Source organism: Corythoichthys intestinalis, chromosome 1, assembly GCF_030265065.1.
Source record: "Corythoichthys intestinalis isolate RoL2023-P3 chromosome 1, ASM3026506v1, whole genome shotgun sequence".
In the NCBI taxonomy this organism is placed as follows: Eukaryota; Metazoa; Chordata; class Actinopteri; order Syngnathiformes; family Syngnathidae; genus Corythoichthys; species Corythoichthys intestinalis.
In genome coordinates, this window is record NC_080395.1 from 19,177,958 (window position 1) to 19,285,471 (window position 107,514).

The 107,514-nt window shown below is 37.6% G+C and overlaps 3 protein-coding genes across 10 annotated transcripts; 2 read left to right on the forward strand and 1 right to left on the reverse strand.

Moving 5' to 3' along the window:
- Positions 1-9,664: 9,664 nt before the first annotated feature.
- On the reverse strand, positions 9,665-77,529 carry LOC130914911 (semaphorin-7A-like). 3 transcript variants are annotated; one of them, XM_057834509.1, is made up of 14 exons: positions 77,458-77,529; positions 56,136-56,266; positions 55,848-55,907; positions 55,687-55,785; positions 55,514-55,622; positions 55,323-55,430; positions 51,244-51,386; positions 41,331-41,509; positions 38,132-38,234; positions 37,878-38,064; positions 28,155-28,270; positions 27,930-28,081; positions 20,126-20,202; positions 9,665-14,132 (listed from the first exon to the last, which is right to left on the reverse strand). In XM_057834509.1, exons 2-14 carry the CDS (start codon positions 56,187-56,189, stop codon positions 13,795-13,797), a joined length of 1,725 nt encoding a protein of 574 aa, XP_057690492.1. In that variant the 5' UTR covers positions 56,190-56,266; positions 77,458-77,529; the 3' UTR covers positions 9,665-13,794. The 3 variants fall into 3 exon arrangements, with proteins under 3 accessions (XP_057690492.1, XP_057690486.1, XP_057690498.1); XM_057834503.1 differs by lacking the exon at positions 77,458-77,529 and adding an exon at positions 64,135-64,292; XM_057834515.1 differs by lacking the exon at positions 77,458-77,529 and adding an exon at positions 58,186-58,228.
- Positions 77,530-77,870: 341 nt separating this feature from the next.
- Positions 77,871-88,359, forward strand: LOC130914928 (zinc finger protein 354A-like). The gene is made up of 2 exons (XM_057834526.1): positions 77,871-78,090; positions 86,389-88,359. Exons 1-2 carry the CDS (start codon positions 77,913-77,915, stop codon positions 87,471-87,473), a joined length of 1,263 nt encoding a protein of 420 aa, XP_057690509.1. The 5' UTR covers positions 77,871-77,912; the 3' UTR covers positions 87,474-88,359.
- Positions 88,360-89,103: 744 nt separating this feature from the next.
- Positions 89,104-107,122, forward strand: tdp1 (tyrosyl-DNA phosphodiesterase 1). Of its 6 annotated transcripts, none has more exons than XM_057832719.1 (17): positions 90,959-91,262; positions 94,513-94,657; positions 94,953-95,585; positions 95,665-95,708; positions 98,323-98,378; positions 98,461-98,557; positions 98,620-98,654; positions 98,728-98,820; positions 98,895-99,065; positions 102,729-102,807; positions 102,883-103,059; positions 103,119-103,167; positions 103,248-103,314; positions 103,398-103,505; positions 106,052-106,154; positions 106,243-106,348; positions 106,447-107,121. In XM_057832719.1, exons 3-17 carry the CDS (start codon positions 94,955-94,957, stop codon positions 106,518-106,520), a joined length of 1,890 nt encoding a protein of 629 aa, XP_057688702.1. In that variant the 5' UTR covers positions 90,959-91,262; positions 94,513-94,657; positions 94,953-94,954; the 3' UTR covers positions 106,521-107,121. The 6 variants fall into 6 exon arrangements, with proteins under 6 accessions (XP_057688866.1, XP_057688461.1, XP_057688702.1 ...); XM_057832638.1 differs by having other exon boundaries at positions 90,960-91,262; positions 94,939-95,585; XM_057832883.1 differs by lacking the exons at positions 90,959-91,262; positions 94,513-94,657 and adding an exon at positions 89,104-89,727 and having other exon boundaries at positions 106,447-107,122.
- Positions 107,123-107,514: the final 392 nt, after the last annotated feature.

Consider the following 107,514-nt stretch of genomic DNA (forward strand, 5'->3'; position numbering starts at 1 on the left):
CTCTACGGTGATCTCATGGCTAGAAAGCCTTTTAGAGTCGTTAAGCTAATCATGTCCTAGTGTAATGGACATAGTCAGAGGCCACCTAGGCCATCAAAGGACCACTACCACTTTAGCCTTCTACTCACCATGGCCTCCTCCTTCAACGCAGTAATGTTATTCTTCCACCTCCACTTTGTTTAAAATGTCCAAAGAAAACGCATGCAAAGACACACTGGATTTGCTCATTAGTGGTGCGGAACAATTACTGTTATCGTGTCATCTTAACTAAATGCAGATAAGGTGGCAGACCTCAGACCTCCCCTTCCTCTTCTCCGGTACACCCCCACCCTCCCTTCTTATCATTCCCATCATCACACATACCCACCAATAATTGTCTCTGGTTAAATAAGTAAATAACTGGAAGGTAAAACACAAATTGGGGGAAAAGCATATTTATTCTTGTATATGTTTAAAATTAAAACTTGCAACAAATACCTCAGAAATTTGGGACTGAATTGTCCCCCCTCCCCTTCAGAAACAAATGTGTTTTTCCTTGTTTGACTAAAATGACTCTTTTTCTTGTTCAAATATCAACATTGTGCATGGGAAGTCAGTGAAAACACGTTTGTTAAAATGGAGAATGAATTCTTGCATCATGTTTGTGTTGTTTTTGAAGAAACACAACACACGAACACTTCAAGGAAGAGGTGAGTTTGCAAGGCAACTCATAATTAAGAAATATACAGTGGTATGAAAAAGTATCTGAACCTTTTGGAATTTCTCAAATTTCTGCATAAAATCACCACCAAATGTGATCTGATCTTTGTCAAAATCACACAGATGAAAAAACAGTGTCTTCTTTAACTAAAACCACCCAAACATTTATAGGTTTTCAAATTTTAATGAGGACAGTGTGCAAACAATGACAGAAGAGGGAAAATAAGTGAGTAAACCCTCTGCCTAAGGAGACTAAAAGAGCAATTTAAACCAATTTTTACCAAACAATTTAAGTCAGGAGTGTGCCCAATCTCTGATGAGCGGTTTAAAGCTGCCCTGCTCACTATAAAACACACACCTGTTAAGAATTGTCTTAATGAGAAGCATAGTCGGATGTGCATAATGGCTCGGTCAAAAGAGCTGTTTAAAGACCTGGGATCAAGGATTGTTGATTTGTATACAGCTGGGAAAGAAAAGAAAACCGTCTCTAAAAGTCTGGATGCTCATCAATCGGCAGTCAGAGAAGTTGTCTACAAATGGAGAAAGTTTGGCACTATGGCTTCTCTCCCACGTAGTGGTCGTCCACGAAAGACAACACCAAGAAATCGGTGCAGAATACTCAGAGAGGTAAAAAAGGAACCTTAGAGTGTCTGCTAAAGACTTACAGAAATCACTGGAACAGTCCAATATCTCTGTGCACATATAAACTATATGTAAAACTATGGCCAAGAATGGTGTTCATGGGAGGACTCCACTGAGAAAACCAAAGCCTTCAAAAAAAACATTGTTCCACGTTTAATGTTTGCAAAAAGGTACTTGGACACTCCACAGACGTTTTGGCAAAATATTTTGTGGACTGATGAAACCAAAGTTGAATTGTTTGAGAGTAACACACTACGTCATGTGTGGAGGGAAAATGGAACAGCTCACTAACATCCACACCTCATCCCCACCGTGAAGCATGGTGGAGGGAGCATCATGATTTGGGGCTGTTTTGCTGCCTCAGGGCCTGGACAACTTTCAATCATTAATCAAATAATGAATTCAAAACTTTATCAGGATGTTTTGCAGGAAAACCTGAGGACGTCTGCCAGACAGTTGAAGCTAAAAAGAGGATGGATGCGGTAACGGGACAATGATCCAAAACACAGAAGTAAATCAACTTCAGAATTGTTTCAGAAGCGGCCAAGTCAAAGTCCAGACTTGAACCCCATGGAGATGCAGTGGCATGACCTAAAGACATCAATTCATGCCAGAAATCCCAGGAATCTGACTGAACTACAGCAGTTTTGTAGAAAATAATGGGCCAAGTTTAGTCCTGATCAATGTGCCAGACATATCTGCAGCTACAGGTCTGGTTGGAGTTATTTCTGCCAAAGGGGGGCACAAAATATTAAATGTGATGGTTCACTTACTTATTTTCCCCTTTCTGTCATTGTTTGCATGCTATCCTCATTAAAATATGAAACCTTTAAATATTTGGGTGGTTTTAGTTAAAGCAGACAGTTTTTTTCATCTGTGTGATTTTGACAAAGGTCAAATCACATTTAATGGTGATTTTATGCAGAAATGTGAGAAATTCCAAAAGGTTCAGATACTTTTTCATGCCACTGTATTAAATCCATTTTTAATGTTACCATTACACTGTTGTTTCTTTTTCTCTGTCCCCTTATACCGGGGGACAGCAACCTGCGGCTCTAGAGCTGCATGCGGCTCTTTAGCGCTGCCCTAGTGTCTCCCTGGAGCGTTTTCAAAAACATTTGAAAATGGAAAAAGATGCGGAAGGGAAATATATTTTTAGTTTTAATATTGTTTTTGTAGGACAAATATGACACAAACATACAAACACAAACAAATTCATTAATATTGTAATGAAGTTGAATTTGAGGCGGCATGGTACAACAGAGTAGTCACATGGTGCGTCATTCTCTATATGATGCACTGCAGAGAAAATACACATTTACAGTATTTTCCTCACTAGAGGGTGCATCGGCGTATAAGGCGTACCTTCAATGAATGGCCTGTTCTAAAACCGTCTTCATGTATATGGCGCACTGCATTATAAAGCGCAGTAGTAGTAGTAGTAATTGTAGTAGTAGTAAGTATTGGTTGGCATTGCATTATGCATCCACAAGATGGAGCTGAGCTAAAAGGAATTCCATGATTAACCAATTTTGATCCATATACAGTATAAGCAGGGGTGAAAGTGGTTAGAATTTCTTGCCGGAACTCCCCGACGTGAAGGTCGCCACGGAGCCAGAAATGTTATTTATTAATTTATTGGAAGGTGGGGTGGGGGGTCAAAACTACTGAAATGCAAAGAAAACTGTTTTGGTCAGTTATTTTTCTAACACATACAAAAACTGATTTTAATTCAAAATTGTATTTTTTCAATGATTTGCAAAATAAAAGTTAACAAAACAGCTATAACCCTAACTTCCATCTCCTAATTTGTATTCTCCCTCATTTCCTCTCATACTAAATGCCAAATCTCACTTTTAACTACTTATGAACATAGGATGTGTATTAAAATTGAAGATAATGTAAACATCTACTTGTTGTATTTTTTTAAAAATAAAGATATCAGTAACATACATTCAGAAAAATAAGTACAAATGACATATATTATGCAGAGTGAAATGGAATATATTTTTAATATATTTATAATATAAGTCTAAAGTGCATTGACAGCTAAGATGTTCTGAACCTCCCCATCAGAGCAAATAAAACTAAATATGACAAATAAGCCACCTTAACTCTTTCCCTGCTCTTAAAGATTTGATCCATTTTCTGTTGCATTGCCCTTTTTTTTTTTTTTTTTTTTTTTTTGCGGTTTCAGAAAACATGCACATTTGACACATCAGAGCTAACTATCTCTGGTGATCACATGTCAGTATGTCAGCCAATTGAACGTTTAAATGAGTCCAGGCGTTTTCCTTTGCTGTGTGCATTCGCACATTGACGTGACTCGTCAATGTCAGACTCAGATAACTGCAGCAGCTGGGGAAACCTCCATGCCGTCCGTGGAATAAAATAAATAATAAATATCGGTGGAAACGGATTAGCGACACAAGCACTTTATTATGCTTGTTGTTAACACTTGTGTATGTAAATCTGATGTTGGTAGATTTTTTTTCTTCTTGGAGATGAAATGCATTTCTGGCAGCTTTGTATTTTCTTTTATGTTTTATTTTATTATTATTTTTTTTTTACATAGCGTTTTGACAGTTGCAACATATTTTCGGAATCAAAGCACTGTATACTGGAACTGCGTTGCGGCCCTGAATCTTATACCGGAACTGCGTTCCTGACCGTTTCCACCCACTTTCACCTCTGAGTATAAGGCACTTTGGATTATAAGGCGCACTGTCGACTTTTGAGAAAATTGAAGGCTTTGGGTGCGCCTTACAATGCAGAAAATACGGTAAATATGAAGGCTCATTATGTATTGGTAGTCAATTTAGTCATTTTGATTGTCTAATCTAATATAGCTAAGATAGATACATACAGCATGTGTTGCCTTCATTATAAGGCTTATATAAGGCTTTTAATTTTTTGCGGCTCAAAACTTTTTTTTTTTTTTTTGCTCCAATATGGCTCTTTCAACATTTCGGGTTGCCTGCCTCATATCCTCTTCTGTCTAGTTGCAAAGCCCCTGATAAATAATACAATATGGAAATAAAAACAAATAGGAGTGGTTCAAAATCCCATGTGGCACATTGAAACTTTTTCAAATTCATCATTGTGCAAGTCCAAACAGCTCAACAGGACAAGTTTAAACACAAATAAATAAATAACAAGAAAATATAACTAAAATAATAATAATAATATAACTGTATAATATAAAAAAATTAACATTTTCTACTTCATTGCCACATCATCTTACGAAAGCATGTACAGTAAATTGAATAAAGTAACATACCATTTTCTCATGTAAAAAAAACAAAACAAAACAATATATGACCTATAATTCAAATGCACACAAAATATATAAAAGGAATATACATCTATACATATGGCGGAAAACACTGGCAAGACTGAAAAAGCAGTTTCTGCTCCTGCACTCGTCTTTAAAAGAAATTGCTGTATTTTAAGCCAAAACAGCTGTTGTGTTTGATAGAACAATGCAGTATGTCTATATGCCTCCATAGAAGATTCATGGCGCATTAAGCCCTCGAACTATTTTAAATTTGTCCGTTTTACCCTGGAAACCCCCGTTTACAGACGTCGTGCAACCGCTTTTGTTTCAACCCAGCCATAAAATAAAGGTAATTAATTATATTTACAATTCAAAATGTCTGTCATTTTTAGCTTAGAATCATTAATTGATGTCTAATATTTCATTTAAAAAAAAAAACTACTTTGAAAAATTATTCTCTCGTATATTTTAAACTTTTAAACAAATTACCTCACAATGAAAAAAAATGGTGTCTGTAAAGATATCAACCTCATAACTATCGCTTAATTGTATTTTTTTTGTTACTGTCGCATTTTCTCCGATATGTTAGATGATAAATAATCGATCCAAACAAAGAAAATTTGGGAAAAAAACAACAACTTTTAAAGGGTAAATATATGAAAAAGAAAATCTCGACCACTCCTTGATGTCTGCGATTTCTGCATCGCGACCCTTGTTAAATTACCATGTTTCACCCATAAAATCCCCCCAAAAATCCAGCTGTGGCCATTCACTGCTGTGTCTTGACACTCAGTGATACATGCTACATGGAGTTTTTGGATCGAAACAAAGGAAGTACGCGATAATATCTCATTAAAATCATGGTGTCTTTAATTCTGCTCTTTCATGCTTTCGCCTCCAGAAAGGGTTTCGCTGTTTTTTTTTTTTTTTTTTTTTTTTTTTTTTTTTTTTTTAATGCCCTACTGTTCAAAAATTTTCTTCCCCCCAGAAAATTTAGATTTTAAGCTTTCCAATGATGTATCACACATGCATATCGGACAATTCTGAAAGTTGGCCAAATTGGGGGTCTCAGAGCAGAACTTCAAGTCACGTGAGTGTTTTCTGCCATATTCATGTATTAATGAAATATACTACTACAGTGATCACTTGCTACGTCCCGTGTCAACTTTTGCGCCCACAGTGCACTTTGGATTTTTAAAAATTTTGTCATAAGTATCATGTTACAAGAACAAAAGACTTCTAAAAACATATTCATGTACGCTTTCTTTACAGCTGCGTATGTATGTTCTGTACACTTACACACAAACAAATGCACACCCACGTATAATAGAGTGAGAGAATGAATGAACAGTAGTATTATTTATATATTACCACACTCTAAAAAAAAATCCACTGGCTCTACTTAAAAAAAATTGTTGTAACAATTTGCATTTAATTTTTTAAGTAAATTCAACTAAGCAATGATTGAGTACTTCCCTTATAAATTTTCTAACTGGACTAACTCAATTAGTATAGTTGAACCATCATTATTTATTCTCCTCCACAAGCTTTATTGTGTAGAACCAACTCAATTTTTATAGCATTAATAAGAAATAAAACTACTTCATTTAGGTTGCTATAACTCCTTCATTTTAATTTCTCAACTCAAAAGTTGATGCAAAATGGTACTTAAATTTATTGAGTAAGAGCAACTCATTCATTTTCCATGCCGCTTTTTCCTCACGAGGGTCGCGGAGGTGCTGGAGACTATCTCAGCTAACTATGGGCAGTAGGCAGGGGACACCCTGAACTGGTTGCCAATCACAGGGCACAAGGAGACATACAACCATTCAGGCACACTCATACCTACGGACAATTTAGAGTGCTCAATCAGCCTACCATGCATGTTTTTGGGATGTGGGAGGAAACCGGAGTTCCCGGAGGAAATCCACGCAGGCACAGGGAGAACATGCAAACTCCACACAGGAAGGCCGAAGCCTGGGATTGAACCCTTGATCTCAGAACTGTGAGGCAGACGTGCTAACCACTCAGCCACCGTGCCGCCTAAGAGTAACTTGTTTTTCTAAAATAAATTGGACATGGCAACTCCAGTTTTATTTGGAAAAAAATATATATTTCAAAACTCAAAACAATGGACAAAATGAAAGTGCAGAGCAAAACCAATATAAACATCTGAAACATTGTCAACAGTTCACTTCAGGTGCAGGTATAAACGAAAAGTGTACTTCCAGTACTTTGATACACAAATATGGCACAACAACACACAGTGCAAAACAAGTGTACAACAAAATGTTTGCAAATGTACAAACAATATAGGGTGATTGAAAAGTAACTCCTGTTTTAAGATAATTTATTTAAATGTTGTAAACATTTTTGTAATTTTCTGAGTATGCTGCTTGATGCATGGTAATGAAATCTGTTTTCATTTTCTTTCTGACTGCAAATATTGTAAGGCAGAAAATGGCCAATTCTTTTCCCGTGGTAATATGCACATGTGATGGGAATTTAGGAAGTTGCACCAACTTAATAATAGAATAGAAATTAAATTTCACTCACTTAATCTTTCCCTTTGTTACGTGAAAGCAGAAAAGCTTATTCAGAAACAATATACTTTTAAGTTAATACGTCTTTCTTAATATTCAATTTTGATTAACTCCATAAAAGAAGTTACCAACTTAATAAAACAATGAATAGTAAAAAAAAGTCATTTTTATGTTGAAAAAACTCATGTTTTCAAGTCATACCAACTAGCCTCATGAATCATTTTTTAGAGTGCATATTGGCCCGAATATAAGACGGCCCTGATTATAAGACGACCCCCTCTTTTTCAAGACTCAAGTTTGAAAAAAGACTTTTTGAACACCAAATTAATTTATATACAGAAACTAATTACAGAACATCCAAAACAAATAATTATAACAATATATTTGAGAGAAAAAGCATGTTATTTTGCCTCATTCAAATCTTGAGGCAAAATAACATTTTGAACATTTAAATATGTAAACTAAAGTGCAATCACATTCGTAAATGAATGGCTTCTGGTTTTTGAAATGTATATAAACCAATCTATTGTGATAAAACAACAAAATTGCAATAACTGCATTAACCGTCAAAGTGAAGTCTAACTGTAACTGTAGTCTTGAAGCAAATCTGAATAACGAAAAACATTGCAATAAAATAATGCAAACTGGTTAAACTAAAAAGAGTAGTTGAGATCTGTCATTACAGAACATCGCTTCAACGATATCTGGCGCCATCTAGCGTCGTGAATGGGTATAATGTCTAAACCGCGAACATACGACGACCCCCTCTTTTTCAGTGTTATTTCAACGCAAAAAAACACTGTCTTATTTTCGGGCCAATACGGTACTTTATACATGTTATTTATATTATTAATGTTTTGTTTACATGGTTGAAATTATTCTTTACTGTTCTAATGAGAATATATGCATTTATAGGGTTTTATATGCACTTATTGATATTATATATATGTATGTTAAAAATGGGGTGGGTGACACACACTTGCCGGTTTTTTACTTAATGCGGTTGGTTCTGGTCCCCATTAACGGCAATACGTGAGGGATTACTGTACTACTACTAGTTGTAGTAATACTACTATGACTAGTAGTAGTACTACTACTTGTTGTATTAGTAGTGTAAAATACTACTGCTATGAATAACAATATAATATAAATATTTTCTTTCAAGTCGTTTGCTGTGATCGGCTCCGGCTACGCTAACAAGGACAAGCAGTGTTGAAAATGGATTGATGGATTTTTTTTAAAATACTGTATTAAAATTCAGCTTTGTGCACCTTCAGAATTTCCCCAAATGTCCAGCAGAGGACAGCATTGTTCCACTGACATTGTAAGTACGTTGCATGTTTATTTTTGACTATTTTTTATTAAGAAACTCGCGTCTGGATTTTTCTAAGCATGTTGTAAATTTAATGTATTTTATTTCATTTTATTTTACCTACATTAGTGTCACTAGTTGAGCAAATGCATGTAAAGTTTTTTTTTTATTTATTAGAGGCCTGGGGCAGGCTTTGTGGTTTTACTGTCATAGGATAATAACTTGAAAGTCAGCCACATTGTCTTTCATATAACAGTGTTATGTGCCTCTACAAGAGCATAAAAGCAATTATGCCTGCGAATCAGTCGTTATTTGTCAAGACACTTCCGTTGTCTTTATTTTGAGGTGCAACAAGAAGTCAACGAACTGCCAAATCATCGTCTGGCAATAAATTGTGAGGATGCTAAAAGTAATCTTGGCCAATGTTGTGAAAGCTGTGCAATTGCAACACAATGTTGAGCAAGCCTGTGTTCAACTTTTGACACACTAGATTTTCACTTGTACTCAGGAGTCTTCAGCTAAATTTGATGAGAACCTGAAACAGAAACAGCTAAAATGTCAATATAAATAGCATGATAGATAAGATGAGACATCAACAAGTAGTTTTGGTCTCTAGTGCACACCGGATTTTTTTTTTTTTTTTTTTTTTTAATGTAAAAGTTCTTTATTGTTTTTACAAATTGGATTGATGGAATAAATATTTTTATTCATATTTTTGTTTTATTTTATTAATTATAACAGCCTGGAATCAAATATTGTATTCGTAAAATACAATTATTCTTTATTCTTAACAGTATTATATATTTGTTTTTTAAATTGTTTTAATTAAATATTTTTTCTTAATTGCATCGAATATTGGCTAAATGATTTGGGCTCCAGAACCCTATGACCTTGAATAGGATGTTAAAAAGAATAGACTCCCTATTTGTATAAAATTACTACATATTTCAATAGCTTTAGAGAAAAAAAAAATCATACATTTAATAGTTTGTCTCTTATATTACGTTAATTTTTTTTGTTTCTCTTCCATTGTATTGAGAGAGAGAGAGAGAGAGAGAGAGAGAGAGAGAGAGAGAGAGAGAGAGAGAGAGAGAGAGAGAGAGAGAGAGAGAGAATTTTATGTTTTTCTCAGATTTTAATCATTAATAAAAATATCTTTTTTTATTTGCCCCCAAAAAAACTATGTAGCAATAGTTGAAATAAATATTTATTTTGGACACACACATAAGATAGACAAATTAAAAATAAATTAAAAAAAAAACAGACATAGGATTGACACATTAAAATATGTACCGCAATTTATGCACGATAAGGCGCACCAGACTATAAGCCGCCACCCACCAAATTTGGCACAAAAATTTGTTCACAGATAAACCTCACTGGACTATAAGCTGCAGCTATCCTCGCTGTATTATGGGATATTCATACCAAACGATATTAACCGATAACACTTTATTTGACAGTGGGATCATAAGACTTTCATGAGACCAAATGAACTACCATTTGCGGCCAATTGGTTCAAAGCTTCATTGCTTCAAGAAGCTTCATTTGGCCATCACTGCTCCCTCGGGGGAGACAGTTAACCTCTGCCGCCACCTGCTGTCAACACCGTTGTTGTCCAAAATGCCTCCTAGCATGCATTGCAACGCTACAGATGTAAGTAACAATCAAAATTTATGGTATGTGCCAATTATTTCTTCAGTTACTCTTGTAGTTGTTTCATTAATTGAGAATTATGGTATTTAGTAACACTTTTGTTGACAGTGGTGCCATAAGACTGTCATTAGACAATAATAACTATGACATAACACTGTCATGAGCATTAATGAATGCTTACAACAGATGTGATTTAGTGTTATCCAACAAATTAAATCACTTTATGTAAAAGATCCAAGTTGAAAATTGAGTTAGTGACATAATTAGCCGGATGACAATGACCATGATGGTGTCGAGTCATAATTATGACCGTTTAATGACAGTCTTATGACGCCGCCTTCAAATGAAGTGTTACCTATTCACCCAAACAAATCAACAAATAAACCGCACTGGACTATAAGCCACATTCAAAATGAAGGAAAAAAGTAGCGGCTTATAATCCGAAAATTACAGCATATTGTTTTTTAAATTGGATATTTAAGACAAATTTAAGAAAAATAATACAGTGACGTGCAGAAGTCATAATTAAGAATATACCTAGGATGCCTAAACATAACCTCATAATTCATCAGTAACTTTACACTTTTGCGAAGACAGAAAATACCACAGTCTCATTTCTCTGATGTATCAAACAACAGATATAACAAATTCAAACATGAACGTACACAAACATAAAATACTTTGGACAACAGAAATTTGCCAAAAAGATGCTTTAAATAGTTAAATTAGAACAACAATATCAACAAATACATGACAAAATGTACATATATTGTGTGACTGTGATAAAACAATATCATCTTTATAAAAATATAAGACAAAATCTCGAATTACATTGCATTGGGAGGGTCATTTTTTATAGGTGCCATTTGTGTCCTCAGTTAGTAAATTAAGCTGAATTTTCATTACAGTTGGACAAATACTCATTCAACTTATCTCTTTATTTTCAATTGCCGTCAATTATAAATTCAAGGGTGCAGGCTCCTAAATTCAATTTAAAAAAAAATAATAATAATTTACTTCTGGTAAAAGGTTGTTATAGAATTTGGCTAAGCCCCCAGTGTGTTTCATTCACATTCAGTTTATAAATTAACTTATATAAGTTAAAAAATATTGTTTAATTAATTTTTTTTTAAATCTGTTCTTCCCCAGTGTCACTTTCCACTCTGTTGTGTTCGCATCCCTTTAAGAAAATTCCCCATTTATCAATGACATCACTCTTTTGCGATGACATCACATCACACAGTGACGGGAAATTCAACTGTGGTAAGCAATTTGATTTTTTTTCTCCTTTAAAAATCAGATTTTGCAGTTTTATGAAATACGTTCAGTGTTGTTGATCATAACGTGTCCACTCTGTTAAAGCCAGACCCGGCGGCATGGGCGGGCATTAGGGGGCCGTGCCCGCCCTGAGGGACGGCTGTGCCTGCCCTAGCTCGATTAAACTGTACTGTGTATTTTTTTTTTTTTTTTTAAATCTTCCACAAAAACACACACACACGGGGGGAATGAACCCTATATTCCAGTGTTTTTCAATCGATTGTGCCGCCGCCGCGAGAAATTATCCAATGTCGCTTTTTTTTAACATCGTCGGGCAAAGTTGCAGTAGGAAGGAAGGAAGGAATGTGGAAAAAGTTCTCGGTTGTGTGCAGATGAGTCATGTTGCGTTCAAGAACTGCTCGGATTTCTAGCCGTCAGCCACCTTGCTCTCCGAAACAATGTGGACCCCAGCACTTCTACTGTTCATTATTTGACTCGTCAAGTGTCGATATATACAAAAGTGTCCTTTCCATTTTATCCATATGTGACGACCGTTTATCCTCCCTCTTTGTTTTATTCCAACACATTATCGAGGACAGCTAGGTCGGAGATACCTAGAAATCCGAGCAGTTCTTGAACGCGACACGAGCGGCTATCTAGCGCCATGGCGCCATACAAGCTTAAACTCATCTCCAAATGAACCCCCGTCGCTTCAGAACAAGTCGATGGATTATTTTGTACGCCTTCGTGAAAACACAGAGAAATGGGCAACTTTTCTGAGTAAAACTACAAAGGTAAATAAGAACGCCCTGAAAGCCAGTTACTTTGTTGCTAAATCCCAAAAGTCCCAAACTGTGGCAGAGACGTTAATACTACCTGTCTGCAAAGCCATTGTCAGCGAGACGACCAGCCCTTATGTGCTTAAATGCATTGCTCAAGTCCCCTGTCTGATAGTTTTTCAAGCCTAATTACTAAACGTTTCACACTGAGTAAGTATAAATACTTAGAAATTATTTTATAATTAAATATACTATACAGAAAGTAATTTTGGAACATTTTGGTGTGGTGTGCCGCGAGATTTTTTCCAACGTAAAAACGTCCCGTGACTCAGAAAAGGTTGAAAAACACTGCTCTAGTCATCCTATCTTGATCTGTCGTCACAATCACAGCAGCGAATGTAGGCAATTTCTAGCCAATCACAGATAAGGGGGGCGGGCCGAGTAGCCGGTGCTGTGCCGAAAAATAGCCGCCCCGCGTGAAATGTCCCCCTCCGACGAGAACGCTTATTTATAACGCTTTATTGAGCGTTTATTTGATTTATTTGTTTATTTATTTTATTGTTGAGCGCCCACACGTCACTCGTACAGCTTTTTCTTACCAATCGATGGACATGGAAACGATTTTCTTATACCGTGAATATATGTATTATTTTACTCTGCTTGAACTAAATGTCATAACTGTGTGATTGTCATTGAGATATGGTCGTGAAAACCTGTAGACTAATACATTTCTGTTCAAAGATGGTTATGTGGCCCAGTCCACGATTTGTTAGTAAAATAAAGTACTAGTATTTTGTCTAATTTATTTATTTAAAAGTGATTTTACAGTCGTAAATCCATTACTGTAACGAGTCTATGAAAACATTTGATGTTTTCACCTCAATAAAGCGTTATAAATAAGCGTTCCCGTCAGGGGGGACATTTCACGCGGGGCGGCTATTTTTCGGCACAACACCTGCTATTGTGTACTGCGATTGGATAGGGATTGCTCCGGTTACAGAAATGGCGATTGAGCGGCTCCTCCGTTGCTAATTCAAATTGGAATGGACATCCGTGTTTTTTTTTCAAGAAACTAAAGACGAACTCAAGCCATGACAAAGACGCGGCCGAAAGTCAACATGAAGGGATAGCGCTGCCACCTCCTGCAGTTTCACTGACTGACACTATCATCAGAAAATATAACGGGTAAAAACGCCACTGTTACGGCTAAATTTACATTGAAGAAGTGTGCCCCCCCCAAAAAATGTAATGCCCCCCCTGTAATTTCTTTCTGCAGCCGGGTCTGGTTAAAGCTATATATCAAAGAAATTACTGAATCATTTCAAAGGGTTTATTTGTAAAATGATAGATTTCTCATGAAGCATCCAAAGTCATGGTAGCTATTATGCTAGCAAAGCTATGCTGAGGGCTAACTTAAGCACAATCGTGTCCAAATGGCACCCTATTAAAAAAAAAAAAAAAAAAAAAGAACATGACCCAGGAACATTTTACAAGGCAAATGGAAATTTAGGAACAAATTGCACACATATTTGTGGTTCAATATTCACTAACCCTTGCTAATCACTTTGTAAATTGACGTTCAATATAATAAATAGCACAAAGACAAAAATGCAATCGGATGCTTTTCTCTTACATTACTGCGCACATGAGCGCAGCCAGCACACATAGCCAAAATAGTATTCCAGTGTGGCATGTTGCTAACGTTCCCCTACCCGTGACTTTTACAGTATAGCGAGCTAGCTCGCGGCGATAGCCCTTTTCCTCTGACATGCACATGTACTCCTCATCCTGTTGACTGTCAATTAAAAGCAAGCACCCGTGAGGGCTCCAGGTGCAAGGCGTTGGTCCGCCGCCATTGTGATGCCAGCTGTAGTTGGCATGGTGAGACCCAACAGGGCAATGCAGGTAGAATTGGAACCCGTGAGGAAGTGCTAACGCCACCTCAGGCATGCTTGGGTGACTGACCACTGCGAACATCAGCAAGCACGTATTACAAAATGTGATGACATGATACAAAATGGTGCAAAAAGTAGTAATAAAATTTTCAACCATTTAATGGTTTATACTGTTAATAATTTAAGTAAATATGGAACACAGTTGGGGTTAACATGTAAGCGCGGACCCCGACAACCATTCAACTTCCTGATGTGGGCCCTTTGGAAGATTAATTGCCCACTCCTGATTTAAACAATGTTTTCTATAACTGTTTCTACCACCTGTTACCTTATTATGTGGTAATGTTATCAATGTTCTAGCAGAACACCTCTCGTTAGCATTAGCGCTAACTGTTCAAAATGACATCATACCAATACAGCATACAGTGGTATGACAAAGTATCTGAACCTTTGGGAATTTGTCACATTTCTGCATAAAATCACCGTCAAATGTGATCGGAGCTTTGTCAAAATCACACAGATGAAAAAACTGTCTGCTTTAACTAAAACCACCCAAACATTTATAGGTTTTCATATTTGAATGAGAATAGTATGCAAACAATGACAGAAGGAGGAAAAATAAGTAAGTGAACCATCACATTTAATATTTTGTGCCCCCCTCTCTGGCAGAAATAAGTTCAACTACACGCTTCCTGTAGCTGCAGATTAGTCTGGCACATCGAGTTCAGTCAGATTACTGGGATGTCTGGCATGAATCGCTGTCTTTAGGTCATGCCACAGCATCTTAATGGGGTTGAAGTCTGGACTTTGACTTGGCCATTCCAGAACATGTATTTTGTTCTTCTGAAACCATTCTGAAGTTTATTTACTTCTATGTTTTGAATCATTGTCTTGTTGCAGCATCCATCCTCTTTTTAGCTTCAACTGTCTGACAGACGGCCTCCGGTTTTCCTGCAAAACATCCTGATAAACCTTTGAATTCATCCTTCCATTAATGAATGCAAGTTGTCCAGGCCCCGAGGCAGCAAAACATCCCCAAATCATGATGCTCCCTCCACCATGCTTCACGGTAGGGGATGAGGTGTTGATGTTGGTGAGCTGTTCCATTTTTCCTCCACACTTGAAGTTGTGTGTTACTCCCAAACAATTCAACTTCGGTTTCATCAGTCCTTATAATATTTTGCCAAAACCTCTGTGGAGTGTCCAAGTGCCTTTTTGCTAACATTAAACGAGCATTTTTTTTTTTTTTTGGACAGCAGTGGCTTCCTCTGTGGAGTCCTCCCATGAACACCATTATTGGCCATAGTTTTACATATAGTTGATATGTGCGAGAGATATTAGACTGTGCCAGTGATTTCTGTAAGTCTTTAGTAGACACTCTAGGGTTCTTTTTTACCTCTCTGAGCATTCTGCACTGAACTCTTGGCGTCATCTTTGGTGGACAGCCAGTCCTTGGGCGAGAAGCAACAGTGCTAAACTCTTTCCATTTGTAGACAACTTCTCTGACTGTCGATTGATGAACATCCAGACTTTTAGAGATGGTTTTGTATCCTTTCTCAGCTTTATACAAATCAACAATCCTTGATCGCAGGTCTTTAGACAGCTCTTTTGACTGAGACAATGCTTCTCGTCAAGACAATTCTTACCAGGTGTGTGTTTTATAGCGGGCAGGTCAGCTTTAAACCACTCATTAGTGATAGGGCACACTTCTGACTTAAATTGTTTGGTAAAAATTGGTTTCAATTGCTCTTTAAGTCTCGTTAAGCAGAGGATTCACCCATTTATTTTCACCCCTTCTGTCATTGTTTGCATGCTATCCTCATTAGAATATGAAACCTTTAAATGTTTGGGTGGTTTTAGTTAAAGCAGACACTGTATTTTCATCTGTGTGATTTTGACAAAGATCAGATCACATTTGATGGTGATTTTATGCAGAAACGTGAAAAATTCCAAAAGGTTCAGATACTTCTTCATACCACTGTAATGATCCAAAATGTTTACGAACACACAAATAATACATTCATTTATATTCACTTCTCTATAACGTTTCTCATTCAGTGTTGGCAGTGAATGTCTTCGTTTTCCTCAACTTGCTTCTAATGATTCAGATTAATTAAAAAGAAAAATGAATTTTTTTTTTTTTTTTTTTTGGGAAAATTTTAAATACACTTTTTTTTGTACGCGTATACTGCTTACCTAATGTGCACTACTGCTTTGGTATACCATAATAAAGGTATGTGGGGGGAAAAGGAAAATTGTCTAGTGTTTATGCTGACAGATACAATGAAAAAAACACACACCTTAAAGTAAAGCACACAGGTACAAATGCGCACAAACATGCAGCAGGAGCTTATAAGGGTATATGTCAGCAAAATATGATAAGGAAGCAGGTGCATCATGTTGATGTGTCAGTTTGATGGGTGTATTCATATTTGTGATGCCATGATTAGATATTGTGTAGTCATGGCAAGAAGCTACGTAAGATAAGGATATAGGCTACTTACTACCAGAGGTGGGTAGCAACACATTACATTTACTCTATTACATTTACGTGAGTAACATTGTAAGAAAAATGTACTTTTAAGAATAGTTTTACCACAACATATTTTTCACTTGAGTAGATTTGTGAATAAAATACGCTACTCTTACTGCACCACTTTGGGCTTCACTTGAGTCATTACATTTTATTCTCCACATTAGATTTTACTTTATATTTGCCAAAAATGCTCACAGTACATTTTCATCAAGACGTCATCTGAGACGTCATAAAAATTAATCTCACGACTCCATTATACCAATAAAACGTAACAATACAATTAGATGGCAAACACTAGATTGCAGTCGGAAGTCCTATGATCACGCCGGCATGTTCAATCATGTGATGTCTTTAAAGCGCTGTAAAAAATATATAATTATTTGTCTTACAGCACTGCTATTACTCAAAAGCACAGATTTCAACCTCTCTCCCAATTTTTATAGACCACGGAAACCCGAAGATATCATGGTAGGAAATATGTTTTCTCCACTAAAGGGCTTTTATGCTCTTTGAATGGGTGATGTTTCATTTCTGTAGATTTTTCTCATAGGAATTAAATGATTTTTGTGTATTTTTGGGGCCTAATTAAAGACTTCACTATCAGTTGACAGGACACGGGGCTCGGGGCCGATCCGTAGGGGGCCTATTTTCAAAAACCTAAAATTAAAATATTTTCAAAAAACCAAAGCCATAAGTAACCAAAAACAGACACCTCAGTTAGGCATATGTGAGTGTCCATGAGCAGTGGCATCAAAAAATTCAAAGTCGTTCCATAATGAAATCCTGATTAATTATTTTTCTATAAACAAAATTTTAAATAGTTATAAAATTCTCAGATTATACGCTAAATGCACAAAAATCACCAAATGCAGAGATAATCACCTATATTTTCAGGATCAATAGCAATATTTAACATATCATAAAAGTTTTTTGCAAGAAATATCAACTTAAATGTCATGTGTAGAGATACAAAATCCAACTTGGCGGGCGTCACTAAACAAAGAGCTTTTTAAGTGGAAACTTCTTGTAAATAAATAATTAAATCACAAAATTTTCAAAAGATATGAACGAAAACAGTCTAGATTCTTGGTTAAAAGCAGAAAACGGGCTGTTATCGTTCATTTTATGTAAATATTTCAAGCAAAAGTTACGATATTGTGTAATCCAACATGGTGGCCGTCATGAAACAAATATCTTTTTAAATTGAAAACTCTCGTAAATAAATGCTTAAACCGCGGAATTGCTATACGTGTGAATGTAAAACCGTTAGGCTTCTTGGTTAAAAGCAAAAAACGGGCCGTTATCGTTCATTTTACGTAAATATTTCGAGCAAAAGTTACGGTATTGTGTAATCCAACATGGTGGCCGTCACGAAACAAATAGCTTTTTAAATTGAAAATTCTCGTAAATAAATGCTTTAACCGTGGAATTGCTATACGTGTGAATGTAAAACCGTTAAGCTTCTTGGTTAAAAGCAAAAAACGGGCCCTTATCGTTCATTTGACGTAAATATTTCACGCATAAATTACGGCATTGTGTATGTAATCCAACATGGCGGCCGTAACGAAACAAAGAGCGTTTTAAATTGAAAATTCTTGTAAATAAATGCTTAAATCGCGGAATTTTTATAGATATGAACGTAAAACAGTCTAGATTCTTGGTGTAAGCAAAAAGCAGGCAGTTATCATTCATTTCACGTAAATATTTCAAGCCAAAATTACACTAATTTTATCCATTGTCTTGACTGTCTTGTCAACTGATGGTGGAGTCTACGGCCAAATGTGGTCATGTAATAGGTTATAGTACAGTACATTGATCGCTCGCTACTTCGCGCTTCAAACTTCGCGCCCTCAGTCCATCGCGGATTTTTTTACTTTTAATTAAAAATTAAATAAATAAATACAGATGAGCTGTCCCGAGCTGATCGCGTAGTCTCCCTGCTCTGTGTTGGTCAGGCAGTGCACTGGAGTTGCTTATTAAGGTTAACGATGATTGACAGCTGTTTGTTTTTTTTGCCAATGACACGAAATTCAAAGCGCCGCTTGCGTCAATCATCGTTTAACTTGTTAAACAGTTGCTGTGGCAACTCACTGTGTGTAAGTGAGCAGCTAGAGCGGATTTGAGTGGACTCACTCAATGAAGAATTTAATAAAGCCAAGTATTCTTCTACTTTATTCTTGTTGAAAAATAATACAGTGGGACAGTAACATGTTTAAAACTTTTAAAAACTCACAATTAATGCATTCGTGCATTTAAAGTGCTTAAGAACCATTTATTAAATATACACATATACATAAAGGTTTTTTTAACTATACTTTGGGAGAAAAAGTGAAAAAAAATGTCTTGTATGTATCTCTTTTCAATGCTAAATCTGAATAAATGCATTGAACACACAAAAAAAAGGGGGGCGGGAGGACTTTGCGTTTTTTCACTAATCGCAGCGGGTTCTAGTCCCCATTAACCAAGAAAAATGAGGGATCACTGTATAATAGTCACAGTTTTTATAGATGACGTTGTGCTGAGAAAAAAATGTACCATTAGGGCTGCAGTTATCGATTATTTTAGTAGCCGATTAATCGATGAACTAGTTAGTTCGAATAATCGAGTAATCCGATAAGGAACATGAAAAACTAAAATACCTGAGCTGAGCCTCAAACGTTAGAAAAAAATAAATAAATGCGGATCGATGTACAACAAAAGAACAATTGGCTAACTTACATAGCAAAAGTCCGCTAGCTTAAATGCTATGAAACGCTAACATTTTTTTTTCTTAAAATTATCTTAACAAATGGTTCAGATACATTCCCACAATAAAATGGCTAAATATACCTATTAACTTAATCACGAATGCATTAAAAAAAACATTAGCTCAATCAAAAACTTAGCTTATGTTGGACTTCACATGGAGCAGCTGGATTAAGCCATGGGAATTAAATGAGGCAGACTAGAGGGCAGTGTATCCACACAAAGCAATAAAACTAAATTCAAACACTTTCAAAATAAACTGTTGCAATGCCACTTAAATTAAATGAATACTCGAAGCAGCAAAATTTAGTTTGAATCTTTCTTTTAATCAAATACTCGAGTTAATCGATTAATTGTTGCAGCACTACATACCATCGTTTAAAAATAAACCAGACATTGTAAGCAGTTACTCACAATGTTACTCGATACTAGATTATTCTTTTCAATGAATACTTTAAAAAAAAAAAAGTTGTACTTGAGTACAACTTTTAATTCTACTTGAGTAATATTATTTTTAAGTAACGCTACTCTTACTTCGGTAAATATTTTGGCTACTCTACCCACGTCTGCTTATTTTATGGTTGTCTTGTGATATTTTATCTTTTCAGGTAATGTGAAACTACCAGTCATAAAGAAACTTGATGCAAATTATTTTTACAGTTATGACTCGTCATTTGCATTTGGGTCACGAAGGGTGGTGTGTAGAGATGTGGTGTACTTTTAATCCCAACAGAGCAGTTTATGCTGATAATGACCTTTAAAAAGAAGGTGATATTGTACCAACCTTTACTTGAGTGAACATGAGATGAGGATGAGCACAATCGGTAATTTCCTGATTTCACATCCTGAACCACCTCACCACTGTAGAACAAAGCATATGTACGTATGTTACAGGAATTTAGTGTTGCAACTTGAGATATTTGAACTTTACACTTTACAACAGTATTCTTTTAGCTATTATGATTTAATACTTAGAATTTGCGACATGTAATTAAAACATTGGATGTAAAAACAAGTTCAAGTTATAACTTGGCACTGACTTATAAACCTGCTTGCGAGTATCATTGTGTCACACATTGAGACTGCTGATTTGCCAACTATGGGCCAATATTCAAAATTTGTACTCATTCAAATGAGTTACAGTGAGTCATTTTATTCAAACAATGAATTGAAATCCGAATCTGGTAGTCATGTCATTATGAATGAGTCTTGTTAGTTTTTGCTGTACCTTTCGCAGTGTTATTACAACATTTGATGGATTTCGAAATTGCTCATCATCCAACTGTAGCTTTGTTTTATATTATTTTCGACAGTCGATGGGTTGATTTTACACTTTTATGTCTCTTCAAAATGTAGAAATGCTATGAAATAACTGTACAGTTTGTAGCCCTACCAAGGTACTAGCCACAAACTGCTGCAACTCCAGATATGAAACCACTCAGCCGCAGATGTACTAACACAATCAACTTTTCTAGTTATGACTGAGTATTTCCTGACAGTTTTCTGGGTCATGACCACAGTGTGGTGAAGGTGTTAGCCAGTGTTGTTAATAACCGCGTCAGAGTATCACGGTGTTACTAACGTGAGTAATCTAATTCATTACTTTTCCCATCTTTGCCCCAGTTTCTAAAAATGTGAAGGCTCGCGTTATAATGTGGGAGACATGGAGACCAGAGCAGGAGGGGGGAGGAGGGAAGGGGGTTGTGACGCCGTTGCAAACGTAATGCTAGGTGCCTCGGAGCGTTAGCATAGCATTCACGTTCTCGCTAGCGTTAGCATTTAGCGTGGCGAGTGTCATGTTAAACGCTCGGGAGACTTTTTACATATAATTTTACATACAATTAATTGAAAATAATGGACTGTCTTTTCCTGTTCAGTATGCATTGTCATCACCAAGTGGGCGTCGTCCTTGTAGATTCTACGATATAATATTTGCTTTGGTTTTTTATTACCAAAAATAGTCACTTGCACTAAACTTTTATTGAATGACATCCATAAACCCCTGCTAAAAGCTTTGAATAGCTTCTTTGGAGTGTCCTATTTGCCCATCTTAACATGTGAACTGCTAGCGTATGATTATGTACTGTATTTGATGATGTGCGAATAAACTGAAACTGAAACCGTGTTTTATTTATTTTTAATCAAAACAACTAGAGCAAAGATAGAAGAGGGAAGAGATTCAAACCTCACCTGCATATTGAAAAATATAACTATATACCGTATTGGCCCGAATATAAGACGGCCCTGATTATAAGACGACCCCCTCTTTTTCAAGACTCAAGTTTGAAAAAAGACTTTTTGAACACCAAATTAATTTTTATACAGAAAATAATTACAGTACATCTGAAACAAATGATTATAACAATATATTTGAGAGAAAAAGCATGTTATTTTGCCTCATTCAAATCTTAATATCTAGAGAGATGCCGATCGATTGGGTCCAATCACGTCATTTTCAAAGTATCGGAATCGGCAAAAAAATATCGGCCATGCCTTTTTTTAATATATATATATATATTTCAATGAAATCATTTTCTAATTGCATTTCACGTTACAGACATAATATGTTACACTCATCCAGTCTTTAGTTTAGGCTTAAAATAGGATTAACAAAAATATCCCGATAACGGCGGCAATTAATTTATTAGAAAATGTGTCACGTTATAATAATTAACGCAATTAATGTATGCGCTCCACGACCCCCTCACTCATAGTCGCGCTCAATCTGTAATGACGCCGTTTTACCTATATAGAGAGAAATGGCAGCGCTAAATGAGTAGAGTGAATTTTGGCAGCCATTGGAGCCTTTTCTTCAATTGGCTACAGCCTTGCAATCCCTCTCCCTATGATTAGAAATATCATGGGAAGCGATGTGGGGAAGCACGGTGGCAATTGATCTTTGTCTCAACACCTTAAGTTATTTCCCAAAGCAGAGAAGATATATCAATTGGTAGCACGACGCACAGTCATGGTTCCACTTCCCATCATGCATTGGAGCATGGCTGCAGTATCATTTACTGAAAGCTCAATAAATACAGTAGATGGCAATATTTAGTCACAATATACAAAGTCACGAGTCTTTCTATCCGTGGATCCCTCTCACAGAAAGAATGTTAATAATGTAAATGCCATCTTGAGGATTTATTGTCATAATAAACAAATACAGTATTTATGTACTGTATGTTGAATGTATATACTCGTCCGAGTTTTATTCATTTTTTCTTAATGCCTTGCCAAAATGTATATGATCGGGAACAATTATCGGGAATGATTGGAATTGAATCCGGAGCAAAAAAATAAGCAATCGGATCGGAAAATATCGGGATCGGCTGATACCCAAACTAAAACGATCGGGATCGGATCGGGAGCAAAAAAAACATGATCGGAACAACCCTATTAATATCCGAACATTTAAATATTAGGCGTGTAACGGTACACAAAAATCTCGGTTCGGTACGTACAGTGGGGAGAACAAGTATTTGATACACTGCCAATGGGAAAACCCATTGGCAGTGTATCAGTTTTGAGGTCACGGTTCGGTTCGTTTTCGGTAGAGTAAGAAAACAAACTGTGAAATATAAATGTGCTAGTTGTTTATTACACACTTTTGTGCTTTCAACAATAGGAAAATTAGTCTATACAAAGCTAGAATTCTGCTCAGAAATACAAAATATAATATTTTGAAATGTAGATATTTTGTGAAACAAAATAAAAATAAATAACATTGGTTAAGACTTTTTCTTCAGAAAAATATCTGATGTGCAAAATTTAACAGTTGCAACACTGAACAGTTTCAAGTTTCTCATATTAACTTCAATTTATTTTATTTATATGGGTTATTATTTATCTTATTATGTATTTATGTTTTGAGATGTGATGCAGTATTCATTCATATTTAATATTTAATGTTGTGTAATTTTATTTCCTATTTGAATATTAGTTCCTAGCTGTTTGTGTTGTAGTAGGATGCTTTTGAGGTGAACACGAGAGTTCCTGCGCAAGGCGCGGGGAAAAAAAGCAGAGTTATACTGTCCTGCCGTGTTGGTCCACATTATAGTAGAGAAGACGGAGTAAATATAATCTAAACAAAGAAACTGTAACCCGATCGACCCACAGCCTCAAAAAGTAAGGGTTAGATTACGTCAGTAACTCGTTTGGTACGCCTCCGTTCCAAACCGAGCACCCCGTACCGAAACGGTTCAAAACCGTACCGTTACACCCCTATTAAATATGTAAACTAAACTGCAATCACATTCGTAAATTAATGTCTTCTGGTTTTTGAAATGTAAATAAACCAATCTATTGTGATAAAACAACAAAATTGCAATAACTGAATTAACCATCAAAGTGAGGTCTAACTGTAACTTTAGTCTTGAAACAAATCTGAATAAGGAAAAAACATTGCAATAAAATAATGCAAACTGGTTAAACTTGAGAGTAGCTGAGATCTGTCATGATAGAACATTACCCCTCAAGTTCAGCATTCGCTTCAATGATATCTAGCGCCATCTAGCGTCGAGAATGGATATAATGTCTAAACCGCGAATATAAGACTACCCCCACTTTTTGAGTCTTATTTCAATGCAAAAACACCGTCTTATATTCGGGCCAATACGATATATTAGGGGTGTGATGGTACACACACGCTTTTTTCTCACATCATTTGAAAGTTAAAGTTACATTAAACAATTATTAAGATGAAATTAAAAAAAAAAAAAAAAAAAAGTAAAAAGACTGACCTACTGTATGTTTTTTTTTTAATGAAAACAAGGGCGTACGTTCGGTCTCAACATTGGTGGGGTCGATAACCTGCATGTACACTTTTTGCTGGGGACGGGACATTAATAAGACCAAACAGATTGGGTACATTTCTCAAAAATAGATGGTTACTACATAAAAATGAAAAAAGTTAAAATTATTTTCATAGGGAGAAAGTCATTTTTCAAAATGCTTGCTTCATATAAAGGAAATTTACAGTGGTTGTTTTTGTGTTGGGGGGGGGCTTAAAAAATGTGTATAGGCTGCTAAAATAAATATTTTTTTTAATTGATGTAGAAAATACATTTGAATTAATGAATAAATGCACAAATGCACAGTCGAATTAAAATTGACAGTAGGAAATAAACAGGAAGACACCTCTCTAAGCAGCTTTCTACTCTAGTTTTACAAGTTGGCAAGTTCACACAGTTTAATGTTATGCTCACTGATGCAGGTTGGACTTTCCATAGCAAAATTAGTGGTGTGTTCCCCACCTCCACAACATTGACAGCTTTTTACATTACAGTGGCTGCTGCTGCCGGCCAGAAAAAAAAAAAAAATCTAATATCCCTCCTCTTCAAAGGGGGCAGAGGAGGCATCATATTGACATGTATTTCTGTCGGGATTGTGTAAATGTGGGGGTTCTAGTCATCAGCCAATAAAACGGGCTTTGGAGGGGAAAAAATGGACTGGCACATTCCGCAAGTGAAAAGGGGTAAGTCTGAGCATAATGAAAGTAATTCACTTAATAATGGTAGGGTCAATTCTATCCTAAAACCCCAAGGGAAGACAATCTAAATGACCTTTATAGCTGAAATCATTGTATAATGGAAACACGGTTGCTTAAAACTTGGTGGGGACAATTTCAGCATCCTGAAAAGTTGCTAGTGTGTTGTCCCTACCGTCCCTAGGCAAACCTATGCCCTTAAATGAAAAAGTTCAATTCAATCAGTTAATATAAACATATTAATTGTGAAAGACGTTATAGAATAGATCATGTAATAATGTGTAAGAACATAAAAACTAACGTTAGTTACTTTGCTGAGTAACTAATTACTATTACGTTGAGGTAACTGAGTTACTAACGCAATTACTTTTTGGGAGAACTAATTTGTAACTCTAATTAATTACTTTTTTAAAGTAAGATTAACAACACTACTGTTAGCACGTATTCAGTGCACGTATTCAGTGTTGTCTGACTTTATCTGATTACTTTCGTTCAGTAGCGAGCAATCTAACGCGTTCATTTTTCCAAGCCAGTAATCTGATTAAAGTTTCCTCGGTGCCTGTGCGTTACTATTTAGTTGTTGCCTCATACTGTATGTGGAATGAAGAATATTGTAGTCATGTACGAAGAGCATTTGAAAAGAAAATACTGCGCTTGAGTTTGGGAGTGATATCACATGTCACGTTTTCTCATTGGAGGAAAAAAACGGGTCACGTGTATTACCATGCTGCCTGTGCGCGCGCCGTTTGCCACGGCGGTCAACAACATAGCCTGGCTAGTGGCTACCTATCAGGATGCTACCAGTAAAGGAGCCGGAGAGATACAACAAACGGCTGCATTTGCTCACTGGAGATACAGCCATTACTTCACATATCTGTCCAGTAAAGATGACAAAAATATCTCCGTGCGTTGCAAACTCTGCGCAGGCTCATGAAAGACTGTCGACCGCTAAAAACTCGACTCCAATTCAACAAGGAAGCACTTGGAATTACAGCACAACGCGAAAAAACTGGAATCAAAGCCGACAGGTTACGAGACAGCCAGCACTTCTACAGTTTGTAACCAGCCCTTATAATATGTATAATTATGTACATTTTATAGTTAGAGTTTGTAATCATAGGCGAAGTTTTACATTTGTGGAGTTGGGGGAAAAGCATGTTGACGACTGAAACAAAAGTCAAAAGTTTGGACACACTTCATGATGTTTGCGTTTTAAATATTTTCACTACTATTGTATATTCTCACTGAAGACATCAAAACTATGAACGAACATGTGGAATGGCAAAAAAAGTGAAATAACTGAAAACAGGTTTTGTGTTCTACATTCTTCAAAGTATCCACCTTTGAGGTGTCTCCAAACTTTTGGCCAATACTGTATATATACTGTATTTATATACACATCTTGACATTGTCCGAGTTCAATCAACTGTTCAAGTTGTTGTTGGCAGCGTTTGAAAGCTTAGGTTTAAAGAAATTCTAAATATCCATCTTGCCTCCTCTGGTGTAGTTTTGGCTTAGCAAAGCAAAGGATAGTCTCCGAGGTGCTAGTCTCATGATCTGTTCGAAAAATGATTTTGACCCATTATGAAAACTTTACGTTGTAGGATTTTTGTTCATTTCAATAATTTTATTATTTGTTTTATTGCTTTACAACTTGTAGAGACAACATTTTAACAGCTAGGTCTTTATTTCAAAGGGGAAGTTCAGAGTTTTTTACTACAGGCTTTTCTTGGAGTTAGCGGGGGTTTAATTAGTTGTTGGAGTTGATTTAAACAAATTTTGTGCAGTTTGTGAGTTATTTGTTAGTTTTAGGGCTCTGGAATGGCTAAGCTAGGGCGAGTCAATGTTGGTCGACTAATTAAACCCCCGCTAACTCAAAGATTAAGACTTATGTGAAAAACTCAATTACACACGATTACATTTTTCAGTTATTTTTATGTTGAGGCAGCAAAAGCTAAAAAAAAATGGTAAAAAGTAACTGATAAGTTACTTTTAAAGTAATTTAGTTACTTTGATAATAAAGTAATCAGTAAAGTAACTAGATTACTTTTTTTTAGGTGTAATCACTAGAGCTGGGAATCTTTGGGCACCTAACGATTCAATTACAATTACGATTCAGAGGCTCCGATTCGATTATAAAACGATTATTGATGCACCCCCCTCCTTTTTTTTTTTTTTTTTTTTAAATGTTTTGTAATGTTTTTGTACATTAGTTCCAATATTGTTCAAAAATACTCTCAGGCTAAACCAAACTACTATTTCAGTATCAAGTTAACATATAACAATAAACAAATACACAAAAATAACAGTAAATAAAAAACTCCTGTCCCCATTCTGTATCAGCAGCTTTAAACTACATTCAATTAATTTAATGTTGTGAATCAACCGCTACATTTGTTAAAATTGCTCCCGTTATGCCATAATTTCCCTTTTGTCTACTTTCGACATGTGAAAGTTTTAAAACTATTTTAAAGATATATTCAAGTCAATATTTTACCGATATAGGAGTATTTTAGATAAAAAAGTTAATTAGGTTCGCTACAACAGCCTTGCAGGGAAGTGTACTGCTTTAAGATGGCGGCCGTTTACTAACGCCCGCATCTACCTTTTTGTAGATGTGCTGCTAACGCTACTGAATCCATATTGCATCTAGTCCTATATAAATGATATCTACCGTAACATTATGTGGATGTACTTTGTAGCAGCTTTTCGGCAGCAGTCAGGTATGTTGTTGTGTTTTTTTATCTCGGGGCATGAGTTGAGCTAGAGCCGTGAGTTGAGCATTGGCATTACCCGAGGGACTGGGTAATGAGAAGTATGATGTTTAGCTTCTCTCGCGCCGTTCCTCCATGCGTCCCGAAGACCGCGCGACGCGCTGAGTGTGTTGTACTTCCACTTTACATGGCATATTTCAATAATTGGAAATTGGATGTTTGTGAATCGTTCTCGAATCTTCCACGGCCGAATCGCGAATAATCTAAGAATCGGAAATTTTGCACACCTCTAGTAATCACTAATCAGTAATTAAATTACTTTTTAAAGTAATCCGTGACAAGACTGCTCGTATTATATGTACACAGGATATGCTACAGGTATGTCAGACCTGCTAGTGGTTATTGAGGTGCAGCTCTCGCCATCCCACCCACAGTAAGGATCTTGTGCCAACACACACTGCTCGCATGTGTCTCCATAAAGTGCACAGTTGGCCACGTTCATTTGAAGCAGTTGATTGCCAGATTTGACGTAGAGATTCTTCTGTGGAATAAATTGTTACTCTAGGTTTAACGTATTTAGCATTTAGGGAGGGCACTACCTTTTGTTTACTCACAGAGAAAGGGTGGAGAATGAGGTCGTCGATATGAGCTCTTTCGGTGAAAGGTCTGTATTCAGCGACAATTAAGGCTGTGCTCTCTTTCAGCACCACTTTGTCCACCCCTCCGCAATCTGGGGAACAAACAGCAAGTCGCAGGCAGACATTTAAGGTTTCATAATGCTTAAAACGGATGTATAGTAGTACAAAGTACTCATCCGCTATTGGATCAGTCTGGAAATGACTTTCTTTAAACTTCTGATAGGCTACAAAAAAAAACACCAAGTGACTATTAGTCCACAATTGCTATTTTTCTCCATTACATCAGTGTTTTAGAGTTTTTCTGGAAATGAATGACTTCAGGCTTGTCGTGCAATAGACATGACCATCAGGCATGAAAATCTCTCACCTTTCGGCGAAATTCGCCGTTTTGAAGTCAAAAAGGGTTACCTACTTGAATTGTGTAGATCCAAGTATAAAATTTTTAAGGGCCGTGGGGGTCAGGTGATTTTTTTTTAATGTCGAACGCTTGGTATGCAAGCGGGGAAAGTGGCACAAAGCCAAAAAAATGCACCAAAGTGGCCAAAACATTGACTTATTTCAACGAAACAAAGGAGGATACACTGTTGTGTCCTGTTTCTTCAATGCCAAGCTTGGCTGTATGTCGGCCGTGAATAAACACCTAAAGCGCTGTCACCCAGTTGTAATTTTGGAAGACGACAGGAGACAATTACAAGCTGGAAGATCGTAAGTCCATCTAACTAAATAACGACATGTTTTATTGAAGTTGCTAAGCCTGTCGCGATATGCAACGAGTCCATTTATTGCACAGAAAAATAAAAATGAGGGCGGTAATTTTCACGGCTGCGTTTTATCACTGCGTACGTGCATACATTTGTGCGTGCATGTATACGTGCATGTTGATGGCATATCAGACTCCAGTTCCTTTCACGTATGTTTATTGGTCATCAACACGCTATAGAATTAAAGTTCAGACATACAAAATAAGGAAACTGTCACATTCTCCTGCTGGTTAGATTTTCCGTTACAGAGCCGGCGGTGTGGGCGTTCCCATCATCGCACCTGTTGCTAATTCCAGCAACTCAACATTAGTATATAACGCCGGCCATCCAAGCCAATGTTGCCAAGATATTTGCTTGCTGTTCGCCATTTGACACCTGTACTTTCGAGGCTCGTTGGATTTCCTAGTTTATGCGTCAGCTGTTTTTTCTTTTGGCGATTCCTCTACCTTGTGCAGGTATTGAGTGTGATTATTTTTGTTATCTTATTGGCTTGCTGCCCACCGCTTAGTTTAGTGTTATTTGATCCCCGTCGACCTCTTGTCACGGACTCCTTTTGTTATTATCCCTTTTTCCGCGATCGCGTGTTTTTTAGTTGTATTAAAAAACCCTTGTCACTATTCCCTCTGTTTCTTGTCTGCTCTTGGGTCCAATCTTGTTTTCCGCGTTCGCAGATCGTAACAGAAACACATCTAGATTAAACACTGTAAAAGTTAGCATTGCTACATTGAGGCTAATGGGGAAAAAAGACAACCTATTTTAGCCTGCTATAAAACATTGGCAGTCTTCTCCAAAACGCAAACTTGCGGTTAAAAGGTGACACTTCAAACATGAAAAATCGCTGGTTAACAGCATTTGCAAATGAAAAAAAAAAGGGAAAAAAATGATTACGGACACAACATGCAATGACAAAAAGAGCTTTTTTTGCGGCGTGTAAAGCTTACGGTTAGCGGTTTAGCAAAAGTACTACCGGCACGTCATGTTCGTCATATAAATAACGATTTCTGGAGTTAATCCCACATACTTCAGAATTCAGATTCTACGCTAAGAATAGCTTTAAAATGACACCCTTTTTGAAAAATCTGATTGGCGATGAGTATAATATATTAATGCTCGATAATTTTTTTAAGAATTGTTTTAAATAATCTTGGAAAGGCAAAGTCAGTGTTCTGAATCTGTTTACATTCCGTTCTTTTGTACTAGTTAATGCTGTCAGCATTTGACTTCATTTGTGATTTATTGTTTTTATTTACGTGTTTATTTGTACTTTAATAAAGAATTTAAGGTTTCCAAAATGTTTTTGTAAATTAATAAGCGTCATCAATGCAAAATTAGTTTAAAAAAAAATAAATAAAAAAAAACAGCAGGGGGGCGGGATTATTAGATCAGTCGACTAATCGTAAAAATAGTCGGCTGACTAATCGGGACAAAATTAGTCGTTTGGGACAGCCCTTGTTGTACGGTGTACCGGAACATATTTCCTCCACACCCTCCTCACCTTTTTAACCCCTGACCCATTTTCATGCCTGGACCATGCATACAGAGTAAATTCGTATAAAACGAGTGACATACTTATTGATAGCATGTGACATTTTATGCTTTAGTCTGCCTAGTCTATAAAAAAACCTGTGACCTCTCTTGGAAAGTGTGTTAAAGGTCCACCTATCAGTTGTAAATACAGAGGTAATGTTATTATTGCTTCGCTACATTCTGTGTGACAGATCTTGCAACCATCTTGTGACTGAAACTACCGACACAGTAACAATTTTGATCGTGTGATTACAGAATTACAATGGAAACACCAACGGTTATGACTATTTCCTTAGAAACGTTTCTTAACCAACCCAACCAGATAATCTGGGACATTTCTACAGTATTAGTTAGTTCTTGTCTATGTGGTAAGTAATGAAGAAGGAGGGATAGTGTTGCAGTTAATTTACGTCATTCCACATCCTCCCACACCTCCATGCCAGGGCTGGTTTGCCCTGTTTTGAGAACAGAAGGTGTACTGTTGCATAAAACGAATCCTGGAAGGCATTCTCACTAAAGCTGTTCAACGTGATGTTGGGTATTTCAATGAAAGACTGGTGAGAGGAGGTATTTAACAGATTACATGATACGATACTTTGTAGGTATTAGCTCATCCAACCTTTGATTTTAGTGCGCTTTTATTGGGCGCCGTTTTTCCATTAGCTGTATGTAATAATACAACACTATTCTCGTACTAATCTAGTATTACTTTAATCTCTTAGTCCTATTTTTTACCCTTTCTTTAGCACTATACGCCATCGTAAACTGCTGTCGCTGGGTAGGTTTCTTTATATTTATATTGATATTTATATTTATATTTAGCGAAGGTAACACAGTCAGAGCTCCTTGAGCTTTTATTACCCTGGGCTAAAGTAAATTAATCTAAGTTAAAATGAAATAAAATAATTCTTTATTGATCCTCCATTGGAGAAATTCGGGTATTGAAGCAGCACAAACATACATATAATTTTGTTACTTCCGGTTAGAGGTGCAACAATTAATCGATTAATCAACAACTAATCGATTAGCAAATTAATCTACAACTATTTTGATGAACAATTAATCATTTAGGACCTTCTTTACCATAAATTTGTCTAAAATCTTGAAATTACAACATACATTGCTGGCCAAAAGTATTGGCACCCCTGCAATTCTGTCAGATAATGCTTAATTTCACCCAGAAAATGATTGCAATTACAAATGCTTTGGTAGCAATAGCTTCATTGATTTTGCTTGCGATGAAAAAACACAAAAGAGAATGGGAAAAAAATCAAATCATTATCATTTTACTCAAAACTCCAAAAATGGGTCGGACAAAAGCATTGGCACCCTTTGAAAAATCATTTGATGCTTCTCTAATTTGTGTAATTAACAGCACCTGTTACTTACCTGTGGCACATAACAGGTGGTGGCAATTACTAAATCACACGTGCAGCCAGTTGAAATGGATTAAAGATGACTCAACCTCTGTCCTGTGTCCTTGTGTGTACCGCATGAAGAAAAGAAAGAAGACCAAAGAACTGTCTGAGGACTTGAGAAGAAAAATTGTGAGGAAGCATGGGCAATCTCAAGGCTACAAGTCCATCTTCAAAGACCTAAATGTTCCTGTGTCTACCGTGCGCAGTGTCGTCAAAAAGTGTAAAGCCCATGGCACTGTGGCTAACCTCCCTAGATGTGGACGGAAAAGAAAAATTGATGAGAGATTTCAATGAAAGATTGTGCAGATTGTGGATAAAGAACCTCGACTAACATCCAAACAAGTTCAAGCTGTCCTGCAGTCCGAGGGTACAACAGTGTCCTCCCATACTATCCGTTGGCGTCTGAATGAAAAGGGACTCTATGGTAGGATACCCAGAAAGACCCCACTTCTGACCCAGAGACATAAAAAAGCCAGGCTGGAGTTTGCCAAAACTTACCTGAGAAAGCAGAAAACGTTTTGGAAGAATTTTCTCCGGTCAAATGAGACAAAAGTAGAGCTTTTTGGGAAAAGGCATCAACATAGAGTTTATAGGGGGGGAAAAAAAGAGGTCTTCAAAGGAATGAACACAGTCCCCACAGTCAAACATGGCTGAGGTTCCCTATGTTTTAGGGTTGCTTTGCTTCCTCTGGCACTGGACTGCTCGACCGTGTGCATGGCATTATGAAGTCTGAAGACTACCAACAAAATTTGCAGCATAATGTAGGGTCCAGTGTGAGAAAGTTGTGTCTCCTTCAGAGGCCGTGGGTCTTCCAGCAGGTCAATGACCCAAAACAGACTTCAAAAAGGCACTAGAAAATGGTTAGTGAAAAAGCACTGGAGACTTCTAAAGTGGCCAGCAATGAGTCCAGACCTGAATCCCATAGAACACCCGTGGAGAGAAAATGGCAGTTTGGAGAAAGCATCCTTCAAATCTCAGAGACTTGGAGCAGTTGGCCAAAGAAGAATGGTCTAAAATTCCAGCAGAGCATTGTAAGAATCTCATTGACTGACACCAGAAGCGGTTGTTCGCAGTTATTTTTGTCTAGAGGTTGGGCTACCAAGTAAAGACCCCACTCACATGACGTCACAACCACGCCTCCGCGCCATATTGTCCGTCAGCTCGTCGTGTTTACGCATTACCGCTACGTAAATTCCTCCTATTATGGCGTGTTTTTCTGCTCGTTAACATTAATAATCAAAATGGTGAAGGCGTGTGTGGCGGTTGGTCGCAGTAACAGGGAAGATAGATGGAGAGACTTGAAGTTCTACCGTATTCCGAGTGACCCGGAGAGGAGAGCGAGATGGACTGCTGCAATTCGACGAGAAAACTGGGCACCAAACGATCACCACAGATTATGTAGTAGTCATTTTATATCTGGTAAGATGCATTTAATATATATTTAGAAGGTTTTGGGCTGACAACCACAATTAAGATCATTGCGAGGCTAATCGCCGACAACATACAGTTTCAAATTCAAGATGCTTATTTCTTCCACCATCCTAATTTTTTTAATAATATTTAGCTGATAACAAGTGAAAGAAGCTGGCCTTGTCTACAGATCATCAGTTAAACAGGAGTGTCCAAACTTTTTGCAAAGGGGGCCTGATTTGGTGTGGTAAAAATGTGGGGGGCTACCTGGGCTGATTTACATAGAACAATACATTTAAAGAAATTTTAGCAAGCCCTTCTGTGTGTCACATTTGCTTTATTATTATTTTTTTTAAATACATAATTTCAACAGTCTCGTCTTTGTGGCGTTCTCTTTCGACACTCGGGCTCTTGCGAAATACTGCTGCTGTGCTAGCTTCAAGTTGCTATAATTTCTCGCTGCGTATCTTTCCTGTAATGTTGTCGTACATGTCAGCGTGTCTTGTTATTATCGCGTCACATCAAACTCTGAAAACAGCAACTGTCTCTTTGCAAATGAGGCAGACACAGTTGTTGCGTGTTTTATTGAAGAAATAGTCCAATATCCACCTATCCTTGAAGCGTCAGCCATCACAGTCAACTTTTTTTTTATTATTGATTGTTGCCATTTTAGAAAATTGGAAGTAAAGGGTCACACGGGGTAATGTTGCTTAGAGTGCTGCTCTTAAAGTTTTTCAAAGTTTCGTGAGAATAGGCTGATTTTGTGTGGACAAGATAGTTGTAGATATCAGGGTAGCAGATGTCAGGCAGAGACGGCGAAGACAGTGGGTCGAAAAATATCGATTTAGGCATCATATATGGATCTGGCGAATGGATGGACTGAAGCTTTTCCACATAACGCCTTTTATGCAACGCATCCAATGAGTTTACAGCGTCTGAAAGCACCGGGGCTTCCATGAATTGCACTATAAATTGCACGATAAATTGAGACCAGTGAGAATACGGACACACAATGACGGACAATATGGCGGCACAATACAGCAACACGTCATTGTGTGACATTGGTGAGTGGGGTCTATTAGGCTGAGGGGGCCAATACTTTTCATTAGGCTGAGGGTGCCGATACTTTTATCATGCCCATTTATGGAGTTTTGTGTAAAATGATAATGATTTTTTTTCCCATTCTCTTTTGTGTGTTTTTTTTCATTACAAGCAAAATAAAGAAGATATTACTACCAAAGCATTTGTAATTGCAATCATTTTCTGGGGAAAAATTGAGCATTTTCTGATAGAATTGCAGGGGTGCCAATAGTTTTGCCCAAAACTGTATATATAACTTCTCAGTTGAAAATATCAGTTTTCCTAATTACATTTTTGTTAAGTCAAAGTAGGACATGGACAATAATTCACATTTTTGCCATTTTTCAGACATGTTGCTGTCTAAGCTAGTTTCTTAATAAGGCTGCAACAATTAATCGATTAAAATGAATAATAAATTCTTTCCCAACGAATTTGATAACTGATACAGTTGTAGACTACAGTTAGGTCAGGAAGCTGTAATGAAATATTATTTTTGAAGAAAATAGTCATCGATTTTGTCTTCCTTGTGACTTAAAGCATACTGAAAACAACTTCAAGGTAAATTGTGAGGGTAATTGAAAAAAAGTGACATTCAACCGATTAATCGTAGAATTAATCGTCAGGTTAATCGATTATGAAAATAACGTTAGTTACAGGCCTACTTCCGGGCAATAGTTGTTTGAATTTGCATATTAGCTAAATATATACTTTCACCTGTTTCAAGATTTAGGATTTAGATACAGATTAGATTTAGATTCACATATAAAATTGAGGTATAATTATATTCAGGGGCGGATGTAGAAAATACGATATTCTGCGACGATTTGATTCAAAGGCCTTTGATTGATTTAATACAAAATGATGAAGGCATTTAACACAATCAGTTCCGATTTACCTACAGCAATTTTGTTGATGAAACTTTTTTTTTTTTCTTTTTTTTTTCAAATAGTATACCAAAAATATAATCATTTTGCATTTTGATTGAATTAAATTCAATTGTACTTTGATTGAATTACATTCAATTGTGGCTTCACAAATCAGCATTGGTGTCATAGCTTGCAACATTCACGTAAAATAGATGCATAACCGCCAGGTTTTTAGCTCTTTTAACAAAGAATCAAGACATTTTTACGTCCATATCTTTAAATAATTCAGGGATTTAAGCATTTATTCACAAGAATTTTTAACGGAAAAAGCTCTGTTTTCATAAGGCGGCTACTACATTTGCTTACTGACTAGCATCATAGTTACGTAAAATAAATGCTAACTGCAGTTTTTTTGTTTTTAACCAAGAATCGAGACTGTTTTACGCCCATATTTATAAAGAATTCAGGGATTTAAGCATTTATTCACAAGAATTTTCAACGGAAAAAGCTCTTTGTTTGTGATTCTCGGTCAGCTTTGACGGCCACGCCAACAATACAAGCCCCCTATTAACTCATTTGCTCCCAAAAACGTACACATACGTTCTATTTTTAATTGTTTCAGTGTCCCAAAGACGTATTTATTGTCTTTTACGTTACGCCACTGGAGGGCAGTAGCGCATTTGGTAAGACCTGCAACCCGATTCAACAGCAACGAACGGCCGTGCCTCACGGCTGGGGCGCCGGCGGAAGACGACCGAATGGAGAACAACCTAGAGGACGTCCGGAATGCCAGGCGATGGACGACCGAGCGGAACGACCGGGACCACCAGTGCAGCGGATGATGCCATTGAGTTCCCCGCAGAGACTCGAAAAAATCCATCTTTATGAGACAGGCGGCGATGAGGGAAAAGTTTACCCGGCTGTCGCGTCGGCTGACAGCGTCATCTCTCAGTTAGTTATGTGTAAATAAGTTGTTACTTTGCCAACAAAAGCTCTATTTGTCTTGTTGTTTATGTTATTTTGTAAAAGGAAAACATTATTCAGATGTTTGAGATGTAACTAACGCAAAAAATAGCTGTGTTAAAGTCAAAGTTATGTTTGAAATGTATGCTTTCACAAAAAGCTCAATTTCTCAGTTTTTTCATCAGAAATTAGAAAATTGCTCAAACTAAGCTGTTTTCTGACACTGATTTCTAAAGAATGGGAAAAAATATGAACTTAAGTTTTTTTTCATGCTGAAAGAAAAGAGTCTAATCTTTCTTTTGGTGGGTTCCATGTTTATATAGCAATAGAACAGAATTTTCTGTGGGCCTTGCAAAACCAGTCAAAATCCAGTAAAACGCCCGGGAGCGAAGGGGGTTGCATCAGTGAAAATGGCTGGGAGTGAATGTTACTTTACTTTACATTTAACGTTTGAATTTAGATTGAAGATTTAGATTTAAATATTTAGTTCTGGATTAAACAATTAATCGTCACACCTAAAATTTAGTAAATAAACATTTGAATTGCTGAATATTATTGTAAGTATGTTTTAAAAAAAAAAATTGTGACCAAAATTTTCACTAGAGATATCCCGATCCGATATTTGGATCGGATCGGACGCCGATATGGGCAAAAAAATGTGCATCGGTATCGGATCGGCCAACACGGGAAAATTCTGATCCAGACTTCTGATCCAGTATTTTTTTTAAAGTCCGGTCCGGGTTTTCCAGCACACCAATTTACATAATCCATTCCAGTTTTTGCTTCAGTTTCCCTAAAATCCGGTCCGAATTATACGGCACACCTTCAACACACTACATTTACATTACTGTCTCCCAATTTACCGAGATACTTTATCGGTAAAAATGTCAGCTGTGTGGGATCATTTCACCTTAAAGCACGACAAAGACGAAGAGGGAGAGTGCACCCAGCCGTCATTACATCCTTGAGCGATTCGGCCGTGGAAGATTCGAGAACGATTCCCAAACATCCAAATTCCGATTATTGAAATATGTCAAGTAATACACAATGAGAAACGGACCACATTGCGTCCCGAGAGTAAACATCATGCTTGTCATAGACCCGGGTAATGCCGATGCTCAACTCACGGCTTTAGCTCAACTAATGCCGCTGGATAAAAAACACAAGAATACCTGACTGCTGCTGACAGCCGCTACAAACTACGTCAACATCATTTTACTGTAGATAATAGATATCACATGTATATAGAACTAGATGCAAAATTTCAGACTTAACGGCGTTAGCAATATTGAAGTATTGAAAACTAGTTGCATTAGTAAACAGCTGCCATCTTAAAGCAGGAGACTTCCCGAGTAGGCTGTTGTGAACCTTCCAAGCGAACCTAATTAACTTTTTATCTAAAATACTCCAACCGTTGTGTGTTATTCAAACTCACCTAATTCAGCTGGCTAGTTGTTATCAAGAGTACTAAAACCTTTTTCAACATGAGTCTGACAACTAAGTAAGGAGGCTAAATAACTTTAAACTTTAACACATGCTCAGATAGGCCGGTATCGGTATCAGCCAGTATCGGTATCGGATCGGAAGTGCAAAACAATATCGGTATCGGATCGGAAGTGCAAAAACCTGGATCAGGACACAAAATGCTTTTACATTCAGAAACTCAGTACTCACTTCTAGACAAAAATAGAAGTGTGTGTTCCTTTGTGAAAGAAGCATCGGCACGGATGTGGGTGTACACATGGTGGCGGACAAGAAGCGGTTCTGAATTCTTTACAGGCTTCACCCACTGCTCCATCTCAGAGTTTATCTGGGTCATTCTCAGTACTTCCAGTGATAGACGTGTACTGTCTGGAACACACTGTAGAGGAATATTTTAGTCCTCAAATATCACAATGACCAACAGTGTTATTTTCACATGCTCGTACCACCCTGGGCCGGCCCCTCTGATGGTCTGAACCTTTGAAAGTCGAGTTCATAAAGATGTCATGGATGTCCTTCATGGAGTACATACACACAGCGCTCATGTTCCTGCAACCACATGAGTGACACTGTTTTGAAAACGGTTGAAAATTGTTATTATGCAGCAAAGTTCAATGTTTATACAACAGAGGAGCAGTCATTTGTGAACAAACATTGACAGAGCACGCACAACCTTAAACATAGCTAGATGTTTAACTAAGCACACTTTTAGTGTTTCGGGGTTTTATTTTCCAAAAACAAGGTGAGGTTCTCTATCACCAGGTTTTGCAAGTTTTCTAGGAGAATCCCTGACTTTCTTAAAAATTGAAGAACTAAAGAACCAAACATATATTTTTTTTTAAAAACATCTACTCCATTAAAAACTCCTAGATTTTCTTTTCTGATGTTACACCTTCAAAAATCATAATAGACAGGGAGTCGTTTGGTTACATGTCCCTCACCTACGACTTTTCAACTTCACGACTCCCGTGCTTCGTCCGCCATATACAGTGGGGCAAATAAGTATTTAGTCAACCACCATTTGTGCAAGTTCTCCTACTTGAAAAGATTAGAGAGGCCTCCAATTGTCAACATGGGTAAACCTCAACCATGAGAGACAGAATGTGGGAAAAAACACTGAAAATCACATTGTTTGATTTTTAAAGAATTTATTTCCAAATTAGAGTGGAAAATAAGTATTTGGTCCCCTACAAACAAGCAAGATTTCTGGCTGTCAAAGAGGTCTAACTTCTTCTAACGAGGTCTAACGAGGCTCCACTCATTACCAGTATTACTGGCACTTGTTTTAACTCATTATCGGTATAAAAGACACCTGTCCACAACATCAGTCAGTCAGACTTCAAACTCCACTATGGCCAAGACCAAAGAGCTGTCGAAGGACACCAGAGACAAAATTGTAGACCTGCACCAGGCTGGGAAGACTGAATCTCCAATAGGTAAAACACTTGGTGTAAAGAAATCAATTGTGGGAGAAATTATTAGAAAATGGAAGACATACAAGACCACTGATAATCTCCCTCGAGCTGGGGCTCCATGCAAGATCTCACCCTGTGGCGTCAAAATGACAACAAGAACAGTGAGCAAAAATCTCAGAACCACAAGGTTCACCAGTGAATGACCTGCAGAGATCTGGGACCATAGTAACAAAGGCTACTATCAGTAACACAATGCGCTGCCAGTGACTCAAATCTTGCACTGCCAGACATGTCCCACTGCTGAAGAAAGTACATGTCCAGGCCCATCTGCGGTTTGCTACAGAGCATTTGGATGATCCAGAAGAGGACTGGGAAAATGTGTTATGATCAGATGAAACCAAAATAGAACTTTTTGGTAGAAACACAGGTTTTCGTGTTTGGGGGAGAAAGAATACTGAATTGCATCCGGAGAACACCATAACCACTGTGAAGCATGGGGGTGGAAACATCATGCTTTGGGGCTTTTTTTCTGCAAAGGGACCAGGACGACTGATCTGTGTAAAGGAAAGAATGAATGAGGCCATGTATCGAGAGATTTTGAGTGAAAATCTCCTTCCATCAGCAGGGGAATTGAAGATGAGACGTGGCTGGGTCTTTCAGCATGACAATGATCCCAAACACAGCCAGGGCAACAAAGGAGTGGCTTCGTAAGAAGCATTTCAAGGTCCTGGAGTGGCCTAGCCAGTCTCTAGATCTCAACCCCATAGAAAATCTGTGGAGGGAGTTGAAAGTCAGTGTTGCCCAACAACAGCCCCCAAAACATCACATCGAGGAATGGGCCAAAATACCAGCAACAGTGTGTGAAAAGCTTGTGAAGAGTGACAGAAAACGTTTGGCCTCCGTTATTGCCAACAAAGGGTACATAACAAAGTTTTGGTATTGACCAAATACGTATTTTCCATCATGATTTGCAAATAAATTCTTTAAAAATCAAACGATGGGATTTTCTGTTTTTTTTTTCCACATTCTGTCTCTCATGGTTGAGGTTTACCCATGTTGACAATTACAAGCCTCTCTAATATTTTCAAGTGGGAGAACTTGCACAATTAGTGGTTGACTAAATACTTATTTGCCCCACTGTATAGGTTTTTAAAAATATCTACTACATAAAAAAATGATTGATTTTCTTTTTTAATGTTACACATTCAAAAATCATAATATACAGGGAGTCCTTTGGTTACATGTCCTCCACCTACGACGTGTCAACTTCACGACGCCCGTGCCTTGTCCGCCATTAAGTCCCCTGCATTATAAGTCGCTTTCGCGCTATAGGAACTATCTGCAGTTCCTAGAACCTTTTGGGGGATGATGACGTCATTTCGTCGAGTTCCGAGCACCATTTTAGTTCTTACTCTGAAGTAGGGACTTTTAGTGGCGCAGTAGGAACTTGATTACGTAGGTGTTTACATAGGCTGAAATCAGTTGCTACGCCCTAATGGTGAGGGGAGTGTAGCGAGCAAATAATGCGTAGTGAGCAAATAATCCGTCACTGGCACAGACTACAATGTCAGAGGAATTTGTATCAGGCGAAAGATAGTTCCTATAACTACTAAAGAGGCCTATAGTCATAGGAAATAAGTACTCAGGCTCCTACAGTCTGAAAGCGGCTATTGTTTTCGCTTTGCTAGTGCATATTGCTTGTCTGAGTTCATGCGTCGGGAGTATCTTTGCCTTTTGCGCGCTCCATTTTTCACATTAAAAGAAAGCTGAGTATTTTAGGTTCAGCCAAATGAATAGCAATTACAATGGAAATTAAACTTAAAATCATTTTAAAAAACGGAGAAAAGAGCGAGACACCGTTTAAGGTATGCTGAGTTTAGTTCAACTGCCGTGCGAAAACTCCTTTCTTCTCGCCAAAGGCATTTTGTGTCGCCGACGTAAAGTAACGAATCAGGTTGCGACGTGATGTGTAGAGGGCTGTGTTGCAAATAAACCATGGAAAACCCAAAAATCTCCATCCAGCTCTCAGAAATAAAGTACAACATTTTATTTTTATTTTAAAGTATTTTACTTTTTAAATAGTAATTATTTTGACGTAAATTTCGACTTTAATGGTGAAATCTGACATCTGCGGAAATTCGGTTACGTCGCCAGCGTATGAACCCAACTCGGTCTAACTCGGGGACACCTTGAATAAATATTTTTTACATTAGATGTTTAAAAGTCCCACCATTCATTCCTGAAAAGTGCATAAACAAGGGTATCCTGCCATTGTTCAGCATGAACAGTGGTTATATCCACAATCTCGGAGAATCTTTTTTCCCCCTTTGGGTCGCCACAAAAGAGTTTGGCGCTCAGCTGGGAGGTCCAGGTGAACTGCATGTTGTTCTTAGGCCCGCCAATGTCTACCTGATGAAAGGCAAAGAAATGAATTGTCAATGTTATACCGCAGGGGGTTTACGTTACAGTTTGCCCTTGGCAATCATAAAATATGACCAAATATTTGTTTTAATATTTATACGTATTTTGATTATGTAAACATTACTAAAAATATTTGCATGAGGTTAATGGGTACTATTTTTGTCCAATTGGGGCCACTATGCTTGTGTTCTCCACTGTTCTATTTCTGATGTTAAATTTCTGTACCTTTTAAAAGGCAGGCTAACCTTTTTAGTAATATTGTTCTTATGTGATTTTTCGGCATATAATACCGATTCCAATATATGGCTGTGGTGTGTCAATACCCACGCTGTTTGAAAAATAAACAAAATACAGTGATCCCTCGCTACTTCGCGCTTCAAACTTCGCGCCCTCAGTCAATGGCGGATTTTTTTTTTTTCAATTAAAAAAATTAAAAAATTAATGCAGTATTTTATAGAGGTATCCCAATCCGATAACGTAGTCTCTCATTTTGCTTTTGTTGGTCAGGCAGTGCACTGGAGTTGCTTATCAAAGTGAACGATGATTGACAGACAGTTAAGGTTTGATCTTGCCAAAGACACTTGTTAGCCGAAACTTCAAAGCGCCACATGCGTCAACATCGTTTAACTTCTTAAACAGTTCTATTAAGTTCATGTTGTCCACACTTATAGATTATCTGAATTTTCCTTTTATCCCAGACAATTATTCTAGGTTGTCTTATTTATGGTCATGGAACGTATCCAAAGAGTCATGAAAAAATTAGGGCTGTCAAAGGATTAAAAATTTTAATCGAGTTAATTACAGCTTAAAAATTAATTAATCGTAATTAATCGCAATTAATCGCAATTCAAACCATCTCTAAAATATGCCATATTTTTCTGTAAATTATTGTTGGAATGGAAAGATAAGACACACGACGGATATATACATACAGTGATACCTCAGCTCACGAACATAATTGGTTCCCAGAAAGTGTGTGTAAGGCGAAAAGTTCGTCTTCCGAACATTTATTTCCCATAAGAAACCATTAAAATGAGAATAATCCGTTCCCAGGTCCCCATAAAACATAATTTTCTACTAAATAAGCCTTAAAACTACACAAAAATATACCTTATTTTATGTATAATAAATGTGCTATTGTATTATAATTAAAGAAATAAACTGTACTGTATAATAAAGTCGTTTTATTTACCTTTGTGATGGTAGTTGATGGCTTGATGGAATGGAGTGGGAGGGGGAGGGAGGGAGGGAGTTACTGTTTGTAAGGAGAGTGTTACCGGCAAAGTGCGCAGTTAGCGTAGACTCCACTACTGTGCCCCCCACATGCTTTTGGTTGTTAATAAAAGTGCCCACAAAAAGCCATCCGACGCCTCTGGGTGTTTGTATGCACGCCGCCTCCTTTCTGGAGAGGAAATCGGGCGAACCGAAGACAACCGACGACAACGAGCCAACGTGAATCGCCGGTCCACTTCTCACTACGGTGGGAAGCTGAAAGCACCGCCAATTACCAGTCGAGGGCGAATTGGTAACACGAGTCACCTTCCATAAGGACTGTAGGTAACTTTTTCGGTCCCATAATAGCAAAAGTACACTCAATATGGTCCAAAATGTCTATCAAACACAAACCACGTCCGCACTCAACGAAAGTGAGGGGACGAACTGGGACGCCGTGAGCGTGCGTCAGCTTCTCGTGGCGCTTTTCGACCGCGTGAATTGGTTCGTCCGCCGAAAACTAGTTCGTCAGCAGAGACTATATGCTCGCGAATTTAATGTTCTTGAGGCGAAAAGTTCGTGAGCTTAAGCGTTCGTGAGCTGAGGTATCACTGTACAACATACTGTACATAAGTACTGTATTTGTTTATTGTAACAATAAATCCACAAATGCCATTATTAACATTCTTTCTGTTAAAGTGATCCACGGATAGAAAGACTTGTAGTTCTTAAAAGATCATTGTTATAGTTACAAGTTATAGTAATTTTATATTAAAATCCCTCTTCATGTTTTTATTTTAATAAAATTTGTAAAATTTTCAATCAAAAGTAGAGTTAATATAATAATAATAAGAATAAAAATAACAATAATAAAAATAGAGTGCCCAAAGTCTAAGTTTTACGTGTATTTTGCATAGCTATTTTGATATGGAATGCCAGTTCATTTTGCATTGTTGTTTAACTGTGTGTCAGAATAGTGCCTCATTACTATAGACTGAAGTGCTTTTCTTTACGTGAACATTATTTTTTTGGGGGGGAGGGATAGGAATATTATTTTTGTTGTGCTTTCACTAAACAATACCTATGTTTGTTGTTAAGGAGAAGCTTATGCCAATAAAAGGCGCGGTCCAAAGAACACCTGTGTCCACTCGCCTTTACTGTATAACATATATGTGTACATATCTTACCCAAAATACAACAAGAGACACATAATTGCCACTAAAAGAAAGAAAACTTACCAAAATATGTGTGGAGCACAAATAGCAATTTGCATTGCATTGTGAATACAGCATAAACGTCTCACAACTACTAATTCTCCCACGTTTAGAAGAAATAACATGAGTATAGAACGGCGCTGCCCCCAAGCGGCCGGTGGCATTCTCTTCACTCTTAATGTCCATAAACGGCCTCATTGTAATCTGTTTGAGGCAATGTGCGAGCAGGTCATTTAGTGCATGCGTTAATTGCGTCAAATATTTTAACGTGATTAATTAAAAAAATTAATTAACGCCCATTAATGCGATAATTTTGACAGCCCTAGTTTTTAGTAATACTGTTCTTATGTGATTTTTCGGCATATGATACCGATTCCGATATATGACTGTGTGGTATTGGCTGTGTCAATATCCACGCTGTTTGAAAAAATAAACAAAATACAGTGATCCCTCGCTACTTCGCGCTTCAAACTTCGCGCCCTCAGTCAATAGCGGATTTTTTTTTTTCAATTAAAAAATAAATGCAGGATTTTATAGAGATATCCCAATACGATCACATTAGTCTCTCACTTTTGCTTTTGTTGGTCAGCAGTGCACTGGAGTTGCTTATTAAAGTTAACAATGATTGACAGACAGTTAAGGTTTGATCTTGTCAAAGACACTTGTTAGCCGAAACTTCAAAGCGCCGCATGCGTCAACATCGTTTAACTTGTTAAACAGTTCTATTAAGTTCATGTTGTCTACACTTATAGATGTTGAATTTTCCTTTTATCCCAGACAATTATTCTAGGTTGTCTTATTTATGGTCAGGGAACGTATCCAAAGTGTCATGAAAAAATACAACATAAACACACTGGTCAAACCAGACACAACACTCCGCCAGATATTGGTCCACCCAAAGGACAAAATCTTCATCAAAATCCAGAAAACAAATGCAATTCCATATATGAAATTCCATGCAAATCATGCAATAAATCCTACATCGGGAGGAGCTTTATTAAAAGAAAAACAGAACACAAGAAGGAGTGTGAAAAGGAGACAGAAATAAGACAAGCAAGGGCAATAAAAGAACAAGCTCGACAGGAACACCACAAGTCAGCCATTACCGACTACTGCAAAAGGGAAAACCACACTATGGACTGGGAAAAGGCCAGAGTCATCCGCACCGAGGAAAACAAACATCAGCGCTGGATCAGGGAGGCCATTGAAATCTGCAAGTGGGGCCCGAGGACCATCAACATGGACGAGGGGGCTTACATGCTCTCTACTACCAGGTCCATCATCTTGGAAGAGTGAGGGGTCAGCAGAGGGTGTGACTCGCCTGTCTAATCTGACAGGTGAGTCACACCTTCATCTACCAGCTGATAAATGACGCATCACACCAACATCACTGACACTCTGATGAAGGTGGAAAAGTCGCCAAAACATGTCGGGTAAATAAAACAACCTATAGCAATTGTATGGGATAAAAGAAAAATTCGACTAACTTGTTAAACAGTTGCTGTGGCATTGTGTGTAAGTGAGCAGCTTGAGTGGTTTTGAGTGGACTCACTCAATGAAGCATTTAATAAAGACAAGCATTTTTCTACTCTTTTTTTTAAAAAAAAAGTTTTAGCGTCTACTTTTTTTCTGGTTAAAAAAAATTCTGTGGGACAGTAATATGTTTAACTCTTATCATAATTATTACATTTGAAGTGTTTAATATATATATTAGGGCTGTCAAAATTATCGCGTTAACAGGCGGTAATTTTTTTTTTTTTAATTTAATCACGGTAAAATATTTGAAGTAATTAACGCACATGCCCCACTCAAACAGATTAAAATGACAGTGTCATGTCCATTTGTTATTTGTGTTTTTTTGTGTTTTGTCGCCCTCTGCTGGTGCTTGAGTGCGACTGATTTTATGGCACCATCCATGAGCATTGTGTAATTATTGACATCAACAATGGCGAGCTACTAGTTTATTTTTTGTTTGAAAATTTTACAAATTTTATTAAAACGAAAACATTAAGAGGGGTTTTAATATAAAATTTATATAACTTGCACTAACATTTATCTTTTAAGAACTACAAGTCTTTCTATCCATGGATCGCTTTGACAGAATGTTAATAATTTTAATGCCATCTTGTTGATTTATTGTTATAATAAACAATTACAGTACTTATGTACAATATGTTGAATGTATATATCCGTCTTGTGTCTTACCTTTCCATTCCAACAATAATTTACTGAAAAATATGGCATATTTTATAGATGGTTTGAATTGTGATTAATTACGATTAATTAATTTTTAAGCTGTGATTAACCCGATTAAAAATTTTAATCGTTTGACACTTGACAGCCCTAATATATATCCATAAAAGTTTTTTTAAACTATACTTTGGGGGGGGGGGGGGGGGGGGGACATGTCTTATAGCCTATGTATCTCTTTCCAATGCTAAATCTTAATAAATACATTAAACACAAAAAAAAATATTTTTTTTTTTCTTTTTTTTTCGCTTTTTTTTTTTACTTATCGTACTGGGTTCTGGTCCCCGGCGCAAATATTTGCCAGTGCTCGCCGATACCAATGCCAGCAAATCAGTGCTGTACGAGGGCCCCTTCTGGTGCTAGTATTGGTACAGCACTACTTTTTAGTGATTTCATAATACAGAATGTCGAGTTTACTGGATGCCTACACATATTTACTTTCATATTATTATATGAAATATAATATATTTACTTTCTCCAGCTGCAAAGGCTTTAATTCACATTGACTCTTACAGTCAAATATTCTTGAAAGAAGGAAGTTAACTTTTGGGAACATCTTTTGACAGTGTGCTTTTTTTTGTTCCTGTTTCTTCAATAAAGCAGCACACCAACGTCTATACTTCCTATCTTATCCACCTGTGAAAGAATTACAATCTGTACTAGATCAGGGCTCAGCAACCTTAAAGAGCCATTTTGACCCGGTTCCCACAGAAAAGAAAACAAATGGGAGACACAAACAATTTTTAACATCTGAAAGGAAGATTGTGAGCCCAGGGCTCGGGAACGTAATACAGTGATCCCTCACCACTTTGCGCTTCAAAACTTCGTGCCCTCAGTCCATCGCAGATTTTTTTTAAAAATAAAAAATACAGATGAGGTGTCCCGAGCCGATCGTGTAGTCTCACTCTCGCTCCCTCCCTCACTCTCCCTGCTCTTTGTTTGTTAGGCAGTACACGTGCACTGGAGTTGTTTATTAAAGTTAGCGATTATTGACAAATGTTAAGGTTTGATCTTGCTAGAGAAGTTTGAAAAGCCGAGACTTCAAAGCGCCACATGCGTCAATCATTGTTTAACTAGTCAAACAGTTGCTTTGGCAACTCATTGTGTGTAAGTGAGCAGCTTTTAGCGGATTTGAGTAGACTCACTCACATTGAATACACATACCAAAAGAAAAATTGGGGGCGCACTACTTCGCGGTTTTTCACTGATCGTAGCAGGTTGTGGTCCCCAATAACCGCGAAAAACGAGGGATCACTGTAGTGTGACTGGCGCAAAGACTTGTGGGTTGTGGGTACACCTTCTTAGTAGCACCTTGACATTACATAGTTGGTGAAATCATGATCTGTGTTAGTATTTTGTTAAAAATGGTACAAGAAAAGTGAGCCTGACTTGTTCTGCTTATTAATTGGATGTTAATTCCTTTGTTAAATCTCGTAAGCGACATAATATATTTGAATTAGGGCTGTCAAACGATTAAAATTTTTAATTGAGTTAATTACAGCTTAAAAATTAATTAATCGTAATTAATCGCAATTAATCACAATTCAAACCATCTATAAAATATGCCATATTTTTCTGTAAATTATATATATATTCTGTAAAATAAGTTGTTGGAATGGAAAGATAAGACACAAGATGGATATATACTGTACATTCAACATGTGGTACATAAGGACTGTATTTGTTTATTATAACAAAAAATCAACAAGATGGCATTAACATTATTAAAATTCTGTTAAAGCGATCCATGGATAGAAAGACTTGTACTTCTTAAAAGATAAATGTTAGTACAAGTTATAGAAATTTTATATTAAAACCCCTCTTAATGTTTTCGTTTTAATAAAATTTGTATAATTTTCAATCAAAAAATAAACTAGTAGCCCGCCATTGTTGATGTCAATAATTACTTACACAATGCTCATGGGTGCTGAAGCCTATAAAATCAGTCGCACCCAAGCGCCAGCAGAGGGCGGCAAAACTCCATAAAACACAATTAACAAGTGGGCATTTCACTCTACTGTCATTTAAATCTGTCTGAGCGGGACATGTGCGTTAATTGCGTCAAATATTTTAACGTGATTAATTTAAAAAATTAATTACCGCCCGTTAACGCAATAATTTTGACAGCCCTAATTTGAATCAAATGCTCATTTTTAAATTTGAAAACTGAGCTGCATCAGTGATATCAATGAGCCTGGCTGGCAGATCCTTCAAGCAGGGGGCCCATCCCACAATCCTTTTCAGTTATTCGCAGTCTGTCGCAGCGACACATGCAGCGATTCAAAGCTGGATTTAGGATAAAAGTACGAAAGCTGCAGTGTTTTGTTAATCTTACTTTAAAAAAAGAAATTATTTACGGTTACAAATTACTTCTTCCTAAAAGTAATTGCGTTAGTAACTCAGTTACCTGAATGTAAGAGTACCGTATTGGCCCGAATATAAGACGGCCCTGATTATAAGACGAACCCCTCTTTTTCAAGACTCAAGTTTGAAAAAAAGACTTTTTGAAAACCAAATTAATTTTTATACAGAAAATAATAACAGTATATCCGAAACAAATGATTATAACAATATATTTGAGAGAAAAAGCATGTTATTTTGCCTCTTTCAAATCTTAATATGTGAACATTTAAATATGTAAATTAAAGTGCAATCACATTCGTAAATGAATGGCTTCTGGTTTTTGAAATGTAAACAAACCAATCTATTGTGATAAAACAACAAAATTGCAATAACTGCATTAACCATCAAAGTGAAGTCTAAATGTAGTCTTGAAAAAAATCTGAATAAGGAAAAACAGTGCAATAAAATAATGCAAACCGGTTAAACTAAAAAGAGTGGCTGAGATCTGTCATGACAAAACATCGCTTCAATGATATCTGGCGCCATCTAGCGTCGTGAATGGGAAGAGTAGCTGAGATCTGTCATGACAGATCATCTCTTCAATGATATCTGGCCCCATCTAGCGTCGTGAATGGCTATAATGTCTAGACCGCGAATATAAGACGACCCCCAATTTTTCAGTGTTATTTTAAATGCAAAAAACACTGTCTTATATTCGGGCCAATACGGTAATTAGTTACTTGGCAAAGTAACTGGTGATCTTTTTTTTTTTTAATTCTAAAAAAAAAAAAAAAAAAAAAAAAAACAGGTCACATAATGTGAAGTTTAAAGTGTTTTTGGGACAATTGGCCTTAGCCCAATTCTTCACCGTAAACTTAACTAGACACAGGGGTATTGCGGATATTGCGATAACTAGATAGTAACCTTTGCTATGTGTGGAAGTCATTTAATGTTGTGATTAAACCGTTAAAATTGTTAAAATTGCTCCAGTTATCGCATTTGTTCCCTTCTAAGTTTTAAAACTGTTTCATCATTTAAAGAAAGCTTTAAGTTTTGCCGATTTAGGAGTATTTTAGATTAAAAGTTACTTAGGTTCGCTAGGAAGGTTCTCTACAACAGAGCCTTCCTGAGAAGTCTACTGCTTTAAGATGGCAGCTGTTTACTAACGCATCTTGTTCTTTATTGTACATGTTGCTAATGCCGCCGTGTCTGTCATTTGCATCTAGTTCTGTATATATGTGATATCTACCGAAGCATCATGTGGACGTAGTTTGTAGGCTATCGGCTACAGTCTATTACAGGACTTATACAGGTATTATTGGAGCCACTTAGCATAGTAGCATCGCCTAGCAGGGCGTCACACTCCCTTGCCTCCTCCCCACTCCTGCTCTGCTCTCTCGTCTCTTTGAGTCCATCTTTTTCAGACTTTTCTCGCGTCAGTCAACCTATATCGTAACGCACGCCTTTCCCGCCTCAGTAACGGTAACGACGTTGCCAAGATGAGAAAAGTATTTAAATAGATTACTCACTACTGAAGAAAATAACGCCGTTAGTAACGCCGTTTTTTTCTAACGCCGTTATTGACAACACTGGAAAGCTGTACCGCATACAGACAGGAAGGATTGTCTCAGGAGTGATTTGTTCGAGGATTCAAGGTAATTATTATATTTTTCGTATCATGCATGCATTTTGAAACACTGTGAAAAAAATCAATGGGAGAAATTAGCCGCTACGGCATTGGCGTCATAGTTTGCAATATTTATGGAAAATAAATGCTAATTGCCCGGTTCTTTGCTCTTTTAACAAAGATTCGAGACTGTTTTACGTCCATGTCAATAAAGAATTGAGGGATTTACGCATTTATTCACAAGAATTTTCAACATAAAAAGCTCTTTCTCAGTGTTTCCACAGGCCCCCTATTAAACGGTCCCGCGTCCCTTATCCCGTCAATACCATTATGAAGTCTATAGCTGAACCCTGTCCTGAATGGTTAGCCAGAGGCAGGTGTCATTAAACAGGTGGTAACATTTTCTTTGAATACTTCTTATGACATAATCAAGCTAGGGTTTGGACACTTATCTATCATTAGCGTTCATTCATGTTAATGACAAGAGTCATGTCATGACTATGACAGTCTCATGACTAGGGTTGGGTACTGAAACCTAGTCTCACGTTAATATCATTTCCCTTTTTATTTCTGTTTTGTTTTTGTTTGTTTTTTTTTTGTTTTTTTTCCCGCCCTCCAGTTCCATAAACAAGTGGCACTATTCACGAGCTTCAGAGTGAGACAGTACAAGAAACAAAATCTACATTATGTATTTAATTTTGTTATTATTTTCATGTTACTTGTGTTTGTAATTTTGAAAGATTTAGTCAAGTTGTCTTCAATTTGGTACTGTAAATTAAAGGGTAGTGTATTTTTGGACTAAATTTGTGTGTGATTTTTTTTTTTTCCCCCATAAAACATTAAAGCACCGAAACCATTTTGTCTTTTACACACTCTTTTCAGAGTCCATACTGAAAAATAATCGTCGCAAAACCTGACAATCTAGCAAGTCATCTGCAAAATACCGTAAGTATATTTATTTAATCTTCAATCAGTTTCAGCAAAAGCCACAAAACTGAGTTAAAGATGATCGTATCTCTCCGTGGGTCAATTTCCTGACCCTGTTGATTATATTTTTTCCACGGGCTAATACTCACCATGCAGAACTGCGAGACGTATGGAAGCCAAATACTGCTGCACACATTCAAATCTTTATTCCTCTCCTTGTAGAAGGCGTACACTTTGTCCTGCAAAGGTTCATCCTTGCGTCTGATTGGCACCAAACCAATATATTGCTGCTCTACAAAAAGAAGCACAAATAAACACGGACACCAATTTAACAATACAAATAAAACACAATCCTGAATTCAAAATAGCCCATCTACATTTTTTGCTATGGCATCTCTTTGGCGTATGCCACACCTCTTTCCAGTGCAGATGAGCATTAACAGTGCAATGAAATACTACAAGTCACCTACATTACACATTCCTTTTGTTTGTTTGTTTTTTGTCCTCATTGTGAATTGATAGTTTCATTTTCATGCCTTCGGCGCAACTGAAAAGCCCTGTGCAACTATACCGTAATTGAGCACTAGAGGCAGCAACACTAGTACTAGCAAGATTAGGCAGGTGAACAAGATATTGACAAATAAAAAACAACAGTGAGAGCAGAGCACCTTCAGATGGGTGCTGCACACTCTTGTACAGGAAGTGGGGGTATGCACCTGATAGTTGCTTGCAATCCGCCATTAAGCTGCAGTGAGTACACCCCTCGCATTTCTGCAGATCTTTAAATATATCCTTTCATGGGATGACACTGACAAAATGACATTTGACACAATAAAAGGTTGTCTGTGTGCAACTTATATAACAGAGTTAATTTATTTTCCCCTCAAAATAACTCAAAATATAACAATTAATACCTAAACCCCAGGCAACAACAGTGAGTGCACCCCTTTGAAGAAACTTACATCCCTAAATGTCCAAATTGAGTACTGCTGGTCATTTTCCCTCCAAAATGTCATGTGACTCTTTACAGGAGTGCTGTCAGCATTACTGCAGAGATTGAATGGGTGGGGGGTCAGCCTGTTAGTGCTCAGACCATATGCCCCACTCTACATCAAATTGGTGTGCACGGCTGTCACCCCAGGAGGAAGCCTCTTCTGAAGACGGTACACAAGAAAGGCTGCAAACAGTTTGCTGAAGACATGTCAACAAAGCACATGGATTACTGGAACCATTTCCTATGGTCAGATGAGATGGGCGGGCTTTCTTGCGTACCGTTTCAGAAGAGGCTTCCTCCTGCAATGCATTGTTTTGGATGGAATCACCATGAAATGGTAAAATTTCAATGCCAAACTCGTTTTCTACTTGTTAAATTACATTCGTGTAGTGCTGCAACGATTAAAAACGATTCAAATTACATTTTCCTGCTTCGAGTATTCGTTTAATTAAAGTGGCGTTGTAACCGATTTCGGTGGATACACTGCCTTCTAGTGGCGGCATTGAATATGATACAACTCATTTGACATGGTTGAAACCAGTTGCTCCCTGTTAAGACCAATGTAAGTTAAATTTTTGTTTGAGCTAATGTTTTTTTAATGCATTCATAAATCAGTTTATTGGTATATTTAGGCCTTTTTTGTGCAAATACAGTGCCCTCCATAATTATTCGCACCCCTGAAAAAGATGCAATCTTGGTCTCACACAAAAATACACACGGTCCCAGTTGAAGCCAAAAAACCCTCTAAGTGGGTTTGGCGTGCCACGAAAGATGCGCATGCTGAAAAGCACCACATACCCACTGCGAAGTATGGGGGTGGGTCAGTGATACTGTTTCGCTTCCAAAGGCCCTGGGAACCTTGTTAGGGTGCATGGCATCATGAATGCTTTGAAATACCAGGACATTTTAAATCAAAATCTGTTGCCCTCTGCCCGAAAGCTGAAGATGGGTCGTCACTGGGTCTTTCAGTAAGACAATGACCCTAAGCATTTGGCCAAATCTACACAGAAATGGTTCACCAGACACAAAATCAAGCTCCTCCAATGGCCATCTCAGTCCCCAGACCTTGTTTTATTGGCAAAAGGGTGATGTACAATGTAATAACACCAGGGGTGCTAATAATTGTGACAAACATTATTTGATGTCAAATGATTTTTTCTTTATGTGGGATTTTTTCCCCACTGAATGAATACACTTGTATTGAAGGTTGTATTTTTCTCTCTTTTTTCATTAAGGTCCCATATTATTTGAACAAAAAAATATATATTAGAAGCTAAAAAACACATCTTTTTCAGGGGTGCCAATAATTATGGAGGGCACTGTATGCGTTTGAACCATTTGTTAAGAGCATTATAAAAATAAGAATTAAAACGTTAGCATTTTATAGCATTTAAGCTAGCGGACTTTTACTATGTAAGTTAGCCAATTGTTCTGTTGTTGTACTTAGAGTTTTATTCATTTATTTTTTTTCATACCGTTTGAGGCTCAGCTAAGGTATTTTAATTTTCTACATTCCTTATCCGATTGCTCGATTATTCGAACTAACTAGTTCATCGATTAATAGATTACTAAAATACTCGATTGCTGCAGCACTACATTCATACAGTCGTTTTTCAGTTTTCTGACATTGTCACAACTCTTAGGACCTTAGGAAGTACACATGCACAGTCTGTTGACGTTCAGCCCATTCATTCATTAGTGTCACGGGTGAGCTAACATTCCTTTCAGAGCTGACGTTTTGCATAATAGGTGGCTAACACCCCAGACTTGTCTTGCCAATCGCTGTGTTCACACTTTTTGTTGAATCTGACAGAAACAGACCTTCTAATGTGAAGTGACACATTATTTCTGTAAGATAATACACTCAAAAATAGGTATTGGTTTAACAATGGTAAATCCAGGGGTGAAAGTGGGCCAGAACGGTCAGGAACGCAGTTCCGGTATAAGATTCAGGGCCGGAACACAGTTCCGGTACACGGTGCTTTGATTCCAAAAATATGACGGCAACTGTCAAAACACTGTTAAAAAGAAAAAAATTAAATGCTGAGCTGCCACACATGCATTTCATCTCTAAGAAGAAAACAATCTACCAACATCAGATTTACATACACAAGTGTTAACAACAAGCATAATAAAGTGCTTGTGTAGCGTAATAAGTTTCCACATTTATTATTTATTTTATTCCACGGACGGCATGGAGGTTTCCCCAGCTGCTGCAGTTATCAGAGTCCGACGATGATGAGTCACATCAGTGCGAATGCACGCACCAAAGCAAAACGCCTGGACTCATTTATCCGTTCAATTGGCTGACATACTGACATGTAATTAGCACAGATAGTTAGCTCTGTTTGGTTCAAATGTGCATGTTTTGCAAGTGTTGAATGGATGCGGAAAAAAAGGGCAATGCAAAAGAAAATGGGTGAAATCTTTAAGAGCAAGGAAAGAGTTGAGGAGGCTTATTTATCATATTTTGTTTTATTTGCTCTGATGGGGAGGTCTTGGCTGTCAATGTGCACTTTGGACTTATATTTGTTCATTTATGTTAGGCTACTGATTCATTTCCTTATGATTTAAAAAAGTCAATGTTTGTGCGGTCTTCAAAATATATTCAATTTCACTCTGCATAATATAAGTCAATTGTACTTATTTTTCTGAATGTATGTTACTTATATCTTTATTATAAAAAAAAAAAAAATTAAAAAAAGAAAGCAAAAGTAAATGTTTACATTAACTTCAATTTTAACATACATCCTATGTTCTCAAGTAGTTAAAATTGAGATTTGGCATTTAGTATGTGAGGAAATGAGGGAAAATAAAAATTAGGAGATGGAGGTTGGTTGGGGTTATTGCTGTTTTTGTTAACTTTTATTTTGCAAATCATTGAAAAAATACAATTTTGAATGAAAATCAGTTTTTGTATGTGTTATAGAAATAACTGCTAAAACAGTTTTCTTTGCATTTCACTAGTTTTAGGAGGTTTGACCCTCCCTCCAAAATGAAAATAAATAAATAAACAAATTTTCTGGCTTCGTGGCGACCTTCAGGTCGGGGAGTTCCGTTAATAAATTGTAGCCACTTTCACCCCTGGCTAAATCTAAACTTTAACATCTTTAATACAGTCCTCAGCAGTTTATTCAGGGAAGTTTGACATGTGACCAGAGTCACGCTTGCATAAACAACAACTTTTCATGTGACCAGTCCTAAGGGAATCACTCAACATGAATATCACATTACCTTTATCAAGGTTAGCTGGTCCCACTCTATTCTTTCCAAACTTGTGGACGCCCACGTACTCCTGGGAGCCGGAGTATGTTACAAACAGTGAGGAACTTTCCGCAGATTCTGGAATTGATTCAAAACGAAACCGGAAAAATATTGACATAAAATGGAGCTCATAATCAAAATAACTAAACAACAAAGCTCACCAACAAGTGTTGAATGTTCAGCATCCTTCAAGATAAAATCCCTAATGTTCCTTTGCATGTTTTTCAGGTCATCAGTTGGCGAGCAGATGAGCGGAAACTCATATGGCTTCTACAAATATACACATGTAGTCAGTAAGAAGCCATCAAAGCATTGTTCAACATAAGTGTCTCACCATGTCGCAGCACAGTGTCTCGGCTCCATCTGTCCCGCAGAGAAACACACGGCTGGTGTCCTTCCTTTCATGGGCCAAGACCACGTCGTAGTTGCAACCCTGAAACACATTTTAGGAATTGAGCGACCGATAAGAGAGTAGCGTTTGTGCGTGTATCTCACGTTGGGCGCCACTTGTGTGTCCGCGCATTCAGTCCACAGCAACTTTGTTTCCACTGTAGTCTGAAACAGACAGATGGCATCCTATTTATGCATATTTTGTTTGGTGGTATGCAGTGGAATGTTTGTAATGGAAAATACAGGCCTTTGCTCATTAAAAATTGGGAAAATTATTTCCCTCCTTTAACCCTCTCCAGTAAATCTGCATTTTCCAATGACTGATGACATTAACAGACTTACATTTTTGGAACACTTATGAATAATTTAATCATTTCAGACGTCATTGGTTACCTTAAAAGGATTCTGGAAGCTGAGTGAGATCAAATGTCTTTTTCCGACAGCCATGAGAGGGCTGTGCTCTCTTTGCGGATAAAGAAACGCTAGGATTTCCTCGGGTAAAGTCACATCTTCAAGTGCCAGCTCTGCCAGGGGGACAACAAAGGATGAGTTTTATGACATGTAAATTAAATATAGTCCAGTGAAGTCAAATTTACAGCATGAGTTTTGAATTAAATTAAACGACTTGCATGGTGATTACATTATGTTTAACTCTTTAAAGGGCACTCATTTAAATTAGGGTTGTTCCGATCATGTTTTTTGCTCCCGATCCGATCCCGATCATTTTAGTTTGAGTATCTGCCGATCCCGATATTTCCCGATCCGATTGCTTTTTTTTGCTCCCGATTCAATTCCAATCATTCCCGATAATTTTTCCCGATCATATACATTTTGGCAATGCATTAAGAAAAAAATGGAAAAAACTCGGACAAATATATACATTCAACATACAGTACATAAGTACTGTATTTGTTTATTATGACAATAAATCCTCAAGATGGCATTTACATTATTAACATTCTTTCTGTGAGGGGGGCTCCACGGATAGAAAGACTTGTGACTTTGTATATTGTGACTAAATATTGCCATATAGTGTATTTGTTGAGCTTTCAGTAAATGATACTGTAGCCATTTAACTTCTGCCCAAATGCATGATGGGAAGTGCAACCATGACTGTGCGTAGTAGTACCAATTGATATATCTTCTCTGCGTTGGGAAATAACATAGGGTGTTAAGAAAAAGATCAACTACTACTTTTCTTCCCCATATTGCTTCCCACGATATTTCTAATTGTAGAGAGAGGGATTGTAAAGCTTTAGCCAATTAAAAAAAGGCTTCAAAGGCTGCCAAAATTCTCTCTACTCGTTTTACGTTGCCTTGTCGCTCTATGAGCTCTATGTATACGTAAAACGGTGCCATTATAGATTGAACGTGACAATGCGTGAGTGGGTAGTGCAGCGCATGCATTAATTGCGTTAAATATTTTAATGTTATTACCGCCATTTACGTGATAAATTTGATAGCCCTACTTTAAGCCAAAACTAAAGACTCTGGATGAGTGTAAGACATTTTGTCTGTAACGTTAAATACAATTAGAAAATGATTTAATTAAAAAAATATAAATATATATTAAAAAAGGCATGTCCGATATTTTTTTGCCAATTCCGATACTTTGAAAATGACGTGATCGGACCCGATCGATTGGGACATCTTTAATTTAAATACTATGACATTTAAAAAAAGTTCAGAGTGTTATTAGGGGTAATAACCAAAGTGTATTTCTGGTTTTTAATCATTGATTGATATACTACCGTATTGGGCCGAATATAAGACGGCCCTGATTATAAAACGACCCCGTTTTTCAAGACTCAAGTTTGAAAAAAAGACTTTTTGAACACCAAATTAGTTTTTAGCGGGAAAATAATTACAGTACATCTGAAACAAATGATTCTAACAATATATTTGAGAGAAAAAGCATGTTATTTTGCCTCATTCAAATCTTAATATCTGAACATTTAAATATGTAAACTAAAGTGCAATCACATCCATAAATGAATGGCTTCTGGTTTTTGAAATGTAAATAAACTAGGGGTGTGAAACGATTAAAATTTTTAATCGAGTTAATTACAGCTTAAAAATTAATTAATCGTAATTAATCGCAATTCAAACCATCTATAAAATATGCCATATTTTTCTGTAAATTATTGTTGGAATGGAAAGATAAGACACAAGATGGATATATACATTCAACATAAGGTACATAAGTACTGTATTTGTTTATTATAACAATAAATCAACAAGATGGCATTACCATTATTAACATTCTGTTAAAGTGATCCATGGATAGAAAGACTTGTAGTTCTTAAAAGATAAATGTTAGTACAAGTTATAGAAATTTTATATTAAAACCCCTCTTCATGTTTTCGTTTTAATAAAATTTGTAAAATTTTCAGTCAAAAAATAAACTACCACCCTGCCATTGTTGATGTCAATAATTACTTACACAATGCTCATGGGTGCTGAAACCTATAAAATCAGTCGCACCCAAGCGCCAGCAGAGGGCGCCAAAACTCTGAAAAACACAAGTACACATTTCACTGTGCTGTCATTTTAATCTGTTTGAGCGGGGCATTTGTGCATTAATTGCGTCAAATATTTTAACGTGATTAATTTAAAAAATTAATTACCGCCTGTTAACGCGATAATTTTGACAGCCCTAAAATACACCAATCTATTGTGATAAAACAACAAAACTGCAATAATTCCATTAACCATCAAAGTGAAGTCTAACTGTAACTGTAGTCTTAAAACAAATCTGAATGCCAGATATCATTGAATATCTTCAATGATATCTGGCACCATCTAGCGTCGTGAATGGGTATAATGTCTAGACCGCAAATATAAGACGACCCCCTCTTTTTCAGTCTTATTTCAATGCTAAAAACAATGTCTTATATTCGGGCCAATGCGGTATTAGAGCCTTATTTACTAGAGGCGTGCGAAATTTCCAATTCTTATATTATTCGCGATTCGGCCGTGGAAGATTCAAGAACGATTTACAAACATCCAAATTCCGATTATTGAATTATACCAGGTAAAGCAAAAGTAAAACACAGTCAGCATGTTCTTTGGGACGCAATGAGAAACGGACCAAGTGTAAATATCATGTTCAACTCATGCCGCTAGAAAAAAAAAAAAACAATCATACCTGACTGCGGCCGACAGCCGCTACATACAACACCAAGTTGCTAGTTGCTACAAACTAGAGATGTCCCGATCGATCGGGATGCCGATCTATAGACTTCTCTAGAAGGCTCTGTTGTAGCGAACCTAATTAACTTTTTATCTGAAATACTCCTAAATGGGCAAAAGCTTGTCTTGAATCTATCTTTAAATGATGAAACCGTTTTAAAACTTTGACATGTCAAAAGTAGACGGAAGGGAAGTTATGGAATAACAGGAGCAATTTTAACAACTTTAACGGTTGATTCACACCATTAAATTAATTGAATGTAGTTTAAAGCTACTGATACAGAATGGAGACTTGAGTATTTTATTTACTATTTTGAACTGTTAACTTGATACTGAACTAGTAGTTTGGTTTAGCCTGAGAGGATTTTTGAACAATTGAACAATTACAATCATGGCGGGCTTATTGCCACTTCCTCCCTCTTCGCAGTAAGACGAAAAGCGGTAAACAAACATCGCAATTATCAACATAGCAAGCTTGCAATAGCCAAATTAAACTGAAAACATTACGAAATTAAATTGCTACAAAATCGCAGAGCCAAGGAAGAAAGTCCATCGTCCATCTTTGGAAATGTATGGTTTAGTTTGTTGCCGATGTAAGGGTTTGCTACCCCAGAAACAAGGTTGTGCTTCAAAGCAGAAAACAACGAAGGGAAGCATTCAAGGGTTTATTAAATACAAAAATATATGCGATCACTGAAAAGGGGAAATTACACAATATGTCCGTGACAGTAGAGTAGTGCCTGCTAAAGACTCACAGAAATCACTGGCACAGTCCAATATCTCTGTGCACACATCAGCTACCGGTATATGTAAAACTATGGCCAAGAATGGTGTTCATGGAAAGACTCTATGGAGGAAGCCACTGCTGTCTCAAAAAAAAAAAAACATTGTTGCTCGTTTAATGTTCGCAAAAAGGCCCTCAGACATGCCACAGAAGTTTTAAGAGTAACACACGTCATGTTTGGAGGAAAAATGGAACAGCTCACCAACATCAATACTTCATCCCCACCGTGAAGCATGGTGGAGGGAGCATCATGATTTGGGGCTGTTTTGCTGCCTCAGGGCCTGGACAACTTGCAATCATTAATGAAAGAATGAATTCAAAAGTTTACCAGGATGTTTTGCAGGAAAACCTGAGGCGGTCAGTGGAAGCTAAAAAGAGGATGGATGCTACAAATACATAATGATCCTAAACACAGAAGTAAATCAACTTCAGAATGGTTTCAGAAGAACAAAATACACGTTCTGGAGTGGCCAAGTCAAAGTCCAAACTTGAACCCCATTGAGATGCTGTGACATGACCTAATGCTGTGGCATGACAGCGAATCATGCCAGACATCCCAGGAATCTGACTGAACTACAGCAGTTTTACAGAGAAGAATGGGCCAAGATTAGTCCTGATCGATGTGCCAGACTGATCTGCAGCTACAGGAAGTGTCTGGTTGAAATTATTGCTGCCAAAGGGGGAGGGACAAAATATTCAATGTGATGGTTCACTTACTTATTTTTCCCCTTTCTGTCATTGTTTTCATACTATCCTCATTAAAACATGAAAACCTATAAATGTTTGGGTGGTTTTAGTTAAAGCAGACACTGCATTTTCATCTGTGTGATTTTGACGAGGATCAGATCACATTTGATGGTGATTTTATGCAGAAATGTGAGAAATCCCAAAAGATTCAGATACCTTTTCATACCACTGTAGCTTAATGTGTATATGGGGGTTGCGTGTGTGTGTGTGTGTGTGTGTATTTCAGTAAATGCTCTGGGAAATTTTTTGGGGGGGAAACTTTGATGTAAACACTTGTGTTGAGTAATCTGCAGTTCAAGCCCTTTTTGATGTAAATCATTTGTGTTCCAATGACATTTTTGCACAGTGGCCATAGCAATATTTACAATGTTGCACGTTGTTCAAGTCATACAGGCATAAATGTTCATACTTGAATGCTTATTGTTTACAAGATATTTTTACATACTTAATGTTTACACTGCATGTACAATTGTTAAATATGTGGAATTGAAAGCTGTTTAATAAATCATTGAGAAACGGTTCATTTGTATTTCATGCATTGATTCAGATTTTCAAATTATATAACGGTCCGCCTAAGCAAATTTATCGTCACTTACCGTTATCGAGGTAGACCTGCTCAATTTACCTTGATAGGTACTTAAGGCCATATCGCCCAGCCCTAACATATGTATCCTAAAAATGTTAATAAAATGAATACATTTACATATAACATGATTGAAAACATTATATACATTAGTGGACAGTACATTTTGGTCATGATTGCCACACCTGTATACATTTTAATTATTTGTTGCCAGGGGCGCCACCAGGGGGTGGCCAGGGGTGGCCACGGCCACCCCTATAAATTGGTTGGCCACCCCACTGGCCACCCCGCTTGCCAGTATATCGTTAGATTATTGTAGCATCAGTTATGGATTTCATACCAAATGAATGCATTTATTTTGTTTTGTTAAATGTAGGGCTGTCAAATTTATCGCGTTAACGGGCGGTAATAATTTTTAAAAATTAATCACGTGAAAATATTTATCGCAATTAACGCATTTGCGGTACGACTCATTCATGCATTGCCGCAAACAGCCTACAATGGCGCCATTTTACTTATATACAGAGATAAAGGGCAGTGTCAAGTGAGTGGAGTAGATACAGGCATTCACTGGGGCCGTGCTTTTAATTGGCAAAAGCTTTGTTACCTCTCCCACAGCAACTATGAATATCGTGGGAAGCGACATGGGGAAGAATGACAGGAGCTGATCTTAACACCATGTAGTGTACCCAATGCAGAGAAGATATAGCATTTGCAGCCACCACACACAGTCATGGTTGCACCACTTCCCATCATGCATTTGGGCAGAACAGTTAAGTCGCTACAGTATCATTTACTGAAAGCTCAACAAATACACTACATGGCAATATTTAGTCACAATATACAAACTCACATTTATCCTTTAAGGATTACAAGTCTTTCTATCCGTGGATCCCTTTCACAGAAAGAATGTTAATAATGTTAATGCCATCTTGTGGATTTATTGTTATAATAAACAAATACAGTACTTATGTACAGTATGTTGAATGTATATATCCGTCTTATCTTTCCATTCCAACAATAATTTACAGAAAAATATGGCATATTTTAGAGATGGTTTGAATTGCGATTAATTACGATTAATTAATTTCTAAGCTGTGATTAACTCAATTAAAATTTTTAATCGTTTGACAGCCCTAGTTAAATGTACACCTTATGCCTAATATACAGTGTTGTTAATAACGGCGTTACAATATAATGGCGTTACTAACGGCGTTATTTTTTTCAGTAGTGGGTAATCTAATTAATTACTTTTCTCATCTTGGCAACGCCGTTACCGTTACTGAGGACGGAAAGGCATGCGTTACTATGCGTTACTATATTGGTCGAAAAGTCTGAGGGAGACGGACTCACCGAGACGACAGAGCAGAGCAGGAGTGGGGAGGAGGCAAGAAAGTTGTGACGCCGTGCAAACGCGATGCTAGGTAGCTCCAATAATACATGTTGTAGCCGATAGCCTACAAACTACGCCCACATGTTATGGTAGATATGGTAGACATGGTAGATATCACATGTACTGTATATAGAGAATAACTAGATGCAAAATGCGTTAGTAGACAGCCGCCATCTTAAAGCAGTAGACTTTTTAGGACGGCTCTGTTGTAGAGAACCTTCCTAGCGAACCTAAGTAACTTTTTATTTAAAATACTTCTAAATCGGCATAATCTTGACTTAAATCTATTTTTAAATGATGAAACAGTTTTAAAATTTTCATATGTCGAAAGTAGAGAGAAGGGAACTAATGTAATAATGGGAGCAATTTTAACAACTTTTAACAGTTGATTCAGGGTAACGGGTAAATTAGGGTAAAGAATTGGGCTCGGGCCAATTGTACCAAAAACCTTCACAAAAAACTTCACATAGTGTGGACAATGTTTTTTTTTGTTTTTTTTTTTTTTGAGGGAAAAAAAAAAAAAAAAGTAATTATCACCAATTACTTTGCCAAGTAACTAATTACTCTTACATTCAGGTAATTGAGTTACTAACGCAATTACTTTTTGGGAGAAGTAATTTTTAACTATAATTAATTACTTTTTTCAGTAAGATTAACAACACTGCTAATATATACATAACACAATAAAACATAATTGTTGTGGAACTCAAAATGTTGACTGGACAGTTATGGACAATGCACATTAAATCATTAGTAACATCAAATATTACACAATACACAGTATATCAGTAGCCGTGTCTTTCTGATAGTTTTCCCCTGACCTTTTTACTGCAATAATATAATGAAAACCTGAAATTATGGCTTTTAGTTTTGGCCACCCCAAGATTTTAAGTGGCCCCATCTGGCCACCCCTATGAAAAATTTCTGGTGGCGCCACTATTTGTTGCTTACATGACCAAAAATATGATGTTCATGTATGTTGATGTGAGATCTTTTGGGGGTTAAGATTGTGTTATTTAATTACCAAAAATAGTCACTTGCCGTATCAAGTAGTAGTCATTCAGCAAATATATGATTTATATACAAATGCTCCATTGCCACTGCCATGAAAATTTAAGTTGGTAAGTTTTGAGGTCATGGCGTGATATATGTTTAGAATTGGAGCTGCTTCAGATGTGCACTCACTGAAAAAGTTTAATCAAAATCCATTTTAAATGTAATTTAATCACCGTGGCTTAAGAATTATTTTAAAAACACTCTTCGTTCGAATTTAGTAACTCAAATCAGCTGTCAGCCATTTATTACAAGGGATATGTATGATGCGTTTGAACTTAATAACCTGTTTTGGGGATGATAGTTTGCATTATATTTAGTTTTAACTATAAGGTCTGCTTATATAAATGTGGCTTGACTTCTGGCAGCTCTTATACTTAACAGGTGGTTAATAATAGACGAACAATATTTGGAACACCATTCATTTTCCACACATTGTACTTGTACTGAATCCGGGCTACACCCTAAACTGAGCTCTGGGGAGTTGTAGGGCACACAAAGACAGACAACCATTCGCACCCTGCACAAATCACACTGTCACCGAGTCGGAACCGAACCCACGCAGCCTTCCCCGAAGACGGGCGAATGTACCACAAACACCATCAGCTACTATATTAGGAACAAGTAACCTGACACCTACCGTTCTGTGTGAAAGTCATTCTCGGTAAACGCGTCTGGACCACTGATTCGACATTAAGGAGAAGCCTTAAAATAAACAAATAATGAAAATAAAGCGTCAATACCAAGTTTGCCATCCTTGAGTGAAGGCAAGTGAGAACAGCGGAGTTGTGTTATTTCTTTTCTCCACCCCGCTCATCCCGTCACGCCCATTCACACTTGAATATTTATGAATTTCCCCGAACAAATCACTAGAAAATGCACATTGGCCCAGTCAAAAATAAACAATTATTTGACTACTCCCATTCTTTTAAATGACTGGGATGTAAAATGACAATTATTCTATCATTAAAATGAACTTTATTTATTTTAAATACGAAAACAAAGACGGAGGAAAGACCCCCAAAAAATCTCCACTTAAAATGGGCCTAAAACGCGCTTTAAAACTATTTTGAGGTTGTTTTCCCCGATTGGTTTAGAGCTATACAGGCATATTCAGCAGATGGCGCCAAAGTCCTTCACAATCTGCTATCTCAAACAACCAATACAAACAATGCCTATGCAAAGATAGTAATAGTTACAAATATTAATAAAAATAATATTGATATTAATATTAAAATCTCCGCTTTCCCAAAAAATTTAGTATTCATTACAAATAAGAACATAGTACATCAATTATATTAATTCATCATTGGATGGAGTTTAACTCTCTATAGACAAGTTTTCTGAGCGAAACATGAGCGGCAATTTCTGCTCCGAACTTTCGGTTTAGACAGAACAACATGAAGTGCGGTTGAAGTATGTTGACAAAGTTAAAACTGCAAAATCAAACCAGAGGAACCCACGGAATGTCCAAAAATGAATTCAGCACGACGTAGATGAGACTCCGAGACTTTCTGTGCTGTACATGAACTCTTGGAAGCACCTATATACATTGATACCTTGACATATATATCCAACATAGTTAGTTTTGGTCGTAGCACAGTACTGCTTTTATTGTCAATAGAGCGCAAAAAAGTACAAATAAAAAATAAAAACTATATGTGAATAGAAAGCTCTGATCCTGCTGAACATTTTGAGTGATTGAAAGTAAAAAAATATTCAGAAATAACTTAGTTATCACACTTGAAATACTTTTACAGTTTTTGTAAAATTTGTATGATGCGTAATATATATATTTTTTTGCTAACACAAGGGTTTAAATCTCCGCTTTCCAAAAAAATTAGTATTCATTACAAATCAGAACATAGTACATCAATTAATTATATTACTTCATCATTGGATGGAGTTTAACTCTTTATAGACAAGTTTTCTGAGCGAAACATGAGCGGCGCCATCTTTGGCAATTTCTGCTCCGAACTTCTGGTTTAGACGGAACAACATGAAGTGCAGTTGAAGTATGTTGACAAAGTTAAAACTGCAAAACCAAACCAGAGGAACCCACGGAATGTCCAAAAATGCATTCTGCACGACGTAGATGAGACTCCGAGACTTTCTGTGCTGTGCATGAACTCTTGGAAGTGCCTATATACAGTGATACCTCGACATACTGTATATATCCAACATAGTTAGTTTTGGTCGTAGCACAGTACTGCTTTTATTGTCAATAGAGGGCAAAAAAGTACAAATAAAAAATAAAAACTATATGTGAATAGATAGCTCTGATGCCAGTGAACAATTTGAGTGATTGAAAGTAAAAAAAATATTCAGGAATAACTTAGTTATCACATTTAAAATAATTTCACAATTTTTGTAAAATTTGTTTGACGCGAAATATATATTTTTTTGCTAACACAAGGGTTAAAATCACAGCCTTCCAAAAAATTAGTATTCATTACAAATAAGAACATAGTACATCAATTAATTTGATTTATTCATCATGGGATGGAGTTTAACTCTTTATAGACAAGTTCTCTGAGCGAAACATGAGCGGCGCCATCTTTGGCAATTTCTGCACGGAATTCTAGTTTAGACAGAACAACATGAAGTGCGGTTGAAGTATTGTGACAAAGCTAAAACCGCAAACTCAAACCAGAGGAACCCACGGAATGTCCAAAAATGAATTCTGCACGACGTAGATGAGACTCCGAGAATTTCTGTGCTGTGCATGAACTCTTGGAAGTGCCTATATACAGTGATACCTCGACATACGATCGCTTCAACACACAATCTTTTCGACAGCTGACGTAAAATTTGACTCCCCATTTGTTTCTACATCCGACGACATGCTCGAAATGCGACGATTTTTAACAGATTTTCTTGTGAGAGAAATCAACACTGGATCCAAAAAGGTTGGTGCAGGTGGAGAAAAAAAGAAATGGCGAAGCTTACCATTGAAATGAAGATGTAAATGACTGGAAAATATAAGCATGGTATGTGCATCCATGAACTGGGTTGACAAAAGGGCCGTAGAATATTGATCTCGGCTGGCGGTCCTCCTCCGTTCGCCAGTCTTTATAAGTTAAGGTGACAATTCTTATTGTGGTAACATCCCCAAAGAAATCGCCAGCTTCATCAAGTTTCTAATCATTTATTCAATCAACTTGAGCAACACTGACGCCAGCATGAAAACAGAAAGTAAAACAGAACCACGCTCTCTTGCTCACCGTCACGTCAACCCCGCGGTGCGTTCAGGTAAAGCAAAAAAAGTCCGCCACATTAGAACCGATTCGTTACATTATTACAGGTATTATTATTATTATCATTACTATTATTATTATGATTTTTATTCATAATTTATTTGTTTTGCTCTTTGTAATTGCTATTTTCAATAGTAACAGCAGTATTTATTAAGGATTTAGTGTAGGTTTTTGGGCTGTGGAACGAATTAATGAAATTATAATGTATTCTTATGGGAAAATCCTGCTCGACATACGACCATTTCGACTCACAAACAAGGTCCTGGAACAAATTAATTTCGTATGTAGAGGTACTACTGTATATGGTTGAAAGGGGAATGTTTTGATCAGCGATCAGCTAGTATCTACAATGCGGCAGTGTGGTTCTACCTCGCCATGCGCCTTAAATCGAGACCAGCTGCAGACAATAAGTTAAGGATGGGCTTTAAACCTAAGTATATACCTAAAGGATTGTATGTTTGTTGTTATCACTTCGTTGATCATTTGTGGACAAAATAATAACAGCTTGTGTTAACGTAAAATGTAGATTGATACACCGGCCACTTGAGTGACCAAAATATGGTGAAATTACAAATAATATTACAGTTGCCAAATGCAGAAGGGCTGACACGGATTTTGTTGTTACTAGGAAATACTACAAGGTATGTACATATAAATGAAAATAGTATGTCATTCTTTTTTTATTGCAGATGTTGATCACAATTAAACTTTTGGACAACATGATTCCAATTTTTGTTTTATTTAAAACGATTGATGCATGTGCAAAACAGGTCAAAAAATCACAATTTCTAAAATATCAGAAAAATATAAATGAAGTTGCAGCATATGTCGAGCCTTCCCTCATCAAAGTAGAATGGGCATAGTCTCGATAATTGTCCATCGACGTACAGTAATTGTTGTTATGAGGCACATCGATTTGTCCTTCCTTGCCTAACAGCGTTTTCCACATGTAAACAAACAGGGAAAAAACTTGTAACACTTGCATTTATGTGTTTACATAATTGTGCCATCCTACATGTACTGATTAGCAACAGGCTAGCAGCAGATAGCATGTGTTGCAGCCACAGCAGTACCGTAGTTGTTTTAAATAATATTAAACATCATAATTACAATCATCATCTAATAACAAGTCGTTTCATGCGCAAGATTTTAGCTTTAGTATATTTTGAACACCAGACACATTAAAATGCAGGGATAGTATCCATAACACCAGCGGCAACATGGCTACATAAGCACCTAGTCTTTGTTGTGGCACGGGCTTGGTTTCAAATCTGCCTTAATGAACATGCTGACCTCCCATGTTGTGATTATGGCAAATGGATGCGATATTTTTAAATTGTCTTTTTTGAGGGATTTTGATGAGTAATGTTACTCCAGCTGCACTGTTTTTTGGGATGGAGAAAGTGTAAAATGGAAGTTGCGAGCAGAAATGCGGAAGTAGAGCGGAAGTACCTTGGAAACTTGTCTATAGGACAAGTGACTAATTTCTGGTAATTTAAAAAATATTTTTAATTATTAAATTAAGTACATAAGAAATTTATAATTATTACTCTATTTTTATATCATATATTTTTTGGGGAAAACATTTATAAATAACTAAAATGTTCATTAAAACAAAATTAATATTGAAAATAAAAACAGAAATATGCCTCTTAATAAATTTTATAGTCTTTATTTCATTGTCTGTCATTGTCAATTGGAAATGTTTCAGTGCCAATGACCGACGTCAGCTTGAGACGTCCAGATTCGCAGGGCCGTTTACTCACCCCTCCCAGTCAAAATTGATTGGGCATCTGTCGCCGTCAATGGCAGGTGAACTACAACTGCCACAGTTAATTGACTAATCAATTAGCAAATACATCATCATCTACTTTGAGAATGAAAATACCGATTACAGACATTGTTGACCTAAAAATTGTATAGTCTAATTTTCTATCTTCTTAATAACATTTTTTTTTGCTTTTTTCCCCTTTTTGTTTTCTTTTAAAGAGAATCTCTTGCCACAAACTGAGCAGGATAGGGGTTTCTCATCAGTGTGTCTCAAAAAGTTTTTGACCATAAACTAAGCAAGAGAGTGGTTTCTCCCCAATGTTCTTGTATGCCTTGGATAGTTTGTCTTTCTAGAGAATCTCTGAGCCCCCCCCCCCCAAAAAAAGAGCAGTGGAAAGGTTTCTCACCAGTTTGTATTTTGTATTTTTGAGTGTTCAAAGCAATAATGTGAAGTAAGGTTGGCCAACCATGTTTTTGAATAATATCAATGGCTATACAGTTACAAGCATATTTTCGTAATTTTTTTTAACGCAACCCTTCCAGATTCTTTGTTTAACCCATAGCAACGCCCTTGACAACGAAAATGCTTTTCTTCGGCAATCTTCGGAAATTACGTCACACCTAGAAGTGCGAGGGAAGTGCGCCATAGAACAGTATTGTTTGTTGCATTGCTTCTCGGTAAGATGCCACGGCGGTGTGTGGCGATGTTTTGTTCTCACTCAAACGAAAAGTTGTATGAGTGGCCAAAGGATAGCAGGGCACGTAAATGGACATCTTTTGTTCGCACTAAGCGAATGAATTTCACGCCGTCATCGACTAGTGTTCCCTGCTGCAAACACTTCGAAGATGCCTGCTTCCTTAACCGGTCTGCTTATGATCAAGGATTTGCCAAAAAGTAAGTGTGATTTTTGGATAAATGACTGATGACTTTGTCAAAGCAGAGCTGCCAACTGTTGTGGAATGAACAGTATAAGCTAGCGACGTTAGCCAAAAGTTAACTCGTGGCAATCCCCGATCATAGTTGTTGTTGCGTTCGCTAGGTTAAGCGTGTTTAAATTGTGCGTCATCTACGATCTTGTCCAAAAGGGTTAATCTACTGTCAATCGGGAAAGGGGTGTGGATGTGCATATAAACGGGTCGGCGTCGCGGTAATTCACGGTCACGTTGCAGTAAGAGACACACACCGTCGGTGAGTTTGTGCATATTTATTTGTATTTGTATTTCCACCTTCATGCTTCAAGCATTACATTGCATTTGTACGGTTCGCCGTTTCTTTCACGGTGATCGCTTGATAGCCTTCTAGTTTGCGTTTCGATGCTTCGCAAGAGCCGCTGACAGGTGACAAGTGTTGCTTTTAATGTCTGCTGGCAGCAAATCAGCGAGCGCGCAGGTCACGTAGTGAATCATGGGAAATGTAGTCTTGGGACAACACTGAAGTGGTGCTTTGTAATCTGTTCGCTTGTGTGAAAAAACTACATTTCCTCACGCCATTAGACGCCACTTCCTCCCGAGAACACCTCCGAGCCGTGTTGTACTGATTAGCTCCATGAGTTAAAAAAGAAACAAAGTTGTCAGCACGTCGTGTGTTCGATACATTTGTAAACAAAAAGCTCATAACAAGACACTGCACGATCCGTTTAAGAGACGCTGGGACTGGAGAGCTGTGAGTAGTAGGAGGCGAGGGGGAGATGAGCGAGAAGCAAAACTTTGCGGTCGAATGTGGCAGCAGTCCGCTATTATTTTGTTTTCTTATTGTTGCTACAATTAAGTGGAGAAAGCCATCAACGACTCATCTCCTTCTTTCCCCCAAACGTTTTTATATTATTATTTTATATGCACGAGAGCTGCCGGATCTGCCAAAATGAACATGAAGTCTGACTATTATTTTTTTTAACAATGTCATCAGATAGACAAAAAATATAAAATTATGTGCAAATGCCTGCATCTTCAAATCATGAAAATAATAACAGCCTATATCTTACCAATGTTGTAATCTCGATGGGTTTTGTATCCATTCCATGTCAGGTAGTCTAGGCACATTGTTTGCATCCTGATTAGCGTCTGGCTAATACATGTTAGGTCCAACATAAAATTCCAACCTCCTCTTCTTCCTCCAACTCTTCAAAAACTTGGATCTCCTCCCTTGCGCTCAATCTATCGCTTATATCGCTGTTTGAATCATTGTTTGAAGGGCTTTGTATGGCGGCCGTATGTATGGAGCTGCCATCGGTGTTCCCGGTGTGACGTATCACTTCCAGGTTCGTCCCCTTTCAGGCTCGAACTTCGGAAACGTGGTTATTTTGTCAAATATACAACATATAAATGATTTTTTCATGCTTTATTTGTTGGACAATGTTTAATTACTTTAATTGTGACCCTATTTGGCATGTTATGAAATTACTTCACATTACTGCTTTAAGGTTCTCTTTAAAGAGAATCGCTGACCACAAAGTACAGATTTGTATTTACTCCATCTATGGTAGACTCGGTACAACATAATCAAGGGAAGGTTATCATGCAGTTTTTGAATTCCATACACTTACATGACCCAAAATATGTCCACATATGTGGACGCTAGTGGCCTATACTACGAACGGAGTTCAACCTCCCCAGAAGTAATCCAGTTTACCAGCGGGTAACCGGAGTTGACAAAACCTGGTTGTCTAGTTTGTGGTCAATCGGTGCTACGACACTGATTATGAGGTTGATTAGTCGAACCTGTGTCAACCCAGTCAGAGTTACTGCGCGTTCACATAAAATGGGGCGGAGACCAGAGTCAAACACTACTTGTGACGATGGCACGGGGACCTTACTTCACGGAGGAGGAATGCGCGATGATCATGCGGAGTTATGAGGAATTAAAATCCACCCTCACCGCGAAATCCAACACCGCTTCGGCGAGTAGAGCGCAACGGGTCTGTTGGCAGCGAATTTACAGATCGTGTGATTTGTGAATGCGTCAATATGCCAGTTTACTTATGTCCATGAAAAGAAATAAAGCATGCCTTCAGGACAGTAAAATAAGATTTGGTACGTTAACTGTATAATTTATCGCGTATCACCACATGAAGCAGGATGATTGTATGTTTAGTCCCATTGACTGTATGAATACCTATGTCCTTTTTTTTTAGTTTGGGCCTAAAAAATCCAGCCCAACCCGAGCCCGATCAATTAATTTGATTTGCAGGCCTGAGCCTGAACCCCCCGACCCCCCAAAATTTTATGTTATATTTGTGAGGACTCAGGAGAAGAAGGAAATGCGGGGATGCCATGCGTTGCTGCGTAAATTAAAGCCCGTCTTTTGTAACGAATTTTCACAGTTAAACAAGACTGTAAGATGCATATTCAATAAACATTTATATCTTTTATATTTGTGCGTCTGTCCTATCAGTGGATTTGACATTTATTTTAATCTCTTCAAGTTTTCTCAATGTTTAAATAGTCTACATATTTCTATGATTATTATAAACACATTTACACAACGAAATAACGCTGGAAAAGTTCATTAAATATATTTCTTGTATGAGAGCAAAGCTCCGCATTCGTTTACATTCAGCGATTTCAACAATCAATTTGAAGCGTTTCCATACCCCACTCCGAATCGCACGGCATACAGTGTTCTTACGCAGATATTCAGCATCACCGATGGAATGCATATATTGTCCCTGGCGAAAGAGCGCACGGACAGGCACACAATCTGCGCGTCCGCCTCGATCAGTTGGCACAGGTAAAGAATTCCCTCAGCTGAAAATCTATATCTTTCATGGAGAACATCTTCCGGGTACGCCAGCGGATTCTGGCGGTCTCCAAAAACCCGTGCCCTCCGAAGAGAGCCCCTCACAATCCGCGCGCCAATGTCGTATGGGTCGTCCAGGTACGCTGTCATTGTCAGGAGGACACGTCCACGGAGGAGTGCTGTTTAAATATAGCGTGGTTAATTCGAATTCTGGGGTTAAGCAAGATCTAACTCTGAGACGACCAGGTTTGGCATGTGGCGTGTGTTGCCATGGCAACACTTCTCGGTTCCAACATATCCACCTTTCGTAGTCTTGCTTAGCTGCGAACTTAGGTCGCACGTGATGAAGTTACTCTCGAAGTTACCCTGCTAAGCCAGAAAACCGGCTTCGTAGTACAGGCTACAGGTCTCAAATATAATTAGATCTTTATTATTGTTATTATTATTATAGTTATTATATTGAATCATTCCTGTACGTTTAAATAATATTTTACATAGATTTGATGTATAAATACATTCGAGCAATTATTTAAACGTTAAAAAAAAAACAAATTAATTTAAAGGGAACCTCGAAGTAAAGTCGTGTATGAAATGTATAGTTTTCACAAATCAACTCAAGGTAAAATTGTTGTTTCAATGTGCTCGAGAATGATACCATACGCCTGTAAAATAGGCGAGGACCCACCCCCAAAAGTGATTTTGTTGTTTTGTCATACAGTATGACAAATGGCAACTCCCTCCTACACGATGCAATGTAACGGAACAATAAATTGTGCAGAAATTTTGACATGCATCTCTATTTTGATAAACTTGCCTTCAAAACGAAAGTTGCTGTGCAATATGAAATAATAATAATGATCAACTGAAGAAATTGTCAACATGACCCACCATACTCCGTCTGACTCTCTGTTTGGCTTACCCTAACATATGTTAGCCAAATAATAACCATTTCTGGGACGTGACTGGTTCATGCTAGAGTGAGAAGAGCCATGTGGAACCCAAGACTAGGACGGACACACAAAGCTGTCAACAAAGAACACCACAAAGAGCAGCAGAGACATCTAGAAAATGACAGGTTTGTGCTGCAGGGAAGACTTGACTTTGATCACATAATAGGTAATGCAGATAACGCTTATACAATAACTATAGGGGCGTTATTGAATGAGAAGATGCAACAAGTTATGTTAGAAGTTGCCGCAAAAAGCAATTTCATTATTTAATGTGACGAATGTAAAGGCATTTGTTCCAAAACTGTAGAAGAACCTTTTGTCTGCTCAGTTCGTGGTCAAACATTTGCTCAGAAGAGGCACTTCAACGCTCTTTCATGAGCACACACTGGGGAGAAACCTTTTTCTTGCTCAGCTGTGGTAAAAGATGCACTCATCAGACATGGATATATTTTTAAAAATGGCACATAAGAACGCATACTGAGGAGAAACCTTTTCTGTGCTCATTTGTGGTCAAGAGATTCTCTGCAAATGGATTCCTTATTTAAAGCAATCAAGACGCACACTGGAGAGAAACTTTTTTCCTGCTCAGTTGTCAGATTTTCGTGGAAGCATAACCTTTATGTCACGAGAGAACACATCGATGTGAACACTCCGATCTCCCAGAACCGTTTGAATTTTAAAATTTCGATTCCATGTTACGATGCCCTGACGACCGATCGGAAAAAAAGCTGCCGAACACCACGAAGAAGAAAACACGTGAAGTGTGTGTTTGTGCATTGCAACTTGATTTCAACCATGGACACGGTGGGGTGGCGCTCCAATATTTGACTCAACTTCACAAAGAAAAATGATCAGTTAGTGTAATGATAGCTATGCTACGAGTGTGCATTGCAACATTTGCAACACTGCTATATCATTCAAAGGTGGCTGCACTACCAATATGATTAAACACCTCCGGCTTCATTGAATACAAGTGCAGAGTAGTACATAGCTGAGTGCAGTGTATTTGACACACTGCGCTGGTCCTCTAACCAGTCAGAACCGGGTAAGATGATGACTGGATGGATGGACCGACTCATTGCCTGCCTCTGACAACGATGGACGTCCAATTCACTTATCCTGGAAGGTCGCGAATGCTCATCTTGCAGTGCCATTGATGGCGCTAGACATCCAATTTATTTTGACTGGTCCAAATGGAATGGACCAGAGCCGTATAAAGAGAGTCGCAACACTCTTTTATGTTGCCGCAGGTGATCACGTGGTTCCTGTAGGGTGTGGGTAGTTCCAAGCACAAGCAGCGCAGTAGTGGTTTTCAATGGAACTGACAGCGGTAATTGCGACATTTATGGGAAAATGGATAAAATCGCGTATCTAAGTACTAGTTTGATTATGTCATTGCATTATAACATACATTTAAATGCTAGTTTTACATTTAGAGGGGTAAGGCGATAACTGAAAACTATGTAAACTGTTAACGCAGAAGGGAACTTTCCCATGTGGGGTGAAAGTTTCATGTTTGTGTTAGCATTTGCATGAGAAATCGACTTTTACATTGAAATGCAAGATTTAGGTTTTTCGTTTTTCACAACAAGAATACTGTTTTCCCAGAGAATGTCTAGATTTCCTTGATTCACCGACCTGTGGTAATATATTAAAGATAACACCATGTATAACATAGTTTGTTCCCAACTTCTAAAGGGCACATCCTAGTTTGTTTCGTCGCATTAACATATAAAAACACTTTTTTTCCCAAAAAGTTGGAGGTCACGACTTTTAAATTCTATTTTTAACTTTTCTTTACTGTTGTACTTTCTAATGTTTATATATATATATATATATATATATATACATGTACATTTTCCTTTTAATTTTATTGACTTAGTTTGACCTGAAAAACAAAGAAATTACGTTTAACAAATATTTCCCGCTTAACTCAAATTTTGAATATAGCCTCTAATTTTAGCAAAACCAAACCTGTACCTTTTTAGAGGCATTTTTCATTTAGTTTGGACCCAAGCAACACAAATACAATGATTACAATCCAGGAACAAAATTGTGTTATTTTCTGTAACATGGTGTAATGCATAACAATAACAACTTATTACCCTTTGATAAAGAAAAATATTTTATTGAACAATTGGTGAAATTGGTATCATGGTTCATTGTTTACACCTAACATTTTATAGATTAGTGGGCTGTGATGGTTGGTTGTGCAGCATGGTTTCCCCAAAAAACGAGCAGCGGAAAAATGGATGGCAATGGTCAGCCGTCAAAACATGAAATAAAACTTTTAATGTTTTTTGCTATTTGAAAAATGGGCTTCGTGCTCAGAAGCGGATCTTGAAAATGTGACCTAAAAAAAACAACATTAAATTCGTTTTCGATTATAAATTTGTGTTTATTGTTTGTTGACATCACTTTTCAACCTATACAGATCTCTAAAATATAATAATGGCAAATGTCACGTGAAAGCCAGTCGTCTACAAATACTCAGATGAGTGTGAACGTCCCAAAGGGCCTCTAAAAGAGCAGACAATTTAAAACAGGTGGCGACTTAATGAATTCATCCCTGGCAATACATTCCTAGTTAGCAGTCAGCTTAAAGAGCATATGACACGAGAAAAAAAGTCTTAAATGGCATTATTATGTGAATTAGAATCATATTTTGAGACGATTCGACTATATACAACAATTTAGCAAAGCACAGATGACGAGAAATTAGTCTTTTAATCTGCCGGTTAGCCACGCCTACCATTATAGGGCTTTAGCGTCCCCAACAGGTGGATGACGTCAGCGGTAGACTGGGCTCATCGGTTTTACTATTCAGCCCATTGAGGGGGAATTATTCAGAACAAGGAAAACGCGACGAAGAGAGCCGCAAAATGTCATTGTTTCAGTCTCTCTACTCCAATATTTTTACAGGATGTTCTTTTTATCCAAGTATTTTTCCCCAATAGCTATATAAATGGCTTGAGAAGGACCAGTCAGCCCGTCAAGGGGGAACTATTCACAACGAGGAAAACGTGACGAAGAGAGCGGCAAAATGTCAGTGTTTCTGTCTCTTTACTGCAATATTTTTACAGGATATTTTTTTATCCAAGTATTTTCCCCAATTGCTAAATAAATGGCATGGCATCTTGTGCTGAATGGAATATGAAATAATAAAAATGCATTTATTCAGGACGACATGGCAAAATTACTCCATAATGGTCAAAACTGTCGACTTCACCTTTACTGTCGCACCTCCCGAACGATATTTTATGACGCCTAAATTGGACATATGTCATTTCCCTTCCCCGGCTTCGGAGAATGTAAACAAACCAGAAGGCGTGACAGCTAGCCGACATGCTAACCCGGACCGAGTGATGTTTCAAAGTCTTCGAAGCGGAAAATCACACATAACTAGCCTAGATTATTTGACATGACGACCCGGTTGTCGATTGTCTTTGGGGATCGGCAAACCGCCCGGCGGAGAGCAATTTACAGTTCGTTCCTGGAGGAGGGTGGCTGCAGTTGTTGTGCAGCTAACGTGCTGCTGCTAATGAGCATTAGGAGAGCTTTTTACATGTCTATCAATGATCAAACGTGAGTAATTCTTTATTTAAAGGAAGTTTGTAGTGTTTACTTTGTAATCGCTGTATTCGTATTTGACATAATACAAAACAAGATGTTTACTCACTTCCTCGTAAATCCAATGGTTCCACAGTAAATATCCACTGTGAATGGGAACCTTTTGAAACTCCAAAAAGGCGACTACGCCTCTCCCTCATACAGAATGATTTTTCTGCAGCTGTTTGGCTGGCGTGATGCGAAAAATAAACGTATTAATCCGCAAAATCAGCTGAATCCTTCGTCCTAATACACAACAGTACACTGTAGCGTGAAGAGGACGTCTTCTACCGTACACGTCACAGCGCCCTCCTCCTCAATGCAAGACCGAAGCCGGAAGTCACTCATTTTCATGGCGCGGGATTCAAAAAACTGAATAAAAATAGCGATCGCTTCCACACACATCCAAGCGGTCCATATCATTCAGGGGCATAAAATACCGCGTGTATTATGAAATAAACATGCTTTTTCGTGTCACAGGCACTTTAAAAAGTAGAAGAAATCGCTCGTCACCAAGATAAAATATATGTATAATTACGCCACGCAATACAAATAAAGCTCAACATATTCATTATAAAGCGCCTCTTATAGAATATAGACTGTTGAAAATTCAAAAGGGACCGTTTTTATCATCAACTTACCTCCGAATATACTTGACAGTCAGCCATTCGTATGAATGCGTTCCGCCCTCGTAGAAGCCATGTTTGGAACTACCCGAGGCTCCACTTCCCGGAAAACCCGGAAGTAAAATCGTATAATGTCTCCCTATGGGAGTGTCGCGACTCTCTTTATACGGCTCTGGAATGGACGATTAGTTCAATCAATGGCATTTCTTGACAAACAAAAATAAATTAGTCTGGCCCACATGAGGTTTAATTAACATAAATGTGGCCCTTGAACCAACATATACGACAAACTATGGAGCCTCATGTGCAATGCGCATGCGCAGACCTATCATGATGCTGTTTTGTCCCACTGTATTTTGCCGTAGTGGGCAAGCGAAACTGACGCATGCGTAGACCAGACAGGAACAAACTTATCTTTGTAACTCACACTTTTGTATGGTTTTGGTGGTCGTTGAACGAGCTACATCAAAATGTTGAAAGATATGGTGAAGGAGCTTCTCACTGCGGCTGCCGACGAAATTTTCGACCTCTTTGAACAAACGATAGCGTTTTACGCGGAGAAACTTTGTCAAGCGAGAGAGGAGAGCGAGCGACACCGACGACAACTTGAAGCTGTTTGCAAGACTCAAGTTTCCGTACGCCTCGAAGGTAGGTTCACGTGAGTGTTTATTGGATGAAATTTGCACGGGTGTTTCTCAGTCCACAAATATGTGTATTAAAATTACAACCCCCCATTCAAGATAAGAGTTAAGTTTTCCTAATACAACATAAACTAAATTTTCATATAATCAAAATTAAAAATTCATATATAACTGTAATGAGTTATTTTGAGATGTATGGGTTAAAGAAAATGTTTCCCATTATACAGGATTTTGGAATTTGGAACATCAATATGAAAATAATGTTAAAATAAATAAAAAATAAATAACTGAAATATTTTAAATAACATTGAAATCAGAACTTATAGACTAAACCCGCAGCTACAGCTCAAGTTGCCAAACATTGTAACAAAAATACATTTTTTTCCATAAAAAAGTAAAAATCCTTCTAAATAAAATTATATGGCGGAAAACACGTGACTTGAAGTTCAGTTCTGAGACCCCCAATTTGGCCAAATTTCAAAATGGTCCGATATGCATGTGTGCATCATTGGAAAGCTTAAAATCTCAATTTTCTGGGGGAAGACAAATTTTGGACTGGAAGGCATTTTTCCCCCCCATTTAAAAAAAATTTTTTTTTTAACCCTGTAGTGGCCAGACATAGAAAACCACAAAAGAAAAAAAAATCAACCACTTCTTGGTGTTGAAGGAGGCCTTTGAAGATAAAAATGAACTGTTTGCAAAAAAAAAAAATAAAGTTTTTTTTTTTAAGTTTTATGAGAACGTTGTAATCTTACAAAACTGGCTAAATAGGGTAGCAGGATTTCCTGACTCTAACCCTAGTTGTACTCATTGGCATATCAGAAAGGTACAAATGTGTATACCACAGTAAAGAAAAACAAAAAACACTACGAGTTAATTTGCATTGGTTGATTGCTTGTTACATAGCCCCAGAACAGTACATAATATGAATAATAATTTCAACAGTAGTCATATTTTTACGAATAGCATATTTATTTAAAAACATCACATCAGCAACAGGTGCGTGCCGTGTGTCTGTCTCTCCCAGTACCTTCGCACTCCAGCCATTTGTACCAGGCCCATCTTCAGATACATGCCCATCATTCGTTCTATGGACCCCAGTCACCAACGTCACACAATGACGTGTCGCTGTATTGTGTTGCCATATTGTCCGTCATTGTGTGTCCGTAATCTCAATGGTCTCAATTTATCGTGCAATTTATAGTGCAATTCATGGAAGCCACGGTGCTTTCAGATGCTGTAAACTCATTGGATGTGTTGCATAAAAGGGCATTATGTGGAAAAGCTTCGTTCAATCCATTCGCCAGATCCATATTTGATGCCTAAATCAATATTTTTCGACTGTCTTCGCTGTCTCCGCCTGAAATCTGCTACCTTGATATCTACAACTTTCTTGTCCACAGAAACTCAGCCCATTCTCACGAAAGTTTGAAAAACTTTAAGAGCAGCACTCTAAGCAACATTACCCCGTGTGACACTTTACTTCCAGTTTTCTAAAACGGCGACAAGCAATAAAAAAAAAAAGGGTTGACTGCGATGGCCGACGCTTCAAGTGGATGTTGGACTATATCTTAAATAAAATACGCAACAACTGTGTCTGCCTCATTTGCAGAGAGACAGTCGCTGTTTTCAAAGAGTTCGATGTGAGGCGATATTACCAAACAAGACACGCTGACATGTACGGCAAGATTACAGGGAAAATAAGCAGCGAGAAATGAAAGCAACTTGAAGCTAGTTTAATTTCACAGCAGCAGTATTTCGCAAGAGCCCGAGGGTCGAAAGAGAACGCCACAAAGGCGAGATTGTTGAAAATATGAATTATAAAAAAATAATAATAAAGCAAATGTGACACAGAAGCGCTTGCTAAAATTTGTTTAAATATATTGTTCTACGTAAATCAGCCAAGGTAGCCCCCCACATTTTTACTAGAGCTGGGAATCTTTGGGCACCTAACGATTCGATTACGATTCAGAGGCTCCGATTCGATTATAAAACGATTATTGATGCACCCCCCTGCTTTTTTTTTTTTTTTTTTTTTTTTTAATGTTTTGTACATTAGTTCCAAAATTGTTCAAAAATACTCTCAGGCTAAACCAAACTACTATTTCAGTATCAAGTTAACATATAGCAGTAAACAAATATACAAAAATAACAGTAAATAAAAAAACTCCAGTCCCCATTCTGTATCAGCAGCTTTAAACTACATTCAATTAATTTAATGTTGTGAATCAACCATTAAAGTTGTTAAAATTGCTCCCGTTATTCCATAATTTCCCTTTTGTCTACTTTCGACATGTGAAAGTTTTAAAACTATTTTAAGGATAGATTCAAGTCAATATTTTACCGATTTGGGAGTATTTTAGATAAAAAGTTAATTAGGTTCGCTTGGAAGGTTCGCTACAACAGCCTTGCAGGAAAGTGTACTGCTTTAAGATGGCGGCCGTTTACTAACGCCCGCATCTAGCTTTTTGTAGATGTGCTGCTAACGCTATCGAATCTATAATGCATCTAGTCCTATATAAATGATATCTACCGTAACATTATGCGGATGTACTTTGTAGCAGCTTTTCGGCAGCAGTCAGGTATGTTGTTGTGTTTTTTTTTTAACTCGTGGCATGAGTTGAGCTAGAGCCGTGAGTTGAGCATTGGCATTACCCGAGGGGCCGGGTAATGAGAAGCATGATGTTTAGCTACTCTCGCTCCGTTTTTCATTGTGCCGAAGACCGCGCGGCGCGCTGAGTGTGTTGTACTTTCGCTTTACTTGGCATATTTCAATAATCGGAATTTGGATGTTTGTGAATGGTTCTGGAATCTTCCACGGCCGAATCGCGAATAATCTAAGAATCGGAAATTTTGCACACCTCTAATTTTCACCACACCAAATCTGGTCCCCTTTGCAAAAAGTTTGGACACCCCTGTTTAACTGATGATCCGTAGACGAGGCCAGCTTCTTTCACTTGGTGCCAGCTAAATATTATTAAAAAAATAATGATGGTGGAAGAAATAAACATCTTGAATTTGAAACTGTATGTTGTTGGCGATTAGCCTCGCAATGATCTTAATTGTGGTTGTCAGCCCAAAACTTTCTAAATATATATTAAATGCATCTTACCAGATATAAAATGACTACTACATAGTCTGTGGTGATCGTTTGGTGCCCAGTATTCTCGTCGCATTGCAGCAGTCCATCTCGCTTTCCTCTTCGGGTCTGTCGGAATACGGTAGAACTTCAAGTCTCTCCGTCTATCTTCCCTATTACTGCAACCAACCGCCACACACGCCTTCACCATTTTGATTATTAATGTTAACGAGCAGAGAAACACGCCGTAATAAGAGGAATGTACGAAGCGGTAATGTGTAAACACGACGAGCTGACGGACAATATGGCAGATCAAGTCAGGGGGGCGGAGTAGTGACGTCATGTGATTGGGGTCTATTTCCTCTTTGTTGGTGTTTATGGATCTTCCATGTGTTTGAAGGCTGTACTCATTTGTGTTTATTGTGAGTGACTCAATAATGTCTTCAGACACAAATTGTCGGAAGTATTCTAATGGTGTGTGGAGGGAATGAACATCTTTTGCGAGAGGTGGACCAGAGAAATCCGAATCAGGGCTGATTAAAACTTTTTTTCTGCCAGCGATATCTGTCACTGGGCATGGCATGTTTGGCTGGTTGGGGCTCAATGTCCTCATTGGCTGGGCAGTCAGTGGGTGGATGGTTTTCTTTGTCCACTTCTTAATGGGTTTCGTCATCTGACTCTTCATGAGTTTCATCAAAGTCTATGTCCACATCACTCTCTCCATTTTGGACAGCATCAATGACCTCCTGCACAGTGTAGAAGGGCTTTCTCCTTGCTGAAGAAATTCTGAAATGACAAAAAAAAAAAAAATGGAAATAACATTAGTACATGGGTGGGGGGCAAAGTAACCTATTTACAGATCTCACTAGTCAAACAACACTGTCAGGCCAACCTATTGTGCTCTGATTATCAGGTGAGAATGTTCAAGAATGTGAAACCATCATCCCAAAAGGAATGCATGTTCTATTTCTACAATGATGATCATGTCTGCAATGGGAATGCATATCCGAACGTTGTCACCTTTTCTGAAACAATGCAACAGGCACCCTTCAGCATCCCCCCAGATCTAACTGCTTAGACTATGAATTGAGCCAACATAATAGGCACAATACTTTATGGACAACCTGTTGTGCTGTAATTATCAGGTGAGAATGTTCAAGAATGTGAAACCAACATCCCAAGCAATGACGAAAAGTGCTTTTTGCGGAGTGTAAAGTCGTTAGCGGTATAGCGAACGTACTTCTGGTGAACATTTCAAAATAAAAGCATGTCACGTTTGTCATATAAATAAATAACGATTTCTGGAGTTAATCCTACATACTTCAGAATTAATACCATAATATGTAAATACTATAATACTACAGAATTCAGATTTTACACTAAGAATAACTTTAAAATGACACCCTTTTTTAAAAAAAATATGATTGGCAATTACCGGTAATATTATAATACTATTACTGTATATATAGTAGTGTACTACAATAATAATGCTAGACGTTTTTTTTTTTTTTTTTAATAAGAATTGTTTTGAATAATGTTGGAAAGGCGAAGTCAGTGTTCTGAATCTGTTTACATTTCATTCTTTCGCACTCGTACCAGTAAATGCTATCAGCTAAGCCTGCACAGTATATCGTTTGAACATCGCCATCGCAATGTGCGCATGCGCAATAGTCACACAGCAGGACGTGCAATTTTTTTTTCTTTTTTTTCAATATTTAAACTTTTGTTTTACTTCATGAACCCAGCAAGTGTGCAGATCACGGATTAAACTGAGTTATAAATTAGGGCTGATGGCGCCATTTTTTAGAGCATCGGAATTGAAAAACGACATACCGTAATTTCCCGAATATAAGGCGCACCCGTGTATAATGCGGACCCCAAATTTACTAGGAAAATCTAGGGCAAATTATTGTACCCGTTTATAACGCGCACCCTAATTTTAGCACCAATGAATGGAAGAATACAAGAAAACAGAGCTTGTGTACAGATATAGAAATGTCATTTTACTGAATGGTGAAACACAGCACAAGCATAGCATATTGGTAGTTCCAAACATTACCATAAACTGACAATATTTACGGCAATAATATGATTTGACAACTTCTCCAATTTACCAGAATCTAGGAGAAAACAAAACAGATGTGACTTTTCTTTTAAAGGCTGCTGTATAACTTACTCGTTTCATCATGATGAATAAATGTTTCTTCCATGGATTGATACGGTAAAATGAAGGTGAGAACGTAAGTCGGAAATCCAAGAGAGCTCATTGCTGTCGACACGACAGTAACAATAGGAACTATTGTTATTTGGGTTTGAGTTTCCCCGAGGGACAGATAAAGTTGACGGACACACACAGGAAGTCTGTGTTGTTACATTTGTTATGGTCCGAGTTGCGGAGCTGCAATAAATGTTGACTCAAATGAGTTCAAGAAACTAAATTCTGTGCTTTATGGAGAGTGAAAATAGCAGAATTTAACACAGACGAAATCATTCGGCCGATCAGAGTGAAGTATTACCGAAACAAAATGGTAACGTCATGTACCGTAATGGTCGGCAACGGATCGCCGCATACGTTTCTTCAACACAACGTGGCCGTGTCAATAAAAAAAAAATCGGTTTGTTTATTTATATATATATATATATATAAGGGCTGTCAAAATTATCGCGTTAACGCGCGGTAATTAATTTTTTTAATTAATCACGTTAAAATATTTGACGCAATTAATGCACATGTCCCGCTCAGACAGTATTCTGCCTTTTGGTAAATTTTACAGCAAGGCTTTTTGTGCTGTCTAACAGCGAACTCTTGTGGTCGCTTTGCGACATGGTTTATTATTTTCTTGCCAGTTCAATATGGCTGCACGACGTCTCGGGCTGACGCCTACGTTGTAATGTTGTGCTTATATGATCCGTAAGTATGGTTTTGTAAAGAATGTACATATTATGTTAGTAAGCGAAATGTTATATTTTTTGTATGAGACTCTTTTTGTTTATGTTTAGTGAACCTGTATAGCGTGCTAAGCTAACGTTGTTGCTAATGCAATGCTTGTGTACTTTTTTTTTTGTACTGTAGTTTTACGACGGTCTAAAGAGGAAATTGGTTTGAGGCTATTTTATTAATAAATCAGATGAAAAAGGAAGAAGTCTGATGATTAAGGCGTCGTTCCCTAGCTGTCTAGCTTTGGAAAAAGTAGACACTTCGGAGTGAGGACAGCATAGACAGATTTAAATGACAGTAGAGTGAAATGCACACTACAGTCCTTATGTACCGTATGTTGAATGTATATATCCATCTTGTGTCTTATCTTTCCATTCCAACAATTTATTTTACAGAATATATATATAATTTACAGAAAAATATGGCATATTTTATAGATTGTTTGAATTGCGATTAATTGCGATTAATTAATTTTTAGGCTGTAATTAACTCGATTTAAAAATTTTTATCGTTTGACAGCCCTAATATATATATATATATATATATATATATATATATATATATATATATATTTCTCTCTACATTCATGTACCCATTTATAATGCGCACCATGATTTTACAAGTTGATGTTGGGGAAAAAAAGTGCGCGTTATATTCGGGAAATTACCGTACTTTAATGTTTTTCTGCTTCATGCTCATACAGCACCACAGTGTCCTACTCTCCCTCCTGCTAGGCAGCGCGACCAAACTGTTTTTCCTAGTCAACAGCGCAGCTATCCCGAACGGAGCTATTCAAGTTATTTGGTGAAAATTTTCTCGTTTTAATATCGCAATATATTATCAAACTCCCCAAAAATCGCAACGATAGTTTTTTCCAATATCGTTCAGGCCTACTATTAGCATTTGACCTCAGTGTTCATGTGTGATTAATTATTGTTATTTAAATGTTTATTTGTACTTTAATAAACAATTGAAGTGTTCCAAAATGTTTTTGTGAATTAACAAGCGTCAACAAAAATTTCATTGCTAAATTAGTAGAAAAAAATAAATAAATATCAGTCGACTAATTGTTAAAATAGTCGGCTGACTAATCGGGAGGAAATTAGTCGTTTGGGACAGCCCTACCGGAACATATTTCTTCTACACCAGACATGTCCAAAGTCCGGCCCGCGGGCCAAATGCGGCCCGTGGTCAAATTTCATCCGGCCCCCAGCCTCTGTCATAAAATCAATAACGTCTGGCCCGCACACAGACTTAATAAATTGGTCAACAGTACTACAACCAGCATATGAAGTAGCTTACACACGAAATGCTGCTCCTCATTTACCCACTAAAAGGTAGCAGCTTTTTAACCCTTTATTGCCAAGTATATCACATTTGATACACCTAAAATTTCATGATTTTGAGACTAATTTAGAATTTTGACATTTCTTCTTGAAAAAAAAAAAATGATGGATGCAATTCAACACATGCATCTGCAGGTTCCATGAGAAAAGAAAACATGATTTAGCATGGGTTATAGATATTAGAGCGCTTATTGCACATATTCATTTTGACTTTTCTTTTTACAAATTTGAAAAAAAAGGTTTCATTAGGACCTTATTTTTCAGATGTTGGTATTCTCTGATAATTGCTTCATGTTGCAGGTATTTAAGGGCTAAGCAACATTACCCGTGTGACCCATTACTTCCATTTTTTAAAACTGCGACAATCAACAAAAAAAAAAAGAAAATTGACTGTGACGGCCGACGCTTCAAGGATAGGTGGAAATTGAACTATTTCTTCACTAAAATACGCAACAACTGTGTCTGCCTCATTTGCAAAGAGACAGTCGCTGTTTTGAAAGATTTCAATGTGAGGCGATATTACCAAACAAGACACGCTGACATGTACGACAAGATTACAGGGAAGAAACACAGTGAGAAATTGAAGCAACTTGAAGCTAGTTTAATTTCACAGCAGCAGTATTTCGCAAGAGCCCGAGAGTGGAAAGAGAACGCCACAAAGGCGAGATTGTTGAAATTATTCATTAAAAAAAATAATAAAGCAAATGTGACAAACTGAATGGCTTGCTAAAATTTGCTTAAATATATTGTTCTACGTAAAGGATGTCAGTCAAGGTCGGCCCCCCCACATTTTTATCGCACCAAATCTGGCCCCCTTTGCAAAAAGTTTGGACACCCCTGTTTTACACCCTTCTCACCTTTTTAACCCCTGACCCATTTTCATGCCTGGAAACACTGTTCTCTGAACTGGCTATTTTTTGCTTCTCTGCTTCTCTCATGTAGATGTCCAGCTGCTTCTTAGCAGTCAGGAAGCCCTTCGATCTGAGCTCCCGTCCAGGCGCTGTACTTTGAAACAGGAGCATTCACCGGCTGGCGATGTTAAAGTGAAAGTAGAGGATTCGGATCTGACCCATGTTAAAGAGGAGGAGGTTGACGTCATTACCTTGTCACCGCCTGGCATCCCTGTGGTAAATGAAGGTCATGAGGAGGAATCAGCTGATTGGCAACAGTCTCATCATCATAGTCCAAAGGGAGACCAGCAAGGAGAAGCACCACCAGACAACCTCTTTGCATCACTGTCATACAGTGACGTAATGGAAGAACCATTAGAGATTCACGCAGACTACCAAGGTGATGACAAACAGTCCAATTGCTCTCAAAAGGAGATGACTCTTGCCAATGAGGACATTACACTAAACTGTCAAAAAACTCTTTCTGCCTCACATAGTAGTGAAAGTGTTACTAACAAATCACAATTGGTGACACTCAAAACATTCCCTCCAGAGCAACCACTGCCAAAAATCGTAAGCACATGCACAGGAGAAAAATGCTATTGTTGCTCGCTTTGCACACAAACGTTTAACAAGAATCAGGAGTTGATAAGGCACATGAAAACTCACCGGGGTTTAGAAATCTTTAGTTGTGAATTATGCAATCGAACGTTCTCCTGTAAAGGAACTATGTATAAACACATGAGAACACACCCAGAAAAGCAGGTAAAGAGTTGTTTGAAAATTCCCTCGATGAGCAATAAGAGGTCATTAAAACGTCCTTGCTGCGTGCCGGTATGTTCTGTTTTGTCGCGTTACAGCGAAGACATGAGTTTCCATGCATTCCCCGACGACCCTACAATACTGGCTGAGTGGAAGCGGAACATCGCGAGGGAAGACTTAAACCCAACCAAAAGACACCGAGTCTGTAGTCAACATTTTAAGAAAACAGATTTTTATATGGCACCAGACGGACAAAGAAAGCTGAAGACTGGTAGCGTACCCGTTTACTTCGCTTGGAACCAGCACAAACTGGAGCCCGAGATGGAGAACCAAACACCAATAGATCATGACTACTGTGTCCTGAAACAGGAGTGAGCACTAACGATTTGGGTGTCGACTCTTGACACGGGTCATGGATAAGGAGGATACATTTTGAAGATTTGAAGAAATTTTTTTTTTTTTTTTTTATTGTTTGTGCTGCTATCGTTTTTGAGATATTTAAAATTCTTTTATTTGGTCAATCTGAGGTCAACGAGCACCCCATTCTGATCTAAACCGGCTAAAAACGTTGTCAATCGTTTGTGCTTAGTTTGTGCTGCAATGGTCTTGTAGATATTCAACTTTAAATTTGTAGTAATGATGTCACGCAGCCCCCTATCTACGGTGGAATGGAACTGTAATGGTGCTGTTAGTTTGTGCTACGTTTGTGAAGTTAAAAGTTTGTTTGTGCTGCCACGGTTTACAATTTTTTTTTTTTTTTTTTTCGGTCATCCAGACTTCACCCATCACTTCAAATTAGAAATGGAAAAACCGTTGCTGCCAAAACAAAACTTTTTACAGCACAATCCAAACACAAACAATTGACGCCATTTTTAGCCGGTTTAGATCATAGGCGGAGTTTGACTTTTGGAGCAGGGGGGGCACAAGATGTTGATGACCCCGAAACGCAGCGTCAGCAATAGAATTAACTTACAGGAATATCTATAATAATAAGTTGACAATTAGCGTTTTTTGTTTCCCATCATTCTTAAAGGGAATTCTAAATCAGGCTGCCAAGGCAATACTTTTCGCCAAGATCATCATCCATTGAATTTGGTACGCCCGCCGGTGTCGTGCCAATGTAGTTACCCCAGTCAAAAATTGTATCCCCTGGGCGGAGCCATATGGAGGTAGATTTGTTTCTTTATTATTCAATAAAAAAAAGTTGCTTCAAAAAAAAAGTTGCTTCAATCAAAATATATATTTTGAACCCCCAAAAAAGTTGCTTCAATCAAAAAAAAAAGTGTTTGAATGCAAAAATAAATTTGAAACTTAGAAATCTCAAAAAAATGCATGTGAAAGCTATTTTTCTTTATTTTATTTTATTTTTTATTGAAGCAACTTTTTGATTGAAGTAATGTTGATTTGTGTTTGGGCCACATTTTGGCTAGGTAATTTTTGTCTTCGTTATTCAATCAAAAAAAACGTTGCTTCATAAAAATATATAGATTTTCAAAAAGAAAAATCAATCAAAAAAAGAAACATTTTAATCATAGAAAAAAGTTTTTTTTAATGCGAAAAAATATTTGAGATTGAAAATTTTGCATTTGAACACTTGATATTTTATTGATAAAGTTTGATTGAAGCAATCCTTTTTGTGTTCGGGCCAAACTATGATTAGGACATTTGTGTCTAAATGTTTCAATCCCCCCAAAAGTTGCTTCAATCAAAAAAATATTTTCAATCAAAAAAAAAAAATATATATATTTTTTTTTTCCTCTTTTATACACACAGTGGGTAGAACAAGTATTTGATACACTGCCAATGGATTTTCCCATTGGCAGTGTATCAAATACTTGTTCTTCCCACTGTGTATATATATATATATATATAATTTTTTTTTAATTATATGCAAAACAAATGACCGTCTAAGGTGCTCGAAAAACGATTTTGACCCTTTATAAAAATGTTATTTTGTAAATTCATTTTTGTTAGTTTTATTGCTTTACAACTTTTATATACCGTAATTTCCCGAATATAACGCGCACTTTTTTTCCCCAAAATCAACTTGTAAACTCATGGTGCGCATTATAAACGGGTACATGGATGGAGACAGAAATATATATGTATTACATATATATATATAAACCGATTTTTTTTCATTGACACGGCCACGTTGTGTTGAAGAAACGTATGCGGCGACGGCGACCCGTTGCCGACCATCACGGTACGTGACGTCACCATTTTGTTTCGGTAATACTTCACTCTAATCGGCCGAATGATTTCGTCTGTGTTAAATTCTGCTTTTTTCACTCTTCATAAAGCACAGAATTTAGTTTCTTGAACTCATTTGAGTCGACGTTTATTGCAGCTCCGCAATTCAGACCATAACAAATGTAAGGACACACACTTCCTGTGTCCGTCAACTATATCGGTCCCTCGTGAAACTCAAACCCAAATGACAATAGTTCCTTTGGTTACTGTCGTGTTGACAGTGATGAGCTCTCACGGATTTCCGACTTACGTTCTGACTTTCATTTTACCGTATCAATCCATGGAAGAAACATTTATTCATCATGAGGAAACGAGCAAGTTATACACCAGCCTTTAAAAGAAAAGTCACATCCGTTTTGTTTTCTCCTAGATTCTGGTAAGTTGGAGAAATTGTCAAATCATATTAGTACCGTAAATATTGTCAGTTTACGGTAATGTTTTGAACTACCAATGTGCTATGCTTGTGCTGTGTTTCACCAGTCAGTAAAATGACATCTCTGTATCTGTACACAAGCTCTGTTTTCTTGTATTCTTCTATTTATTGGTGCTAAAATTAGGGTGCGCGTTATAAACGGGTACAATAATTTTCCCTAGATTTTACAAGTAAATTTGGGGTGCGCATTATACACGGGTGCGCCTTATATTCGGGAAATTACGGTATATAGGAAAGTCAATTACATGTAATGACACTTTTCGGCCTCCTTAAAATCAGTTTATGGTTTAGATGATAATGGGGTGCTGATTGATCTCAGATTAACCTGTAAAAGAATTGTAAATATATAAAAAAAAAATTTTTTTAAATTATAGCAGTACAAACAAAGTTTTACAGCCTAAACCGGTACAAACGTATGACATACGTTTGATATAAATTTACATCTGATGGGGGGGCAACTTCACGGAGGTGAGGCAAAGATAGCCAGAGTTGACTTTCTTTTTTACAGGGTTATTAATTCTCTTAAATGAATCGAAGATTCAATTCAGGAGCAAAAAGAAAGCAAAAAAAAAAAAAAAAAAAAACCAAAGCTAAGTACATCGAGTCAGAAATGAAAGGTGCAACGTGATGTTTTCTTAAAGATTTGGTCCCGACACACAATTTTTTTCAATGCATATCTAAAGAAGCGTGTGTCATGCTGTCTGCTCACAAATTAATAACCCCTAGAGGACACTTTTGTTCTGTCGAAATTCCCAGTGCAGCTGTGTACCAACCACCTCGGTTTATCAGCCCAAATGGCCTTGTTGCAGGAAGAAGCTCCCATTGTTTTCTTTATCAACAATTGCAGTAGCAGGTCACAGCCACTGAGGGAATATGTGAAGCAATATGAAAATTTATCAACCAAATGTGATGGACAAATATGTGTATTTATATGTGAATAAATGAAAAAATCTACAGTTTGCAGTTTGGATGTAGAGTGTACTTTGCAGTAGTGCTAATTATTCTTAAGGATGCAGTCAAATTACTGCTTTGCTGACGTTTATGACAAGTCAAGCTATTTGAAAACGTTGATCATTGTTATTGACAAGTGTACCCAAAAACAATTGGTTCTGTCTTAAGATGGCCGCCAAAATGACGTCTGTTTGAATTGCTCTCATTGTGTCAAAAAAATCTAGCCGTATAATTTATACGAAACCAAAACATATTCGTAAATAGAGTTGTTGCTTCCAGAAGGTCAAAATCAGGTGGTGTAGCAGTTTGACAAATATAATTTAAAACTATTCCAGCTACTTCGTTACGGTTTTGTACCCGGTCTTGTATCTCTGCCACAACGACTTTTTTTTTTGTCTGAGTTCCTACCCGGATTTATATCTCAAGCGTACATTATTCTTGGATCAACTCATTTTACAAGACTTTGCTTATTCGACTAAAATTTCCACGGCAGGTACAGTAATTGAACACCAGTAGCGTGATTTAAGGTAAGATTATATATTTAAATTGAACTATAAGTTATAATACGAGACATCCTCGTGCTAATTTTTGCCCTTGTTCTTCACATCTGCATGCACCGACTACAATGGAATGGATGGATTTTTTTTTAGCACACAAGGCTTAGAAAGCAGACTTTTAGAATTGTACTTTATTTTCTACGCTTAAAATGCCTGGTTGGAAGTTATTCTGTATTTGCATTCACCTCTTAGAAAAACATAATTTGTGTCGGGGGTGCTGTTGTGTAATTTAGCAGCATTTATTCGAAACCACCTGTATATACAGTGGGGCAAATAAGTATTTAGTCAACCACTAATTGTGCAAGTTCTCCCAATTGAAAATATTAGAGAGGCCTGTAATTGTCAACATGTGTAAACCTCAACCATTACAGACAGAATGTGGAAGAAAAAAAAAAAAAAAACAGAAAATCACATTGTTTGATTTTTAAAGAATTTATTTGAAATCATGGTGGAAAATAAGTATTTGGTTAATACCAAAAGTTCATCTCAATACTTTGTTATGTACCCTTTGTTGGCAGTAATGGAGGCCAAACGTTTTCAGTAACTCTTCACAAACTTTTCACACAGCGTTGCTGGTATTTTGACCCATTCCTCCATGCAGATCTCCTCTAGAGTAGTGATGTTTTGGGGCTGTTGTTGGGCAACACTGACTTTCAACTCCCTCCTCACCCCGTGGCGTCAAAATGATAACAAGAACGGTGAGCAAAAATCCCAGAACCACGTGGGGGGACCTAGTGAATAACCTACAGAGAGCTGGGACCACAAAAACAAAGGCTACTATCAGTAACACAATGCGCCGCCAGAGACTCAAATCCTGCACTGCCCGACGTGTCCCCCTGCTGAAGAAAGTACACGTCCAGGCCCGTCTGCGGTTCGCTAGAGAGCATTTGGATGATCCAGAAGAGGACTTGGAGAATGTGTTATGGTCACATGAAACCAAAATAGAACTTTTTGGTAGAAACACAGGTTCTCCTGTTTGGAGGAGAAAGAATACTGAATTGCACCATACCCACCTTGAAGCATGGTGGTGGAAACATCATGTTTTGGGGCTATTTTTCTGCAAGGGGACCCGGACGACTGATCTGTGTAAAGAATGAAAGTACCGAGAGATTTTGAGTGGAAATCTCCTTCCATCAGCAAGGGCATTGAAGATGAGACGTGGCTGGGTCTTTCAGCATGACAATGATCCTAAACACACAGCCAGGGCAACAAAGGAGTGGCTTCGTAAGAAGCATTTCAAGGTCCTGGAGTGGCCTAGCCAGTCTCCAGATCTCAACCCCATAGAAAGTCTGTGGATGGAGTTGAAAGTCCGTGTTGCCCAACGACAGCCCCAAAACATCTCTGCTCTAGAGGAGATCTGCATGGAGGAATGGGCCAAAATACCAGCAACAGTTTGTGAAAAGCTTGTGAAGAGTTCCAGAAAACGAATGGCCTCTGTTATTGCCAACAAAGGGTACATAACAAAGTATTGAGATGAACTTCTGGTCTCGACCAAATACTTATTTCCCACCATGATTTGCAAATAAATTCTTTAAAAATCAAACATTGTGATATTCTGTTTTTTTGTCTCCACATTCTGTCTGCCATGGTTCAGGTTTACCCATGTTGACAGGCCTCTCGAATATTTTCAAGTGGGAGAACTTGCACAATTAGTGGTTGACTAAATACTTATTTGCCCCACTGTATTTAAGTCTTTCAGGAATACTAGTCACTATTCAAAAGTTGTTTTTTTTTCCCCTACAGTATATGAACTTAATAAAAACACCAGAGCTTTAACCCTTTATTGGGCAAGCAGAGGTTATTACTTCTATTAAATGTTACTAGGGGTGCACGATATTCATTTTTTTAAACTGATATCGATAACTTACTGCTCCTCAAGGCCGATACCAATACAATAACCGATACTATATATATAACTTTTCAATGTATATTTACCTGAGTTTTTGAACACCTGTAGGTCAAAAATGCTAGTGGAGGATTCAGCATAGATTTGCCTTTGACCGAACCAGAATTTTCATGATGACATGAACACTATTGTAATGAACAAAACAAAGACAAGACAGACAACAGTTTTGACTTCAAATACAGTGCCCATATTAATTTTTTCAAATGAATATAATTTGAGTCAATCACAATCAATCAGTCAATATCATTGACGATGTGTTCCCCTGAACAATGAGCACTGATCTAAAACAAACATAAACCCAACAGGTATTGTGCTTTGTTAGCAGATAAAACATTTGGTGGCACAGGAGAGGAGACTTTTGTCGTCATGGTCCATTAAAACAACTTTCTTCACCCCTGCCAATCATAAAACTGCAAGCCTATCAATAACCAAAAGGCCTCTCAAGAACTTGTAAACATAACACTGTAAAATGCAAACATTTGCTAATTGCCATAGTAAGGTTTATAACTCAGTGAAGGAGAATTACGGCCTCTAGAACAGTAACAAAACTTTGCATACTGGCAAAACAGGAATGTAAACAAACCTTACATCCCAATCTGACACCGTGCCAAAAATATTATTAATAGGCCCGATAATATATAATGTTATCTGATTTATTGGGATGACGTCATAATTATCGCGCACCTCTAAATATTACCCAAGTAAAAGAAATCCGAAATTTACTCAAGTACAAGTAAAAAAAAGTATTTGTTGAAAAAAAATACTTAAGTAATCAGTAACATTGTAAGTACCTGCTTACAATGCCAATACTGTACTATAATCAGAGGTGGTTAGTAGCACGTTACTTGTACTCCATTACATTTACCTGAGTAACTTTTTGAGAAAAATGTACTTCTAAGACTAGTTTTACTAAGCTATACTTTTTACTTTTACTTGAGTAGATTTGTGAAGAAAAGACGCTAGTCAAACTCCTTTACTTTGGGCTACACAAGAGTTGTTACATTTTTCCTCTTTATTCTACATATTAGATTTATTTATAATCACATGACTCCATTATACCAATCAGACGCAAGCTTGCTGTTATACGTGCACGCCAGCCTATTCAATCATGTGGTCTTAAAGCACCTTCAAAAATTAATATTTGACATAGAGCGCTGCCCTCAACATGAATCGAAAGCGCCGATTTTAACCTCTTTTAACCTCTTTTAACCTTAATGAAAAGAAATTGATTTAGTTAAAATGAACAAAAAGAGACATACACTTTAGTTATAGCCCAAATAACACTCTAAAGTTGATTTTTTTTTTCCTCCATAGTAATGAGCCATTGGCGGCGATAGACGTCCAATTTAAACTGGAAAGACTGGCTGTGAAAGCAACCAGAGACCTTCGTTCATTCGCTAGTCCCAGTCAAACTCAACTGGACTTCCAGCGACGTCAATGGCAGCCGATTAGTGCCCCAGTGGGTTTGAAAAACAATCATAATTAATGCATAAAAGGGTTAAAAGAGAAAGTGTACATTTCCGTTTTCTGTGGTATTTTGTATCATAGTTCTGAGTAAGAAATAAGCAAACATGAACGTATATATTTTTGCTTTTTTTCCCCTTCATTTACAAAAAGTACTACTGTGCATCTGAATAAAATTAGCATTAATATTTATTTTTTACCTTTAATACGATATTGGTATGTTAGTTTTGAATGTTTAACCATATTATAGAAATGATAAGCTAAAAAGATTAGCAGTTTTGTGATCGCAGGTATGTCTCAAGACAGTCAACACGGCAAGTGGAGCGTCTCCAGCAGTGATGATGACGATGAAGATCTTCCTCCGTCGGGCACGCCGTCCAAACCCTCTCAAGCACCCACGTCCAATCACAGCTCGCGCTCATCCCCCGTCCCGAAAGTAGAAAATGTTACATTGGAGGTTACGCGCTCTTCCCCTGTACCGAAAGTAGAAAATGCTTCATTGGAAGTTAAACCAGAACCATGTCCGACACCTGCGCTTGTGGTCGGTTCTGAGGCCAGACAGCAGGCTGCGAAAAACCAGATGAACCCTGTCAAGTATGAGTCCTCTCCATCTTTGGCCGGTAAGAGGAAGATGGATCCGGCAGATGGCTCTGGCTGGGCGCTCTCTGACAGCGATGATGATGATGATGATAATGCTAAGAAGAAAACTAACCCACCACCAACAAGGAAGGTTCCTAGTCCAAAACGCCAGAAGGTGGCGGGCGAACGCCCTCCCAGCCCTCATGGGCGCGTCTACTATATCGACGAGCCCGACGACTTCTTTGAGTCCTCCGTTCCATGTCTGGATGACATGTTTCGGTTTTACCTCAACAAGGTGACGGGCCTGGACAGAAAATACAACAGTGGCGCGTTGCATATCAGAGGTGAGAAGAAGTCCATTCTGTTTTTTGATCAAACTTTTCTTTCACACGCTGTTGAACAGTGCTTGATTTTCTTTTGCAGACATCCTCTCACCATTATTTGGAACGCTAAAAGAGTCAGTTCAGGTGAGTTTGTAAAAGAAAACAAGTTAGTGTAGTTTTCGTTGGTGTACAATTTTGTCTAATTTTGTCGACAATGACATTTTCGTCTGTAAAATTGATGTTTTTGTCCCAAAATAAATAAATAAATAAAGTAGTGCTGTCAAATTTATCGCGTTAACGGGCGGCAATTTTTTCGATTAATCACGTTAAAATATTTGACGCAATTAACTAGTGCTCGAATATTCGATTAGAAAAAAATATTCATATTAAATTTTGTTGCTTCGAGTATTCGTTTAATTAAAGTGGTGTTGCAATGGTTTATTTTGAAAGTGTTTGCATTTAGTTTTATTGATTAGGGTGGATACACTGCCCTCTGGTCTGCCTATTTACACATGGCTGGAACCAGTTGCTCCCTGTTAAGACCAACGCAAGCTAAGTTTTTGTTTGAGCTAATGTTTTTAAAGTGCATTCATAATTTAGTTTATAGGTATATTTAGCCGTTTTTTGTAGGAACATGTGTCTGAACCATTTGTTAAGGGCATTGTAAAAAAAACTTTAGCATTTTATAGCATTTAAGCTAGCGGACTTTTTCAATGTAAGTTAGCCAATTGTTCTTTAGTTGTACATAGATGTTTTGTTTTTTTGTTTTTTTGTTTTTTTTAAATTTATACCGTTTGAGGCTCAGCTCATATATTATTTTTTCATGTTTCTTATCCGATTACTTGATTATTCGAACTAACTAGTCCATCGTTTAATCGACCACTAAAATATTCGATAGCTGCAGCCCTACAATTAACGCATGCACGGAATGACCCGTTCATGCGTTGCCTCAAGCAGTTTACAATGACACCATTTAAGCACATTGACAGCGAAAAGGCAGAGAAATGCGAGTGAACACAGGTGTTCATTGGACCGCGCCTTCTATTGACTTAAGCTTTGGCAACTCTTTCACAACAAATATAAGTATTGTGGCGAATGACATGGGGAAGAATGACAGAAGACGTTGTTTTTCTTACAACGCTTAATTGAACACTACGCAGAACATACTGTATACCATTTGCAGCCACCACTGACAGTCGAGATTACCCAACTTCCCATCATGCATTTGGGCGGAACAGTTAAGTCGCTACAGTATCGTTTAGTGAAAGCACAACAAAAATAATATTCCCATCTCTCAGAGGAGACAATCTTTTTCTTAACACGCTTAATTGAACACATCGCAGAACATACTGTATACCATTTGCAGTCACCACTGACAATCATGGTTGCCCAACTTCCCATCATGCATTTGGGCGGAACAGTTAAGTCGCTAAAGTATCATTTAGTGAAAGCACAACAAAAATAATATAAAAAAAATATATATATAATTTTTTTTTTGAATATCGCAATATAATATCGCAATATATCGTTAACCCCAAAAGAATCGCAACAATAGTTTTTTCCAATATCGTTCAGGCCTAGCACATACACATATTCAATACTCAATACACTACAAACTGTACAACACTCTTACATTAATATCACAACTTGCTTGAGCTACTCCTAGTTAGCGTTGGGAATCGAGCATCGATGGGAACCGATTCTAACACTCCGATGCTCCCAGAATCGTTCGAATTTTAAAATTTTGATTCCATGTTTCGATGCCCTGACCGCCGAGCGGAAAAAAATTGCTCAAGTTCAAAGATTGATATTTATATACAAGTTAAAATTAGCCCCGTGAGAAGTCCATGTAATTTAAAAAATCATCAAGAAGTTAAGACTTTAATATAAACCATGCAAATTTTTTTTACCCTTACCCTGCCTTTTTTTTTTTTTTTTTTTTAATGACGCTGCCTCTTAAAAGAATCGGAATCGAGAATCGTTTGGAACCGGAATCGAAACGTGGAATTGGAATCGGAACCGGAATCGTTCAATTTCAAACAATGCCCAACCGTACTCCTAGCCTTAAGCAAAGGCTGGCTTTTATAATACAAAAACAACACTTAAGAAGTTTTTTTTGTACATATGACACTCCTCCACAGTGGTATCCATATACTGTGCATCAATAGGTTAATGTAAACGTAAAATACTAACATATATTTCCGAGGCGGAAACGTAGCAGAAAGCACTCACGAGTGTCAATGCGACCAATAGACACAGCACTGTGCAATTAAATAACTTGTCAGCCAAACTGTCACAAAATAGATGCAGTGAATTATTTTGACCGATAGGTGGCTGCAACGCACTGCAAAAGGTCAACTGGTTTCCCACGCTGGCACATATAGCCAGCACAGACATATTTTTAAATTATGCAAATTATAAAAAAGAATGTATCTTTAAATTAAAAAAAAAAAAAAAAAAATCTCATTTGCAAGGCGTGGCAGCTGTTATTTTGGTGTGGCGGTGCGCCACAATCTTTGATATGTAGGGGAAACCCTGATTTGTTTGTGTGTCATGTTAAACATTTAATTTATTCATTTTGATCTGATGTATTGTTGAAAAGTCAGTACCAAATATGATCAAATAGTTAATATTTCGGTTTTCGTTTACTTGGTTTTTCAGTTTCAGCCAATTCTTCTCTTTGGTACATCCCTAATTATAAACTCCGTACTTAAATAGTATCAATAGCCTGAAGCTATTCATCTCTTGTTTGGCACAGTTTAACTACTGTTTTGACATCGCTTGGATGGTTCAGCAGTATCCTCCAGAGTTCAGGTGAGTTCCAATCACTGGATCGTGCCAATATCTTGCTGAGGCAAAGAATGTCTGCCTAATTTGCCACTGCGTTTCCTCACAGAGATCGTCCCGTTCTGATTGTCCACGGTGACAAGCGGGAGGCCAAGGCTCGGCTGTTGCAACAGGCTCATTGCTTCCCTCACGTTCGCTTCTGCCAGGTATGAGACACTCGGTTAAAAATTCAAATTTTTCTCAGGATTAAGAATTATTTTCTCGGCAGGCCAAATTAGACATCGCTTTTGGAACGCACCACACGTAAGCTTGATTTGACATGAATTACTGTGGTCTTAATCCGAAGACACAATAATTCTAAATTGATTCATTACAGAAAGATGATGCTGCTGTGGTATGAGGAGGGATTCCGAGTCATCATCCTAACTTCCAACATGATCCGAGCAGACTGGTATCAGAAGACACAGGGGTGCGTCACTTTGGCCCGTCATAGAACTTTGACTATGGGAGACTAAATAATCATGCCCACTCTCCTCTTACCAGGATGTGGATGAGTCCTCTGTTTCCAAGGTTGCCAAAAGGAAGCAGTGACACCTGTGGGGAGTCGCCTACATTCTTCAAGCGAGATCTGCTGGAATATTTGGCATCCTACCGGGCACCTGAGCTGGAAGAGTGGATCCAGCGGATCAAAGAGCACGATCTTTCGGAAACCAAGTACGCCGTATTGCAAAAATGCACACACAAGAACAGAAAGCACTACGTGAATTAACACTTTATCAGCTCCTTGGCTGCCATTGACGGTGCTAGACTAGTGTTGTTTTTGGCAGCCCTTTTAATATTTGTCTTAGTCTTTTACTTTTTGTCTTAGTCATATTTTAGTCATTACAAAATGTGTTCGTCTTCGTCTATTTTTCGTCTGAAAAATTCAAGTTTTAGTCCAAAAATAAAGGTTTCTAATAATTTAGAATGAACATTGACAGACAAGCACATATGCTCCTGCCAAGAATCGATATAGTGTTTTTAAAAACTGTCACTGTTTGGAGAAAAAAAGGGAACAACCAGTTGCTACTAAAATCCTTCACTAGAACAGTGTCTGTGTTAGCTCATTGCCTGCCATAATGTCCAATTTATTTTGACTAGGAGGGTTAGCGGCATCGAGCGCCGTCACCGGCACTGAAACAGCCAGTCTTACCGGTTTTGGGGGCATTTATAGGGCACTTCATGTTCATTTTAAGTAGAGCTGTCCCGACTAGTCAACACAGTCGACGTCATCGATGACGTAAATCCGTCGACGAGCACAACATCCCGTCGACGGTTAATGAAGGGTTAAAAAAATATATGCGTGGAAAGTTCAGAATGTCGGACGCTTAGTATGCAAGCGGGGAAAGCGGCACAAAGCCAAAAAAGCGCACCAGAGTCCAAAACATTGACTTATTTTTAAAGAAACAAAGGAGGGTACACTGTTGTGTCCTGTCTCTTCAACACCAAGCTTGGCTGCACGTCGGCCGTGAATGATAACGACAGGAGATTGTAAGTCCATCCAACTAACTAATGACATGTTTTATTGAAGTTGCTAAGCCTGTCGCGATATGCAATGAGTCCATTTATCGCATGGTAAATAAAAATGAGGGCGGTCATTTTCACGGCTGCGTTTTATCGCTGCGCGAGCGTGCGTGCGTACGTTTGTGCGTGCGTGCTGATGGCATATGAGACTTGAGTTCGTTTCTCTCATCAACACGCTGTAGAATTAAAGTTCAGACATACAAAATAGGAAAACACAAATATATTAAACACTATATACGTTAGCATTGCTACATTGAGGTGAATGGGGAAAAAAGACGACCTACTTTAGCCGGCTATAAAACAGGCAGCCTTCTCCAAAACTTGCAGTTAAAAGGTTACACTTCAAACATGAAAAATCACTGGTTAACAGCATTTGCAAAAGGAAAAAAAATCTATTACTGACAACACATGCAATGACAAAAAGTGCTTTTTTTGTGGAGTGTAAAGCTTAAATTAGCGGTTTAGCGAACGTACTTCCGGTGAACATTTCAAAATAAAAGCATGTTATGTTCGTCATATAAATAACAATTTCTGGAGTTAATCCCACATACTACAGATTCTACACTAAGAATACCTTTAAAATAACACTCTTTATGAAAAGTCTGATTGGCAATGAATAATTAATGCTAGGTATTTTTTAAATAATTGTTTTGAATCATTTTGGAAAGGTGAAGTCAGTGTTCTGAATCTGTTTACATTCCATTCTTTTGCACAAGTTAATTCTATCAGCATTAGAACTCATTGTTTATTTGTGATTTATTATTGTTATTTATCTGTTTATTTGTACTTTAATCAAGATTTTAAGTGTTCCAAAATGTTTTTGTGAATTGACAAGCGTAAAAAAAAATTCATTGCTAAATTAGTAAAAAAAAAAAAAAAAAAAAATTTTTTTTAAATTATAAGATTAGTCGACTAATCGTAAAAATAGTCGGCTGACTAATGGGGAGAAAATTAGTCGTTTGGGACAGCCCTAATTTTAAGGTTTTACAGGTCACTTGCTGTTAATTTTGAGTCGCTTGCTATTCATTTGGGGGACATTCCCAGGTCACTTCCTGTTCAGTGACCCAAAATCAACAACAAGTGATCCGTAAATGCCCCCAAATCGACAGGAAATGATCCCAAAAGGCCCCAAAATCAAAAGTAAGTGACTAAAAATCATGCAGTGACTTTAAACTCCGCGTCTTTAGTCCATCGCGGATGTTTTTCAATTAAAAAATCAAATACAGATGAGCTGTCCCTATCCGATCACGTAGCCTGCCTCTCCCTACTGCCACTTTTCTTGGTCTGGCAATGCACTGGAGTTGCTTATTAAAGTTAACGATGATTGGCAGACGTTAAGGTTTGATCTTGCCGGAGACGTTTGGAAGCCGAAACTTCAAAGCGCCGCATGCGTCATTCATCGTTTAGCTTGTTAAACAGTTGCTGTGGCCTCATTATATGTAAGTGAGCAGCTTGAGCGGATTTGAATGGACTCACTCAATAAAGCATTTAATAAAGACAAGAATTCTTCTCCTTTATTCTTGTTTAAAAATAATTTGGTGGGACAGTAACATGTTTAAAACTTAACGTAATTATTACATTTGAAGTACTTAAAAAAATGCAAATATGTATACATAAAAAGTTTTAAATTATACTTTGGGGAAAAAAAGGGAAGAACGTGTTTTATTTGTATCTCTTTCCAATACTAAGTCTGAATAAATATATTGAGCACACACATATTGAACACACCAAAAAAAAACTACTTTGCAGTTTTTCACTCATTGCAACGGGTTCTGCTCCCCAATAACCGCGAAAAATGAGGGATCACTGCATTGTAGTATGATTTCCTAACACATGTATCAATAATTGTTGTGTCACCATATCATGAGATAATCATTATCATGAGCCAGTGTTGTTTTTGACAGCCCTTTTAATTTTCGTCCTATTCTTTTGGACGATTAGTCTTAGTCATATTTTAGTCATCTAAAAATGTGTTTGTCTTCGTCTAGTTTGTGTTGACGAAAACTCAAGACTAATTTCGTCTAGTTTTAGTCGACGTTAACTAAAAATGTTTTCGTCTGGAAAATTTAAAAAAATTTACTCCAAAAATAAATAAAGCAGATATTGTAGCGTCTACAAGGACAACGCAAACTTGGCAATAACACACATTTAGCAGGAAAACAGTACAATTTTATATCTACCCACCTGGACGCCATGAAGTTTATGTAAAAAAAGTGTAAAATTTAAGAGGTCGCTCGCCGTTAGCATTAGCCTAATGCAAATGCTATCCTAATGCTACGAGGTATATTTAGTGTGTGATGATTACTCCGCACAGACCTTAAAAGGTTAAAGTAACATTATATATTCTCTCTGGCCAAGATAAGAACAGAAATTTTTCTGTGTGTGCCTGCCAAATCGCATGAGTGACACAACCAGACACTGCTAGTCTGCTACGATGCAGGCTAACTACGTGTAAATGTCACACATTGCGAGCATGTGACTGAAACTATTGCGCATTTCCGTCTCGTTCTTGTTTCGTCAGACAAAAACTAGCATAAGGCTCGCTATGTTTTAGCCTCCCGAAACACGATTTTCGCTCTTATCGTCTTGTCATTGTAATGAAAAAAATGTTCGTTGACGAAATATTTTCGTTATCTTTGACAAAAACACTGTCGTGAGCCTTTTGTCGTAGATCGTATCGTTTCGTGAGGTACCCAGAGGTTCCCACCTCTAATATTAAATGACGTTCTGTATCTGTTCTGATAAAAATGTTATTTCAGTTTATTTGAGGTACACATTGATCTTTGTTTCAGTCTGTGGTCTGTTTGTTTTCAGAGTCTATCTGGTTGGCTCCACTCCTGGCAGGTATGTGGGTCCAGACATGGAACGTTGGGGCCACCTGAGACTCAGGAAGGTAAAAAATAGCAAAATAATAAGTTAAAATTTTCATGACTGATGTTTACTATCAACGCCTCACTCTGGTTTGCAGTTGCTTTACGAGCACACCAGCTCCATCCCTGACGAAGACCAATGGCCAGTGGTAGGCCAATTCTCCAGCATCGGCTCAATGGGGGTGGACAAAACCAAGTGGCTGGCGGGGGAATTCCAGCGCACCTTGACCACACTTGGGAAATCGTCTCTTCGGCCCAACCCTCCTATTCACTTGGTATGCTTCCCTCCCTCGAGACTAAATTAAGAATCGTGGGCAAATTATTTCTTTTGCAGTTGTATCCATCAGTGGAAGACGTCAGGACGAGTTTAGAAGGTTATCCTGGTGAGATTTAAAATGTAACATTTATTCTGAGATTGTTTCTATTTGTGGTATTCATGATTAAGTGTCTTCTTCTCCACCAGCCGGAGGTTCCCTTCCCTACAGCATCCAGACAGCGCAAAAGCAACTTTGGCTGCACTCCTACTTTCAGTACGTTCTCTCTCAGACATTTAATGCACCATAAGTGGTACTCTAATGATGTTGAGTGTGCACGTACACGTGTTTCTGCATAGCCGATGGCAGGCTGATGCAACCGGACGGACTCACGCCATGCCCCACATCAAGACATACATGAGGGTGTCACCCGATTTCACTGAGCTGGCGTGGTTCCTCGTAACCAGGTTGGTAAATAAGTGTGTTTTGGTACAGATATGAGGGGGAAAAAATTGTATTTTTAAGGTCGTGTCTTTATTATGGTGACTATTTGAGAAAGAAAAAGTTTGAAGAAAACGGGACTTTACTGTACAACACTTTGTCGCCATCTACAGGAGAGAAATGTAACAGCATGATTTCTGTAAGGCCTTCATTTTCTATCCTCGCTAAGGTACAATTCTTGTAATAAAAAATGAATAAATATTACTAGAGTAGTCCCGATCACATATATTTTGTACGCAAGTCACCTGCTTCTGAGGATCAGCCGATACCAATCCGATACCTCAGCAATTTATTAATATGTTGAATAATTTACATATATTTATTTGTTTCTTTTGATGATATCCTTGTAGATATTATTTTTTTGCTTTGTAGCCCTGAAAAACATAACTTAAAAACCCAATTTTTCCAACCCAATTCCGATGCTGGGACCTGATTTTCAAGCACGCAAACTGATTGGGGACATCCCTAACCGTTATACCTAGTGCTGCAACGATTAATCGATCAACTCGAGTATTCGATTAGAAAAAAAAATTAGAATAAAATTTTGCTGCTTCGAGTATTCGTTTAAGTAGAGTGGCGTTATAATGGTTTGTTTTGAAAGTGTTTGCATTTAGTTTTATTGATTTGGGTGGATACGCTGCCCTATAGTGATTATAGTGAGACCTTAAAGAGCATATGACACGAGAAAAAAAGGCTTAAATGGCATTATTATGTGAATTAGAATCATATTTTGAGACGATTCGACTATATACAACAATTTAGCAAAGCACAGATGACGAGAAATTAGTCTTTTAATCTGCCGGTTAGCCACACCTACCATTATAGGGCTTTAGCGTCCCCAACAGGTGGATGACGTCGGCGGTAGACTGGGCTCATCGGTTTTACTATTCAGCCCATTGAGGGGGAATTATTCAGAACGAGGAAAACGCGACGAAGAGAGCCGCAAAATGTCATTGTTTCAGTCTCTCTATTCCAATATTTTTACAGGATATTCTTTTTATCCAAGTATTTTTCCCCAATAGCTATATAAATGGCATGAGAAGGACCAGTCAGCCCGTCGAGGGGGAACTATTCACAACGAGGAAAACGCGACGAAGAGAGCGGCAGAATGTCATTGTTTCTGTCGCTTTACTTCAATATTTTTACAGGATATTGTTTTTATCCAAGTATTTTCCCCAATAGCTATATAAATGGCTTGAGAAGGACCAGTCAGCCCGTCGAGGGGGAACTATTCACAACGAGGAAAACGCGACGAAGAGAGCGGCAAAATGTCATTGTTTCTGTCTCTGTACTTCAATATTTTTACAGGATATTCTTTTTATCCAAGTATTTTCCCCAATTGCTAAATAAATGGCATGGTCATGACAAATAACAGTCTTGTGCTGAATGGAATATGAAATCATAAAAATGCATTTATTCAGGACGACATGGCAAAATTACTCCATAATGGTCAAAACTGTCGACTTCACATTTACTGTCGCATCTCCCGAACAATATTTTATGCCACCTAAATCGTATATGTCATTTCCCTTCCCCGGCTTCGGTGAATGTAAACAAACCAAGAGGCGTGACAGCTAGCCGACATGCTAACCCGAACCGAGTGATGTTTCAAAATCTTCGAAGCGGAAAGTCACACATAACTAGCCCGGATTATTTGACATGACGACCCGGTTGTCGATTGTCTTCGGGGATCGGCAAACCGCCCGGCGGAGAGCAATTTACAGTTCGTTCCCTGGAGGAGGGTGGCTGGAGTTGTTGTGCAGCTAACGTGCTGCTGCTAATGAGCATTAGAAGAGCTTTTTACATGCCTATCAATGATCAAACGTAAGTAGTCCTTTATTTAAAGGAAGTTTGTAGTGTTTACTTTGTAATCGCTGTATTCGTATTTGACGTAATGCAAAACAAGATGTTTACTCACTTCCTCGTAAGTCCAATGGTCCCACAGTAAACATCCACGGTGAATGGGAACCTTTTGAAACTCCAAAAAGGCGCATACGCCTCTCCCTCATACAGAATGATTTTTCTGCAGCCGTTTGGCTGGCGTGATGCGAAAAATAAACGTATTAATCCGCAAAATCAGCTGAATCCTTCTTCCTCATACACAACAGTACACTGTAGCGTGAAGAGGACGTCTTCTACCGTACACGTCACAGCGCCCTCCTCCTCAATGCAAGACCGAAGCCCAAAATTACTTAATTGCCTGGCATTGACTGCCACAGACAGCCATAGACATTCGATACGTTTGAAGTGGGAACCCTCCCAGTTCAAATGGATTGGACGTCTACTAGTGATAAACTAATTCCAATTCACACTAGAAGCTTGTTTTTCTGTTAATTAGTTGTTTGTAGAATATCCTAGAACTATTTCCTGACCAATGTATCGATAATCGTTGTATCGCCATATCGTCAGATCATCATTATCGTGAGCTTTGTATCGCAAATCGTATCGTATCGTGAGGTACCAAGAGGTTCTCACTCCTAATTAAGATCAGGAACATCCCTTATTATTACAGTTCCAACCTGTCCAAAGCGGCATGGGGAGCTCTGGAGAAGAACAACACACAAGTGATGGTTCGATCCTATGAACTCGGCGTCCTCTACGTGCCATCGGCCTTTGTAAGAACACACATACGAATATGTTTGATAATGCTAATGCTAAAGCATATTATCTTAATAGAAGAGGGTGAACTTTGTTTCCTTGTAGAACATGAAGACATTTCCAATACGGAAAAACCCGTTTCCCTTCTCGTCATCATCCTCTGGTTTCCCAGTGCCATTTGATTTACCTCCGACATGCTACACACCTAAAGGTAAATATGGATCAAATTCTGCCAAAATTGAACTGAAATGATCTTTTTAATCCCTTAAGGAGCCCATTTTGTTAATATGCCCACCTTTTTTTTAATAGATCAACCTTGGATCTGGAACATCGCATACAGTCGGGCTCCAGATACACATGGCAATGTTTGGGTTCCCACCTAAATAATAGACACTGATTAGATAGTGAACGCTACAGAACCTGTTTTCAGTTGGGGTGCATTTTTAGCTCAGTGTCTTTTCTCACGCTGACGAAAAATGAACCCCCTTTCTATATCTGGCTAGGAAGGTCACACATCCATGAAACTCACTCCACCATTGCACAACAAAAAGCATTTTTGCTGGCTGAAACAGAACCAAAAAAAGAACTTAATTGAGTGAATTCCATGTGTATGAGCATAGCAGGAAGAGGGACAACAATCAGAGCGAGTTTCATGGATATGAGTAAGTGGGTCCTCCGTGGATGTTCTTCTCCAGATGTGATAGGCTCAGGTGAAGAGCAGAGTAGATGGCATCCTTGGTGGACCGCTATAGGCAAACTGGAGCCTCTCAAAGCACTTCATCATGTTGGGACTCCATGTCACGGACCGATAATCATTAAGTGATGTGATTTGAGAGTGAAACATGACCGGACAGTAGCTTTTTTTTAATGTGATATTTTCGGGCTTGTAACTGTCAGATTTGTGTTGATATTAATGCTATTTTCATATTTTTGTACGGTAAACAATAAAAAAAAAAAACTGTTAGCTTGTTACATGACATCAGCCTGTCTCGGTTTTTGCTTACCTACCTCATCATCTGGAACAAAGACGTACGAAGAACTTACAGTGGTTTGAAAAAGTATCTGAACTTTTCGGGAATTTCTCACATTTCTGCATAAAATCACCATCAAATGTAATCTGGTCTTTGTCAAAACCACACAGATGAAAAAAAAGTGCTTTAACTAAAACCACCCAAACATAGGTTTTCATATTTTAATGTGGATAGTATGCAAACAATGACAGAATGGGGAAAAATAAGTAAGTGAACTGTCACATTTAATATTTTGCCCCCCCCCCCCCCCTTTTGGCAGCAGTAACGTCAACCAGAGGCTTCCTGTAGCGGCAGATCAGTTTGGCACATCGATCAGAACTAATCTTGAACCATTCTTCTCTACAAA

Excerpts from the sequence above, each read along its gene's own strand:
- LOC130914928 (XM_057834526.1), top strand. The coding sequence starts at position 77,913 with ATGTTGAAAGATATGGTGAAGGAGCTTCTCACTGCGGCTGCCGACGAA. Across the intron at positions 78,091-86,388 it reads AGTTTCCGTACGCCTCGAAG|ATGTCCAGCTGCTTCTTAGC; the intron begins GTAGGTTCACGT and ends TCTCTCATGTAG.
- LOC130914911 (XM_057834503.1), bottom strand. The coding sequence starts at position 64,249 with ATGGCAAACTTGGTATTGACGCTTTATTTTCATTATTTGTTTATTTTA. Across the intron at positions 38,235-41,330 it reads GCACTTTTCAGGAATGAATG|GAACATGAGCGCTGTGTGTA; the intron begins GTGGGACTTTTA and ends ATGTGGTTGCAG. Across the intron at positions 28,271-37,877 it reads ACTTCTATTTTTGTCTAGAA|ATTGCGGAGGGGTGGACAAA; the intron begins GTGAGTACTGAG and ends TTTGTTCCCCAG.
- tdp1 (XM_057832478.1), top strand. The coding sequence starts at position 89,654 with ATGAGGAAACGAGCAAGTTATACACCAGCCTTTAAAAGAAAAGTCACA. Across the intron at positions 103,315-103,397 it reads TGGCTGCACTCCTACTTTCA|CCGATGGCAGGCTGATGCAA; the intron begins GTACGTTCTCTC and ends GTTTCTGCATAG. Across the intron at positions 106,349-106,446 it reads GACATGCTACACACCTAAAG|ATCAACCTTGGATCTGGAAC; the intron begins GTAAATATGGAT and ends TTTTTTTAATAG.